Consider the following 140,000-nt stretch of genomic DNA (forward strand, 5'->3'; position numbering starts at 1 on the left):
GGACGACGACGAAGTGCCTGTTTGATAGAACGCTTCTATCTCTGTTCCTTGCATTTTGATCAAGTTTTCCACGTTTTTCGGGGACGCTGCTCCCTGCCTCGTGGCAACGGACGCGGAGCCTTCCACAGGCCCGCCCTGCCTGAGGTCTGCTATGGCAAGCTCCCCGGGGAATCAACGCGCCTGGTCCAGCACCAGCGAGGTCATCAGCGAGGCTCGCTGCCTTGTGGCTATGGACGCGGAGTCAACTGCGGTGACACCCGGCCAAAGGTCAACCATGGCGAGCTCGTCGAGGAAACGAGGTTCCTGGTCTACCACCAGTGAGGACACCGAACTGTACTCGGTCGCCGGCGACGACTCGTCGGATGACAGCTTTGAGTCTGTGATGAGCAGGAAAGCCAAAAGAAGGTTTCTCAAGGTGTCTTCACCAGCGAGGACATTAACAATTAAAAAAAAAATTTGAACGCTGGCCGCACTCAGTCCTCTTCGTACCCGAGGACTCCTCCGTCAGCCTCCGAACGCTTAACAGGCAAGCTCTCTCCTTGTTCCTCGAGGGGGTGGCGCCGAATGACATAAGGGAAGTTCGAATAAACACGCGAAAGAATATCCTCGCTGTGGACGCGACAAATTGTAGCGCGTTGGACAAGCTTCGGAAAATAACCGATTTGGGAGGCATCAAAGTCCGACCGCGTGTACCATTGGACGAATCCAGCATGGCGGGCGTCATTTACGACATTGATTTGGCCATAGCGAACTCGGATCTGCCAATCCTCATCAAACCAGTGACCGAAGGAGTTATCATCACACATGTGCTCCGCCTTGGCAACTCCCGCTGCGTGAAGTTGATATTCAAGGGCGATTCCATTCCTTCGCATGTCAAGGTTGGCCACTTCCGACATGCTGTTCGCCCATTCGTGCCCAAGCCACTTCAGTGCCATAACTGTATGAAGATCGGTCATGTCAAGGGCGTCTGTACAAAGAGTATGGTTTGTCCACGCTGCGCTGAGTCGCACACTGTGGACGCTTGCCGCGCAACACATTTAAAGTGCAATAACTGCGATGGATCCCATGATGCCTCATCCAAAGAGTGCCCGAAAATCCGGAGAGAAATCGCCGTGCTTAAACAAATGGTCCGAGACAGCTCATCCCATAGGGAAGCTGCTGAGACTGTACGACGCCGGCGTAATCGTCGACGCAAGCGTACAAGACGTGGTGTTAATCATACGCAAGACGCACCCAACCCACTACCTTCGAGTGCAAGTAAACATACCAGCACGAAGAGGATTGAGACTGACAAATCTAAAGCCGCGGAAGACTGGCCTGCGCTTCCGCGCACACAGCCTGCCAAGGAGCCTCCCCGCCTGATGTCTACTTCCACGCACACTTCGGTGGATGAAGTACCAAGGGTTGACCGACAGATCATACCGATGCTGCGGTCCCTCATGAATGTCATTAAAGAGCTACTGACAAGTATTGCAACCCCAGCCGCTCGAAGTGGCCTGCAAGTGCTGGACGCGCTGAGCCCAGTCCTAGCAGCCCTCGAGTAGAACCATGGATGGCAATCACCAATCGTTCCGCCAAGAGGTCAGAGAGGCATCTATTATCCAGTGGAACGCCAGAGGACTTAGATGTCGGATGCCTGATTTTCGTCAGTTTGTACATTCTAACCGTTTCCCAATCATCGTAATCTGTGAACCGAAATTATCAAACCCAATCCGTCTATCCGGCTACGAATCAATCATGTCCTCAACTTGCAGCGAAAGCAGCAAGGTCGTTGTGTTTATTCGTCGGGAGCTTACCTACGTCGTTCAGCAAGTGCCACCTCATGATGAGAATCAGTATGTTTGCCTGACTGTTAAGAAGAAAAAGGTAGCCTTTACACTGGTGGGTACCTACTTATCCCCTTCAACCCGGTTTGATAGCAAGAGACTTGAAGACATCTTGACAGCAACCCCTGGTCCATGGATTATCACAGGAGACTTTAACGCCCACCATCCTATCTGGGGAAGCTCTAAAATTAACGCAACAGGCCGACGATTGGCTTCATTCGCATCTGACCATGGACTGTCCCTTCTTAATGATGGGAGCCCTACCTTTTTACGAGGCTCATCATACAGCAGTTGCTTAGACTTGGCTTTGTGTCACGTCGCTTTGCTACTCGTGTGAAGTGGTTTTCAGACATTGAGACACACGGGAGTGATCATATCCCCAGTTATCTTAAGATCAAAGCTCTGGCCAGCTGCCATTCGCCAAGCACAATCCGGCGAATTCACTGGTCTACATTCGAAACCAGCATGGAAGAAGCTTGTCGCAACGGTCTCCCTTCTGGCCTTCAGCATGCTATCAAGGAGGCAACACAGAATGCGATGTGCACGCTGAAATGCAATCCAAGGTTCTCCGAATCCGACGTGGAGTTAGAGCGACTCCGTGCGATTCGTCGGCGGGCCGAGCGAAGATACCGACGCACTAAGTCCATCCATGATCTCAGAATAGCCAGACGCACGCAAAAGAAAATCCAGCGCCGAATGGCCAAACTGGAATCTCAACGGTGGGCAAAATTTTGTGAATCCCTAGACCCCCGAAAATCTCTTTCTCACATATGGAGAACCGTGCGAGGCCTACGTACGTCTCCCGAACAACGCGTGCCATTCAAAGCCTTGGCACTTTTCCAACGTCGAGTGGACATCGAGGTAGCGGAAGATTTCTGCAGAAAGATTGCAGGTCAATCAACCTACACAGGCCCCCTTGGTACGGATAGCATTGAGCCGCATACACGGGACTCACGCATGGACTTGCCTTTCACCACCGAGGAGCTTGATGCGGCTCTTGCTTTGTGTAATCGGCCGTCGTCTCCTGGACCAGATGGCATATCGTACCGCATCTTGTGCCACCTGGGTGAGCGAGCGCGAAATGCCTTGCTGGATATATTCAATGAATCCTGGCAGGATGGAAACGTTCCTCAAGAATGGAAGACAAGCCGCCTGGTGCCACTCCTCAAACCTGGCAAGTCACCACTCGAGCTCGCGTCATACCGCCCAATCGCGCTGGCAAGTTGCGTAGGGAAGGTGATGGAACGCATGATCCTTGCCAGATTAGAGTGGTACCTGGAACGCTACCAAGTTTATCCAAATGCTATGGCCGGCTTTCGACGTCTCCGCTCCTCCATCGATAACGTCATCGATCTGGTCACTTACGTCCAACATCAAAAGAGATGTAAACGATTATCGGTCGCTATGTTTCTGGACGTAAAAGGAGCTTATGACAATGTTGCTCATGATGCCATACTTGATGATCTGGAATCGGTTGGCCTTGGTGGCCGCGTGTACCGGTGGACCCGCAACTACTTACACATGAGGTCATTCTTTGTGCAGACCGAGTACGGTCCGACGTCTCTACACTGCACATACCGTGGTGTTCCTCAAGGTGGCGTCTTGAGTCCCACACTATTCAACCTTGTTCTTGTCGGTCTCGTGGAACGCATACCAAATGCTGTCCATATATCAATGTATGCCGATGACATCTGCGTGTGGACGTCAGGTGTAACACGTCCTCAGGTGCGCGCGAGACTTCAAAAATCTGCGACATCAATATCGGCGTATCTCAGCGAGCAAGGCCTCCAGATTTCACCTGAGAAATGTGCGCTGGTCGCGTTTACGCGGAAGTCAATGACGCCTTACGCCATATCCATCAATGGGCAAAACATCTGTTACACCAGGATGCATAGATTTTTAGGGGTGATCATTGATCGAGACCTCAACTGGAGTCCCCATGTGACCTACCTGAAGAAGCGCCTAATGGCCATTTCACACGTTTTCAAGTTTCTTGGAGGGAAAACGTGGGGAGCGTCAGTACATGCAATGTTACAACTATACAGGGCACTGTTTCTCGGATATCTGAGATACAGCTTACCTGTACTGAGCAATACCTGCAGAAGCAACATCCGCACAATCGAAAGTGCTCAGGCGCAGGCACTAAGGGTTTGTCTTGGATTGCCACGATGCACATCGACAACGGAAACAATTGCAATAGCTCAAGATTACCCAGTGACAACTCATATGACATTGGAAGTGCTCAGAGCACACATCAGGCACATTGCCCGCTCCCCTTTCCATCACCTCGCCACTCTGCCGAATGACCGACCCAATGCCTCCTTTTGCCAGGCGATATCGGCGTACCGTGACTGCCTCCCTCGAGATTATACGCCTGCCGAGAGACTGCTATCACCTCCTTGGTGTTTGGCTCGTCCGCAAGTTCGACTCTCGGTACCAGGGATTCGAACGAAAGCAGGACTCTCGTCCCCAGCTCTCAAGCAGCTATCTCTCCTCATGCTGCACGAGACATACAAGGACCATTTTCACATTTACACTGATGGCTCGACAACTCTTGACGGATCTACAGGGGCTGTAATCTTCCCCGCAAAAGCTGTGACCCTTCAGTTTCAAACTTCTCACCAGACAACGTCGACTGCGGCGGAGCTTGCTGCACTTCGCTGCGCACTTCACATAATTCACGAAGACTTACCACGAAGATGGAGCATATTTACAGATTCAAAGGCCGCCCTGCATTGTCTGCTATCCGCTCTACGTCGTGGACAACAAGACCAACTTGTGCTGGAAATAAGGCACCTTTGTCACCAACTGGCAGAAAAAGGACATGACATCACTTTTCAGTGGCTCCCAGGCCACTGCGGCATCATGGGCAACGAACAGGCCGATGAAGCTGCGAGGAGGGCTCACGAAAATGCTGTGAAGGAACCCATCCCGCTATCAAGAGCCGATGCAGTAACAAAGCTTCGCATAATCTCGCGTGATTCCACACGAGCCATGTGGAACACACCTGGTTTCCAACATACTCGACTGCACCGCCTGGACCCATCCCTCCGACTACGCATTCCATCTGGACTTCCTCGAATCGAGACAACTGCTCTCTGCCGACTGTGGCTTGGAGTATCCTTTACGAATGCTTTTGCTTGTCGCATCGGAATGGCCGACAGTGCTGCCTGTGATACTTGCGGCAGCGAGGAAACACTCCAACATATCCTGTGTCATTGTCCCCGCTACAGCTCCCAGAGACAGTCGCTCGTAACGGAGTTGGCACGCCTCGACGACCGGCCGCTTTCTGAGCAGACGATTTTAGAATGCCGACTGATACGGTCTTCACAGCAGAAGGCGACGAGGGCGCTACTGAAGTTCCTCCGGTCAAGCGACCTGTTTGAACGACTGTGACGCTCCTGAGTTCCTTTGTGTGTGTGTGTATGTGTTTTTTTTTTTCTTTTCTTTATCTCCCTCTCTAGGTGTGTGCATTTTTCTTTATCTTTCTGTCTCCCCTTACCCCTTCCCCAGTGTAGGGTAGCAAACTGGATATTTACCTTCCGGTTAACCTCCCTGCCTTTCGCATCTCATTTATCTCTCTCTCTCTCTCTCTCTCTCTCTATTGTGAACACTTGAACTACCATCTAGGGGCGTTCGCCAGAGTATCTAAAACAATCACGCGAATACTGTGAACACAGTAGGTTGAACAGTTTTTTTTTTGTTTTTTTTTTGTGAACAGTAATTTGTGCGCTTTTAATTTTCTGTGTGGGTCCACGACCTGTTCATGCTTGTATTGCTTGATGTCCTTTATTTACCTTTATTTTTCGGTCTTTCTTAACTTTCTATTGACTTGCATAGTAATTTGTTATTTTGCGACCTTTTTTTTTTCTTGACTAACATTTTGGGACATCCGGCCCTCTAAGTGACAAATATCCCCATATTTCGCAGCTAATATAAAGAAGAGTGCGAATAATGGGCCCCTTTATACATGATGTACACGTTTGTGTACACGATCTGGTTTAGCTCTATCCAGTAGTGGCAAGATAAAAAAATTATGCAGTTCCAAAGCACATGTTGGAATCTGTGTGAAGCGAGGCTTTCAAGAAACTGTTACTTGAGCGCTACAAAATTAAATATGATGCGTACAATTTTTCCTTATCGTTCTCTGCACAACGTGTAATTTCATGCAATGTATACGCACCGTACCGATCACAGGTTCAAGGTGATGTAACGTTTCTGTTTACGCGCTACAGCATTCACAATATAAGGCAGAATGCAAACAGTAGTTCATGCTAATGCACGCTGTAAGACGTCGACGCAGTGATCTCACGAGGACGAAGGTGATGTTTGCCGAGGGACGACCGGTGAGGAGAGGTGTACGCGGAAATAAGTACGACGCGAAGGACAGGTGTAAGGTTAACTTTTTTTTTTTCATTCCTTTGTCCATGGCCTAACGAAAACTGGAGCAAGTGCACATGTTCTCGCACATGCTACGCGACGTGAGGCACGCGCCTATTCGGCAAGACAGCAGCCACGGTCAGGAGAGTCCAAGAGGATTCACTAAGAAAGATTTGCTTGAAAAACCAAGTACATTGAGCCGGGGGTCAATTTATGACTCCGCTGACCCAAGGTGACTCCGTATTACTTCATATGTCAGAGTTAAAATTAAATTCTTGGGTTCTAAGTGCCAAAACTGCGACATGATTATAAGGTACGCAGTAGTGGGGGACTCAGGGTTAATTTTGACCACCTGGGGTTCTTTAACGTGCGCCCAATGCACGGTACACGGGTGTTTTTTTGCATTTCGCCCCCATCGAAATGCGGCCGCCGAGTTATTACTACACACGAACACTTGGATGAAGACACTACCACATTTCACTGGACGTTGGACGTCCTGAGGCGCCCCAGAAATGATGAAGGAATTATTTTAATACGACTAGCATTCTTGGCATACTCAGACCACTTTTCTTTCCGGCTATCTGTATACAGCTATCCACGTATCCCTCCAAGAATATGAGCCGATCCCGGAGATAGTGCAGTCTTAAAATGTGTGCCGTTCACGTGGTTATGTCCCCCTGGGTATATGCCACTCTTCAATGGATCTCTATGACGCCTACTTGGGTCACTGTGTATGTGCCAGCCGGTACGCGCGTACTTCATGGCGGCGGCGCCAGAAGGCGCAGCGTGTCAAGGGGAAAACGCGAGAGAGGAGCCTTTCTGCAGTGCATGCCTCACACACCAGGCGTCTCAGCTATTCGCACACTTGGATAGTCATTGTACGTCAGTTCTGCCCGATTTTTCTTTCCTTCTAAATCCTGCAGCCAATACTTAACCTGTGCAAGTGCTTTATAGACCGGTGATTGAAATCATTTTATGAAAAAATGCGACATGACTGACTTTATGCTCAATCGAGATTTAATTACTCCGTAATTATGAGGACTGACGAGAATAAGAAATTTTCATGCTACCGCATTGACTTTCTTCCAGTTGAGACTGCGGCACTTCGAAATAAAATTATGTAACTGGCACATATATTGACTGTGCATCATAATCCGCGACAGGGATGGTAATTTTCGTTCTCCAGCGACATGCTTTCGTTCCCTGAACGCAGAAAATATTTACATTGCCACTTTCGTGAATTTTATTACTCTCGTTGTTGTTTTGAAGTTTATTCAGACGAAACGATATTTTTAAGTATTCAATATTTTCTCCCGGCTGACCTTGCGAAGCTCGCGAGGCTTAAAGCTCCGCCGCGTGCCGTTCCGATAGACCTATGCTTCTATTGAATTTGCTACCTTAAAGACGCAAAGTGTCGGTGTATGGTAAAGGCACTGCGACACTTCAAATACTATTTCGTGCAATGTACTACTTGCAACGTAGCATCCACTATAGGCACGCCAACGTGACTCACGTACCCCTATCGCCTGTCCGATCTCACACCTCTTTTCTTGTCCCATGTGGATTCTAGTTTCTGTTGGTTGCCTTCTGTCGCGTGCTTGCATACTTTCTCGCTGCGAGGGCGCTCGATCTTGCGCAATGATACAATCTCTGACATGCCACTGCCGGGCGCTCCTTGCGCACTGGTGCTGAAATAAGGCTGACATGTATGCACTTGCATCGATTGTCTTGATTCGGACAGGAAATGGCTTTCATAGTGCTCATTAGGATGGAAATCTTATCCGGTCCCGACGTGGTCGATACGGATAAGATTACCTCTTATGCCAATATTATCGAAGCTGAAAGCAATACTGAAGTTTAAAGCTTTGAAGGGGAAGCTTTATATGTCTAGGAGAAATCGTATATGGTTGGGCGAAATCGCCCGTGTACAGAAAACGTATCATTAGCATTCACTCGAGCGTTGGCGCCCCTCGGTTGTCGCTCGTGCTCGTGCTCGACACGCGCTTGTGCCACTGCTCCCGCGTTCGTCGTCATCGTCTGCTTCCACAGCTGGCTGCGTTGCTGCCCATCATTCCAGCGTAGAATTTCACTTCTCTTCTGTCATCGTAATGGGGAGGCCGTGCTTACAGGGGTATCTGCATCTGCTTACAGGGACCTCTGCATCGGTCTCTCTCTCTCTGGAGGACGCTCGCATTTGGCGGCACCTCCAGGGGAACAATTATACATAACCATATTGGATCTACTTAACTCAGGCGAGGGACTATAACGACGCCCTCTGCAAAATTTGTAAGGAGAAATGTACGCTAGACCATGTAATATGGGAGTGTGCTGGCTCCCCAGGGGCCAAGGAAAACATTTCCAGTAGAGAAGCCTGGGAGGCCTTGTTCCAGAGCGAGGCTGAAGACGACCAGAGTCGAGCAATCCGCCCGGCCGTTGAGGCCGTGGAGACTCACCGTCCTCAACGCGCGGGGACTGCTTCGCCCCCCCCCCCCCCCTATCTACGTGTAGGTTAAGAGGCGGGCACCCCATCTCGGTGGAATAATAAAGTTTTCAATCAATTAATATTGAAGCAATTTAATTTCGAAGCCATGGTATGTATCACTGGGTTAATCCCGAGGGTTCATTTGAGGATTTCTCAATTATGAGGTTACACATACGTTCGGCTGCAACAGAGAGAACGACGTCACTGATACTGCAAGACAGTGGCAGTCCGCCACTGTCGCTTGCGTTCGATGTCACGAGTTTGCTCGGCGGCGTGGTTAGCAGCATTCGCCCGCCCATTGCCGCTTGTGATTCTTCGAAATTAAATTGTTTCAGAATTAAATTTATTTGTTACGTAAGATAATGAATGGCTCATACCCCATGCTCATACCCCCGTAAACGCGGCCTCGCCATTACGACGACAAAGGGAAGTGAAATTCTGCGCTGGAATGATGAGCGGCAACGCAGCCAAGAGCAGAAGAAGACGACGACGCTCGAGTCAGTGCTGATGATGATAGTTTTCTGTACACAGGAGTTTCACCTAGCCATATACGATTTCACCTAGACATTTTTTGCATGTAAGATCTATCCTCGAATACGCCTCTATGATTTGGGACCCATATCAGGACTATTTGATTCAACTAATAGAAAAACTTCAAAATCAGGCTGCACGCTTCGTCTCCAATAGTTACAACCCGTTCGAAAGTGTCACTGAAATAAAAGCATTGCTGGGCTGGGAAACGTTAATCACCAGAAGAAAAAAAATGAGACTCAAGTTCTTCCACCGTATCTTCTATAATCAAGCATTCATTGATAGCCGCCACTATCTATCGGAGCCAACTTATGTCTCGAATCGACTCGACCACTCAAAGAAGGTGCGAACAGCTGCAATACGAACCGTTTTGCTGAATCATTCTTTCCACATACGGTGAAAGACTGGAATTTGTTGCCGGAAGAATGTGTTTTAGTGTCTGATTTTTTTTCGCACCTGTGTTTTTGACAATGCATTACTGTCTTTGTTTAAATTTTCCATTACGCTTGAAAATGTTAACTCATTGTATGTTCCACCTTGATGTTACTTTGCATTGTGTATTTATTGTTTATTTCTGTGAATGATTTAACATATCTTTATCTAACTGCCCCCCCCCCCCCCCCTTGCGATAATGCCTGCGAGGTGACGCAGGGATTCTGTAAATAAATATAAAGCTTCGCTTTAAAAAGCTCTCGGATCCTGACTTCTCTGCTTTAAGGGGAAGTAAAGAAACCAGCCGGGTTTTTCTATTCGTCTGCAAAAGCATGAAACACGAAAGAAAGAATAGTGAGATGAAAAATGCATTGCACATGTGCATTGGGGTCTACAATACTCTCTTTATTTTGAGTAGGGTGGTTTTCGGGGCCAGTTATTGCCTTTGTTCTTTTAAGGCGAAAGCCCTATATGTCTCACGGTGAGGTCTCCGTTTCAAGGCCGTTTCAAAACCGCGTCGTCGATATGAAATGGTCCTCTTAGGATAATAGGCGATAATGCGCACAAAACCGCGATTAAGAGTGGAAGAATGATTAAGCAAGTGAACTGAAGTGATAATGGCTATACAGAAAGGTGAATGAGGTAAATTAAGAGTGAATTGGTGGTGAATTAAAGGGGTTTAGGTGGGTGATAGGAGTCAAACGAAAGGTAATGATGACATAGAGTTAGCGAAGATAATGAAGAGTAAATAAGAGTGAATTAGGAGTGAATGAAGGTGAATCAAGTGGTGATAGGGTGAATCAAAAGTGAGGAATGTTGGAAATTTGGATTATAAGAGCAAACCAAGTGTGATGAAAGTAAAACCGAGATCATAGAGTGAATGAAGGTGAATCAGGCAGTGATAGGGTGAATCAATAGTGAATCAAGTGTGGATTAGGAGTCAATCAAGTGGTTATGGAGTGGGGGAGTGACTTGCAAAAAAATATACGTGTGATTTCAGGGTCCAAGTGAGAGTGAATCAGCAAAAATGTGCTGAGTCACGGATCGAGTTTGGTGAATCACAGGAAGGGTGACTTGCAAAAAAACATGATGAGTTGCAAAAATGACTGTAAATTGGTGTTTCAGAGTGACGATGACTCAGCAAAAAGAAAAGTGCCGAGTCCCGGTCAGAGTTTGGTGAAATAAGGATGACTTGCAAAAATGACATTGCAAAAATGTGTAAAAAATGTGAATAAAGAAAATAAAGAAAATGTCTAAAGAAATTTCACAAAGCGTAAAAAGCGGTCGTCATGTCATTAGTTAGCGGCGCTCGGGCTTTCGCCTTCAAATCGTCTTAGTTGTAGCATAAGGGACCCCTAGTAAATATTTTTCTAAGTGATCGCGTTTCTACCTGCTGGGACCATCACCCTGTCGTCTGTTCATTTTGGTTTTCTCATATAATTTAAACTTCGTGTTAAGAGGTCTCGTTCATTTTTTAAAGCTTTTTACCATTGAATATGGAGCGAAGATAATGTTTCAACCTCCGTTTCAAGCATAAAGTTCATGGGACCATCTTTTGCTGTCTTTATTTCCGTCTTCTTTTTTATGTTCCTTATCAGCACTCTTTTCATATCCCACGGACGACATCGCGGAAGTATGCAACAGGATCGAGTTTAGCGATTGCGCACAAAGGCTTAAATTAGAAACGAACTACGATCCTCCATCGAGTCCCATCAACTTTAGGCGTAAAACGTTTTCAGTGGAAAATAAACTATATATTCATAGATTGCGCGCGGCGTAAAACGCCTGAAATGTGTCTTCGGGATGCCGGTTCAGCCATTATATATCTTCCTCACCACTGGAGCCGCTGTCATTTACATCCATTTTGGCGCTGTATTTCCTTGTTTCGCGACTACCACTCTGTCTGCCGGGTTCGCTGGCTGGCTGTAGCACGTACGCTTCTATTCACCGGAGGTCGTGACCCTTTCAAGGCCGAAAAATGACAGCTCGAGCTGGAGGTCACAAATAAGAATGCTCGCGTGGTCTCAAGTGGGGACCCACCACTGGGAGCTCCTTCTGTGACCCGCCTTTATAAAACTGTGCAGTGTTAGGGAAGCTAGACAAGGCGCAGACTATTCAGAATACGGGATAACAAGGTCCGTTCGCAGGTTCGTTCTTTAAATATAGCCTAAATAATATGCATAGTTACTTACTACTTCAGCTCCCTCTCATTACAACCTTCAGTTACTGCGTGCAGTGCTCATTCTCTCTTTCTCTGCCTCTTTCTATTTCTTCTTTCCCTTACCAAAAGTGTAGGGTAGCAAACCGGACGCTCGTCTGATTGACCTGCCTGCCTTTCTTCTCTTTGTTTTCTCTCTCTCTCTTTACGTATCCCACAGACAGCTTAAAGACAATGAAATTCGCACTTATTTTAAGAAGATATATTAGTCTATAGACTCACATAGTTTTTTTATAAACTACTTTACCTCCCTAGGTATATTATTACCTTTACACAACATATGTACAACTTAAAGACGGTAACGTTCTACTGTCATTTGTAAAATTTATTAAGGTAGTTTATAAACTGTCTATACTAACAAACTTCTTTACCTCACTACTTTTACATAACATACAAAGGCCTTATAGACAGTGACGTTCGCACGTTCTGTAACTATATGTACTATGCATATCTTACTATATTTAGCCTCTCCATAGGTTCTTTTACCTACAGAATTTTAGGGCGCTCAATAGGGGATTAATATCGCAAAAACCCAAGTCTCGAAACCCGCTGTACAACGCCTGTGGACCATACAGAGCCTGCATAAATGTCTTAATTAAGCAATGATTACCTTTGTAGATAAATGGCTATAGACTTAACGACAAAGTTGATTTCCTTGGAGGGTTATTTAAAAACATACTTTATTGGCCGTATCCTATGTTATTGTTCCTTTCCATGAATGGGCAACGCAGTGGCATTGACCAATCACGAATTATTTTATTTGTTTCATGTATTTTTTGCGCCTTGAAGTACCACCAACTAGTCGTTGCTTATTGAATAAGGAGAAAATATAATAAACCCCTTCCTGTAAATTTACACAGTACACATCCTTTTTTGCAGAAATTAAATTAGTAATATGGCGGTTATATCCACTACGCGACAATGCGTAGTTACGACATACCAGTAAATATCATTTGGGGGGGGGGGGGGGGGGGTTAAACTCATGTTAAAAAAAATCGGGGTACAATTACAACCATATCGACTCACTAATACTCAAAAGTGTCTCGTATTTCTAATGGGTTTTGGTTCAGGTATAGGCTGAGGTAAACGTTCTTTGTTGCCTGGACTGAGGCCACCTGCTCATTAAACCACTGGGCAACGATAAAGTGTTCTCTCTCTCATCTTTGGCCTACGATGTCACACTCTCGCACAATTTTTTTCGAATACGCTCATTTCACGCAGCTGCGGACGCTTGTGTGAATAGGGCCCGTGATCAAAAAGCCGACGTCAGCTCTGCAGGTTCCACTGCACAGCACGGCACTGGTGTTGCTGAGTGCACGAAACCCCGCAAAAACACCCCAGGCGGTCCTGTCCACATCAGGCGCCAAGGTCAGCGCATGTGCGTCTGCAGGCACAAGTTCGTGCTTGCCTCAAATATAGCGGCAAGCCGCGGCGTCTCCTCGACCCACGTGTTGGACGTTGTTGACCCGAGCCTCAGGGCGTCGTTATTCCCCACGTTTTTACGTCCGGAGATGGACTGGGAGGTTGCTGTCAAAACCGCCGGTGCACTCGACCCAAACGGCTGTGCTCAGAAGTTAGCCCGTGTATAGGAAGAGCTGGGGGCGGCGGTCGGCCGCCGATGCAGGTCGCAGCTATAGCAGTGAAGCGCACACCTCACCTTTGACACCTTTCCCCGAAAACGACCCCCCCCCCCCCCCCCCGATGAGAAGATTGAAGCAGCGCCCGTCGTATACAAAAAGCATGGCAGCCAAGGGATAGGACGTCTCATGTACAGACTCGAATATACACTCCGTACATCGCTTACTTTCTTTTTGTTATTCTTTCTGTCTACTTATAGTTTGATTCGTTTGTGCGAATGTACAGGTGAAAAAGTCTGAAGGTTAGACATGTTCTGGGTAGTATGCTTCACGATGATGATGATGATGGCAGTGCTAGCACCCTGTCGTCGTCATCATCATCATCATCATCATCATCAGCCTATATTTATGTCCACTGCAGGACGAAGGCTGCAGTGGTCTCCTGTGATCAGTGGTCCCCTGTGATCTCAATTACCCCCGTCTTGCGCTAGCTGATTCCAACTGTATGTACTGTATGCAGATGGAAAGGTGGAACGTCCAGTGCGTAATACGGTTTTCTAAACTCTTAGTTAGACATACCTGCGTTTGCGATGCACCCGTTCGAAGCCGCGCTGACACTCGCGTATATGCAACGGAAATCTTTTACAGAGGAGGAGGAGGAACAGAGCAAGTGGAACAATAAAACGAAAGGTTGCAGCGTCATGTATAGGTGTGCAAAAGAGAAAACGCCCGTGTGCGTGCGTTGTAGTGCACTTTAAAGGACTCCAGGTGATCAAAATTAATTCGGAGCCCTCCACTACGGCGTGCCTCATAATCAGAACTGGTTTTGGCACGTAAAACCCCAGAAAGAAGAAGAAGTACATCAAATGCCAAGCCAATCCGCTGTTGCAGTACGTCACTTCGATAGTCGTGTGAACCATATATATTAACATCAGGTTACGTCCTCTCTCGAAAGCTGCGCCGATTTGTCGTCGATGCATTGCTCATCACTGTATTGAGAGACAAATTTGAAGACAATACCAGCACCAACTGGAACCAAAAGAGCCGAACAATGCAGGGCCGGTGGCGGGATGGATTCAAAGCACCACCATCCAAAATGTAGCACTAACACGCAAGAGCCCCAGAGCAGCGCGCGTACGGCGCATGCGTAACGTGGAACAGAGCACGAATGCTTATGCAAAGTTCTTGCGTATGCTGCTACCCGCTGTATTAAAGTTCTCGTTGGTCTATCATCTCCGTGAGTGACGCGTCCATTCAAACGTTATTTCACCGTTGCTTCTAAGAACGTGTGCGAAATATTTTTATCAAGCATTTGCACCCGGCACTTAGAAAGATATCCATCAGTTTCATCCACGAGAAACATGGGAAACAGGCTACCACTCAAGAAAAAAAAATCACGATGAACTTGAAGAGGCTCCCCATTTAAAGATAAAAACGAAAGGTAAACGGATCCATGACCATATTATAGATACGACTGTCAAACGCAATGAACATGAGCATGCCCTAAATTGTTGCGTAGGCAAATACCATGCTTTGTAGCATGCGTATAAGCTGAATTAGTAGCAAGACTGTATAGCTAGTAGAAGCATGGTTCGACGACAGCATTCAGCGGCACTCTATCACTTCACAGAAGTGAAATGTTGTTATTTACATATACTACATGCCAATATTTTCGCGTAACACCTTCGCACCGTAGTATTTGAACCAGCTCTTTTCTGAAGCACGCTTGCTGGTTTTTTATCACGCCATAAATGCGTTTTCCAAAAATACAATGCAAGGTGATGCTTCAAACTTATTTTAATTATAATTATCTACACTTTGCAACAGGGCTCACCACCTCAGTACTTTATAGTAGTTCTTTGGGGTCTACTCGCATTGGCAGGGTAACTTCCGGTACTAAGAACAAAACAAACCGCTGTTTTGAAGCACGACGCACAGAGTAACTTTCCAGACTCCGCGGGTTATTTAGGTCGTTTTCCTGTGGCTTGTGTACATCTACCCACGCGAATAAACTGCCGCGGATCGCTCATTTGGAGCGAAGTGCTTCTTCTATGGAGAACAAAAGGTGCCGTGAGACCTCCCCCGTAATCAGCTCCCACGAAAGGAGTCCTCATCACGCTTATGCTTATTTCCGGTACACGGAATCGCATATTGACTGCTTTGGAAAAAGGAAAAATAACGAGACGCATACAGCCGCGGAAGCGCGTTCCACTATTTGCCTTTCATCCATGGACCTAGCACAACAGCCTCCCAATCAAGATCGATGTTTTTTCACGCACAACCCACCCCGCGATAGCATCGTTTTTCGATGGCCCGGCTAAAAGCCAAAAGAACAGCTACGGGTCACTTCGTGGATAGCGCACCCAACCGAGCAATTTAGGCGCCGGCGACTCGCCGAGTGCGCTGTTGTGCGCGATTTGAATGCAACTGGGTTACCGCTCGATGACGTTCTTCGCCCCTTCCCTGTGCGACCATAATTTGTACCTGTTCGCTTACAGACACGGCGCGTTGGTGCCGGAATGTGCGGCGAGCAAATGCGAGTCATGGGCACGCTGTTTGCCACGCGAGGATATTTTGGGCGCTCCGATGACAGGCTCTTCTCGCTGCCTGCGGCTTTTGCTCTCGCCGGATTGCCGCACGTGGGAGAATATTTCTTAAAGGTTCCGGTGACCCGCGCAGCAGGCATTCCACACGGTACCGTCCTGCCGCCTATCCTGCACGCCGTCTGAGCAGTACCTGCTTCAAGTTATGCCTCCTGGCTTCTCATTATCTTCAGCTAACGTGTGGATACCAAGAATAAAAAAAATTAAATAAAGGAAACACAGTGTTGAGAGCAAGGCGGAGAGGCATCATTCCGAGATTACGTGCTACTACGTAGAGAAATATTATTCTTTTCATTTCTGTAATCGTTTACTTGCATCGATCTGTTGTGGATTTACGCCACCAAGTGCAGTCTGATACAACCGGCCCGTCTTGTGTGTGTGCTAAGCTTTATTTTCAGCAAATTTCGCATAATTTTTTGACATTACTAGCGATAAATAGTGTAATGGTATCCGGAGATATTAGTCTATGGCGACAGGCTTGACAAGCCGCTTCATGTGGGAAGGTGCGAGATGAAAGAAATGAAGTGAGAAAAAACGCGCGCACACACGGCCGCACCCGCACACAAACACACGTGCACACACCAACGCAAAGACGCGCGCGAAATGCACCAGCACAAATGTTCTTTACCGAGTCTCACTGGGAGGCGTCTATTCCGCGGGAATGCCATAAGCGCCTTAGTGAGGCGCCTTAGTATACAAGCCCGCCTATTTGTCCCTTCCCTCATCCCTAACCCTCCTGGCTCTTCGTGTTATATCGACCCGACTTCTGCAACGGCGCATAATTCTGGGCCACATTCGCTACTTTCTGCACCGAATCGCATCATCCTGGTCGGCGATGCTCGTGCAGACCTCGCTGATCCCGGAACACCCACGGAGCCACCTACAACACGAAGCCAGTTGGGGGGTCGCCCTGGCACGTGCGTCACGTCCGGCCAACATCGACGGTTGGCTGGCATACGCGCGTTGCACGGCTGATGCAACGCGTGCACGGCGCTAATCGCGAGCCATGCGTGAGTCCGGCGCGCGGCGGCCACGAGCGCAACCCTTTACAATGGGGCGTGCGTTCGAGAAAGAGCAAAGGCAAAACAGCAAACAAAGAAAGAATGAAAAAAAAGGCAGAACAAAGATTGCCAGAAAGCTTCTCGCGGCGAAACTCAACGCACGAACGTCATTCACATTTAGCGCGCACGCTTACACCTTCTGTACATACAATAGAGACTACCTCCATAACCTGAGGCTGTAGGCGCCATGAATCCCTAGGCAGGTTTTGCGCCTCTTCAGGGCTTTCTTGCGTGATGCTGGACACTTAGGTACCGGCAGGGTGACCAATAATTATGTCGAGTAAAGACAAACCCAGCACGGGCACTGCTTACTGACTTCGCTCGGCTAAGTCCTCCTGCAAAATCAATAAGGGCCCCACAGTCTTGTTTTATTTCGTCATCATTTGCACACGGTTTCATACGTACCCCGATGCGTGTAACGCCCACCATGTCAGTAAGCGCCCAGCCTCCATCCCCTCGTTTTCTACCATCGTCTTCTTCTGCTCCTGTCTCTAAGAGTACATTTTTTATTCACCTGCACCTGCCATTTCTACCACCTACCTGGCTATTAGATTCAAGACAGGGGTAATTGTAAAATAGTTAAGAAGACCCTTGAATTGTGTTCTAACCATGAGTCGCTGCAACCATGTGCTGAAGTCATGCCTTAAAAATATAGTGCAGTTTGCTTTACCATAGAGGAAGTCTCGAGTTTAGGGTGTATATGTTGCGCTGCTTAGGTGACAAACACCGGTACGCCTGACACGTAAACACGAAACGAACCTTGCGGCTATAGCAACCGTTTATTCGTTCGCTTGACGCTCGTCATACATATATGCATTCGACAGATTGTGGAATGCGCACACACAGGTGTATACAGCCGGAAAGTATGTGATCGCACAGTGATCCCCATGAAATCCCAAATGAAACCCCGCATGGTGCATGAAACACGTGCCATAAAGATGTGGCGCAACCTATCATCCGCCGCGATACATTTCATTTAAAAATATCACTGTGTCTCCGTATATAAAACCACCGCAGTTGCACTGAAACACGCGCGACCACACTGTTCAGTCACTAACAGAGAAAAAAAAGGCGAGTCTATACAGCGCCTGACATCGAAAACAGACAGTGTCTTCTAGAGCGCATTAATGTTCAATATGCTTTTTCTTTTATGATTTGGTTTAAACTCCAATACCGTCGGGATCACCCCGGACCTTTAGACTGCAGCCTCTCCGGGATCTACCCTTATATTTCGTTGAGTAAAGCCAACTGTCCAGTTCCAGCTTTAGGCGCGCGTAGTTTGAACAAGTCCATCTTGGTTTAGTTTCGGCGTGCTTGTACTAATTACGCATTATTCCTGTTCTGTACACAACTCTACGCTAACTCGGTGCCTCTTTTTGTTACGAGCTACATTTTGAGGCCTTTTTCGTTGTCCTACGTGCACTGGAAGGCTTCAATTTGCCTAAATTGTCGAGACGAACGTGACCATGCATACACAGATCCCCCAAACCCCCAATCGATCTGAAGTCTCCAAAGAAGACCTTGTCTTCAAACGCTCGAAATATTCCACTCTCTTTTCGATGTGTCGATGTTACGTTGTTCTCACGTGATTTATTCCAAGCTTGCCGATCAGCCCCAATATCCCCAGTGATACTGCAGTGGAACATGATTATACGAGGGGATCATTCTTAAGTTTCCCGGAATTTTTATAAATCGCCTGTGTCATTATAGCATAATTCTTGTGCTTTAGCTGGATTATTTGAAGAGAGGAACATTGCTATAGCACGAGAAATCGAAACACATATTCAATTAATCAACAAAAATTAACTAATTAACTTTAATTAATTACATTACGGCACATATTGCAATTTACGAATTGTAGCCGGTGAGTTTGCAAGACGCATCCACTTGAAGTATGGATGTCCAAGATAACACCAGTTTCGAGATATTATTTCTCAAAAGTAGGAACTTCAGGGTTGTTCCAGTTATCTTTGTGCTTCAATGCATAAAGAGCGTTTTGTTAAAAAAAAAAAGTACATGGAACAACAGTGCTTTTTTACGGCGAGTTTCATGGCGCCTATCTCCTAACTGGTACCATTCTGGAAATTCCTTCCAAGTGGATACGTCTTTCAAACTCCCCTGCTACAATTCGTAATTTTTTTTTTATTAATTCAATATGTGTTTCGATTTCTGGTGAAAGTCATTTTCGCCTCTCCGAACATTCACCTCAAGGACTAGAACTATGTTATCTGCGACAGGCGGTTGTTGAAAATTCCGGAAAGCTTAACGATCACCCCGTATATAATGCACTTGGCCGGCACTGCGCGAAAGTCTGTGCCGTGCCCCGTGTCACGTAGCACGTGTATCTGTCTGTCTACACATGACGCCGACGCAGCTGACCACCGCGGCCGAAGACGCGCTGGCACGGCGGGGGCCCCTTCCGTTTCCACTTCCGTTTCTATAGGGCCGCGGTGCAGACGCCGAAATTGGGTTAAGCGAATGTGCCTGTGCGTGTTCGCATACGTGTGTGAGCGCGGGAGGGAGCGTCAGCGCGAGGTCGCGTTATGCGCTTGGCCGCAAGTGTGCGCGATTGCCGAAACATCAGGAAGGCGGCGCGCGCGCTCGATGCGCCGACACCGCCACCGGCAACCGCTTTAATGGGCCTCTGACCCGGCGCTGCGGCAGCGTCTTCGCGGCTGTGTGTGTCACGCCGCATCGAATAGGGCGCGCGTACCATCCAGTGCCAGCATTAAGCCGCGCTCCTTTTACAGCTGCCCGATAAAGATTTTTGCGAATTAGTACGTAGAGTTTTGTCCCCTGTCGTGCAGTGTGAGTGCTAATAAAGACACATACAAAGTTTTAAGGAAGTTGAACGGAGCGATAATCAGGTTTGGCAACTCTTCACTTTTACTAATTTCTAAAAAAAAAGCTGTATTAATGCGTCTTCATTAATACATATTTTCTCTTACCTCCACTTTTAATATTTGCATAGTTTTAAGCACACCTGTCAAAAAAAAAAGAAAGAAAGAAAGAAAGAATGACCGGTACCGTCTACATGCGCGAACGCCTTTTTAAACTCAGATAATAATAAAATAAGATGTCGTTGCTTGTCGACGCCGGTACATGTGTAATGTGGGCTACTAAGTTGATGACAGTCTCAGAGCAGAGCTCCCTTAATTATATTACAGCGTAAGCGTAATGGTAGCACACGTGCATATTGAGCCATTTACCTTTGCAGCGAGGGCAGTGCGCACACTACTGAAAATTTGTGTGCTCAACTTTCGCAAGAGGGCACAAGCCAAGAGAATTAATGCGTGAGCAAAATATTCTAAGGTAAAGTAAATACAGCGTCAACAGTGTTTGCATATCAGAAGGCTGGCTTCATGGTCAAGCATCGAGCACTGATTGCTTGGATTCGTGATACTCGAAAACCTTGTATTTACATATAAACGGACAGAATATAGATGAGCGATCATTTCATGAACTTTTTCCCGTCAATGAGGCGTCGACTAAACCGATTTTTGGGGTCCCCGTACACCATCGAGTTGCGATGATCCAATTATTCGTACGTCCAAGGTGGCACAAACGCATACACAAAACATAAACGTAACGAAGGCTACAGGTGTAACTTTCCTAGTTGCCTCGCATACGAGTACCATCAATACCCTGAATACCACAAGCTTTACCTCGACACCTGATTCCCGCAAAGAACAGACACTGCGGTGACGTCCACAAGAACTGGCGTGCACGCCATGCAGGCTGCTTCCTCAGTGCTTCTTCTTCTTCTTCTTTTCTTTTTTTTTTTTTCTTTTTTTATAGCAGTCGCGTCACCGACTTCTCATCCCCCGAAAGGGCTGCATATATCCGCGCCGAGGAAAGCCGATGGCGGGCGCAACACTTGTCGTTTGCATATGAGCGCGTGCCCGCAAACATACAAACACACGCACGGCGTGCGCACAAAGAAGACAAGCATGATCCTTCCGCGCATATGTGCTCCCGGAGGCAGAGAGAAGAAAACCGAGGGGTAACTGCAACAAGAGCAGAATCTGGGTGAATCTGGTTCTGGAGAAACGCGTTCGCCCAGAACAGCAAGGCGTCGGAAGCAAGAGGAGGAGCTCTCTGGCGCTGCCGCGCCGCGGGAAATGCAGATTCCGCTCGCTGGAGGAAGTTGGGCGAAGAATCAACCTGGAACCCACGCTGCTGCACTCTTGTTTTGGGCAACTCGGGCAGCAGCGAAGAACGTTCTTCATTTTCTTTTTCTAGTTTGTATTTTACGGCCAAGTATATGTGTACGCGATCTTCCATGCTCCGATGCAGAAGGCGGCACTTCGGGGTTTTATTCTCACTCTGCCGGTGTGCCTTCTTCTCTACCAGCACTTCCCCTCCTCCTTCCCCTCTCAACCTTGCACGCTTCAACTCAAATAAACCTGCTGGGTTGCCTTGATGCACACACACACGCACTTACACTACTTTTTTTCTTTTCTTTTTCTTTCTGGCGAGCCGCTTTTCGTGGCCCCCAAATAGCCGATCAAACTTGCTCTCCTCACTATTTGCTTTGGTGCTTCGTCCATGCTGAAGTCTCCTCTTCAGCTGTGTCCGACAGGTGGAGACAAAAACAAGATAAGCGGCATCAAAGACTGCGCCCTTTTATCTTCGCGACGTAACGCACTCTTCCCTGTTTCTCGTGTTCTCCTTCAGCTTCTTTCTCAGTCAACATCCATATGACATTACCGGGCCGAAAAGAGCTCAGTTGCAGCTTACAACTAGCACCGAACTTCAAGTCACAAATTTCCCATCACTGTACGAGCACAGCGTGCTGCGTACTCTAAAGGACACGTGTTTTACATACGCTGTGGGTGTTACGCCACAAGCCACGTTGGTGGATAGCGGCATTTCAGGGTCTTTATTTCTTTCTCTGTACCGTGCGCCTTTTGCGAGATAGAATCAGGGAATGAGAAAGGCGTGAACACTCAAGCTGTCTGCAAAGGCAAAAACGTTTTACTTCTAAGGTTTACGTAACGCGGCTTTTCGCTGATCCAATCGCGGAGCGGTCGTAAATGCCGTTTCTGTACAAGCGAAAGGGCGCTCTGCGACCGCGCGGTATCGCCGTAGTGTACGCAAAAGAAAGTGCCAGATGAGATTATCAAGAACAAGACTACCTACGCAGAAAAGTGCAGCTGGCTATCTTTATCTTCTATCCTTCTTTCTTTATTCATCTTTTTCTTTATTTCATTTTTATATATCCGTTTGCATTGCGTTGCTTACATGCACCCTGAAAGTTCGCGCGCTGTTTTATTACGGCCTTAGTCTCAAATCCACTTTCTGCATACATAATAGCTTGTCTGTTTTACTTTTCCATAATCACTATTAAGCACCAAATCAAACCAGAGAAGTGTCCTCGCTAAAGCGCTACACGAAGCCAAGAAGTCGTCTTCGGAAGCGAAGTGCTGGAAGACCGCTAGCTAAGCAGTACCTGCCACTCAAAACTGTGGCCGATGAGGCTCCATACCCAGTATAACAAAGGGAAGCCGAACTCCGTGCTGGACGAGCCTTTCACCAAAGTCATTGAAATCCTAAAGCTACCACAGACGATGAAGACGCCCTCATAGTTGCAGCTGCTGTTCGTAACCCTTTCTTGCCAGCCCCAGCAATACGCGAGTACTTGGATTTGGACGTTTCGGACACCACTGTTCGACGTCGCCTGCGTACTGCGGGCCTTCGCAGTCGCGTCGCAGCGCAGAAGCCACTACTAACGGCGGCAAACAAGGACGCACGACGGCAGTTCGCTGAGCTGCACGAAGCATGGACATCAGAAGAGTGGGGTCGCGTCATCTTTCGGATGAGTCGACGTTTTCGACGCGACAAGACCAAAGATTGCGTGTTTGGAGACTACCAGGCACACGGTGAGGCAAACTTCCTGCTTTGAAAAGCAATTGTTTTAGTTAACGTCACAATGCCACGCAGGAACGACCCGGACAATGTGCAAGGTGTTTCTGCCAGTGGGAGATCGAGTGTGAACGTGTCGGGTGCTGTTGCAAGATATGGTTTAGGGCCCCTGCAACGTATACGTGGACACTTATCGTCGGAACAATACTGCAACATTTTGAACAATGTGCTGTTGCCATATGCGAGCAGTTTATTCCCAGACGGTGATTACCTGTTCCAACAGGACCGGTCACCGATACACACGGCGCGGGCTGTCAAGGAGTTCCAGGCGGAGCAGCACATGCAGCTACTGGAATGGCCTCCGAAAGGAGCGGACCTGAATGTGATAGAAAACGTGTGGGGCCGTCTGAAAGCTTCTTTGGCAAGGAAGCCCCTTTATTCCGCGACTTTGGACCAGTTGTGGGCGCAAGTCAGCAACGAGTGGGAAAGGCTGAAAGCCGATCGGGAATATGTTCGATCACTTTACGACTCGTTACCGTCCAGAATAGCTGCAGTCGTTGCTGTAAGTGGTCACATGACTCGCTATTAGATTTGCTCATGTTTTTATATTTGTTCTCATGGTCTTGTTTAACTTGAATTGCAAAAGTGCAATTTTCTTGAATAAAAAGTTCAATAATTATCCCTCTTAGACTCACTTTTTTCCTTCACGCGCCAATCTTCAATCCAGATGGACCTTGAAATGCAGAAGGTATCAGCTCAGCGAACAAAAAATGCGGCTAGCAGACGACGAACAAGCGTATCGATGACGTGATGCGCGCGGTGGAAAGAGTGTTTCGCAAAGCACATGCTGCGCATGTGCAATGTTTCCAACGATGGCTGTTACGCGGCGCTGATAGTGCCGTCGGCCACGCGCTCGCGTGTTCACCGTAACAGTGCTCACCGCTGTACCTGCCACTCAAAACTGTGGCCGATGAGGCGCCATACCCAGTATACAAAGGGAAGCCGAACTCCGTGCTGGACGAGCCTTTCCAAGTCAGTGAAATCCGCCGCGCCCTACATGACCTCAATGGTAGGTCGGCACCCGGCCCTGATCACATTAACAACAAGGCTCTCAGAAACCTAGAGGACGAATCAGTCGAGTTTCTCACAAATGAGATAAATCGCATTTGGGAGGAGGGAATTGTACCGGAACAATGGAAAGTGGCGAAGGTCATACTCATCCCAAAGCCCGGTAAACCGCCGAGCTTGGACAACCTCCGCCCCATCTCACTGACATCATGTGTAGGGAAGATGGCCGAACACGCCATCCATAACAGAATTGCCGAGTATATCGAGACCAACGACCAGAATGACCCGGCCCTCACAACATGATAGGTTTCAGGCCAGGCCTCTCCACCCAGGACGCCATGAAGCTTATCAAGGTCCAAATCCTGGAACGCTGCACTCGGGACACGAGAGCCATCCTTGGTTTGGACCTGGAGAAGGCCTTTGATAACATCCGTCACGAGTTCCTTCTCGACGCCATCTCCAAACTCGACCTGGGCTCTTCCTTCCATGCCTTCGTCAAGTCTTTCTTGAGCAAACGATGCGCCATCCTCAAGGCTGGAGATTTGGAATCAGAGAAAATGGAGCTGAGTGGAAGAGGCACCCCCCAGGGGTCAGTCATCTCACCGCCCCTCTTCAACATCGCAATGGTCGACCTCTCGAGATACTTAGGCAAGATCCAGGGCATCGGTCACACGATCTACGCGGACGACATCACTGTCTGGTGCGCGGGAGGCAGTGACGGACAAGTCGAAGCCGCTCTCCAGGAAGCTGTCGACACTACAGAGCGCTTTCTAACAGACACGGGACTCCGGTGCTCCCCAAAGAAATCGGAACTCCTTCTCTACAGCCCCACTAGAAAGGGCCGCAAGCCACAGAACTGGAAACCCCCCACCGAAATTGACATTAATCTCTACATCAAGTGCGGAGATCCGATTCCCAAAGTCGCGTCCATTAGATCTTGGGAATGACACTCGAAGGGGCGGGCACAAATAGCATCACCATTCACAAACTAGCAAAGAAGACGGATAGCGTCATCGGTCTAATCAAGCGGGTAGCTAACAGAAGGAGAGGCCTGAGTGAAGAGAATCTGATAAGGCTAGTCCACGCTTTCTTGTTATGCCATTTCACGTACGTAGCGGCCATGCACGTCTGGAAGAGGGCCGAGCGAGACAAACTAAATGCCATGATAAGGAGGGGGATCAAGAGCGCGCTCGGACTACCAAACTACACACGCACCGACCGACTTCTGCAGTTGGGTATTCATAATACACTAGAAGAAATTGCAGAAGCACAAGAAAGGGCACAGATTCTCAGACTCTCCGGCACCACGGCGGGCAGACGACTCCAAATAGAGATGGGCGTCCCCCCGGCTAAAGTCAAAGACTCCTACCAGGGCCTTCCGAAAGAGCAGAAAGACCACATCATCATATCCCCCGCCCCACGCAATATGCATCCCCAGCGCAACGTGGAAAGAAGGAAGGCCAGGGCCGTGGCGCTCCTACGCCGGGCGACAGAACTCCCTGGCGGCAGCTGCTTCGTTGACGCGGCCCAATATGGCAACAGCAAAAATTTCGCAGTAGTGTCCATCAACCACAAGGGTTCGACCGTTAACGCAGCTTCGGTACGAGGCACGTCGTCATGTGCGGCCGAGCAAGTGGCCATTGCCTTGGCCCTCCTGGACGAGAAACATGCCAACATCTTCAGCGACTCCAGGGCAGCCATCCGCGCCTTCAGCGTTGGCGCCGTGTGTAAAGAAGCCTGTCGCATCCTCGACGGTAAAAGCATTGCCACCCACACTCTCACGTGGTTCCCCGCTCACATGGGATCCATCATGGGAGGCCCCACAAACCTCAACGAGCTGGCCCACTCCAAGGCGCGAGGTCTCGCTTTCCGCGACCATGGAGAACTCCCCGGCCAGCCAGGAGTGGTGGAGAACAGAGATCAACCGACAACATACAATGAAATTACGCAGTACTTTTATCTCGGCAGGAGAGACTTTCCCCTTCCTCACAAGAAGTTAAATAGAGCGCAGGCATTGACCCTCAGATTATTGCAAACAGGCTCGTATCCCAGCCCGGCTTTATTACACAAGCTTTATCCCGACACTTATGCCAGTAGTTCTTGCAGGCACTGCAATGACTTCGCTAGCTTAGACCATATGCTCTGGCGTTGCCCCTCGTTACGAGGCACGGAACAAATAAATGAGGACAAGTGGCTCTCCGCTATCAAGAGCCCCGATGCCGGGGCGCAACTATGGGCTGTCCAGAGGGCCCATGATGCGGCGGTCGGGCATGGCCTGACTGTCCCAACGTGGGAGCGGCCCGCTGCGCGCTGAGTCGCGTACCTCAGGACGTTCATTAAAGTTTTCCATCCATCCATCCATCCATCCATCACTATTTTTACCGCTTTTGTAATGGAAGCAAGCCGCACGCGTCAGTGTTAAATGTAAGTGCCTTGAAGTACAGGAGAGAGGTCTATGTCCCCATACAATATTCTGGAAATATGCGTTCTATTATGTGTCTTAAGTATGCTGTTTTATGTGCTTGTTTGTTTTACTTTCTTTCCTCTATAGTCTTGCTTGACATTCAGATTTTGTATACGTTGTCATCGTTTCACTTGTATTTGCGAAGTACCGGTCTCTTCTAGCACATTGCATAATGTTGTTATGTACACAAATTTTGTGGAATGTGCGTTATGATTTAGGATATCAGCCATGGTATGAGGAATATGCTTTCTACTGGCGAGAAAGTTCTTTGAGAAAAATAGACAATGTGCTTTTCTTTCTTTCTTTCTTTCTTTCTTTCTTTCTTTCTTTCTTTTTTTTTTGCTTTCTTGCTTGCTTTTCTCTGTACTGACATCATCAGTGACGTGAAGCGTGTATAAAATTACGGTTCCCGTTTGAAACATTGCCGACTAAAAGACATGGCACAACTATTGCAAGGTCTCCAAATATTCTGCCCAGTCAATGTACGAGAGGCACATCAGAGACGTTCACCTTGATTTTTTTTTTCTTCTTATTTCTGAAACGATAGTTTCGAAAAGACTTCGGTTCTGAGAGAGCCTCAAGAAGCTCACAAACCAAATTGATAGCAGGTAAGGCAAAATTTTCTCAGAGAACAAAGAAAAGAAAATGGTTGTGGAATGGAAGGTACAAATTCAGGCGTTGTACCTGTATATGCCTCGACCAGACGTTATGCGCTGGTCGGAAATCTTGCCTTACTAGCCGGTCTTCCGTGTTCAAACGCGACCAGACTTCTTAAAATAAAACTAGTCTCTGGAAGGGAACCTACGGCAGGAGAACGGAAGGAAAGCAACGATTTGTTGAAAATGAACAAAACAACCACATACGATATCAATATTGCGGCAAGACAGTGAAAGCACCGACGTCATTCTGAATCAAAACAAGAACAAACAAACACGAAACACGGAGTCACGCATATCATCCGGTATTTCCGGGTCGCGCTCGATTATTCCTCAGTGTTTTGGGTCCGTTCCGGTCGTGTTGCTTCCTGACCGGCAACGCAGGTAACAGAAGCGGAGAAACAAACATACAGGAAAACAGAGGCAGGCAACAACTTGCTTTGTTTACTTTCATACGTCCTAAGAAACCGGCTTCTCCTCGCGCGCCAAAACGAGCGCGATGCTCGCTTCTGCGCCAAGTGCTGCCATCTATTGGCACACAGTAGAATCACCATCTCCAAAGCCGAGGAACCGCTCGCATGAATGGAACTTTTCAAGGAGCAGGGGGGCACGGGGTGCGAGACATCGCTGTTTCAACCAAGGCTGAGATCTGTTTTCTCAGGCCGAGCTTGGGGGATACTCTAGTTATAGAAGCGAAGCGGCTATGATGAACATTGTCAGGTTCTTTAGCTTGAACTCATACAGAAGAGATGATGACACGATGGCTGGAAAATCGTTGGGAAAAAGATCATTAAGCACGCTGATACGGAGGGCGCCATGCACATGTAAATTGTAGAGCGAAATGGTTACTTCACTCTAAGTTATGCCTCAAGGCTAATGAACCCTTTCATGCCATTAGCTCATGCTGTAAATGTGACTTTGCGAAGCGGCACGTGGAGCTGATTGTATGGGAAGGCATCATGCAATACTTGAGTTCAGTGCCCATAGTAGCATTAGCCTTCCAGCGATTAACGAAATAATGATAGCAAATGTTCATGAGTACGTAGTCTTCTTTTTTTTTTTTTTTTTTTTGTGGTACGGACAAATATACAAGGATATAATGCCGTGAAACAAATAGAACAGCAAACACAACGACGCGCATACAATGACAGACTAAATGATGGCTGCAATTTGGTCACAGCACGCACCGACGATCTAAACATTTAAGAAAAACTACTTGACATTTAAATGATAATATCAGCTCGAGTTGATACATAGTACTGCGCTGCCACAGCGAAATTTCATCATTCGCCTTGGCATCCCCATTCGCCCGCAGCAAACTTCGTCGCAGGTTGCATAGATCAAATAGTTTGCGCCAAAACACGAACAGCCAGGAAATTATCCCAGGAATGGATATTTCAAGGGCTTTTCCTCAATCATAATTTGTTTGATGTGTTCGCAAATGTCCACGTCAAGCAAAGGTTCAGTGGTGACAACAAAATAATTTCGATGAGAATCAGTTCCAAATTCGCACCTTACATTCATTGAACAAACACCAATGGCTTAGCATGATGTCTTTCGGAAGCTCTAGATGTCAAATGCCGTGATCTCCTCGCTCCCCCCCCCCCTCCTCCCCATTTTTGCAAACGTTTTACTATTTCGTTTCAACTCACAATCGCGAATTATTGGCACGCGCTGCTCAGCTATATGAGGGAAAAGTGAAAGCAACTTTCATGCCTGGTGACCCTGGGAAACTGCTAAAGTGCAGATAATTGTTACGCATGTCAGTTGTTAGTATCTTCGTCAGGTACCATGACATGATTAGTTGAAATATAAAGGGTCAAAACAACTTCATGATACAATCCCTAGCATACAACACACGTTATGTGTCTCTCGTTAATTGTGTCCAGACGTTGTAGTTTCGTCTATGAAACCACTATAGCTCCATTTAATGCAACGGAATGATTGCAATGAATGCAACGGAAGCTTATCGTAAAACATTTCAAGCTTACAGCATCTCGTGTACGTTCTGAATGTCTCCTAAGATGGATTAAGTGGGCAACTTTCTGTGGCAATAAAGGGAAAACTAGAGGGGGTGGAGCATCTCCACATGTGCTACTGTGCCAAGTAGTCCGGGGGTACTATTGTAGACATGGTCGACTTCCGCCATACTGTCGAATTGGCCATCTTGTCAGCTTTAATTATTGGTCCAGAGGGGCCTCTCTGATTGACTCAAAATGCCGCCTTTACTGAATTTGACAATCTGGTGGCATTCGACGATGACCATAATACTACCCTGGTAGCGTTTGACAGCTCTTTTGGTTTCTTGGAGCAGATACTGGAATCAGCGTGTACAGCTTCCACGTGCGAGGGTTTCGCATTTGTCCACACGCGGAATATAAAAGCAGAAAAGGGGTCAAATATAACACGTATTTTGCCTTGTTCTACTGTTGTAAATAGCATATAAAATGGTTTCTCTTCCCCGGCTTAAACTAACGCAGCTAAGAATGTTGGACCTTTTTTCAAGAGCGCTCTTACTTTTCGCGTGCTTTGTCTCCGTGGCTTTCCCTTCGTTGTCACAGAAAATTGTTCGCAAGTAGTCTCGCATACTGCCATATGAGCATACACATAAATAATGACGCATTTACAAAACTAAACGCCCCGTATGCGCAAATTCTACTTGCTTCTGTCGCATTAATGCATAAACGAGGTGCCTGGCATGACAACAGATTCCTTGCTGCGCAGGGCGGCTGCCAGTGCATGGTGTTCCTGTTCAAGTGGCTTCTGGAGCGTAAGTCATCGGGAGCAAGATGTGCAGTGAGAAACGCTGGCCGTTGTGAAACGTCAGCGTGGCAGGGCCTTGTTCAGTGATACTTGGGCGCGTGGTTGTACTCCCAGTAGTGCTCGCCGTATCCGCCGTACTTGTCTCCCCAGCGCTGCTTAGTGCGGAAATGGGGGCCGTGACGCGTCTCGTGGCGCTCCTGGAAGTGGTGCGGGTTGCCCTTGCGGTAGCCGAACTCGTACGTGTCGTAGCCGGGAACACGAGCGTACCTGCGAGCGAGCGCGAGAATTAACGCCGCCGACACAAAAGAAAGGCCGCGCGCGGAAAGGATGCGAAAGAATTCGTTTCGCTGCAGAACCTTTCACCCGCATATGCAGCAGTGACGGCGAAAATGTTCTAGCCTGACGTACTACACGTAACCATTGTTGATTACCGTCTCTGCATTTACGCAGTGGCACGGCGTTATACACTTTACAGAAACTTTACACCCCCTTTGGCGTTTATCCTGTCTTCAAACAAAAATCGTTGCGTGTCTTTTCCTTCCTGTACCGCCATGACACACTGACACGCGCATGCCATTCCTGACCTGAAAGCACCGGGCACGCAGCCTGAAAGAAAGGGAACCCACGCAATGTCGATTGTGGTTTGGGGTATGTATATATATATATATATATATATATATATATATATATATATATATATATATATATATATATATATACGTCCCAAAGGGCGCAAGTTTTTCTTGGAATGCTACAATAGAGAGCCTTCAGGCTGCAGTGGTGGTAATGCATTCCGTATACGTGTCCAAGTACATGTCTGAGTATTCTGGAGGCAAGGTGGGCACATCTGATTGTTGCAATGATTGGGGAAAATGGTGATGTGCAAGGTGCGAATTCCATATAGCCACCTAAGATATTGGAATTCGCTTTAGGCGAGTATTCACGTATATACAGGTCTGCATGGATTTCTGCCTAATTATGGGGGATATACAGATCTGCGCCGAATTTTTCAAACATTCAGATTCTTTGAGGTGCCTGCGAAGTGCCGTTTTAGTGTCCTGTTTCTGTACAGTGTTACTGTAATACAACGATGGTAATTGCTTCTGCAAGTGCCGCAGGTGCGGCAAGAACTGCGCTCCACCTCATTTTGATTAGTTTCAATATCGACCAAACATGAAAATATATAGCATTGATTTATTTACCCACCGAATCAGTCTTTGTTACATTCCGTTTGAGTTCCTTATAACGTCTATAGCATTGCAACAAAGTGAAGAGCAGAGACTTAACATTAAATCGAGACAGCATGAACAGCAGGAGGCTGAAAATCATCATGTTGCGTTTAAAGAACGTGCAGTCGTCAGCACTTTGTAAGGTGGGTCGTTTAGCATTTCAAATTTATTATTGCGATAGCAATTATATGGACACTTCAAGCGGATTTCTGCCATCGGCGTTCCGTGAGGTTCCGCCGTGAGGTTCCGTATAAAGTCCAAGGGCGATAAAATCGTCGCCGCGCGCCGTATGTGCGAGTGAAAGCGCGCGCGTGAAAGCAAACGCCACTTCTTCCGTCGCGCGAAAGCCGTGGTGGTATGGGAGGGAGGGAGGGGGGCCGAAGCTGTGCTGCGGCATCAAATGCGTATCTTGCAACCGAGCGCAAGGGGAACTGGCGACTCAATCTCCCACGCGAAAGGAGGAAAGCGGGAAGGCATCACGGGAGGGAGGGGGGGGGGGTGGCTGCTTCTACTCTGCCAACAACGGCGCACTTGTCTTTATTCTATGCTTGTACTTTGCGTCGGTGCGGGCTGTCGCGCGCTCCGTATCTCGAAAGCGATCTCCACACGGCTCTGACCTTTGTATGCGCTGTGCTTTCGCCCATAAAGTTAATATACTGACTCTATGCTTTCGCCGCTCAGTTTCCGTTGAAGCGATAGACCGCACGAACCTTCGCTCGCTGCGGCGGCCGCGCTTGTTCACGTCACCGTTTTGACAGTGGTTGTCTGCGGTCATCGAGTGTGATCTATCCATGTTTGCTTGCGCGCGCTGACACCACGGTTGTTAATTCAGTTAGTAAGTGAATGTGTCCAACTTTATGCAGCCGATAAACCTACTATACCTACTCCGTATAGCTCTCTACTAATTTGCTTTCGCAATTGATGCTTCGCCTTTCGGGCGAAACTGCGACATTTTTATTTCACGTTCTTCTTATTTCTATATGTTGATTAGCCAGGCGTAGGGGTGTGCAAAATTCGAAATTTCGAATACGAATCGAATAGATTTTGCTATTCGATTCCTATTTTATTCGAGGATTCATTATTCGAAGTGGTAGAATACTCGTTTCTGTTCGAATAATTATATTTAATGCAGTCCACAAGGATAAATATACGTAAACAGGTGATGACTGTTCCGAATTATTCTGCTGCGGTGAGGCACCATTTGCAGAGCGAACGCATCAGTATAGCTAACTACAGCTCAGTGATCTTCAGCTATTAAATAAGAATGCCTCACTTTAAGCAGTTTACAAATTTGTGTTCTTGATTTAGGCAGATCAATTTAATATTGCTTTGCATATGTAATTTCAAGTACCTGCAGGATGAAATGTTGTTGCATTGCACTGTGTGATGTATTGTATTACACTCTTCGCGAATCCTCCGTGTGCTGCTCAGTGTTGTGGTAGATAGGTCTCTTAACGCTGTCCTAAATAGTTTTTTTTTTTCTTTTACTGGTCAACCGCAGCATTGCCTTTGTTGGTGTTTGCTGCAAGTATATTCAAAATCAACTCAATTCAATTCAATATTTCAGCCAATTCAGAATGTTTGCATCTACTTAAAACGACATGTGGTGCTCTAGTATTACACGTTGCTCCTTCAGCAAATTTATATCATCTTATATTGCGCCACATGACGTACTCTTCCAGTGTTTTATTAGGGCCGTTTTAATGGTGCACTATATGTGATCACCTTTCAGTGGTTTATCATTTACAAACTATTTGATTGACCGAACGTGCAGTTGTGAACGGCATTACATATATCAAATTATGTAGGTATGTCCGCCCCATCTCCTTTTTTTTTTCCTAACAAACTCCACACAAATATTAGTCTGTAATTTTCTTTAAGAAATGAAAAAAAAATATTTGGCATTTGATTTGACACTCGAAGGTCATTTTTTTCTCAAATATTCATATTTGATTCGAGTTTCTCTTGTCAAACACCCACGTTAATAACTTTGCATACTCTTTGGTGTCGTACGTTAATGCTTGCTGAGTGTTTCGGCGTTTAATTACTACATTATGGGTGTTTTATCTGTTCTTGGTGCTATGGTCGCCAATATGTAAACGGGGGGCGCGACTTACCACAAGCGAGCACCTGGGGCTACCGCACTCCTTGTATTGCTGAAGACACAAAATGAAGTGCAATCCGGAGACCGACCAGCACTAAGTACGGTCGTTCGGCGGTATAGCAAAAATAGCAAATGTCCACATCCGATGATGTTATGACAGACTTGTAACTATACTCCAAGAGTACAAGGCAACAAAAGCAATAACAGTGCATTTAGGTATGCAATCTTGCATCTACAACAACCTACAGTTATTTCTGTGACAAATTCAAGCCCATACAGCTTCTATTCAAATCAAGGTTTCTTTTTTTTTTCTGCGCCAGTGCGCCTGCCGGAAATAGTATACGTATCCTAAGTAATTTCAAAATTATAAATGTGATTCCAGCTGTCTGGATGCACCTTTGAACGTGCATAATTACACTGACAAATCGAAGTGCAGCAACAATAAACACCGATATGAGCATAACGAAACACCGATAAGCATTGTAAGAGCAACGCCGATAGAGAAAGCTGCGAGAGAGAGAGTGCACGGAACCTTGCAAAAATGCGAGCAGCCTTTTTACCTCTTTGGCTAGCAGGAGTGAGTCGTTTTCTCCAACCTGTTTAAAGACGCAGTTTATGAACCAGAAACAACGTGAACTCACTGGAAGTATTCGCCGTGTCCTCCTCCGTGTCCCCCGCCGTGACCGCCGCCATAGCCAGTCGCTGCCGCCTGAAGGTTCCGTCTTAAAACCGACCGCCGTCGACACCGCCTGGGCCCCGGTCGGTTCGGCCACGTACGTGACGCCCGAAGCCACAGGCCGCCGTAGTGCTGCCCCCGGCTGGACGAAGTTGGCGGCTTCTGACGAGCTCGCGTATCGCTTGGACGCGGGCGCCTCGTAACGCTTGGTGACGGCCGCTTCTTTCTCTGGGTCCGCGGCCACTCGTATGGACTGCGTCACGACGGCCTCGCCCTTCCAGTCGTTCGCTGCGAGCAGCACTTTGGCCTTGCTTCTCTGGCCCACGCTGCTGTGGACAGCGCCCAGAGTCACGACCAACGCCAACACCTGGTACGTACCAACAATGACGACATCAGCAACAGCATGTAGCAGGGCGCAGCAGAAAGGAGCGACCGCCTCCAGACTCCGCCACACCTCAAGCGCACGCCGAATCTTCCCCAAGCTGAATACTGATCTCACTCGCCAATAACGCCTCCTCACCCTCCCAGCACAAACAGGCACTATCCTGACCCGCGCCCATATGCGCCTTGTAACCATGGCGTCCTCAAAAGAGGCACATCACTGGAACTGTGCCACCCCGGTAGCGACTACCCCCGTTATCTCAATATTTTATGGCTCTGCTTCACCCTTCACCCCTGCGCATCCCTCACCTCTTAATCCACTACTGAGACACGACCAGGGGCGTAGCCAGAAATTTTTTTCGGGGGGGGGGGGGGGGGGGGGGGCAAGCTTCTGCTTTCCTCTACGTCACGTGATCGATAATAAATATCGGTAGTTTAAGCAGACTCTATACATGTATATCAAAGACATGATACTGCCCCCGCTTCCCCCCCCCCCCCCCTTGCGTATGCGTGTGCTTGTGAAGAAATTAAGTAAAAGTAAAGTAAGCTCAGTAAATACAGTAAGTACGACAGGTACAGTGGGCGTTTGGAGCAATGGTTTCTCATCATGCCACTGAATGGACCTGTCTTCTAAAACGCATCATTGAGACGACCCGTGCGATCGGAGAAGACATCGTTAATTGTTAATTTCCGTTAAGCGTAGATGGCGTCGTCCTCGTCGGGGCGAAGTGCGTTTCACAAGTCAAGGACGGCTATACGTGTGAAAATGCACGTGTGACCAGGCTATACTTACTCCCATAGCAATAGCTTGTTCGCTGCGTCTTTGCGCTAGAAAACTTAAATACGCGCAAAAACGCGTAAGGCATTTTTTTTTTTTTTTCGAAGCTTTCGTCGCCCTGCTCCCTCATACGAGAGGGTTGCGCTTCCTGCGGCAAGTGCATGGGCCGCTGTGTCTTCCGCTGTGTGCGAGCGTGCAGCCGTCATATGCCTTTACGTCAACAGATTCAGAATTGTACAGAATATTTCACCGCACAGCATATATATGGCATGTGTACGCATTTTAAGTAGTGCGTGCAACTCATTTCTGCTTCACTTACGCCGGTGCAAACAGGAAGCGGCCTTGTACCTCACATAATCTCGAGTGGTTGGTGTACTAGTGATGTAGGAATGAACTCCGGTCTTTTTCAGTGCATAGTGCACACAATCAATTTCTCAGGACGCATGAACTCCGACGAGAACTGTCAGCGCCTGCAACAAAAATTTACTTACGCTGTACTGCGCACAGCAGTAATTCATGCTTGTCGGCTGTCTGTTTCGTGCATTCTGTTGCGAGTCGGTGGAATTTCACCGCTGTCATCAGCCCCTTCGTGTGTACATTGCTGGTTTGGGATTCCACAACAAAACAGCAACTACCAGCCTTCCGTAATTGCTGGTTTGGGATTCAACAACACAACAGTAATTACCATCCTTCCGTAGGGGCGCAATCGCAAACAAGAGACGTTTCTCGCGCAGACTAGATCCTGCGCGAGCGCGGCCTAACCATCACCTGAAGGGAAGCGGCGGAAATGTATACCGGAGATTTCGACCACCTGGGGTCTTTAACGTGCACCTAAATCTAAGTAAACGGGCCTCGAGCGTTTTCGCCATCATCTAAAATGCGGCTGCCGCATTTGTTGCGCATTTGTTGCTTCAGAATGCGGCCGCCACATTCTCGCCCAAAACTTCACAGAGTGTCAAAGCCTTGATAAACACCGTGACAGTTGTTTCCATATGCAGACATGATTCGCTGTAAATTACCAACCCAAACGGAAGCGCCCAGGAATGAAATTGTGATAGTAGCACCGGTTTCATGAATTATGTGAGCGCGAAGCGACGAGAACAAAGGGTGGGTAAGGGGGGGGGGGGGCGAAAAAATTTCGGGGGGGGGGGGGGTTGAACCCCCCCCCCCCCTGGCTACGCCCCTGGACACGACCACTGTCAACAATCGGCGACGCGCTGAGGAAAGCGGCGAGAGCCTGGACTGAAGGCTCTGACAATCCGCATGCGATCAGGATTAGTCCAATAAGATTTATTTTTCTCTCTACTTCTCTCTCTCTGTCTTCCAAACCGGCATTAGAGTTGGACAGTATAGCACTACCCGGCATGCGAACATCGTGCCACGATATCGCGCAAAACTCAAGCACATGTTTTACTACAAAGTGAACTTATCTCCCAATTGTGCTTGCGTGGTTTCCTCTCTTCCCTATAAATCTCATTATTTGGAATTTCGCGCCTAAATTGTATCCTTCTCTGTACTTCTTTTCTTGCTGCTCCCGTGACACCTAATAGAATAACGCACAACTGAAACAATTTAAAATACAAGCCTATTTACGTTGTATATAAGCCTGTCATTATTTCATACGTTGTTCAACTGTCCCTTAAACCACGCCCCTTATTTGCCACCAACGCGCACAGTCATTTCGCACAGATAATTACCTCGATTTCTCTCGCCCTCGTGCCTGCACTGTCACTCTTTCTTCAGCTATCGACTGTAACGGCCTTCCGTCGCCGCTATCACCAATCACCAGTCCATCAGCCGTCGCTGAGGCAGCCGTGGTGTTTTGTACGACGCGGTCATCATCATGAATTATTTTCTCTTTAATTCTCATCCCTTACGCAATGCTCAGTGGTAAGGACGCTTAAGGAAATACAGTTAAAACGAAAATAAAGAGGCGTCCACAGCTCCAGAAAATGCGTGGGCGCCCAGGTTCTGAGAGGGAATTCACAAACGGACCTCCATCGCTCCGTGCTAGACTATATATAGTGAGCGGTCATAGTTGTAGTGTAGCTGTGTCACACAAGTTCAGTCCTGTAGCCTCGCAGTTTTTCTTTGTCTAGCTTCTTGCTATTTTAGTGGTATTAATAATTAGTTGAATCCTCAAGCGCGTCAAGATTTTATTATGGTACTTATAAAGCATTTTGATGGCACCACGAGTTCGCAGACTGACGCAGGTAGCCTTACGTACAGACATTTTCGCTTACGCTGACTTAGTCAAATTATGGTGCACTAGAATATTCTAGTACACTAGTACACTATAGCCGGATGATGCTTCGCCACGTCCTAAAATTACAGTGTTTTACGGTTGGACACACGATGTGAAAAATAACTCACGATATGTTTAAAACTACAGGACAACGCTGAAGGAGCTATTTGTTCAATAACCTATTTTTCAGCCGTTTCAACATTATATATAGTCCCATGCACCGACCTCTCACCGTTATTCGACTTCACGTGTGCTCGGTGGCTAATGGAAAGCCTGACAAATAGAGTATGTGCGAGTACTTCCCTTACATAGCCTGCTTGAATCGAGCGCTCCGTGGTGCAGCCATCTTGAGCTGTTAACACGGAAGTCTAACGGAACATAACTACTTCCTAAAACATCGCGTTGCAGGTGCCAATCTGTAAACATCAATACATTAGTTATAAGGCGGTTAACCAATTTCATAGAAACGTAAACTGCGTCGTTGCGCCCAGTAAGTGTAAGGTGTCAGTATCATCAGTTTACATTGTACGGTGTTGTCTATCCTCGAAGAATTAAGGAGCTTTACCCTTTCGTTTATTCGTTTATTTGCTCAATTTATTTTTTTAACAGACAATCGGTTTTACAATGCCTGCGCGCCTGTGTGCAAAAAAGAGTGGGTTATTTTAAGTGGACACGTTGAACGATTTGACTCATCATAGCACTTCGACCGAGAAGGAATCTGAGACAACTTGAATTACCTGAGCCATCTTCATAACTGCTACCAGGCGGGTCACTGTGCTTCGGGTGTCCATCCAGCCGAGCTGCGAACTGGCTGTGAACTGGCTAAAGAGGGCCTCTGCGGCGGTCTTTCTTTTATACGACGGTCCTTAGTTTCCATGTGCGTGGGTGCCGCGGCTGACGGCTTCGCCGACTCTCCGCGTCGTTCTTAACCGAGACTGGCTCCGGCGAGAAGGACCGCACTGCATCGATGGCGCGTAACGTTGCCTTCGCTTCGTTGCCATCGCCCGTTGTTCTTTTTTTTTTTTTTCATGCTTTTCTTTTGTTTGTGCAAGAGGAAACTCGAGTTCGAAGTTACTTTTGGAACTAACGCTTCGCTTGCGTGTTGCTCCTTTCTTCACAAAACTCTCGTCCTTTTGTTACCTGGATAAAATGAACCAAGAAAGCGTAACTTCGTTTCCCAAGCGTGTGTAAAGTGAGAGTGGCTTTGTTTGAAATGAGGAAAATTCGTTTTCAATCGCATTCCCTGCTCATTTGCATCGGCTAGCTAGACCATACATATTTCCGCGAGCTCTTCGACGAGTATGTGTTCGCATTGGGTTTCAAATTTTATTAAACATGGGAGTTGTTGCGGTTTTGCTGGGAGGGTGGGGTGTCAATCATCTTGCAAGTCCGTCATCCGCTCACCTCGCTAACCCAACATGATCTCTGTGACATCTGGTGTGCCTTGCAGCAAATCGGAGGTCACCGAATATGCGGAGCACGGAATACGTAATTCGTGCGCGTAAAACGTTGGCGCTGCCTTCCAAGACTTTCTTTTAGGTTCCATGAGATTTAAACTCTAAATACAGAATTTTAAGCCTCCTTTTCTTTGACCCAAATATAAATTGAATTGCTTTATTTTTATGGTTGTGGTAAAACTTTCATAATTACAAAACCTCGCAGGCTTTAATCTCTATCTTCGGATTCTAACTGAGTCAGTATAAAATTTTGCACACTATTGGTCATTTTATTTCCGACCTACCCGGTTCTTGGCCGATTGCCCGGAGTGGGTACGTGCCAGTATATCCCAGGGATTTACATCTACATCTACATCTGAAAGCAGGAGGCACGCCAATGTCTTTTTTCGAGCCTGCGCTGGCGATGCAACGCTAAAAAACCAGCTGTTGTTGTTTTTCACAAGGGATTGGTTAACGGTTTCACAGGACAAGCTTCGCGTGCCCCCCTGTTCCTGGTAGGGGAGGGTTTTTTAATTTTTTCTTTGAACCCGAATGAATTGGTTCAGAAAACTGCGATCAGGCTCGAGCTGTAATAATTTTAGTTCCGGAGCGGAACCTGAACCAAACCTAAAAGCGGGAACCCGAACCAAATGCGAAAACAATATTTCACAGTTTCACCCTAAGGGCGAAGCAATGAATGCGATAGCAACACAGCACTGTCATACGAAGTAAGGTGAGCGGCTTTGGTAGCAATATGAATTGTAGTAAACATGAGCTGATTAAGTAAGCAGGTGTGCTGCGGCATAAGTAGACCGACATGAAGAGAGACTCGATGACCACGAGAAGGCGCGTGTGAAACGGTGGTGTTGATGAGAAGCGCTTCCCGTGGGCAGCGCGTGCGAAGGGACACACCTGTAGCGCTGCACTGCCGATCCGGGCAGCATTGCATGTGTAGCGTGCGTTGGAAAATTTGGCCCGACTATTACTAACTGAATGAACAAGCGTGGTGTGAGCGCGCACAAACAAACATGAATAGATCACACTGAATGACTGCAGACAACGACTCTCAAAACGCTGGCAGCAAGCCCATACGCCGCAGCGGGCGAAAGTACTGTACGTGCGGTCTATCGCTTCAACGGAAACTGAGCGGCGAATGCACAGCTCATAGAAAGGTCAGAGCCGTGTGGAGATAAGAGACGGTGCGGGCGAGCGACGAGCGCGGTTGTTGGCAAAGTAGAGGTGCGCCCCCCCCCCCCCCCCCCCCCGCTCCCTCCGGCGCTGGCTTCCCGCTTCCTTGCTTGCACGTGGGAGATTGAGTGCGTTCGCTCTCCGTGATAGCGCGCGTCCCCGCACGCTTCCGCTCGGGTGGCTCGGGCATACGGCGCGCGGCGAAGATTTTATCTATACGGAACCTCCCGGCGACGGCGACGGCAGAAATCCGGTTGAAGTGTCCATGTAATTGCTATCGCAATAAAATCGGTTCGACACATGCTTGCCTGTTGCTAACAGGCACCTGGATACGAGCAACGATACAATATTTTTCTTGCAGTACGTCGTTTAGTGACCGCATAAAGTCCTTACTTAATTGTCTGTTTGAAATAATTATACACATGTGCGTGTGTAAATATTTGCGTAAGTGAACAAGCGCACACCAGTAATTTTGATTTCGGTTTCGTATTTCTCGAGAGCAGAATTATACACATGTACGTGTGTAAATATTTGCGTAAGTGAACAAGCGCACACCAGTAATTTTGATTTCGGTTTCGTATTTCTCGAGAGCAGAGTCTAGAAGGTCTGGAGCACGGTCTGGAGAAACCGGCTCAGCGCGGTATATTTCTCATGTCGTCAGCCAACAATGCGCTGTAGCCGTCGTGACTGAAAACAATGACCGATGCCGGGTTCTTTCGCGTAAGTTTTTCCAATTTCACGAACAGTTTCTTGTGATCACTTGGTCAAGAAATGTTTCCAAAGGTAGTATCGTTAAAATTGCTTTTAGGTAGACAGTATAGTAGTTGTTGTTTCACCGACAATTGGCTTGTGCAGCAGAACTGCTAGGCCTAACCACTGCGGCACTACGTTGCGGCGTCGACGTGCAAGTAAATTCGTATAACTTTAACGATAACTATAGCGATTTATAGCTGGCTTCCCGTAGTTCCCTGTGCGATAAACATGGGCGAAACCATTTTTAGAAGTAATAAGTCGCATCTGTGTGTGTGTGTGCTTGAAAAATGATGCCGAATGTTCGCAGGCGGGCACTGCAATCGACCGTATTTCGAAAACGTTTATAAGTGCAATGGTTGTTTGTCGTGACGGTTATGTTACCTGACACGCATGTTGTTCCAAAGTTGGGCCCGCCTTGACTGTTCGCCTACCACCGTAGCGGGCATTTCAATCTGGTTTTTTCAGCGTGTTACTGCTTTGTTTACAGGGGACCAGCGCAGAGCAAGATAACCGCTTCACTGACAAACAGAAAAAGCTCTTGAAGCAATTGAGATTTCACGATGTCCTCACCAAGAGGGTGAGTTCACGTTGCCGTTCATTTTATTTTTGCTGATTTTTGTTCCTACATGCCGGCTGACACGTGTTCATTTTCGTGTAGGTTGACATGACCAAAGTGAACCTGGACACCATCAAGCCATGGATCACGAGAAAGATAACGGATTTACTTGGGATGGAGGATGAAGTCGTGGTCGAGTTTGTCTTTAACCAACTAGAGGCAGACAAGGTTGGTCACAAGCTGGTTACAGGCATGAATACTTGCGGGTCCTTTATTGCTGTTAAATGCGAAAACCGAACATATGAACATTATTTGTAGTTGTGTTTAATGTCATAGTAATGCCTCATAGTAGATCTGAGCCTAATTGTTGAAAAAGTACAGTGCTTTTATAAGGTATAACTGGAACTGAAGTTTTGTGGTAGTGCAGGAACCTCGCTTTCAGACTCCCATTCTTCCATTGCACTTGACGTTTTGATAGAAGTTGGCTGTAAGGCTCAGTTACAGTAGCTCCTAGCATGGAAGATGTAGATATTTTTGTGTGAAGGGGCAGCCCGTCAGCTGTTTCCTGGAGCTGAAGCAAACTAACGGGATCTGTTGAATCTTTCAGTCCAGCACATTCACAGCTAAGGACCTCTTGCATCCAAACTAAGGTTCCTTTGGACCCGAAATGCCCATGTATGTACTCGTCTGGTGGGGGAGGCAGTAGAAAGCGTTGCCCTTACATAGCCTTTGTTCAGTCTTTTTAGGCTATGTCTGCTTTTGGCCACGGCACGCCTCTTGTTTCCGGCCTTCACACAGGTGGTGCACATCTCAGGTGGTAATGGTTCTCTTTCCCAGCGTGGCCTGACTGCGCTCTGCGCAGGCTGAGGCTGCGTTGTTCTTTCGCTCGTGTGCTGGTTGCCCAAAGCCTGCTGCTGTTATTATACTGGCTTAAATAAAAAAGCCGAGGAAGCCAGACTCAGCTGCTATACCTAATTGCATTCAAAGCTTTCAAAGCTTGCAATGAGGCAAAGGTTAGCTTTGTGCAAAATACAGAATTGTGTACACACGCCGTGAAAAGTACACAGGCAACATTGCACAAATCTTGCGTTGTTGCTTAGGCATGTGGCAGGGCTCCTCTTGCATTACTTGGCTTGTTTGCACTTTTGACTACTCGCTGTTGAAGATGGCACTCGCAGTGTAGGCAAGTTTGCCAAGCCAGCCAAACAGCTCATGATGAAAGAAACTTGTTAGGGGTTGCAGTCATGCCATGCCATTTTGAGAATATGGTCGGTGATACTGCAAGGCTCTAAGTGGTGAAGACAAGTTCCCCAGTCTCCTTAGTGCTGAAGTGCAAGGAGAGCCTTGTGTCATGTCCTGGAGTCACTTCTGGCTACCTCTAGTGTGACCTGTGTGCTTCTGACAGCTCTTAATGCTTGAACTCATTTGTAGCACTGTTTATGTGTTACTTTCGCTCATTGAATCTGTTTTAAAGGGGCACTAAAGGTATACATTAGGTCAGGGCTCAGCTGATGTACTGGAAGTTCCGAATTGCATTTGAGGATGAGCAGTTGAATGCTACTAATCCTCAAATCTAAATCAACCATAAATGAAACATGTTCAGTGCGGTCCACTGTCGAAGGGCACACATGAGTGTTGAACATGTGCAAAAGTCTCCGTCTGGCAAATGTACAGTTATTCCTGGGCTTTGCAGCAGATGACGTGGTTGGTGCTGGCACCTTTCTACACACCTGTGCAGTTTATTGACGTAGCATCAGCAGACATTTGCAGCTGCAGTGTCAGCTAAGTGAGAGCCACACAGTAGTGTGTCCCTTTAGCAGTGGACTTCACTGTACACCATCTGTGCATCATTCTTGCGACATCTTTGTCATGCCATCCTCTAGCCATAGTCTCAGGGTTTTGACAAGGCATAGGCATACATTTCATAGTAAGTTACTACAGGAAATCTAATGAAAGTACACAGGAGGGTGGAGATGAAGGGATTCAACAGTGTTTAAACATAGGATATCTCTGTAGCCAATGTTTCAACAACAGTTTTCTTCATCAGAGCCTTGGCTCCGGAGACATCCTTCGTTTTACCACTGTTGGTAGAGGTAAATCTGGAATTGCAGCAACTTTCATTTTTATTTGAGGATCATTTATGAAGTGTGCTTGCATTTTATTGTTTCCTTGTAGCAGTTAAGCGAGCATTCATAGCCAATTTATTTTTTTACATAATTTCCAGCAATAACACACTTAATTATGTAGATTATTTCTGACGTTTTGACATTCTTTTTTCTGCAGTGTTCTGAACACAGTTGAAAATGGTAACAGTAAGAGGCTAAACAAGATGAATCTCTGACCTACAGTGAATTTGCAAAGACAAATCAGCTTCAAGAAGGTTAACAGGGTTGTTGTAAGGCATTAGGGTAAAGTTTGGGCAGATCCACGTGGTGCTCATCGCTTTTATGGGGACTTAATTTCCATACAGTTAGTGTGCTTATACACTATTGTAGGTTTTCCTCTATGAATCTTAGTATGAAACATTTATTGCTTTGTGCCAGCAGTCTTTCAGAGCATCTGTGCAATTCTTGTGTTCAGTCAGATAGCAGCACATTTAATGAGGAGGAGGGTACACGGAAGTAGTGCTTACAGAGTGGCAACACGAAGCAGCAGAATTTCAATCTGCTACACCAGGTCTTGTCAAATAGTGGCATCCAAATGCTCTTTTTGATATTGCTTACACAGACAGTAAAAAATTGGCCAGGGACATTACACTGCACTTTTTAGTTAAAGGGGCCCTGAACCACTTTTTATTGAAGTCGAGAAATGCGTTTGAAGTTTAATTAGACTATTTCAGAAATACTTTGCCGCAAGAAGTTATTAAATCCGCTTAGTAGAAGCGGAGTTATTGGCAATCAAACATACTATTTGTGGTGCTTCCGCTCCTTCAATGATCTGCACTGTGAAGGCTATGGTGGAGAGGGGCATACCCACAACGCTCCGCCTACTGTACATCACCATGGCCTGCAGTTCAAATTTGATTTTGCGTGTTCATGTAGACGCCACTATTCCGATTTTGGCATTTACGACACGCCAGAAGCGGTTGTCCTCAGCGAGCCGCAGTGTGCTCAGCCAGTGGACTCGTTGCGGCGGCCGCAGTATCTGCACTACGTAGCAGACCGCAGCTACGTGAAACTGCGGTGTTAGCTTTGTGCACGACGGGGCTAGAGTGCGCACTCGCGCTCGTTGGCTCCTGTCTGAATGTGCTACATAGTGCAGACCGGCTTTGTTAGTAGTAGCTACATCCAATTAGCGCATTTTGAAGAGCTGTCAAAAGCTCATTACGGGGGAAGTGAAGTCTGCCAAGGCGTCTAACCTGGAGCGGCCAGAAGCGAGAGTGCACTGGCAAGCGTGCGTGTCATCTGACCTTAAGTTTCACGTGGTTCACGGCTAGTTGAGTGTTCAAAACTAGTCAAAATTACCGAGACCCGACGACTATGACACCAATAAGCACGATAGGCGAAGTTCAATTCCTACGCGGGCGGCCGCGGCCAAGGGGTAGCAGACGATAGTCAGCTTATTCTGGAAGTGCATAATTATCGAAATTCGAAAGCAAATTTTTGCCTACTTCGGCCTGTTTATTGAACTGCATCAATAAATGCAGTAACAGTAGGAAGAAGCGCACTGATCTATACAACTTTCTTGATGTTGGCTATTGGCCAATAGCAGTCGCGTATGGGAATCTGCTATATTATGAAATAAAGCGTCCAGAAAAGAGTGAGGAGCAGGCTTCTGTTTAAAAGAGAGCATTTGAGAGAAAGGTGACTTTGTACTCCGCTTGCGAGATCCACGGGCCACGCGTAACTGCAAAATTTGCCTGAGATGTTTACAGCAGCTTATTTTATCCGTGGACTGTTTTTTCACCAAGCCCGAGGGGTGGGTCAGGGCCCCTTTAAGCATAATGTTGGATGCTTCTGAGAGCTAGGTGCAACGTGCAGTGCTGTCAGGGGGTAGTGTAACAGTGCTCAATTACACTTTTCGATAAAATTAGTTTAATGGTTGCATTTTCTCTTATTTTCGTGGGCAATGCTAGAAAGTGTGCCACAACAATGTACACCAGACAGAGTTTGCTCCCATTTTTCCGTTGTGATTTCCTAGATTGTGCAAGCTTTGTAATCGGTGACAGCAACATGTTTGTTGTTTCAAAACACTGATGTGTCAGTTTGGCTTGACAATTTTTACCTTTAGTGTCCTTTTAAAATGGTATGTACTCTTGGCATTTGTCAGGCATCCGAAGGCACACATTTGTGCTCTGATCTATAGCCAGTAAGAAGATTGCTGGCTTTGCTTTTAAGTCAATAAATCTGCCTGATCACTTCATAAGTACTGATTCTTAAGAAATGTTCTTTAATTTCAGAGTGCTTGTATACCATTAGCGTTTCCAGTCTAAATAATGCAAGTATCATTGATCACTCATTCTTAGGCATGGGGAATATTGAGAAGAAACTTCTGTAGTATGTATCCTTGTTGAGCAGCTTAGTGGAATGCAGCGTGCTGTTCTATGTTAATATATTCTGTTAACAGTTCCACTGCATCTGGGGTTGGAACGTTGTGAATTGGGCTTATTTTACAGCATACTTTCCTCTCTTATTTTTAGATGGCATGGTAGTAGTGGGTTTCTTGAAGACCAGCCTGTGGTTTAATGACAGGGGTCACATAAGCTGTCATAAATGTTGAGCTCACAGTTGCGCACAGATTTAAGATCGTGCCCCTACGGCTCTACAATCCGTTTCAAATTTCTCAGAGAACAGTCGCCTTTTTAGTTTGCTGCACTCATTAGCTGGACAAAGCATTTGCTTACAGATTTCTATACCTTGCTGTTAAAAACACAAGTTGTATAGGCATGTCGACCAGGTATTTAGCTACTCTTGCATAAAAAATGAGTAACAGCACAAGACGCAGGACATAAGAAGTAGACAGATCAAGCACCATCGTATGTCCTGTATCTTGCACTGTTTCTTGTTTTCTTATGCAGCTTGTACCAACCAGTCCAAGTTAGCACTTTATTGCAGTCTACTCTTGTAGTTGAAGCTTCACGTAGCTTCTGTTATCCTTGGGGCCAAATTGCAGGGAAGGGTAGGCTCATGTTGATGTTTGGGCCTGGCCTGTCTCTCTCCCTGTCCAGCACCCAGACCCACGGATGATGCAGATCAACCTGACAGGCTTCCTGAATGGCAAGAATGCCCGTGACTTCATGGGTGAGCTGTGGAGCCTCCTGCTCAGTGCACAGGAGACTGTTGGTGGCATTCCTGCCGAGATCCTTGAGGAGAAAAAGGCTGAGATCAGGAGGCGCCAGGTCAGTTCAGCATTGCGTTTTCCTTTTTAAGTCATGTGAGCATTGCGAAGAAAAGGCTTTTGTAAGCTATGTCCTGCAGGCACCTATTGATGGCATAGTAGCCATCATACTCACGGTGCCCAGAGCCATTTTTCCTTAACTTGAGTAAAACAATTTCTCTAGATTTACTTTTATTTGTGCAAGCACTTAACGGTTGTTCAGTCTGTCGCTGTGCTTTTCATAAAGGCGAACTTATATGATTTTCATAGAAAGTTATGTATGTGAAAGCATGCCACCCTCCTCTCTCTCGCTCTCTAACACATTAAAACACCAGGCTGGTGTCATACTTTTCAAGGGCCCCTAGATCATCCTCTAACATGTTGAATACATTTAAAATTAACACAAGTATCAGGTACAGAATGCCGTGGCAATCATCTTTTGCGAACATGGCAGTGCTGCGTGCCGCGGAGAGGTCACAAATTGTAAAAACAATCCCATGCAAAAAGCAATCCCTCTTGGTGTCCCTTTGCACGTTGCAATGCCAGCAAGGTCAAGTGTATGACATCACTAGGGTAAACGTTGTTGATTGGTTGACCTTTGAGGAACAAGAGTGCGCCAACGTGACGAGAGCCGGCTGTGTGTGGGCTTAAGAGGTAGATTGCTGTGATATGAGAGACTCTCTCACTGTGCTCCTTTGACAACTGTAGCTGCCTGAACATAGCCAGAAGAAACGTCCACAGCACTATGTTCTCTTGTTTAGGAGCAACATCATCATACCTAATCTTATTTTGCTACGTGATGTCACTGAATATCACTCTGTCATGACATCACAGTAATGTCAGTGACTCCAGATCCAGTATGCATGCATGCGAAAAGCATATAGCAGAGCTTCGAAAATATGTGTTGGTACTCTTTTACAAGTGACGTCATGATACAAGTTACGATTTCAACAGTGTCTATTTGCACAAAGTCTGGACAGTGCGTAAGGATAAAACAAAGCCTGACCTTTTTGTCTACTCTGAGGAAAGCTAACTTCCTTGGCATTTAGAAGTGCTCGTTTTTACAAATATCATGTTTTTCCCCATTTTTAGTGTTCACACAGGTGTAACTGTTACTTTCATCGTACTGCTCGTTGGATAGAAAAAAGAAAGGCACTAGAAGCACCTCCTACAAGTAAATGTGTAAGTTTGTAACAATAAGCCAGGTATTTGCCTTTCTGTTTGTTACCTGTGAAAGCAGAAGTATGTTTCGTTAGAATTGTGGTTAAACTTTGCTGTGGGGGCAAAAGTTCTTAAGCAGTAAAGTTGCTGTTGGTACAGTGAGTATCTTGTCACCATTCTCTGAAACGAGGATTCCCACTTTGGTGAGCCACATCTGCCTTCACCATGTTTTCGGAACTCCACATGTTCTACAATATACCTTTGCATACTCTTGTTGAACGGTACCATGAATTAGCACGTATTTTTCCACCGCACCTCTAGTTACAACAGCCTGGAAAGAAAGAAAAAGAATCCATGGGTATAACTGCATATAACACCACTCAAATCTTTGCGGAAATGGTCTCCATTCGTGGAGACGTGGAGACTCATACACATTGTATATCTTCGACTGGCGGCTCGGTCCCCCGGCCCTCCCTCCCTTTTTGGTGATGCTGATAAAGCTGGATTCACGCGATAGACGTGATCGCGGACAAGTCAGTCACATGACATGTGATGTGAATCGGATCATTTCGCAACTAGCATTCACATGACAGAGTGGCAGCGCAGATTAAGCAGCCCTCTCATGGATAACGGTGAAAGAGTAAACATGACTGAGCCGAAAATCCCAACGGTTGTTTGGCTCTCCACTGTATCGCGAAGAGCTTTGCGCGGACTGAGGGAGCACTGCGGGAACGGGTGACGTATGAGTGTGCTGGTGCCGCATGCACTACGTATTCACTTACTAAACGCAAAATGGCGACCCGTAAAGAGGAGGAGAATGGACAGCCATGAAGGAGGGGAAAATGGATCTTCAACCTCAACGTGCAGGGGTGGGGAGAGGGTGAGTTCCCAGGCCCTAGGAGATAAAACTTTAAATAGAATATTGGTCATAACACAAATTTACAAAATCAGCTGCTAATCCCGATGTATAGGTAGGTACTGGATACATGCCAGACCACGTTATTTTCGGGAAATTAAAATCGCTCATTAGGAAGACTGGAGAATAACATTATCTGACAAGAATTTTACTAAGTGTGTCATAGAACTCAGAATAAAATGATAAAGGTGTGGTTGCTGGCCGGTAACAAATATACCGGTAACCGGTAAATGTGTGGTTTCGCTTAGAGGCATACTGGAAGACAGTCTGTATTTCATAATAATTCTTTTCATTTTCCATTTTTGTGCTTTGTCATTGACTAGAGTGCTGTTGCACCACTGCTATCACCAGATCTGACCACTCGGCACAGCGAGTGATAAGATCAAGGAAAATCACATGGATTGTTAGAAAATATTGATGCAGTCTGCATGTTCTCGGTAGTTTCCGTATTGACCACATGCAAGCATTAATGCTACTTACAAGCGCCATGACAAAAGAATTTTCCTTACAGCCTTTGGCTCCTGTTCTTACCTTCCAAGTGCATGAATTTATGGACATGGGGGCATTTTGTTTTTGCTTGTGTTACCATTAGGAGGAGCAAGAGAGAATGCACGACAGTGCTAAACGAGCAGAAGAACGTGAGCGTGAGAAAATGGTTGAAAGGGCTAGAGAGGCAGCAGCGGCATCCCTGCGGGATAGGTCGCCTGAGAAGCCAAAAGAGCGACCGAACCACACTGAGGTCAAGCCAAAGGAAAAGCCAGTCGAGGAGAAGCCTCCCAGGGTGTTTGTCGAGAAGGAGCCTGAGTCAGCACCTCGAAGAGAGTCGTCGGAGCCAAAGCCCAGAGAGAAGTGAGTAGAATCTAACAAGACATTACGGCTTCTTGTTTTTAGCCCTGCACCATATCTCAGCCTGGATCCATAAGCTAGTAGAAGCTTCAGTTTGCATGATGCACTTCAAGCAGGATTTGTTAATGTTGCATCATCGTGTGACAGTGTATAAATTGATCGCCTAGTACAATGGAACCCTGATTATATGACTTTCACAGGACTGTGCAAGGACGTCCTATAATCCGACCTACAAAAATTGTTTATATATTACTCAGCTTCATGCAACAGAGTTGTGAGGAGCTTCACTTTAAACTTGTAGGCTCAGAAAATAAAATCACTAAACATGTATAAATGCAAAAAGAATACTGCAGTGCCGGGGCCAATCATGGTTTATTGGTACCGCAGTCTGCACCTTCCAGCATGCTAAAACTTTTTTTTTTTTCTCATCAACACACTTCTAAAAAATTGGTCAGTCCACAACGGACAATTCTACCGTCCGTTCACTTCTATGACCCCTTCAGGCACTTTGTACACAATTGTGTGCACCAAAGCGCATCAAAACGGAAGCCAGTGTGATCAAAATAATTATTCTTAAATGTGTCGCATACATATTCAAACACTTCTGATTGGACCTGACCTACAAGTTTGAATAATATGTGTAAACGTTTTAGTAAAATGAGTTGTAAAGTAGATGGCTGGGTGTTCACTCTCAGCATCGGTAAGTTGTCATGTAGCTGGTTCAATTCTTTCATTGTTTCACCCAAGTTTTACGTCAGCCATATTTATCGAGTGGCTGTAATATTTCTTTCAAGTATGCTAGACATGAAACAGTTAAATTTCTCATAACTGACGTTCCAGTAAAGAGTTTTCGCATAGAGTCCACAGTTTCTAAACATGACAAAAATCAGTGAGGAATTGCCAATTTTTAATTCGTTCTCCAGTTGTGCAAATTTCATAATGGTAAAGATGCCAGAAATGCGTTGAAAGTAAATTTTCAATCAACATTCTTAATTTGTGCCTGAAGGGGATAAAGTTTATTCCTCCTCCTCAGTTTCTGTTAGACTTTCTTTCGAGCACAGATACATTTGCAAAGGTAACTTGAGTGTCACCTGCACAAGTGAACCTCTGAATGTTGTCACTGCTACATAACACATCTGCAAACAAACATAGGTGGCAGCATTGGTGGCATCGTTCTCATCCCGGCATGAACCAATGCCTTCTCACGTGTCCCGTTTCATATGACGACCCGTGCGAAATCGAGAACTGAGTGACAGAGGCGGGGGAAATCTTGTGTGTTCGTGTGTAGACAGAAAGCTCTGAACTGCGTGTATGCATATCGTATCCGATACGATCTATGGGTCTTACGGTTCGACCTTACGGTTCTATGGAATTGGTTCGACCTTTGCTCACACATTTGCACATTCCATATGCATTGAGGCGATATTCTCGAGTGATTGCTTTCGGAGATACTATGCAGTTTCACTTTTGCGAGACTTGGCACTGGGCGTGTCGAAGTATATAGCTGACAGTGCTCTTGGTGCTATGCGAAGATGCGAGCTTGGCACAGTGCCATAAACGGTGTGGTCCTATCCACGGACGCGTCCTATGCGAATTTGCACAAAAGCGAAACTGTATCCAAAAGGAAACCTGGAGCAGCGTGGGCGGGCACTCAACACAAAAAGCACTTGAGAGAGAGGAAGCGCAATAAGACAGCAACAAAGGGGCGAAGGTGGATGGTTGTTGAGCGACGCAAAGAAGGGGAAGGGAAATGAACGATGAGAGCGCACTGATTGCGAGGGAAGGGAAAAGGAGGCAGGAGGGAGCCTGGAAGCATGTCTGAGCTTTCCGCATGTGAAGGGGCGCTCTCTCCTCACTGGCAGAGGGAATGGCGCCGAACAGAAGCTGTCGGGTTCTTCTCACACATCCACCGTTCTGTTCGCAATTTTGTGTGGGTCGTTGGATGAAGAGGGGACATGCTTCATCTCGCATTGTATGATTGAGGTATATAATGCATTGTTTTTATAGAGAGTTCTGCGGGACTGCACTAATCCCTCCTAATACCCGGGATGTTGCAAAATCGGGGGATCCATAACCATGTCCACTACAGATAGATTTGCAAACTAAAATGCACAGAAATCAGTGCGGAGGATCTAAAATAGTAAACTTGTATAACAATAAGATCTTCAGATTTCCATCATCCCTTCAAAAGATAGTTGTGTAATAACTCTAAGGTCAAAATCAAATAAGTTACTAAAGGTTGGTGCCATGCCTTGAAGAAATACTTGTGGGTCTGAGATTGGTGAGGTCTCAGTCTTTCAAGACATTCTGTGACTGTTATAAAAGCAGTTCTAGATGCCTTTTAAGGAACCCCAGGTGATGGCCTCCTTTCATTGTTCAGTGGTAAACTTGCGACATAAAGTATTCTGCGCTATCTGCACAAGTGCGTCTTCTCTTCTCAGGGCTGCGTCACCACCTGGTGAAGCGCGGAAGGACTCTGCAGAAAAACACAGGCCCGAGAGCCCACGAAGGCAGCGCGCTTCTCCAGCCAAGGATCGGCGTCGCAGGTACAGTGGCAACTATGATAAAAATTGACAGGCTCTTGTATGAAACTTCCAGTGGGTGAGCATATGTGCATGTGCACCTTACTACTATGTTTAATTACTGGGTAGAGTAACTGTGTGGGCAAGTTGTTTGCAGTGATACATTTTTGTATTAGTGTGCACACATCTATACAAGAAGGCAGGACAGGCACAAGCCAACAGAGTTGGAAAAAAACTGTCTGGGACCTAGAAACTAGATAGAGCCATTCTCAGTAACTTAATGGTCAAGCCCAAGAGACTCAAGCTCTCCTGTAAGGTTTCTGGCTTGTACGTCACTGGAGCAACTGCCTCACCAAAGTAGACAAGGAAGTTGTCCATGTACGGAAAGACCTTGAGCATTTCTGCCTCGTCTTTTGGTGTATGACAGAGACTTGTCGTATTGCGTCAATAACTAATTGCTGAGCACCAGAGCAATGCACAAACCAATCCATACCATTTCTTTGTGTGTGCATGTGACATGTTTTGTTTAGCTCTGTGTGGCAGTATCACCATAATAGGTTTAGTTGATTCAAACCAGCATTTTGAAGCAATTCTGACTCCGTCAGGGGGCGCAGGTCAACAGCTTTGCCACCAGCTCACTTGTAGCAACATCACCTCCATCAGAAACAACCGCCGTGGTGGTGATGATGTTGTATACGGTTTAATGGCGCAAGACAACCACCGTGGTTGCACACCAGATCCATGAAAAGCTGCTGTAGCTCCCTGCACCTCTAATGAAGTGCGAACAACTCCAAAATTTTAGTCAAATAAGCCTACTAATTTATTATTCGCATTTACGTAATTTGTAAAACGTCTCTAGTGTTTCCCTACCAGGCTGCTTGCGGTTGAATGTATATCTACAAGAGTGGAAACTGTTTTCCCGCTCTCAAAGGTTAAGAAAAAGAAAAAACTGATATGGAGTGTTTTATGATGTTCTTTATGTCACTTAATTTTGGGGGGCTTGTGGACAAAACACAGAGTAGTTGCATGGCATTGGTAGATATGATGCCACAAAAACCGGATAGTTCTCTTCCTGCTCTCATCAATGACTGAGCAGCAATCTGTTCTCAGTTGCTCCCTACACAGGCTGTCGCTACTTGTCCAGTAGAAGGTTGTGCCTTTGCCCCATCTCTTGTTTGGCCACTGGGAATTACAGGCCCTAGTGAAAGAAGTTTCACTGTGTTCGTTTCACCTGTTAAAAACTCCAATAGCTTCACAGACTATACAGATTGGCTGAGACTTTTGACTTGCTATTCCTGATTGCAGATCCCGATCGCCGAGGAGGTCACGCAGTCCACGTAGGCGTAGGTCCCCTCACCATGGAAGGCATCCTCCACACCATCACCGAAGTCCAGAGCCTCGAAGGCACAGGCGGTAAGTGTTCCCAACAATGCCCTCTGGCCAGTCAATGCATTAGTGGCCTGTGGGTTATGTGCATGAATTCTAACTTGGGCTACTGACACAAAAAGTTTGTTTCTTGCTGTGAACATTAGTTCACATAGTAGTCTCGGCATGGAAGCTCATCATATCATGATTCCTTCACTTTTTGAAAAGTGAAGAAATCGTGATATGCAGCGAATTGAGAATGGATAAGAGGACCTACTGCAGGGGACGGAAGGAGAGTGGGGACTATTCAATAGAGCATAGCTTCTCGACATGAGGAATAAGACCTGCATTGAGACGCATTCTTTTTGATTAGGCCTATCTTCTTGGACTGAGCCTTGGATGCACTCAAGCTAATGTGTTGTAGCTTTCTTGTATGGGGCCCTTTTGTCGTTCTTTGTGTATTCGGTAAAAGCTCTTAATTCTCTTAGATAGATTTTTGGGTTTACAGGTTCCTACGACATTAATGCAGGTGGCAGGAGCTACCCCCCCTATATGCAAACGATCTCATTTCATCTCTTGCCACTTGTAACCTAAAGTGTCACTTAAACTTGTTCTTAAATATGTTCATGCACTTCTGTACACCCGGCTCCATATTCCATGCCTGTCAACTCTCCCAATTTTTTGGTAATGTTTACGAATTCGGTCTTGTTCTATGATTTTACAAATGTTGCATCCAGTTTTACGAAAACTAAATTATGTTAGCGAAAAAGGTTGGTGGAAGATAGGGGCAGTGCAAATTTGCAAGAAGTACAGTTGAATTCCCCTACAACGAACGCCGCTACGAGATTTCCGCCACAACGAAGATTTTCCGATTCCCCGTCAGCTGCCCATAGAAAGTAATACACAAAAAAGTCTCTTCATAATGAAGGTGTTTTATTCAGTATTTCCGCTTCAACGAACTTTTCGAGAATGAAACAGGACAGCGCCAGAAACAATTGTCGGGGACGCTTTCAGTGCCGAGTCATGCAAAATTTCGCGAAAGGGATCACTTGAGAACACTGTCCAAGGAAAGCTCCGTCTCCTCTTCAGACAACCATGATAAGTTAAAGAACATTTCGGAATTGTGATTCCTTGATAAAGGTACCATTTCTTTTTCCATTCATCTCGCATTCTATTAGCTGTTTTATTTTCTTTACTTCGCATGAAGTCGCCCCTCACATTACAATCGTGGTCGCGTTACATTTGGGTAAAATGGTATTGCACACCCATTATCAGACGCCTGCAGTGTTTACGTGCTAGCGTGCATCTGCTTAGAACTTTTTTTTTCTTTTTCGGACGGTACCAGAGAGGCGTCGTATGAGGCAGGTCGGCATAAAATTGTCGTATAATAGAGGTTATTAATACATTATTTCTATAAGGGTTTTGCCGGGACCAAACCAATTCGTCATAAAATGCGGGTCATCACATAACCTGGGGACATATAATCGCGGTTCCACTGTACATACTAATTTCGTGTCAGCAAAGTCCTGCCACAACGAAATGTTTCGTGTGTTCCGGGAATTTCGTTGTAGTGGGACTCAACTGTACATGCAAAAACGAAATTGAGATTGTAAGCAGTGCAAGAGGCTTTGTACCTGAGGGCTAACTGCTTCATGCAAGTTTATTTAGACAAGTCACTTTGTACTAAAGGCGTAACTGCTTTGTGCAAGTTTATTTAGATAAGTTTTTGAAGCAGTTGAAATCGGCTGCAGTAAAGTTGCTGATCTGGAAGCAATGTTGTCAGTCTATGTTGTTCAAAGTTTGTTGCTGCTGGTCTGTGTCTAAAGGTAAAACCTCGGTAACAAACTGTGTATCTATCCAACAAAAGGAGTGTGCTCAGAGCTCAGAGTGATTTTGCAACACGTGTTGACCATCAGTCCAGCCCATGCACAGGATCTCACCCGATCTCCAGTCAAGTTAACAGGTAGAAACTAGGGATGGGCGAATAGTGAATTTGAGGTTCGAAGCAGATTGAAGCGAATAGTGATTTGGTCGAATAATTTCAAATCGAATAGTTCAAATAGTATATATCACATTTTACAATAAAACCTAGTTAATTCGATTTTCACAGGACCGAAAAAAAAAATGTCCAAATTAACCAAATGCCGAATTATCTGGGTATCCAGAAAACAGTAAACAAATGCTTACTACGTCAGCACAATTTTATTAGTGTAATGAACAAATCCTTTTGCTATTTTGCGCAAAAGCAGTGCGGAAGCTGCAATTCTCATCATCTCGTGACTGATAGGCTCTCGCAGCTGCGATCGAGGCCTCGCGACTTCCTTACGCAGCACAGCCACGGCGCGCGCCATCATTTGCGGCACGCTTTGCATTGCCGCGCGCACATCCCGATTATTTTTTCGCCAGTAAGCTGACTGCCAACAGATCGCAAGTCCATCGCGACATAGCCAGTGCTCTTCATCCTCAACAGCTTTGCACCGAGTCAAACCGAAACAACTGTTTGTCGCAACTGCGGCTGCTACCGACGCGATTATGAACGTCGACTTTGTGGTGCTTAAGCTCCCCAGGCCCTTCAGAAAGTTCGAGAGAAAAATTCTGCTCAATAAAATGTTCTCTAGGTATCACTCTGAAACTTTTATGGAATTATCAGAGAGACATTCTAAACATTTGTGCCAATTTTCATCAAAATCCATGAAGAAATTATTTTCAAAGCCATGTCCCCCCTTAAGGGCGGACGTGGCTTTGAAAATCAACTTCCTGATTATTGCAAAAGTGTCTAGCCTTCTAGATTTATGGTTGGTGTATGGCAGCCATGACGGGAAGCATAGCCTCCGAGATGTGTACCGGCCGTCCGTGGCTTCTGGCTGCCTATTTGGGAGCGCCGAATAGTTCGAAAATATTGAATACCTGAATTCGAATCGAAGTGAATAACGAATATAGAATTATTTGATTGAATATTCGACAATACCGAATATTCACCCATCCCTAGTAGAAACATTTCAAGAGAGAGATTGCCGCAACTTACAGCTCGCAACCACTGCAAGCTATGTGCCGCTTCACTTTTACCGGAATCAGTGACCAAAGTTATGGTTTGCTGCCGAGTTGATAAGTTTCTTCACAGCAGCCACACAGCACTCGAAAAGCCGATGAATCGGCTTCAACAATGAAAGGGCTGTGACAGCAACATTGTTCATGGCCACCATGTTTCAAGACATCACACGTGCAAATACAAAAAAATGTACCAACACACTGCACATTGTCAGAAATTTAGTCGCTATGACACACTGGTTCTGTGGCCTAGGTGGCAGTGCTGTGGGGAACTCTGAATCATCGAGCAGGTCCAAAAAATCAGCTGCCTTAAAAATTGGTTGACAGCTGTATTTCATAGTTATTGAGCCAATATTTATTCGCTCTGTTCAACATTCAAGTTAGCATTTTTCTGCAATTATGATTGTCCACTTCTGTAGCAATTAAAACGGTAACAGTAGAATCTCGATGATGCAAATCTCTCGGGACAGTGTGAAAGTTTGTAGCACCCAAAATTCATATCACCCAAAAATTATAAGAAAACATCTGGAATTGAGGAGGCATGCGACATTGAAATGACTGAGTTGCTCAAAATTTCAGTTTTTTGTAAACCTAAGACCTCCTTTTATCTCATGGCGAAATATTTCGAACAAATACGCAGCAGAATTAGAGAAAAAGTGCATTTTTTTAGTGTGTTGTCTTTGAAATTGAGAAGAAAGTTAGGTATAGGGGAGGTGCTATTGCAGTGCTGATCGCACGAGCTCACCTTTCCTTTGAACCAGCACTGCCATCTTAACCCTTTCATTTTTGGGTTTTTCGAAGGTGACCCACCTCCAGCATCATGTTTTTTTCTTGGATATTATAAAACTAACACAAGGTTTATTTTTGATAATGCACAGGGGAAATAATGATACGGATAATGACAAATGGCCCTCTTGGTATGGTCTTCACATTGCTATCTGATGTCAGGGACATGGTGGTACTGTAATGCGAAAACATACCGGTACGTCAGGGACACTGAAAGGGTTAATATCGCCGTAAACTTGAGATATCGAAGATTCAGATAGCCGCAGCGCTGTTTTAAATTTTTTCTATCAGGCCGAAATAAAAGCAACAAAAGTGAGCACGGAAAGGGAAAACTAGCATCACCAATTGTTACTGTAGTAACACACACACGTCAAGGCGGGGTGACGTAGGTTGCATTGGCAACATAAATGGAACCGGGGCTTCAGTGCACCAGGGCTTCCTCATCACCTCTGCCGGGGATCTTGCGCTGGCTCATTTACCGTAAAAACCCGCATATAATACGAGGCTTTTTTTCTAAATTTTACGATGTAAAATTTCTGCCTCGTATTGTATGCGGATCCCAAAGTTTTCAGCGTAAAATTTGCAGTTTCGGGTTCGTTTTTGCTCACTGCTATCATCAAGACGCGTAGCGGAGTATGCGTCATCTTGCAGTGGCGTCGGTAGGCTGCTGCTGCTTTCTGCGGGCGCCATTTTGACCACGCTAAGAATCAGCACGTTCGCTAGTCTATCTCGTACGATGTCGGGACCGCGAAAGTAGTACCCAGCTGCCTTTAAAAGGAAAGTCTTTAAAAGGACTGGGCCTCCGCCGCTACATGAAGGGGTCTCTCCTAAGCTTTTGCTCTATGGCGGTGTCGGAGAAATGCTGGTCGGGGGCGCCGCCGCGTTATTCGGCGCGCTGCTAAGAGCATTGTCGGTCCTGCGGTATGTTCAAATTAACCGTCGCAAATGCTTTCGCGTTCAAATTACCGAGTGTTTTTGCCCATTGAAATACACATAACTTTGATGGGACCAGAGCGTCAGTTCGAATTAAGCGTGTTCGAATTAACGAGATTCGACTGTATCACCGAGATTTTGCTGTATACAGTGGAACCCTGTTGATACGTTACTCGATGTTGCATTTTCCCGGCTGCTATCATTTTCGCAGTCCCAACCTAAATCCTATTGACTTCCATGTATTATGTTCCCCTTGATACATCACCAATCTGTAATGTTCCTGGTTCTTACGTTGCCTCGTGGCAGTCAGGTAAATTTAGCGGTGCAGGCAGCTTGTGCGTTGCAACAAGCGATCGGCACATTGCAGGAAGCTACCAAAGTCTGGTGCTGCACTGTGCACAGAGCGGTTGACGAAGCACCCGAAGCGAATGGTGCATCAGTTAAAGCCTACCGGGAACCAGGCATACTGGGCCAGATCCATTGAGTGCAGCGTTACATTTATTTTGGAGCCGGCAAAGGTCTTATATATGCGTAGCATAGTCGCTGGTTCTCTTAATTAAGTCAGCTTCGTCCCAATGGAGCTTTGTTATGTGGTGAATAAGCAAAATATTGTGGTCAAGCGAGTTGAAAGGGGCCACTGTAGCGAAACATTGTACAGGTCCCTTAATTATACACGTGTACAAGCAGCGTCCTCGGTCACAGTATGAGTGCTGAGACGTCTAATAATTGTGCTGGTGGCCTTCTTCAGAGTTACGTTTTCCCAGGCCGTTTCTTACAGTTTTATGAAAAACCCATGAACAGGGTTCTACTGTATAATTAAGACGGTATCTTTGGGTTTTAATCCAGCTGCTACAATTTGCCTTTTTTCCCTGACATCTAAGAAATTGGCTGCAGAACATTCTTGGTCTTCCCCACCAATGTGTCAGATTTTTGCTCCTTGTGCTCCTCCTCACAGATGTGTAGATTCTAACACCATTGCAAATGCCTTATTGCTCATTTCATCTTTCAACAGGCGTCGTTCTGAGTCTCCAGCCAGGTCCAGTTCCAGTTCCTCATCAGCTTCTAGCTCAAGCCATGGTTCTGTCAAGAAGGCAAAACCAGAGAAACAGCAAGCGGTATGAACTCCTGCACAGATTGTGCTCACACTATGGCATCAAGCATGTGCGTCTTCTGGGGGACTTGTGAGGGACTGGTTGGGCTTGACTGCTGCCCATGCCTTACTTGCACACTCTGGCATGCATAGACATCCAGAACTTTGGAAGTTGGGACTGATATAGGACTTCACAGGAAACTTTGGCAAAATGGCAGGCCTTATCGCAGTTTCTTGGTGCAAGTAATACTTTAGAGCTTTCCATTCAAGTTTGGTCGACTGCTTCTTTGACCAACTTCGACAGTTGCATTACATTTGCCTGCTTGTTCTCAATAAACAACTGTTAAATGTTGTACCGTGGTCCATTCGTATTACCTTAATCGAAGCGATTTCTTGCAGTTAGTGGGTGCTTTATCAATGTGTAGGCATGAAAAGTGTTTAATGAGTGATTTGTGTGTGTGTGTTCAAACGTGATATTCATGTTTGTTTTGTGGAACCCCGTTATGACTTATCTGCTAGATATCGCAGTATATCTACACACTAAGTGTTAGTATGAACTAACCAAATTTGTGCAACTACATCAATTGCGATAGCAGATTAGTAGAGCGACAATTTTTTAATATAAATACGCATTGGTGCCTCAGCTAAACGTCGCCTCCCCTCCCTCCCGTCCCCCCACGGCCTTTCGTGCGACGGAAGAAGTCGCGTTTGCTCTATGTATATGGTGATTGTAAAGGAGGAAAGAGACACTTAATTTTGCAGCCTTTCAGGGAGCACGGCACAGAACTCACGTTTGCTCTCCGCCGTGCGTTCGCTCCCCGTGAAAGTGCGCGTTCCTTGCGCCCTTTCACTCGCACATACAGCGGCCGGCGCGCGGCGACGATTTCATCGACGTTGACGTCATACGGAACCTCACGGCGACGCCGACGGCAGAAATCCGCTTTGGAGTGTCCATATACAGTTAAGCCTGGATATAATGAAATTGACAAATTCCCGAAAAGCTTCGTTATAAAGAGGATTTCGTTATATGCAGGTTCGGCACGAAAATTCGAAAAAGAAACGCTTATCGTATTTACTTGAATCTATTGCGCCCTCGATTGTAACGTGCACCCGTTTTCCATTTTCATCGAAGCACTCATCCTTGGAATGTCACACCAGGTACTGGATGCGTGGACACGTGTCGTTTCGCACAAGCGCGAGGCATCGGAAGTGAACAGCGAGCGTCACGATGGGCGTCGTAGCGTCGTATAGTGTTACAGTAGAACCCCACTGTTACGTCATTTTCGGCCTGTCCCGGCACAGCACCCATAGAACCCCCCAATGCATTGGCAACCCCGCTGTTGCATCGCAACTGTGGGACCGTTGCCGCATCATACGTTGCGAACTGCCACCCCGCACCGGCCCGAGCGGCCATTTTGACTTTTATTGTCGCTTGGCTTGGTGGCTTGAGGATGGCATTGGCCACCCAAAGTGCTGGGGGTGACAAGTATGACGTATTTTGGGTTTCCGCCAGCAAAAGTATGGCCCTTGAGATCCGTATTTGCTATCTAAAGATGGTGTCTATGACGCGTTGTGGCCCTAAAATTGATTTTGGCTCATAGATGTTCCGTATAAAGTCCAAGGGCGATAACGCAATCGCCGCGCGCCGTATGCTGTATGTGCGAGTGAAAACGTGCGAGGGGAGCCGACAACGGCGTCTAAATCTCGCGCGCACTTGGCGCTGAGCCGTGCTCCCTCAAGGGCTGCAGAAGATAACGCCAACCTTTCCCTTTCCACACGAACCACTTACTACTATTCGCTCGAGGCACTAGTGAGGGGAGAGGGATAGCGGGCGGCGTTGTACTGTACTTTGGCATCAACTGCGTACTGCACGGCGGGTCGCGCGGGCCGTATCTTGAAAGCGATCTGCGTTGGGGCAAAGTCAAGGCAGTGTAGGTGCGTCGGCGGCTCGTAGCTTTGTGCGTGCTGTGTGTTCTCTGCGCTCAGTTTGCGTTGAAGCGATAAACAGCACTAATGTCACTTCGCTCGCTTCTGCAACGGCGCTTCCACACGCCGCCAGTGTTTGACAGTGCGTGTCCGCGCTCATCGAGTGTGATGTGTCACAGCGTCTGCCAGCGCGTCGGCAACATCAACTGAAAAAGGAGAGTGCCGGCTTGGCGGGCTAGGCCAGCTGCAGCAAGCGGCAGGATTAGGTTTGAATGAAGGGAGGGGGAAAGGTCACGTCCGCGGCTGCAAGATCGCCGGGTCGAGGGTTGCAGGCCCGCCTCGCACACGCTCGCACACACACACACACACACACGTGCGCTCGCTTCGCATTCCGTTGCGGCGGAGAAGGTGCTTCCGGTTGCTGCTCGCGCAAAAATGACAAAATTTGGGGCGAAATCTCTAGGTTGTCGGCGGGGAAAATTCGTTATATCGAGGGGGTCTCCCGCTGCCACTTCGTTACGTAGAGGTCAAATACATATGCTTCTATGGAATAACGGCGGGGAATAGAAAAACTTCGTTATATCAGGAATTCGTTATATGGAGGTTTGTTATAAGTAGGTTTATTTGTAATTGCTATCGCAATAAAATGTAACACTGCAATAAATGTTACCTAAAATATTCACAAAGTGATTTTTGGTTTGGTCACCACCCACTCACCTGAAATGGTTTTAAAAATTTCAACTCTTTCGCATGTTCTTGAGTAGCGGGCAGGTGATGCCAAGCAATCTTTCAGAACTTCAGTAGGAAGTATTGCAGCAGGGCAGACATTTGAACTTCCACAGTGTGCGTGTGTGTGTGTGCGTGTGTATAGGTGTATGTGTGTGTGTGGACGCGCACCCTTTAACAATGGTCTACTGAACGAGAAGCAGCTCTGCATCTTTGAAAGCCCGTCACCGCAGGGTGCCTGTCATTTGTGTGCAGCACGTTGCCTACTGAGCGTAAGCTTTGTGTAAGGATGCATGCGTGTTTGCTGGCAGACTGTACCCATGTTTTGTGCGAGCATCTGTGCAGCAAGCTGTTATTGCGCCTGCGCTGCTCCTGGCTGCTGTGCATGTCGTGCGTGAGTGTGGCATGTCATTGTGATCACTGCTTGCTACTTTTGTTTCCATGATTGTTTCCATGATCGACACACGTGAACCGGCCCAGCTTGAGGAAGCAGCGGTGCATGTTGATTGTCGGGTTAGAGCCGGTCGTGACAAGTCATACAGGTGCAACCAGCCATGGCTGTGTTCTGTGTTGTGGCTGCCATCACACCTCCATGCATTTCTGATGCTTATAACTGCACCCATGCGAAAGTCAGAATCATTGGTGCACCAGTCTTTGCACTTTCTGAAAAGGCAGAAGATTTTTTGTAGCACAGCATGGTGTCAGCCACATTGCCAGCTGCAGTGTTTGCCTATAATGAAGTATTTAACTTTTCATAACTTTTTTTCCATAGGACACCATGTGTGGGATTGTTCCATAGAACACCACGTGGGGTTTGTGTTACGTAACCAGGGGACATACCGTATTTACTCGAATCTAGGCCGACTCCGATTCTAAGCCGACCCCCCCAAAAGTTCGAAGTCAGAAAAAAAAAAAAAAACTTACCTCGAATGTAGGCCGAACGAAAAAGCGAGGACAGCATTCGCAAAATAAAACAGCATTTATTAAATTCGAACATGCCGAGCTCATTCTATGTCACCATCGCTGCTAGCCTCGTCGCTATCGTCCTTACTGCTTACATCTTCAAACAGTGCGCTATATTCAGTACCATCAAGCGCATTAGAGATGCTGCATTTTTGGAAGGAGCGCACGATCAATGTTCCTACCTAGATAAATGTCATTCTCGTTGCGGCGCACGCAAAAATCATCTCCCGTGGCCCCCTCGAACGACAGACCGATGCCGAAGTTCCGACCGGCTTGAACGTTTGACGATGCCTCTACGGCTAGCACAACTACCGTATTTACTCGATTCTCACGCTTCCTCGATTGTAACGCACACCCGTTTTCCGTGAGGAAAAAAAAAAAAGTCCTTTACAGTACCGCGCACCTCATGCTTTCAAACAGAAGTACAACTTTCTGTCATTTAGAAAAATAGATTTCCTCCCGATGCACTGAAGTTGCGATGAATAAAAAAAGTCGCAGTTTCGCCCGAAAGGCGATGCATCGAATGCGATAGCAAATTAGTAGACCGCTATTAACAAGCACGGTGTCACGCGCGCACAAGCAAACATGAACACATCTTGCTCGTTGACCGCGGAAACGAACTGTCAGAACGCTAGAGACGGAGCGCGCCTTCGTGCTAGCATGCGTCTCGCTTCAACGCGGCGAAAACACGGCGCGCGGCGGACTTTACCCGTCGCAGATTTCAAGATAGGGCCAAGGCGATCGTATCGCCGGAGTGGATCGTCGCACATTACGTCCTGCTTCGGTCCACTGAAACCGTTCCGCATTGCTTTGCTGGCGAAAATTCTCTCCTTCTGTTTGCGCAGTCCCGCTCGCAAGTTTCGGATTCTCCGAACGCCCGTGATGCGGCCCGATTTCCGCCCCTCTCCGCACAGATGATCACTTTCCTTTTAAATGCGGCATCACGATGAACTTGGTACTTCATGCTGATAGATAGAGCAGACGCTGAGAGCATTGGCTGAGAGCGTGAAGACAGACGGTAGACTATTGCCTAAGCACGTGTACTGCAGCACACGGAGGAAGCTTCCGCATGCTACGGTAGCTAGGCTCGACGCGCGTGCGAGGCGGCCATTTTGAAATGCCGACGCAGATTTAGGGTCGTGTTGAAAGTGCGTGTTAGATTCGAGTAAATACATTATTCGTTTAGTGCCATTACGATAACGCCACACCGCGCGCCGATGCTGCACCATACCGATACAACCGATACGACGCAGGTCAAAATGGCGACGTCGCTCGTGTACTACTTCAGTTGGCTACTGGCACGGCTAGTAGCGGCTGCGATACTAACTTTCCTAGATGGCGCTAACTATGACCGTATTTATCAGTTTCAGTTAAAAACTGGCGCGTTTTTTTAAATCCTCGAATCTAAGCCAACCCTAGAGTTTCGTATGTGATTATTTGAAAAAAACTATCGGCCTAGATTCGAATAAATACGGTAAGTTATTGGAATGACTTCACTATTTCTTGAGATAACTTTGTTATTTCTTGATCAAATCTGATAAAACTGCATATGCTCATTCAGTTTTTTGCATGATTTCTAATATCCAATTATATTTTGCATATATATAGTAGTTGCCGAGATAATTATGAATTACCTTCTATTCTATGCTGAAACAATTAAAATTGACCTGCTAAAGTGAAAGTTGTAAACAACATATACATAGTTGGATACTACAGTGCATAACGATAGCAACGCTATAAATAGAGTCAAAATTGAAGAATAATTTGTCATTTTACAGCCCATTGAATTTATGTGTTCACATTATCAATAATAAGAGCATATGTAGATGTAAATAAGAACTTTTGGAGTTGAAAATTGAAATTCTGCTCTCAGCATTGCCTTCCCAACACATTTAGCTTCATGCTGCAAAAAAAAAAGAATAGCTCTAGCTGTTCTAGGTCCAAAGATATTGACGCAGCAAACAAGCGAAGTGACCAAAAACCATGTTGTGAGAAAAATGAGAAAAAGAAAGTTACTTTACTCAGTGCTATACAATAAAGGCTATTTGCAGTTTACATTCAGAATTGACTAGTAAGCCCCGTGGTAATCTGCTTGCAGCTCTTCAAACTTTATGCATTTAGCTTCATATAAAAAAAAAAGAAAGTTGTTTGTTGATTACCGGCGCACCGCATTTTGCGCACAGCAAGATCGTTCACGAGGGTAGGGTTGCACGTTTGGTTGACGCAGCATCAACGCAGATTGCGCATGACATGAATATCTTTAATCGCAAAAAATGTCATTGTGATTTGCCAATTACCGGTGCTCCGCATGTCGTGCTCAGCGAGATTGTTCACGAGCAACGGCATGCACGTTTGGCCACTGCTGACGTGCGGCTAACGGACTCCGACGCATCGCCGCAGATTGCGCACGAGATGACTATCTCTAAGGCGAGACCGCTGTCCCGTTTACCTTTACCCACTGCTGCACCACAACCTGCGCTTTACACAAGACAGCAGAGCATTTATAGAATCGAGGCTTAAGATAACGAAGCGCATCTCCATCACATCCGAGCCAGCCGTGGTGGCATCAGCGTGAGCGAAAAAATACGATTTTCACTTGGTAGCGGGCGTTAAAGCAAAGTCTTGCAGTTTTTTTTAGTCTTCACCTACTTCAAATCGTCAGGCTGCAGTAGTTGTGATAGAAAGCCGCATGAACACAGGCCGCTGCCAGAACCGCTTTCATCTGCTAAGCAGTCGCGGGGGGAGGCTTCGGCAGCGCTCGGCACGGGTAGCCGCTGTGCAGAGCGCATCTTCCAAAGCTACTGTGCACTTTCGAAAGTTTAACATCCCTCATTTCTTCTTCTGTTCGCCTATCTTATGGTTTGTAGCAAACCGAATTAGTCATCATTTCGTGCAGAGTTTCGCATGCCTGAGAGGCCCGAGCAGACAACGGGTAAAATTCGCCAATGGCATGGCGTGCTTACGGTCACATGTCTCAGTTGATGAATGGAATTGCGAATCGGGACAACACTTTCGCGGGATTTTTCTTCGTAGTCATTCAGCGCACAGCATAGTGGTGGTGCGAAAACTAAATGGGAAGAGTGGCTCAAAATTGGTACAGTAAGAAAGCTCATGCCCAATTGCGGGCCGCGGAACCAAGGTGGCTGCGCATCATGGGAAAAGGCCCTTTTTTTTTTTCGCGTTCATCAGTAAAAATGAGGCTCGCCGTTGTGATACAAAACGTCATTACGACCAAAATATTTCCAAGATGCGTGAAAATTTGAGATAATGCATCAGGCACTGTAGAATTAAAGAATAATGTTAAAAAAAGTGATTTTTTTTTTTGCAATTTTTCTGTCTCTAAGACCCGTGTCCCCCCTTAATATAACGAAGTGTGTTTATACACAATTCCAGCATAACGAAATTTCACTGCTGCTGCAGAGGAATATTTACACTATTGAGACAATAAATGGAAACGTCCGCGGACGCAGATAGTCAAATGGTTGACTAGCAACCGGCTGCTTGTGAACGCACCTTTCAAATTGCGGGCCGGGGAACCAAGAATCGAAGTGGAGCAGCATCATGTCCACGTGCGTTAAGATCCTATCGTGCCCCCACGGTGCTCGGGAACTCTATCATGAGAACCCGGTACCTCGATAGGGCACACAGAACCCGTAGCAATTAAGTCAACCAGAGCGCTTCGTGTGGCCATAACATCGAATCCAATTTTGACGGCAGTTTTTCTGGGGAAAAAAACGTACATAAGTCGCACCATTCTACAAGGCGCACCGACGAAAACTACAGAAAAACACGAGTCTTATACTCCGGAAAGTACGGTACTCAAAATATCATTTTCAAGTTTTTTGCAGTCTACAAAAACTGGAATATGCATAAACAACTTCAGATCAACAAACAGTAATATATTTCCAGATTTAACACAACTTATAATATCAATCATAAAAACAAGGAACAGCAATGGGCAAAAAATTTAACCTCTGAGGCACTCCTGAAGCAAAGGCACACCTGAAGGTTTTAAGTAAAGCACTCTCAATATGCACGTAATTTTTCTTCCAGGACAAGTTGCTCAAAAGCCATTTACAAACCATCGGGCAGACACCATTTTTTCCCATATTTAGCTCCAAAAGATGGTGGTCCACTTTATCGAAGGCCTTCGATAGATCAAAGTAGATAGTGTCTACTTCACAGCAAGACGAAACCAGAGGTGCACTCTAGTTAAGATAAGAACACAGGTTCGTCTTAACAGACCTTCCTTGCATAAACCCATATTGCTGTAGCAATAGATATTTAGACATGTGGGAAGGGAGACATTTGTGAACACGGTAGCTTCAAAGATTTTTGCGAAACCGCACAGCAAGGAAATTGGCCCACAATTCGATACGAAATAGGTATCTCCTCCCTTGTGGATGGGTACTACTACAGCTCCCTTCCACACCGCTGGAAAGACTCCAGTACTTAATTAATGAGAGATTGAAAATAAAAGCCAACACTTCAGCGAAAAAGTGGCCACACAGCCATTAATAATAAAAGCAGGGATACCATTGGTGCCCATAAAAAATTTTGGGTTGAGCATATTAATTTTTTCGAGCACATCAGACGAACTAATGCTGAATAGAGGTAACATATTCATAAAATTGATATGGCACACGACATTGTGACATTTAAATTGCCGTCAGATAGGTAATGCGTGCGAAAAAAGTTCATAAAGGTATCGGGTACCTGTTTAGGCGCTGTAATGGTATCAGTTCTGTCATTGCAGATGTGGAGGCACATCTGTGGAAACGTGCTTTTATTATTTTTTAGCAGGACTTTCGTATGCTAAAAAGCGAGCATGAAAGCTTCCCTTATTTTCACAGAGCTGTCAAACTTGCCAGGTTCTTACACTTTTTTGTGGCACGTATCTATCAATGGCTTCCTTTACCAGCCGCGTTAGCTTAGCAGCTACCGAATTGGCATCAGTACAAGCTAGGACATCTGACCATGTCAAGGATTCAATGTGCTGATAAAGGCTGAGGTAGTCCCCCTGCTGATACAGTAAACTGGCCTCAACGAAACCACACGGGTTACAAAAGCAAACTTAAGTTCACCACGAACGGTAGATAAAATGGATCAAGTTATTCCAGTGGGTCTGCAGCTTGAACAAGACTGTTCAAACACGCTTGACATAATGCTATAAACTTTATAGCATTATGTCAAGCGTGTTTCTGACATATTTTTTAAGTTGTTGTATTGCATGAACCCACAAAAGTTGATAAAAGGGAGAAACCAAGAAGCCTCCTTGCTTGCGGTGACCGAATCACAGTGGTTCGTGCTTTGATACCCTCAGTCAATATGGAAAAGGTAAAGGTCACCATATATTCGGACTCTGTGCTCACTAAAATCAATATCACTAAAAAGGCTGTCAAAGCGTGTTACGAATGAAGAGCACTCTGAATTAGGGGTCAAGTAGTAATTTGAAAGGCCTTCGGTGTGCTTTCAGCTTTTTCGACTGCCACCAAAAATTTCACCAGTCGCTGCATAACATCGGTCATGGCAGAAAACACGAAATCATTTTGCATCCAAAAAATTGGCGTAGCCATGTTTCAGTTTAGATAATACCAAGCAAGATGAGAGAGATCAAGGGAGCTAGAAGGGATAAGCGAGATGATGAAAATGTGTGAGGGAAAAGTCGGGTACAGTAAAACCTCGTTAATGCGACCCTTGTTAGTTCATAAAATTGCATAATTCAGACTCGTCCTTTGGTCCCAGCAAGAGTATGCATTATTCAGTGTAATCAAGCTCTCGTCAATTTGGGCGTATTTGGCCGCACATTGGTTAAATCGGACAACTTGCGGAGCTCAGTGAGCGAAATACAGTGGCCGACCGATAAATCAGACACCAATAATCCGGACATGCTCGGTAATTCGAACAGCTTCGCGGCACCGCCAATGGCCCCGTAGACTTAATGTCTAAAGACGACCGATATTTCGAACAGCCGCCAGCTTTACATTCAATTATCCAGACTCCGTCCGTGACTGTGGCCTACGCGGCAGAATCCGCGTACGCTACGGTCACAGAAACTCTGCCGCCTTTATCTCCTCTGGCAACCTCAATGAGACATGAAGTATGGCCTCAGAGATTACACGTAAAACGGTAATCCCTGAGGCCTTGTCTCTGTCTCAGCTTTACGCCTCAGATTAAATTATAAATGCTGATCTTGGAGGCTTTGCCTAAATTCTGGGGTCGCATCAACATCGCGATTATCACATCCTATTCCGGCATCCCAGCGCATAGCCTACTCTTGCCATTCTGTTTGTTTAGTTGGCGTTCCACACAACGCTCTGCTGGCTCCAAGAAGTCTTTCTCGTGAAATTGTCGACAGGCCGCGTCAAGTGGCGCCAACGGTCCCCTCGCAGTCTGACTCCAAATGAGTCTTGAGTCACAGTTCGAATGACCCCGACTCCGCAACTGAAGAGTCTGAACTGCCGCCTACCACAACGAGCTCAAATGCGGACATCATTGATGACCTATTAGGCTGTGGTGTGCCGATTCCTGCCGCCGTTACAATTGAAGACTTTGCAAACGTCAACAGCGCAGTGTTGTGTGTCGAACTGAACGATGACGAAATAACTTGAGTTCTCCCACCGTCAAACAGCGACTCTAACTCGGATGATGATGTGCGTGCGGATCTGACTCGAGCCTTTGCAGTCCTTGCATCAGCGTACAGCGACAACAGAAAACCGGCAGAAATATAGGCATACTTGGTTGCACGTAAGCGGAAGTGTGTGCTGCAACGAATCAACCACTTCTTCATTGCACAGTGGCATTAAAACGTAAATAAAATAATCTTTTTTGGGCACATTAGTTTTTTCGGACATTCAATAGTTCGGACTTATTTACATTCCCCGTGAAGTCTGAATTATCGGTCGTCAGCTGTAGCAAAAATGGCTCCAGCGTCCAATCCAAACAAAGTGGCGGAGTCCGCATTGCCATAGTCATCAGTGGAAATCGTACGTGAATGACAGCAACATCGGAACGCTTCATGCCTATTTGTCCGTTTAAAGCCTTTATTCTTGTGCTTACCGCCGCGCATATCACCGTGCTGTCTGCGGGTTTTATAATTACATAGTCACCAACCATGATCGCGTGGATAGCGGCCGCAGTTTCTTCTTGCAGTGGTTGTGGCAAACAGTAGTTTCGTTTTGACTCGGTACATGTCTCGGCCGCATGCCTAAAAAACTGCGTAGTTGCCATTCATGATCGCATTGGTAGCGACCGCGGTTTTGTCCGCAGTTGTAGCAGCTAACTGTAGTTTCGTCCTGACTCTGTGCATGCGTCAGCCGCGGGCCTTCAGCACCCCAAAGGCGCCGTGTATTATTGCGTCGATAGTGCCCACGGTTTCTTCCGCAGCGGTTGTGGCAAACAGTTGTTTCTTTTCGACTCGGTGCAATGCTGTCAAGGCTTGAAAGGCACCGGCTCCATCGCGATGGACGGAAGATGTGTTCGTGATCAGATCACTGCTGAAAAAGTAATCGGAATGTGTGCGTGGTAGTGCAAAACGTGTCGCAAATGAAGGCGCATGCCGTGGCTGTGCTGCGAAGGAAGTCACGAGGCCTCGATCGCCGCTGCGAGAGCCAATAGCAGCAATGAAGGACAGGTTTAATGAAAACCAGAGTGGTACCTATTTCATTAGTGTTGGATAGCCGATGCTATATTTCACAACCTGCTGGGCAGTTCTAAAAATACAATTCCTTATTTAAGGGATAAAACTGATTGTTTCTACCATTTTATGACCTTATAATTTTAAGATGTATTCTAGATTGTTGAACCCCTATAACATACTAGAAAAGAGTATGTGGCAGTGACTCTGTAAAAATAAGAGCATTAAGAAAGATAAAGCCTTGTATGCTTAGTGTCATTGTTGCTTATAGCACCACCAGTCAAAGGAGCAATAAAGCATTATAACTTTCAAGTTGATAGCAAAGTAGTTTTCATGTTCAAGCATGTCTACAGGCCAGGCCTGCATGGGGAACCACTGTCGTCTGCCTATTTCTTTCATTCACTGCGCTCTCTCCCTATGATCTCCGAGAACCCCTTTCTTGTGTTGGCCGGCTCCATCTATGCCTGTAAATTTTCTTATCTAATCACGTCACCCAATCTCCTGCCACCCTTGTCTGTGCTTCACTTTCTGTGGCACCCATTCTGTTGCTCTAATAGATTGTGTTATATCTGCTCTATGCATTACATGACTTGCTTCTCGCTTCCTCCTATATTAACTAGAACATGAACTATGGTCAAAAGTCAATTTAACAAATCAGATTTGCAAGTACTAAATCTTTAATATGTCTCGCTGGTATCAGTGGGTTAGAAATATATACTTACGATGAATATCTGAAATAACAAAGGTATTTTCATGTTGGATGCGACTTCATTATACAGTGGAATCTTGATATGATTCTGCATAATGCGTTTTTCGGGATAATAAGTTTTTTTTTTTTTTCTTATATACGATTATATTCGCATAATAGGATTTTTTGCTGATACGTTTCATTTTCCGGTTTCTGTGAAGATCATATCAACGAGATTCCACTGTAGCGAGGTTTGACTGTACTTTCATTTGCTCTTTCACCAACACTGCAGTCTTCCTTTCTAACACAACAGCTATATTTTTGTTTCATCGCTTTTTCTACTGTCCTTTTTTAGCTTCTCAAGTTTCATGGCCATCAGTAGTCCTTGTATGCACTATGGTTGCAACACGTAGAGGCAATTTATGAAACAGTCATGTGTTTTCTTTTGCTTAGAAATTCTCGTTTTCACTGAACACTAAATGGCTGACTCTGGAAGCTCTTCGCAACACATTGCTGTGTTTGCAGCACAGTTTTGGCCAGCAGGGATTCATAAATTGGCAATGCATTGTTAAATATGTTGACAGGGCCCATGTCCAGCGACCAGAGAAGTCATTTTGTAGCCTCATTGGTGTGCTCAGGTCTCTCCGCTGCTGGAAAAACTGGGCCAGCGCAAGAACTCTGTGCAGCAGAAGCGCCACTACCGGTCTCAAGGCCAGGAGGAGTCTGCAAGCAGCTCAGATGAGAGCCCGGCTGCCCGAAGGCAAGCTGGTGACAAGTCGAGAGGAGCTGGACGCAGGAGGGTTAGTGTGCACTTGCACATTTATCTGGGCCTCCCATTTTGAAACACACAGTGCTGTGTGTTATTGGTACTATAACAGAATGTGCTTTGTACCTGATGTGGTGGGTGGTTCAGTGACTACAACATTTCAAGAGGTCAAGTTCAGAGACATTCATGTATACCAAACATTGTGTGCATAACAAAGATAGTCAGAATCAATTTGGAGAGCCCCACTGCCCATTTTTCATTGTCTCTGTATAGCCACTGCATGGATGCTAAGCCCCATCTATTCATTCATCTGTCATCCATGCGCTTTGTGTTTTCCCTTGTTTTCATTAGAAGATCAAGCATTGGTTCTTTCGTTTGCCATTCCTAATAGTACAAGGGGCGTTCAATGAAGATTTTTCCCTAAACAACTTCCAGTGGGCTGAGAAGCACGGAAGTTGGCATATTTATTTCTCTTTTTCCCATAACTGCCACCAAGTGCCGCACACTTCTGCCACTGTTTTACACTGCTGTGGCCCGCACTCTAGTAGAAGTCCTGTGGTTGGCCTTGGAGCCATGGCGTGACTTGAGCGATGAGTGTGTAATCACCAGGGAACTGCCTGCTTTTAAAAAATAACTTCATAGATGGAAAGAAGTGGAAATTTGAGGGCACAATTCGGAGGAGATCGGGTGATGGCGAAGAGTTTCATATCCGCAGGTGCGTGCTTCTATTTGCGCGACATGCAAGCTGTGAGCAGGAGCATTCTCTTACAAGATAAGAATGTCTTTTGAGAGCATGTCGTGGCGGCTGATTTCATGACTTCCCTTAATTTTATCGCCAAGTTAACATAATAGATCACCATTATGGTGGCACCTGTCGGAAGGAAATCTGTCATCACCACCCAGAAAACTGGTAGCTTGCTAGCTGAGAATTGTAAGCGGGCCTTTTTGTGGGGTGGGAAGCCATAGGGCTTCCATTCCAGTCTTCAGACTCATAAAGCTAGAGAACAGCTATTAGGAACGAGCTGAATATTTTTATCTGGCCTATATAGAATGCACGCCCAAGTGAAGTGGGTCAGGGGAAACTTTGTTAAACGACCCTTGTACCTAGCGCCCAGTTAAGGATGTTGCATTAGGTCATCAATTACACTAAACCAGCATTGCCAGCATGTTGCCCGGGCTTTACTCAGTTTTATACACACAACAGGCCTTAGTGTGTTTGGCATATATGTGGATAATGTTAGTAACTATGACCTTATGACCGTATTTTCAAGCATTGTACCCTTCTAGGCCATGCCTGCTTCCTAGCACAGGGTGATAGAGCAGTGCACCTTTGGTTGAACGTTTCACCTTTTCTTCTAGTCTCTTTACTGCAAATTTTAAAACATACGCGCTTGAATGCAGGTGCATGAGTGTACTGTCCTCTCATTCTCAGTTGGGTTCGTGTAATTATTGGGAAGCAGTGAAAAATGGAAGATTTTTACCAATTGTAGTCTGACTTATTGCCTATTAAGTGTTTGTAGAAAATCAGTTTGGCAAACATGCAGCGGGGATATGTTTAGAATTCTCACGTAATACAGTCGAACTCGCATAAATCGAATCTGAAGGAGTTTGCAAAAAAGTTCGATGTATAGGTAATTCGATATATAGAATAAAAATTTTACACAGAAATTTTCAAGGGGATTTTACAGCTGTTCCATGTGCACAATAATTTGTTTATGTGGGTTCTATATATCTGAGTTCGATTGTATGTGTGTTCCAAGGTGTTAAAGTTGTAATTTGCAATATTTGTCTATTTAAATCCACTCAGCCGTTGAAATTCGTGCTTTTCCTAAATTTTAAAGCATTTCATCGGTTGAATGTGCTGGAGGTGCCTGAATGAGATTGCTTTTGTATTTCTGTCTACTTGAGAGTTTCCACAGGAAAGTCCTCCCAGAACACACATGAAACACCTTTCTTGGTATTTATGTGGCAGGGTGACCGCAGACGAAGTGGCTCAGCGTCCTCCTCTGGTTCCGGAGCTTCAGTATCGCCAGAAAGACGTAGACCACGACCAAGTCCTCCACGTGGCAGGTAGGCTTTTCTTAGCAGATTCCACATGTCTTGCCCCCGAGTGTTTTGGAGATTCAAGTTGTTCAAGTCTCTGGACCAATAGTGGAGCTAGACATGCGTGTTCAAGGTTTTTCTGCTTCTTGAGCCCACAGAGCTTCCTACAAAAATCATGAGAGAACTCCAGCTCTGCATTGTTCAACTACCGTGAGAATTACATAGATAGTACATTTGTCTATTTTTCATGCCTCTGGCTTCAGACATTCTTTTGGCATTATTTATTGCGGTTGTAAGTTTTCGAAGCAATTACGTTGCATGAAGTTTCTGCCCTCATGCATAGTCCCTGCGAATTGCTGCACTTGTAATGCAAGATTTTGTTTAATGTAATCAGCAAAATCATAAATACTGAAGGGGTGAAATTTAGGCAAATCTATGTACTATCTATTATTCGCATGCTGTCTGAGCCTCTAAAGTTGCCTCTAGTAATTTTTGTAGGAAACCCATTGTTAAGCAGTTAAGAGGCTGCTCCCACCCCTGTTGCTATGCAACTTCATTAAATGTTCTTGCAGGCCTTACAGGAGTCCATCCCCAAGGCATCGTCATTTGCAGCACCGGAGGAGCATGAGCCCTGGCAGGAAGCACAGGCCAACTCCACCCCCACCACGCGAAGAGAGGCGTAGGATGCCTTCACCACCACATGAACGGAGGCCACCACCTCGCGCTGCTATGAGTCCACGTAGGGAACAGCGTAAGTTGTTTCTACTTGCATTGTGCCTTCAAAGGGGCACATGCCACATTTTCTTGAATGCAGTAGGACCCCATTGACATTTTTTAAGGAACCGCCGAAAAATAAATGTAACAGTGAGGAAGGCTCCAAATCGTCATGTCAGTAACCGCTCTGAATGGCTACCAGTACAGTTTAATAATATAGACACGCGCTCCTACTGTGACCGGGAATGCCACATGTATAATTAAGGGACTCGTACATTGTTCTGTGACAGTGGCCCCTTTCCAGTCTTGATATGCTTCGCCACATAACACAGCTCTATTGCAGCAAACATGACTAATGAAAACTGGCGATTGTGCAACACTTTTAAGATCTTCCTGGCCCCAAAATAAATGTAGCCCTGCGCTCGGCAGATTTGGCCCATTGTGCGGGGTTCCTCATAAGTTGTAACTGATGCACACTTCTTTGGATGCTTCGCCAACTACTCAGTTCAAATGTGGGAACATTGTAGAATGGTGACGTATCAAATGGAAACATAACAAGTGGGAGTTGATGGGATTTAGGTTGGGACCACGAAAATGCGACGTGGCAGCCAGGAAAATGCAACAGAAAGGAACGTCTCGCAGGGGTTCCACCGTATCTATCTGTTAATTTATTGGCCACATATTGCTAGCCCTTATTTACAGTTTGACCTCGATGTAACAAACCTTGATTTTATTAAATTCATGATACGACAAACTTCTTTCATTCTCATTTTAGTTTCATTGAATACCATACATTCTGTGATTTAGCAAAGTAATTTTCTTAGGCAGTTTCAATTGAACAAAGTCCACGTGCATTGTGTGCACATTCCTGGAACCTTTGTGATGAGCAAAAGATGAGGTTAAAACAGAGGCCAGTGTTGAATTTATGCTTTTGTGCATCCTTACCTGTGCAAATGTTGCGGGTAAGTGACTTAGAATACCGAATGTTTTGGGAGGATGCACTGCATCGCTTTGCCATCTGTCGTGCTGGTACTGAAACTGCACTTGGCAGGCCTGACTCACTTCGCAGTTTTGCAGACATGCTCACAAATGTGCCAGTGGTCACTCAGAACAAATGAACATCAATCACAAGTGAGCTTACATGAACAATGTGCCTTATCTTAGTGTCATTGCATTGTGTTACAAGAAAAGAATACTGCAAAAGACATTATCTTCGCCGCGGTACCCCAGGGGCTGTGGCACTGAGCTGCTGAGCTTGAGGTTGATTGAGGGTTCAATCTCAGCCACAGTTGCTGCATTTCAATGTGGACAAAAGTCAAAAATGTGTGTGTAGTACTTAGATTTAGGTGCCAATTTAAAAACCTCAGGGGGTCAAAATTAATTCAGAGCCCCCGCTATGGCGTGCCTCATAATCAGGCCATGGTTTTTGGCATGTAAAACCTCTGAATGAAATTTTAATTTGCACACAACATTATGGTGACCCTGGTTTCGACTTGCACGCTAAGGAAACAGAATGGCAGTCTAGCATTGGCAGGTCATGATGATATGCATGCATGCATGCTGCAGCTACTGATGGGTAGCGTTAGCTTAAAAGAATTTTTCTTTCTTTCTTTCTTTCTTTTTTTTTTTTCGGGCTAGTTTGGAGGTAAGCTCTCTATGAAATGATGGTTGTTATGAAGACTGGCATATCGAAATGATCTTCAATAATCAGAGCAAGTGCTGCAAGAATGAATGTTCTACACTGATTTGGGTTAATGTTATAGCATGTCAAACTTTTACTTATGTAAGTAATAACTGATCGTAAAACCCAGGACATTTTATTACTTTTTTTAATTTTGGGCTCATTTCTGGCTCTAAAGATCACTTTTTGGCTCCAAAAAATTCGGGCAATAAGAGACTAAGTCTGTACGATCATTTCATTTGCACACTCTTCCTTCTATGTGCAGGGCCCACTGCTCAGCATTCAAGAGGACAAGCCAGGAGATCTCGCACTCCGTTGGAACCTGTAGAGCGGTACAGAGATGCTGACTCGTCGCGGCAAGCACCTCCACAGAACAGTCATCACATGTGAGGAATTTAATTCACGGCTTGATTGCATGGTTCTTCTGCCGAGGGCATGTTTCTAGGCACAATTAGATTTCTGTGCACACCATGAATGCGCGCAGGCCTGTGACTTTTTTAAAATCATTTTCTCGCAGTGGGCTCTAACCATTTCACCACAATGCTTAACAATTCGATAACCCTTTTAAGGTCGCTTTTTCTTTCTTTTTTTTTTTTTTTGCCACATGCAGTCGCCCAGGTTTGATTTTTTTTATTGCAGATTTAAATTCTTCAGAGGGGCCTATTTTGAAAAAAAATTTACCGTAATTTTTCTAGGGTGACCGTAGAGTGAGGAAAAAATATTTTGCATTGGTGTATATGTACTGTTTATTCATGAATAATAACAATAAAGATTGGAAATAAACTTACTATAAGAATTAAAAATTTGTTGCATTGTTATACACATAGTTCAAAGGCTTAGTTCGCATTGGAGGAATCGCTGCTCGACTCACTTGCTGCAGAGCAACCAGTGTGCACGTCCATAGTGTAATCGAACTGCGTAGGTGAGCTCACCCAAGAAAACTGCGTGGTTGTGCGCCCGTCAGAAAAGCAAAACGTGTGACAAACTTCTGCTAATCCTTCATCTTATCACCAACCAGACGCCAAAAAAGGAAACGCATGCACGGCGGCATCCTTCGTATGCGCACCCCTGTGAGCAATAAACAAGCGAGTAATAGGCAGTCACCCTTTGAGCGATTAGTAAGGAGATCGCCATCAGTTATGAGAGCACAATAAGCCGAAACCACTCGCGGAACAAAACCGAAACTAACCGCCGCAGTCGCGCCAATGCACGAGCGGTAGTAGACGCGCCGGAGCAAACAAACCGTACAACGAAAACTGAAAGAGAGAGGCACGAGAGAAAAATTCCCCGTATTCCTGCATAGTGGCAGCACATGCCGGGCAAGAAAAAGTTAGAAAATTGGCGCACTGTTCAAACATACAGACGGCGCCGTAAATATACAGCATCGGCCATTTTGGACTTGTTCGCGGTGTCGTATATTTATGTCATTGACCCTAAAAAAGGTTAAGGACAGCCACCTACAAATTTTTTGAACACCGAAAATTTAGAAGTGCTTGGTTGTTTGGACATTTTCACGGCACTGCCACTGTCCCTATAGATATAATGAATGATAAACTTCTTGACACCTTACTGCGTGCCATTTTATTTTTTACTCTGAATTTTTCATTCTCTTGTGAAGTATGCCTCCTCAATGAACAGAAAGATTGATTCTTCAAAAATTGATTGTCTGCGCCGTCTTGAAACAACTGAAAGTAGCATTAAAAGCTACCATTCTGGCCAGGTCAATCCTGTAGCTGTTGGCAGCTTCCAAACTACAGAACGAGCCAAGGCAAATCAACCCAAAAGCTGAAAAGCCTGCATTTGTGTGCTTGCCATGTGCCCCCCCCCCCCCCCCTCTTGCATTTTCAGTACTTGTTGAGCAATGTGTTGAATAGTGGCATGGTCTGGGGCACCTTTGCTTGCTGTAATGAGTTTTGTCACTCGGAATCATCACGCAGCATCAAATGGCATAAATTTCACTTTCACTGGTTCTGCCACTGAAGGCCATGATGAAGCAAGGGAAGTACTGTACAGTGATAATGGCAAACAGAGGTGTGGTAAATATGCTTGAGGAGCATTGTCGACCTCAGTTCGAAGTTACCAATAAATGCTGATTTGGTACAGTGACTGTATTTTTTTGTGTTTATAATAACATGATTACGGCTGAAATACGGAACTGACCTGGTCACATACAAGAGTAAGTACTCATATAGCAGGGCATTGGCAAGTGTTTCTGGCCACTCGTGTGATAGGCAAACCTCTTTTCTGGTGAATTCGTTTTTGTGGCCTTCTGATTATTCCCACGTTTGGGGTATGCTCGCTGTGTCCGAATAATCACTCAGTGACCGTGTATCAAACTATTGTGATATTCTTATAGTGTGTGTTTTGCAACTTGTAGGATTGCTGCAAAAAAAAATTTGGTTTACATCATCAGTTTAATAAACTGATGATGTCTGAGCACTGGCTTCTACACTGTAGTGCAGATTTTCAGTGCATTAACTGTTGAAGCAGTGCCACCCAATAAATTCAAATGATTCATATCTGCTGTTCACAAGAGTCCAAGCTTTTTAGACCAGTAGTGACTGACTGCTTCCTGTCGCCATTTCAACTTTTCTTGCATTTGTGTAAGTAGGCTATACTAATGGGCGTGTAGTAATCTACACTGAATAGAACAGCATAAACATAGAATGAGGAAGGGTGAGACAAGACATAGCGCATCTTGTCTCATCCTCTGTGTTGTTCTTACAGTATTGATCAATCAGTCAAAGTATAATTTCTTACAGGCACTGTTGGCTATTGTAATGATTTTTTTTTATCCATTCCAAATAACCGAAAGTTCAGTGGGTTTTATGAATACTTTTGAAAAAGTGCATGCAACCTTTCTCCCTTTCCTTCCTTTTAAATTGTATTAAGTGGTGGGTATGATTCCTTGATTCATAACTTATACCCGTGAATAAGGCATCTTAAGCCTGACAAGAGCAACATAATAGTAGTGTAGCCAACTGGAAGTAGAGGACAATATGAAGGCGAGCTCATTGGTATTCATCCATGGTAGAAAACAGCGCTAAAGACATGGACTAGGAGGAAAAGGACAGGATGAGCGCTGTCCTGTCAAGTAGGCCTACGTGTTAGTGAGCTACCTGCGGTCGGGCTACTGGGGTTTCTTCGAGCACCCTGAGAACTCAAGGTTCCTAACTTCCTACGGGCCGGAATTTTTCAGGCACTCATTTTTATACACTGCAACAGGTATTTTCTAACCCAAGTCGGCCTCCTGTTTTTCTTTTTCCTACAGCAGCCATCAACAAAAAAAGCCAAGAGCTCCAGTGCGCTCAGAGTCATCATCATCATCATCGTCATCTTCTGCAGAAGAGCCTCCACCACGCAGGAAAGCTCCTCCTGAGGATGAGTCAGGCTCAAGCTCTTCATCATCAGCGTCTCCATCTCCTGAGAGGCCGGTGAGTTCTGCTACTGCAATCGCAGTCATCAGAGATGGCTAGGGTACACTGCATGGTTGTGTATCTTATTGACTTGCTCAATTAACCAGTTAATTTGAATGGGTTTCTTTGCCTGTCAACTACTCACAAGCAGGATCAACTAGTTGGTTCAAAATTGTATCTGTCAGCTCTGAAGACCTTCATATGTGGAACAATACTGAAGACTTGCTACAGTATAGACCACTTATAACGTAACCACTTATAGTGCAGGACCGGATATAATAGACTCTGGTTAATTTCCCCATAGCACTCTATGTTTATGCGTATCGCTTAAAGTGTAGTTGTGAGAGATGAAATACTGGTTACAGTGTGACTGCCTGGAAGTTTGGCAGTCAACCTAGATAGTGAACGCTTCCCTCAAGCCACAGATATACTCCTATGTATACGCCAAGCTCCACGATGTTACCTGGCGAGCAACCGGCGTGCCTGGCGCCGTCGGGAACGTTCCAGCTTTGCAGGCAGAATGACGCAGTGGCGGGAGCGCGCGATGGCGCGTTTTCCAACGCGGCTCTCTGCGCATTAACAAGCATGATGTCATGCGCGCACAAGCAAACTTGAACACATCTCACTCAATGATCGCGGAAACTTGTTGTCAAAACGCTATAGTGAGGAAGCGCGGCAGCAGCAGCGAGCAAATTGACCTTCATGCTGCGTCTCGTATCAACGCTAAGCCACTAAAACACAGCGCCCGGCAGGCACATGCAACGGAAGACGGTGCGTTTTCTTCCCACTTTCACTCGCACGTACAGCATACGGCGCGTGGCGACGATTTATCGCCCTTGGACTTTATACTGTACCTCGAGCATGGCGGCAGCGACAGCAGAAATGTGCCTGGAGTACAGTCGACGACCAAGTTTTCGGACTCCCGAAAATTCGAACTTGTTAGATATTCCGGACTTCATAAATGCACCGTCAGGGTTCCCATAGAGCTAATGTATTTTCGCGACAGATTTTTCGGACGAATTTCGGCTCCTAAGTTCGATTTTCCGGACTAAATCGCTCGTTCCGAGCCACGCTACCCGTTCTTGGAGGCCGCCATGTTGGATTTTCCGCTGGTTTGTCCAGGCTTGGCTTCCAGTGGCCCTCTGATAGCCTCCAAGATTGGGAGACGCACGAGAGCGCGCCCCATTCTTTCGTCTCGTAGGTCTTACCCGCTCTTCCTTAGCTGACAAAACACTCTAGGGGACGGCACTTTTTTTTTTTTTTTCTTTTATTCGGTCAGCACTATCGTCGTCATCACTTTTTGCGAAATCTGTTTCTTCTTATTTAAGTTCGGTTGCTATTTTGCACGTGGTGTGTGCGCTCAGAGACATGTGCAGCTTCACATTTGTGCAATCGGCGCCACCTCCTGTGCCTTTGCGAGAGCCAAGTCGTGCGAAGCATAGCCTCCGCGATCAGCTCTGGCAGCACGCCGTTACTGAGCCATTACAGAGTTAGCAAGATTACACTTCTCCGCTGGGCTACGCGCGGAATGGGAATGAATGAATAAAATAAACTTTATTCAAGATTCTGCCGAATGGGAAAGCCAGAGCTAATGATGCGCTGCCGGAGCTGATCGCGGAGGTCACGTGCAAAGTAACGAGGCTAGTTTCTTCGATCTCAGTAGCGGAGATCACCAACGCGGTGATACTATTGTCTACTGCATGCGAAGACAATGTCAGTCTTGCGCAAATCTGATCACCTCCAAGCGTGGTACGAGGCAAGGCATTATTAGATTTTTTTATGCCACTCTAAGCCTAACAAATTTTATTTTTTAGCATGAACAAGTTTTTGGGACTATTTTTCGGTGCCCGCGAAGTCTGGAAAATCGGTCGGCGGCGGTATATGTATAATTGCTATCGCAATAAAATCGCTGTTTTGGTTTTAGTGCAATACCGCTTATAGTGTGGATATTCGCAACTCTGGCGACTTACGTTATAAGCGGTCTACATTGTAGCCAGCGTGTTCAGTAAGTTCAGTCGCCGACAGATGATAGCTGTCCATCTCCTCCTCTAGCTTGGCCATAGCTGTGCTGACTGTCCGCATGGCTGAGCCATATGTGGCCATCGTGCCTTATCTTGGAGGTAATTTGCAGTGTTTGCGAAGGCTGGCCAAGTCAATATGGCTGGGGGCTTCATGTGCACTGTCTTCTCGTGCGCCTAATGAAGAGGTCACGCAGTCTCGAGTTAAGGAGACACCATGATGTGAGAGGCAACAAAGAGCGTTTGCTCCCCTCTGCCTGTGCTCTTCATCATGCCAGCGTTGTAACAACGAGTGTTAGCGGTCATCGAGTGAGATCTGTTATGTTTATGATCTGTCAGCATGACTAGACAAAGAAGAGACGAACACCTTCTTCGTCTTTGTCTAGTTGTTGTGCAGACAGATCATGGAACATATTCCAACTCGCCCAGTTTTCGCTACTTGTGTTCATGTTTGCCTGTGCACACCTGACAAGCTGGGTTCGTGCACGCAGGATCGGCCCACTTTTCAGTGTGACACCACCACCACTGCCAACACTTGTCAGCCTATAAAGCTTCGCTTAACGCGTTTCTGATAAAAACTGCCAAAGACGAGCTCAGGGCCACGATTTTGTAGTGATGCCTTTTCCCGATGCTAATGCCTTCCGGCACTTTTCACGTGTGAGCAATACTCTGTGTACGCAAAAAGCACCTGAAGGCATTAGCATCGGGAAAAGGCATCACTACAAAATCTTGGCCCAGTTCGTCAGCAGTTAGCATTTTCTAGCAATGCCATAGATGAGCATAGCTTTCTCTGTACTTAGCCAGACTTTTGGTTGATGGCAGCACATAATCCATATGCAAGCAGAAGCGAACTTCATTTTTCCAAGAAGGTAACACATGTTGGCAGCTGGGGTTTTTAAAAATATTTACCATTATTGGTAAGAATTCGGTATAACAGCGCAGAATAAAAGGGGTTAACATAATTAGTAAGTGAATGCTTGCTGCAATTTATGAGGATGATTAAACTACGAGCCTTACTTCATGTAGTTGTCTAATCCATTGCTATTGCTGTCAGTAAACCGCACCCCCACACCCTTTCTTTTTATTTGAAGTTTGTTTTTTCGGGCATTTTTCGATGCCCATTACTTGTAAAAAAAAGGAATTGGTTGTTGACTATTTTGCATAAAAGGGAGAATTTTAATACAGTCGACTTCCGTTAATTTGACCCTGACGGGACTGGCAAAATTGATTAAGGGGGGACGCGGGGATCAGATCGCGAAAATCGCGAGAAAAATCGGTTTTTGGAAACCCCGCATTTCGGTATCTGCAACGCCTAATCTACGCTGTATCAAAATGATTTGGCTGGAAACGCACTAAAAGTGCCCGAAAAAAATTAATTTGTCAGTGCGCAGGGCGAAAAAACAGCTTTAAATCGCTCAAAATCACCGCAGTTCACGGAGCCATATCTCGTATTTCCCGCCACCGAGCGCCGCCATCTTGGTATCGTTCGAAAGCTCAAAGTTTCGCCGTTCCGCTTCTCAATTCGTCGGTCTTCGCCATCTTGTAACAAACGCACAAACACAAAAGAATCGCGGGTCTGCTAGAGGTAGTCACACGGGCCCTCCGATGAAAGCGGGCCTGCGATTGGCTGCCGTGCTGAATGGCGTCTTCCCATTGGTTACTGCTGCGGCAGCGGGCAAGTTGGCTACCGCAGTTCGCTTCGCAAACCATGCCGGCGTCTTCACTTGACACGCAGAATTCGGATTTCTGAGAGCGCCCAGTTTAGTTAAGGATCGTCGCTTGTTGGAGAAGAAAGTTTGGACGAAGCACGCCTTCGGAATACGGAAGCGCAAGCCTCCTACGGCGAGAAAAATACGGCGATTAGCGGAGGAGCACCCGACTGAAGTCGGCTTTGCTGCATAATGTTTTTTTAATGTCAGCTTTGTCGCAGTACATTTGTGTTATGGGGTAAAGGATACAAACGTTGCAAAGGCGGTTTTGGTTTTGTGTCTGCACTGTGGAGGCAAATTCTGGCCCAATTTTCATGCGAAAAAGAGACCCGCGTTATATTAGGGTAAATACAGTGAACTCGCGATAATCCAAATTTATTCATTCGAATTCACAGATAATTCTAACTGCTCTGCTTGTCCCGGCAAGGTCCTACGTATTTGAATAGAGAAAAACTTCTGCAAATTGAAACTCCAAAAATCACACAGCAGAACAGAATCTCTCACTCCCCTGCACTGCTTTTCAGACAAACCCGAGCCAAAATCGAAGGTGAAGGTTTAGTGGGTCACTAGCTACCATAATGTTGCGTGTCGTAAAAATTACGAGGAAAGACACTGGGAGCCCAGACTGAACCAGAGCAAGCAGAGTGGCAAATGCCCTCCTTTCCCATCTGGCTTAAAGGGAGCAGGAAAGAGCCCCCAACGTGCTCTGCCATGTTGCCTAGTAGGTGGTCGATTTTGTCGCCAACAGAAGCCGCCATACTCCTTGCCTCACCCTTGCACCTACGGCAAACGACGCGTGAGGCTCGATCTTATCCCACTTTAACTTAATACTGAACCTAGGCTTCTTCCGGCACATGTTGTTGAGCGCCGATGGATGTTTTTCAATGCAACCCCTGTGACTGTTTTTCGTTTTGCGCACTGTACCTCACAATTTATCGAGCGCTATATTTAAAGGGGCTCTCCTTAGTTTGAACTCCATTTTATTCTAATAAATTTCCAATCCTCTTGGGGTTTGAGTTGACAAGATGTTACTGGACCGTAATCAGGCATTGTGAGCTACAGTTACTGCTTTAGCATCTTTTAAAGCAGGCCAAAAATAGCCGTTTTTGAGGGAAGATGACGCATTCGCTGTTCCGTAAGCTCCGCCGAGACAAACGCTGCCACTGAAGGGGTTGCTCTTGGGTTCACCATAGAGGTCAGGCAGGTTCATGCTGACTGGTCAAGCTTGAATTATCTTTCAAAAGTCAGTTTTAGGATTAAAGTAACAAACATTTGGGCTCATAGAAATGGATAGGCGCTGCCAGCCGGGGCCTTCGGTCGGGATCGAGTTAATGGAAGTCTACTGTTTAGCAAAATTTTTATAAAATGAAGTATGCATTTCATCGACATCATTATATCGAGGTTTAACTGTAGTATGTAAGTCGAACTTAAGTATAGCTAATCTGAAGGGGATCACAAAAAATTTCGATATATACAGTTGAGTCCTGCTACAACAAAATTCACGGGACACGCAAAAAATTTCGTTGGGCGGAACTTCGTTGATGCGAAATTAGTATGTATATACGTACGCCAAAGGCAAAGCCGCGAATGAAACTGAAACCATCGTCCTGGAAATCTTCGCAATGGCATAGAAGCAAAGGTTGCGACGTACCGAAGGCGGTCAATGAAGTGTCAACTTACGAGAGAATGCATTTCGCACTGCTGTTACAGCATTTTTCGTACATTGCGGCCGACGCCTAATTCAATGTGCGTGCCCGGCCAATCGCGAAACACTCATTTTGCGGCACATGCACCGTCGCAACGAAGCGGCTTGCATTGTCACAATTTCATTGCATATTAATGACCACGTCAACAAACTTGGCAAGCTTGCATTTAACAGAAGTTTTATTTCCAGAAGTTGGTCAGCCTGGATTGTGAGACGGCAAGCGAAGGCATTATGAGAGTCTCACAGTCCGTTAAAAGAGCCATCGCACTGTCAGTGTCGTGGGCTCTGATAACTTTTAAGATAAGGTCAAAAGGATCAATTACTTTCAAAGCAGTCGCCGGAGTCAGTGTGTCTAGCGGGTTGTCATTTTCCCCAGACGACGAGACATTGGCATCATGTTGACAACAGCGGATACGGCATGGCTGCCGTAGCTTGAAAGCAATCTGCACCGTGCATAAAGTGTGCGCCCTCTCAGGCCTCATCTTTAAAGCGATCTGCGATGTGAGCAAAGTGCAACTAGTGCCGATATAGTTGTGTGCGCTGTGCTTTCGACGTTTAGTTCGCGTTAAAGCGAGGGACGGCACGGAACTCAATTCGCTCGCTGCTATTGCTGTGCCTTCTCATTCCAGCATGTTGACACCGAGTTTCCGCGGTCATTGAGCGAGATGTGTTCATATTTACCTGTTCACACTGACACCGTGCTTGGTAATTTAGTTAGTAAGTGAATGTTTACAAGTTCATACGGTCAATAAAACTACGATCCTTAGTTTGTAAAGCTGTCTACTAATCTGCTGTAGCAATCAATGCTTCGCCTTTCAGGCAAAACTGCGAAATTTTTTCCTTCTGCTTTCTGCCTCGGCGATCATATGTGCCTTCTCCTCGGAGAGAGAAATTTACGCTTCTTCGTTGGCGTAGCCATTTTGACCGGACACACACACCACGGAAAGCGGCAGCAATTGTGGTGATCGCGTGCAGTCTCGCGTAGGCGCGTGACAGCCACGCATGGCTATGGATTACAGTGGCGTAAATCGGTACTTAGAACTTGATTTCGTTCGCGAAAACCTCGTTCAAGCGGACATACGATCGTCACAACTTTGGAAGGGCCTTCTAATTTGACTACTCGGCAGTTCGAATTTCAATTCAGTCCCAGTTTCATTCTCTAAAAGGTCTTTGAAGTGGAAATACCGAATAAAACACCTTCGTTATGGAGAGACTTTTTTTTTTTATTACTTTCTATGGGCAGCTGACGGGGAATCGGAAAATCTTCGTTGTGGCGGAAATTTCGTTGTAGCGGCATTCGTTGTAGGGCGATTCGACTGTATAGGCAATTCGATATACTGTATAAAATAAAAACTTGATACAAAAATTTTCGAAGGGATTTTACAGCTGTTCGATGTACACAATAATTCGTTATACAGTCAAACCTCGATAAAGCGAACCTCAATTTAGCGAAATTCACGATGTAAAGAACTATTTTTATTTCTTGATCTTAGTTCCATTGAATTAACAAAACCTCGAATTACCAAAATTCATAATATAACGAAGTTTTCCACTACAAGTACAACTTTGTTATATCGAGGTTGAACTATGGGAGTTCGATATATCTGGGTTCGACTGTAGTAGCTTTATTTTTCCCCTCAACAGAACGCTACTATACCCTGTAGCTTGAGAGTGCCTAATGCGCCTTACAGACATCAAAGGCAAGGTCAATGACAACTCTCAGCTATACACTCAAATGTAGAGGAACACTAAGCATTACAATTTGATTTGTAAATTCCTGTCTGTATTATAATATTGCATCTAACATTTGTTTTATGGAGCCCACATGGTCGATAGTTACTGCACCCCTAGCCCTGCACCCCTATAGCATCCAATCCTTCTACTGTGTGGATTGGATGCATCCTTTACTATCACCCAAGTTTCAATTGTGCCACCTTGCCTGGATTTAATTGGTTGTGCAGAACTCTTTCAGTAGCTTATTATGTCATACATATAGATTGGTGGCTGGATTGTGGATTGCGAATTGGGAACTTATTGAATTAGGGCTGACTTTCAATAAGTTTCAATTGTACCTGTCCACCTCTTTCTAAATGCCTGTTCCTAGGTGAGACCTCCAGATTCTGGTAGCCGGCGGCAGCAAAACTTGCCTCCATACAGGAAACCAGTGTCTAAGGAAGCATCTCCCCCACCTGCGAGGAAGAGCCAGCCAACAAGCAGAGATCATGAGTCCTCACGGGTAAATAGTTATTACCAGCACCATTTGTTTGCTTTGTATTGAATTGCTAGTGAAGCCTCGTTAATTCGGATAATTCGGACTCATCCTTTGGTCCCGGCTGATGTATGCATTGTCCAGTTCAATCAAACTCGTTAATTCTGACGTATAAAGGTTTACAATACCGGACAACACTGAGCTTACGAGAGACGGGCGGTGAAACATCCGTGTACATTTGCAGTTTCGAGAGCCACTGTGACTGATTAAGACTCATTTTTAACCAATTTCCCATTTAAATTCATCTTTAATATTGGGGGAAATAAAAGTGGAATGACCAAGAATAATTTTACAAGTAGTAACTCAGAACTGAGAATTTTCAGGATGAATGTGTTTCATTTTTTCAAGGTGCATCTACCCTTTTTGCTGCGGGGGCATGCACAGTCTTGCCATTTGGTGCCTGTGAATGCAGATTTACAATTCGCAGTGTGGGAAAATAAAATACTTGATTCATTATCAATTTTGACTGCATTGCAGAAAGCCATTGCAAGGAGAACTGTTACGGAACTCGTAAAACTAAGCTGGAAAGTGCATGTGGAAATGAGGACAGTGTAAGTGCTGTCGGGATGAGCCATTTTGTCACCCGTGCCGATGCTGTATGTTCCAGGAGCGAGATGTCACTGATGTGAGACGACCTACTCCAAGGCAGGAGCCCTCAAAACCGGAAAGACCTGACCCGGAGTCTGAATCTGAGTCTTCATCTGAGTATGAAGAGGTGGAGGTGGTGGCCAAGAGCCCTCCCGTCTCGTCTGACAGGCAACCTTCAAAGAAGATTAAGAAGAAGCGGAGAAGGGAGTCAGAGTCAAGCGATGTGAGTTTTAGTGTGGGATTTGTGCTTGACTGGTTCTTGCCTAACAGATATCGAAAGGTGTTGGTGCAAACATTACAATTACAGTAGAACCTCGTTCATATGTTTTGGGGAAAATGCGAGGGAAGAACCTAACATGGAAAACGTACTGTCAGTAACCGAAAAAAAAAATTGACAGACTCAACTGTAGTTGACATCTACGTAATGTGAAGCGTCGCGTGAATCGTTGCGGCATGAGGCACGAGGCACCGATGCGCATCGAGCAGGTAGGACTCCAGCGGTCCAACACACGTGTCATTGTTTTCCTATTTGCATAGTGTTTTAAAGGGCCCCTAAACCACCCAGAGGTTGAAATTTAGTTGTGGTGTTGCAGTTGTGCACGAGTCTACAACGAACACGTAGCCGCGAGAATTTTTCGAAATGGTGCCGTAATAGCGGAGTTACACGCGTTTGATGATCGAAAAACGGCCCTCGCTCCTTTCGTTCTTTCCTTCGCTATGGCTGGTCTCTGCTACTCGCCGATTGCTGCTCCAAATGTCACGTGACATACGTCATCGTCAACGCGCTTCTCAAAACACTGCCTACTTCCGGTTAAGGCACGTCCACGCTAGCCATGCTAGCGGCACATATGCGGACAACGATACAGTCTCCAGTCTGCCGCGCGAGAGGTGTCCACAGTAGATGACAGTTCAGCCGGCGCCCCGACCGCTGCACGATCCAACGGGCCAATCGACGACCGCGAAGCTGCGCGCCTCTGCCACCGGCAACGAAAACATCGGCTGCAGATGAGTGCACGGCTACCGACGGGAGACGACCGGCTCGGCTGTGCTCGCATCGTAGCCGACGGCGCCGCTAATATCAGCGCATTTTTCTTCTTTGTGTATAATTATTGCGAAGGGCGGTAACAACGATAATAAAATATTGCGGCTTGTGAGTGTCGGTAATTCATTTCGAAGCGCCGTCCGCTTTAGCTTTGAAGGGAACCGGAAAAGGCCTAGCGATAATATCGGCGCCGTCGTGCGATCAGCGGTGGTGAGGCTGCCATACAAATGAGTCCCGGTCTCATCCTCTCTACGTATGCCAAAGAAAGCTCGTCGCTCGCGAGCAAAACCGCCGTCGAACGGCGGCTCGCAAATGGCAAACGGCGTGCGGCGAGTTAGCGTGCCGGCAACGTGGACGTGAAATCGGCGCTTCTCAGCTACCCGCTGTCGCTGCAGTGCCGGCGCGTGTTGTGCGAAGTGTGCCGCTATAGACCCTGTGTTGTGCGCACTTCTGGAAAGGCCAACACTGTCGCACTCTGTTCGCGCAGCTAATGAGACCGCTAAGCATGACCGTGTTGGAATACGAGCGATTTGGCACTTGCGTTGCGGGCTGTAATTACCTATGCGCAAGCGCGCACAAGCGAGCAACACGGCGAGGACGAGCAGGGAGCGCGCGTACCTTCTAGCAGACAAACCGGAAGTCGTAGGTTCTTGTTCAACCAATGGACATCGTTTCCACCGTTGACATCACCACATTCCCCCTGCTGACATCATGACGACCGCTGGGGTTACCGGAAAGGCGAGGGAAGGAGGACGGCATTGTTGTTGATGTTGTTTTTTTGTGGCGCGCCCGCGGCACGTAGTTCTGCAGCGTTTGGCATCGTTGATCATGACGGCATTCTGAACTCGATGCGCCTGTTTACTTGCAATGTTCAAAAAATATCTGAGGTGGTTTAGGGGCCCTTTAAGACAGCGACGGGAAATCAAGACAAAATGGAGCTGGTGGGTGATGCCAGATGCCGCCTGCAGTGGGGAACAGCAGCACACGCATTTGGGTTATTGCCTACTAAAAGCATGCAGTACGCTTCTGACAGCACTACGTCCCATGCACTGTAAAAAAAGGTGAAGATGCTTATTGCAGTAGGCTTGGCCCAGTAGCTGTGAATGTGGCATGCGACGACCCGGGAGGAGATTTAGTAAAACTTTCTGCTGGGCAAGTTGGTTCATACTTGCAAAGGAAATGGTTATGCGCAAACTAAATACGGACACAGTAATAAACACGGACGAGTGCAAACTTTCAACTGACTATTTTTTCCTAGGTTGTCAATATATACTCTCAATGACGTCTGTACAACACTGGTGATCACATGACACACTTCTAAGATTACAACATGCCGCGCAAGAACATCTCAGTTTCCTTTAAAGAAGTTGATGTATCACTTATACAGCCATCTCCTTTTGACGATATATATTTCGAGATGGCTGTATAAGTGATACTTAAGCCTGCTTATAACAAACCTCCATATAACGAATTCCTGGATATAACGGAAGTTTTTCTATTCCCCGCCGTTATTTCATTGAAGCACATGTATTTACATCCCACTTTTCACACGAGGGGGTCTCGTGTGAAAAGGGGACCCCCTCGAAATAACAAATTTTCCCCCCAACAACCTAGAGATTTCGCCCCAAATTTTGTCATTTATGCGCGAGCAGCAACCGGAAACACCTTCTCCGCCGCGACGGAATGTTAAGCGGTGGCGGTGCGCTTGGCGCGCTCCAATTCATGGCAGTTGCGAGGCAAGAGCGAGCGCACATGTGCGAGGCGGGCCTGCATCCCTCGACCCGGCGATGTTGCCGCCGCAGGCGTGACCTTCCCCCCTCCCTTCATTCAAACCTGATCGTGCCGCTTGCTGCAGCTGGCCTAGCCCGCCAAGCCGGCACTCTCCTTTTCCTGTTGATGTTGCCGAAGGGGAGGAAAAAAACTTTTGTTTTTTTTTTCAGCACGCTGGCAGCACCACTCTGGTTACTGCGCAAGTCTCTGCGCTTCACTAACATAACACTAGGTGACACTATACACCGCTACGACACCATCGTGTCGCTCGCTCTTCGTTTCCGACGCCTCGCGCTTGTGCGAAACAGCACACATCCACGCATCCAGTACCTGGTGGTGTGACATTCCAAGAATGAGTGCTTCGGCAAAGAAACGCAAGATATTGACCTTGTCTGCAGTTCGCTTTGAAGATAAGCCCGGGTGAGCGCACACTTTTTCCACATCGCAGACTGCTTTCAAGATACGACGGCCGCCGCTGAAGTAAACGCCTCCCATTGTCGCCTCCCTCGCCGTGCCTAGCGCGGAAGCACTCCTCGCCCCCTTCTCCCTCACGCACGTGAGATTGAGTCAGCTGACCCCCGCAAGCTTTCACTCGCACACACAGCGTGCGGCGACGATGTTGCCGTGTTTGGGCTTTACACGGAACCTCAAAGCGACATCCACGGTGACAGCACAAATGTGCTTCGCAATAAAATGTGCTTTGGCGCGGTTACTACTCCGACAGCGACGGCGAATTCGCACCCCCTACCGGCAGCTTCTCCAGCGTTACCGGGAACTTATCTCGAAGGCCATTCTTTTGTGCGTGGCAATCGGCAACAGCTGTACGAGCAGGAAATATGTCATGGTGGCCATGTTGTAAGTTCACTATCGCTGGCGACTGTCGTCCGGGCATCGCAACTCGAGAATCAAACATCTGCGCACATAGTGTTTTGTCGATTTTGTGCCTATGCGTGTAGAACAAGAAAAATAGTACGCACTAACCATTTGGTGCGCAATGAACGACTACGGCTTAAGCGGTCAGCCAATACATGTGGTTCAATGTGGGCTGGATGGGGGAATCTTCGCAACTACGCTTAAACTGCAATTGCGCATTAAGCGGGTATGTAATAACGAGGTTTGACTGTACTATCCTTACTTCGTATAGCTGTCTGCTAGATTGCGGGCGAAACTGGGACTTTTTGTGTTCATCGCAACTTTAGTGTATTGGGAGTAAATCTTGAGCGATAGTACATACGGTAAGCATTTTTTTTTTTTTCGAATTTTCGTGCCGAACCTGCATATAGCAAAATCATCTTTATAACAAAGTTTTTCGGGAATTTGTCAATTTCGTTATATCCAGGAATTTGTTATATGGATGTTCGTTATAAGCAGGTTTAACCACGGCCGCTGGATAAAAAAAGGTGCGGCCTGCCGCGTCGGGCGCGTTGCAATGGGAGCGAATGTGATAGCCGTAGTTTCATTGTCGGCCACTTGGCTGGGCCGAACGGCGCTAGTCATCGGCGATGGAACGCGCCGTCGGCTGGCACGCGCGACGGCGTTCCAAGCGCGTTCCTCACGCATTTGCTATGCCGATGCCAGACAACAGCCCCCGATGTGTGGCGCCGTGGCGGATCACACCGTTTTCGATGCACGCGGCAGGCCGCACCTTTTTTTATCCAGCGGCAGTGGTTTAACTGTATCACTTATACAGCCATCTCGAAATATATATCGTCAAAAGGAGATAGCTGCATAAGTGATACATCAATTTCTTTAAAGGAAACTGAGATGATGTTCTTAAGCGGCATGTTGTAATCTTAGAAGTGTGTCATGTGATCACCACTGTTGTACATACGTCATTGAGAGTATATATTGACAATGCAGGAAAAAATAAAGTCTGTTGGAAGTTTGCGCTCGTTCGTGTTTAGTTTGCGCCTAACCATTTCCTTTGCAAGGGAGGAGATTTACTGGCGGCCAAGTATTTTGGTAAAGCTGTTGCGGCAGGCGGCTACTGTTCTCGACCACGCATGTCTTGTGCATTTTCTTGTTTACATGGGATCAAACAGCCAGGAAACATATCATACAGTCGCAGTTTGGCGATGTACTGAATATTGGTGCTAACGTAACTCATTTGGGTATTTTGTGGTCTCGATTGGGAACAGTGGCGCCAGGAAATCGTACATAACGGGATCGTATCAATGAAGTTACGTCGTACATAGAAAAGAAAGCTACAGAACAGTTTTATGCACGTCCTATGTGATGTACGTTACTTGTGATCGATCACAGTAGCATCGTTAGTTACTTGTGTGGGGTTACCATATTACCTCTTTTCAATGCGCACCTTCTTAGCAAGAAAATGGACCCAGAAATTGCCTCCGTCCTATAATCTGACAGGAAACCAATGCTGGGTTGAAGGCGTTGCGAGCAGCAGCTTTGCTTGTTTGCTTGCTTGTTTGTTTGTTTTTTACCTTCTTACTCATGCATACAGTCAAATTGTTTTTCACATATTCTTTAGGTTTGCCTGTCACACTCCTGAATAATTTTTTTTATCTGGCTTTTGTTGCCTTGCAGTCTGAGGGGAGCTCCAAGAAGAGGCGGAAAAAACACAAGAAGCACAAGAAACACAAGAAGCATCACAAGCACAAGAAATCAGACCGGAAAAGCGACGAGGAGGAGGACGATGAAGACGAAGAATTAAATGAAGAGGCGAGTTGTCACACTGAATAATCAGTACTATTTACTCATACGCTCTCATTGGTATTCTTTTATTTTTGAAGGAGGGTGTCTCTTGCACTGAGATGCAAGAATAGTAGCTTTGCTTGGTGGTAAACTTAAATTGTGCACTATTTTCACACGTGCATCATCAGAGTCGATGCTATCTTTGACCTGCATTTGCTATAAGAGTTGAGGTTACTTAATAAATTCTCATGTTTATATTGTCACGTATTAGTGACAACTGTGAATGACGAAACGGACTTCATTGGGCGAACCTGTGCCCCACAAAAGTAAGTTGCGCTCAAAGCACAACGATAGCGGCGAACACAGTCGGCGATCGTCGAAATCTGATCAGCGGCAAAACGCGTCTGCTTTTATACATGAGTCATCGAAGGTTCCAGATTAATCCATGGTACCCGCGTGTCTTTCAGAAAGTTCTAGACAACTTGCGTTGCTCATACAATCAGATTACATTAGTGTCGTTGACAAGAGACAATGGGTAGAAGCTTCGATAACGTTCGAGAAACTTCAGATTCATGCAGGCGTGTCCTGTGCCTAGCAATAACGTTTAACATTTGTTAGCTGGTGAAAAGCAGTCACCGGTGAAAGATAAACATGTATACGTGTCAATATTTACAGTGCGATTATCAAAACTTTCAGATACGAATCGAATACAAATACTTCGATCGTTGAATATTGTTATGCACATGCATTTATTAGCAAGTTGGGTTAATTGTCATGTTGAAACATGGCGATTGCATTGTCAGTGTTAAGAAACTAGACTACTAGTAAGCCATTATACTAAATCAGTGTGTATATGGCTCATGTTAACTTGGAGAATTTAGTTATTCCCACTAGGCTGTCCTCGCCAGCCTGTGCCTTATTTTGCCGCCTCAAATGCCCGTAAACTCAGAGGCATTTGACCCTATGCCAGTCATAACTCATCGCACTTGCTGTCAGGCAATGAGCTCATATATGGGGGAGGTGTTAAAAAAAGTCACAGGCCTGCGCGGCACACGCAGCACTGTGACAGCGTAAGCTGGTGGAGCGGCTCACGAGTAGCTCCAATTTGGGCATCACGCACAACAGGGTCTTCGCCGCAGTCTCTTCGCCTCGTTTTGACGAGAACGATCTGAACTGTCCGCCCGGCGTCGATGGCGAGCTGCGGCTTGTAATGCTCTCTGCACAGCAGTCTGCGGAGTCCGATCAAGCCTTACAAATGCAACTTACATGACGGGCATGTGTTTGCAGACACCTTAACTAGATGGTGCCACTGTACTGGCGGAAGCTCGGGCAGCTCGGGATCGCGTTGATTGCGTGCCTCCTCTGAATCGCATCTCGTCGCCTGCACCTGCGCACGCTGCATTCGCAAGCGCCTTACCTAGATGGCGCCACCATACTGGTGGAGGCTCGGGTCGTCTGCGCCTGCTAGGGAGCGTTTATGGGGCATTTTTCCGCTGCCCGATAGCAAGCGCTTGCGTGGCTCAGTGGTAGAGTACCGTATTTACTCCATTCTAACGCGCCCTCGATTGTAATACGCACCCATTTTCCTTGACCAAAAAAGAAATCCTCTACAGTACTGCGCACCTCATGCTTTCAAACAGAAATACAACTTTCTTTCATTTGGAAAAACTGATTTACTCCCGATGCACTGAAGTTGCGGTGAATAAAAAGAGTCGCAGTTTCGCCCGAAAGGTGAAGTATCGAATGCTATAGCAAATTAGTAGACCGCTATACGAAGTAAGGATAGCAGTTTTATTGGCCGTATGAACTTGCAAACATTCTCTTACTAAATAAATTAAGAAGCACGGTGTCACGAGCGCACAAGCACACATGAACACATCTCACTCGTTGGCCGCGGAAACGAGCTGTCAAAACGCTGCAGTGACGAAGTGCGGCGCGAATTGACCTTCGTGCTAGCATGCCTCTCTCTTCAATGCACCCTATAAGCGGCGAAAACACAGCACGCGGCGGAGTTACCCCGTCGCATATAGCTTTCAAGATAAGGCCAACACGATCGTGTCGCCGAAGTGGGTCGTCGCAGAATACGTCCTGCTTCGGTTGACTGAAACTCTTCCGCGTTGTTTTGCTGGCGAAAATCCTCTCCTTCTGTTTGCACCAGTCCCGCACGCAAGTTTCGGATTCTCCGAATGCCCGTGAAGCGACCCGATTTCCGTCTGTCTCCGCACACATGATCACTTTCCTTTTAAATACGGCATCATGATGAACTCTGCACTTCATGCTGATAGAGCAGATGCAGAAAACGTGAACAAAGACGGTAGACTAATGCCTAAGCATGTGTACTGCAGTAGATGGAGCAAGCTACGACAGCTAGGCTCGAAGCGCGTACTAGGCAGTCATTTTGAAATGCTGATGGCTATTTTGGTAACGCAGATTTAGGGTTGTACTCGATTCTAACGCGCACGCAATTTTTGTACCTGTTTTATCGGAAAAAAAGTGTGCATTAGATTCGAGTAAATACTGTATCTGGCTCCCACGCAGTGGGCGGGAACTGGGTACCTTTTTCGCATTTCCGGCGATAGCTGTTACGGCGGCGGACGCCATCGCGAACCGAAACTGCTATTAGAATGAGCCCATAACAGCTTACGCTGTAAAAAAGCTCCGTCTGTGCTAACATGTGCCCCTTTGCTACGCAAAGGCTGGCTTTCCCGCAAAGCTTACGTCTCGCGTGGCTCGGAGCGGGGCACCGGTATGGACGAACACGGATCATTCGAACGCGCCACCGTTCGCGTGAGACGTTTAGTGGCTAAGTATGCTTTACAGGCAAAATTTCGCTAGTGGTACGAAATCATCTCAGAATTCGGCACAAAATCGCCCTAATATTCTTAGATTAGATAGCAGCAAGTGCTAAGAACCGTGTTTGCTCCCGCACAACCAGCAATATATTCGATTTGATTTGAATGTTCGTATCCAACTGAATATTCTAACATTTTCAAATATGTATTTTTCAAATCTAACACGAATATTAAAATATCATATTCAATAATATTCTAACTTTTTGAATATTCACACACCCATAATTCACAGTAAATACTTTTTTAGCCACAGGGTGGTTTATGTTGGTACTAATTTGAATGAAGTGTCCTGTAGGTGACCTGCTGTCTTGAGGAAACAATACTATGAGAGTGGATAGTTTACCTTTAGTACAAAAAATTTCCATGGTCAAGACTCGCTGCACAATTGAGACATCTTCGAGTGCCCTTTACCGAATAGCCTGAAGTGGTCCTTTTCCGAAGTCCTGTAAGCTGGTCCCCCTGCAAATGTCCTTAACCCTCAAGAGCTGTCATGCAATAACTCATGTTTGCCATAGTCACGAACAAAAGGTGAATGTCGTCTTGTTGTTCAAATTCAGATTCTCAGTTAGCTCTGAATCATTGCCGATTGATATAAAGATGGCCAATTCTAGGGGTTCTTCAAATAATAATAGTCTGGAAGTCTGTTGCTGGAAAGTGCCACATTTGGAACTCTTGTAGCACAAAATTTCTTGTGAAGTTTACATATTGAAGTTCATTTTAAGATTTCGCTAATGTTGCATTAAATTTAATGAAAAATAAATTCTGTTCTTGAAAGAGATTTAAAAGTTAAAGATGAGGCAGCGCAAGATGCTTTTTAGTGCCTGTTCAATGGCCCCAGAATAGCCATCCAACCTCCTTTTTCCTCCTCTCCCACTACCCCAGGCTCTGCATTGTCCACAAGGGGGCGCTAAAGGTATAACATCATTGGTATTCTTTTATATGGCTTGCTGTATATACTAATAATTGTCCGTAATAATTTATCGAACACTAATAATAGTTAATAAAATGTGCATGTACAGTCGAACCTGTTTATAACGAACTGGATAGTTCCACAAAAAGTTGTCGTTGTATTACATGTAAATTGCTCTTCAAAGTGCGCAAGAATTAACTCTGAGACTGGAATCGGCAGTTACAATTGAATACTTTGGTTCGAAAATTGGGTTTTAAGTATCTTCATTTTTGTTCCCAAAATTTCTTGCATCTAGCCACAAGTTTTCGTTGAAAATGCCATCTAAAGAACAAAATGTGGCGTCATAGCTCTTTGAAAAAGGCGCCCAGCCAGGTCCAATCACTTGGCATTTGAAAACTACGAGCGCAACCGCCGCCATTTTTTTCTTCAAGAGCTTGTGGTATATTTTACTATCAGCGGGGCACAAGCGGACCCTGCATATGATAAAGAGGCGGTCTAGTTGGCTGGAGCAAACTACTGCAGCATGCTGGCATTTTGCAAAGGTCTTGCCGTTAACAGCTGTGGAGTCAGCCATGCGCGCGCCAGTCTGGAGCGGGGGGCATGCTGCCATGCGCCCAGTTCGGTCGCGTTTCTGTGCTTCGAAACGTGTGCACCCTCCTTTTTACCGTGACTGGGTTTGAAGAGATTGTAACAGTACAGCACAATTGAAAATGGTCGTTATGTCTGGACAGTGGACACAGTTTCCAATTGTGGGGTCAGAAAATCATAAGTGCAATGAAATGTGGTCGTTATAACTGATAATTCATTATATGTGGGATTCTTATAAGTAGGTTCATCAGTATCTTACAAAATTTGGGTGCTCAATGCATACTTGAAAGAATGCATGCTCTCGTCCTCCCTCCCCTACCCACATTGTTATGTCTGTGTTATTTTGTACAAACATTAAGGTTCACAGGTTGGCAGGTATATAAAATAAAAGATGGACGTTGACAGCAATAGTGCCATTTACTCTGAGCACTCTGAACTCCCTGTAACAATGCAGTGTGTTGACAAGTTCTTGGGTACTGAGGAACTTTTACAGGGTAGTAAATATACAGGACTATGGAAAAGGTCCATTTTTGCCAACCTGAAATAAAACTTTGTGCTGACACTGGAACGTGATGTGCACTGACATTTGAATGTGATGCAGTGCCAAAAGGATGTGAAAAAGAAAGCATGTCCCACATACAGCATTTTATTATGGCATTGTTAGAGCATGAGGCCATTTATCCTGGCCATGGCAATTAGTGTGTAGTAGGCAGGAGAGGAGATGATATTTAAAAAAAATACTTATTAGGTGCAAGGCAACTAAGGATAGGCACTCATTCAGTGAAAATTATGCTGAAGAATACACTTGCCACGGTACGCTCCAGTTCTTTTGGCATAGCAGGGAATGTGGGTCGAGCTAAGCATAAGGCATTGCAAGTTAGATGAGTACACGAACACACCAATGCAGTAAGGTCAAAGTTATCAGTGTGCCATTTGCATGGGGAAGAATGAAAAATTTGAAAGATGATTGCTCACATTTATGGTGTTCAGTAATGTTTTAATAAACAATAAATAACTTTCAAACACTTATTGCTAGATAAATGTCTTTGGTGCTCCTTAGCCTATATTTTTTTCATCATAAAGAAACTTTTTAAAAAAAATTGTGCTTCACTGTCTAGTTAGCCAACTACGACTACGACAAGGTTTCGAACACCCTGAGCTTCAAGTCCATGAAAGCAGTTTAAAATGATGCTGAAAGTGGTCAAATTCGCAACTTTTTTTTCAGATCTAGATACATAATGGATGCCATTCATCAGACGACGCCCAGGTTGAGCCTTTTTTTCCCGAAGCAGTGATCTTTTTTTTTTTAATTGTATATGGAAAGGTGCATGTATAGTTTGTTAAACCTGTACTTTAGTACATGTTTTATTCTTGAGCAAGTATATATCGCTGATTAAGGTCACTGCTTTGGCTGGTGTTTGTGCAGCTCAAGAATTTGTTTCACTTTCTAAATTTTTTGAGCAGCAATCGCATTGATTTGGCATGTGCTGCAACATAACTCATGGCAATGCAGCACTTGCCAGAGGCACCTTCTTTGAAACTCATGATAATGTTTGTCACATGGCCAGTCCCAGCAGAAATCGTGTTTCACGTGTTGCAAGGTTTATTGCTCTTCAGATGGCGGATGAAGGACCAGATTTTAATATTGCGTACTGATGCAAAGTTTAAAGCATCTATAAACTGTGTTTGTTTGATGTTGCTGAAGGTGGGTATGTGTAAACTTAAAAGTAGCAGTCACCGGGCTTTATTTTTTTAGATATTCAAGACGATTTCTATTCTGAGCTATGACATGCAGTTGATTTCACTCAGCGGAAAATAACCAGTTTCAAAAAGTGAACTAAACGATTTGCAGAAATATATGAAGTCGGCTTTGTTAACCGCCACATAGTTCACTCACATGTCTTGACTTGGCACACTAGCAGCTACTGCAGATGCACCAAATTTCTGTTCAGGTGTTTTTTGTGGAAGTCAGTACTAGTGAGCACGAAAGTCATGTCATCAAAGCTGATAAAAAAACTCTTTCTCCTCTGCCAACACATTGGGAGCGGTTGCACACTACTACACTAGTAATACATTGACATCAATATGTTCTGCAAGATAACTTCTTGAGCAAGTTGGTGTTTGGTGTAAGACATGGTTTTTTGTAGCGCAAAAATTCAGGAAAGGAAAAATCAGTCAAAGTAAATAGCAGACAGAAAGACAGGTGCTAGTCATAGTGCCTGTCTTTCGTTTCACTGGTTTTTCCCTTTCTTAGTTTCAGCGCTACAAAAGTCATGTCTTATCAATATGTCCCCTTAATGACTGTCTTCTTTTCTTCATCTTTTATTTTTCTTTCTTCTGTGTCTCCCTCTCCTCTTTTTGTGTTCTGTGCACTTACGCTGAGTGCAGGGCATAGAAACAGTACCATACCAACATTTCTGTTTTCTGATTGTCAGAGCTGAAGTCAAGGCAGCCATGTCTCCAGCTATTCATACCTTGTCTTTATGCATAGTGTGAGGCAAAGCTCAGCCAGAAAACTGCCTTGCCGCACTACGCCAACAGCACAACTGATTGTTTGTGGCTTTTAAACCCCCCAGTCTTTTGGACACACATGGACGCAATCTGTGTCTAAATTCTATACCTAACGTTAACCTTACGCAGCCACTTTATTAAAAGAGAGTGTCTTACGGCGAGCCACTCTTCCTTGCAGAGGTCAGAGGAAGAGAACAATGCCGAAGAGCTGGAGCGAAAGTTGCGTGAAAAAGCCCTGCGGTCGCTGACTAAGGCCCGGACGGGCAGCCACTCCTGTGACGATTCACAAGGAAGCTCGACGGCGATGTATGTTAATGTAGCCAATTGACAGGGAGGCTGGAATGATGTTTCTTTTTCTCCCCGGAGAAGCTTGCTCACAATCCACAGTGATGTCATGATGCTTGAATGATTGTTTTGTTTGCTTTATTTTTTTACTTTACCTGTGGAGAAAGATCAGTTTTGCATGTAGCTTTTCTTTCAGGTCCCTCATATATTTGTGCATGGCAACTGATTTGTCTTGTTTGTGTTCATATTAATACAAAATTTGGTGTGCATCTGGTAGAAGAGACATCTCAAAGAAAGATATTGTACCACTACTTGGGCATGCATGCTGGTTATCTTCCCTGTGGTGCGCCTGTACAGTTGGCTCATTTTAGAATGGGCCATGGATGCATGCTGTCTTGTTTCCTATTGTAACTTGTGTCCTGTTGTAGCTCTCGCAGTTGTGTTCAGCCTTTAGCACTGCTAAGTTTTGTGGCTGTTAGCAGTCTATCCAAATGTGAGGAATAGCAACTTTGCTTTTCAGTAGTGTGTTGCACTTTCACTGTTGTCATGCATTTAATTGATACATACGTCTTGACTTCCGGAGTTGTCACCTGTATTCCTCTCGTTATGTTTCCAATGCTGCACATTCTCCTTTCTCAAGGGATGGTGGGCTCTGGCTTACAGCAGTGCATATTACTGTTGTTGGCCAGGATGGCAAGATTAGTTTAAAGTCTACATTTTGTTTTCTATAAGAAAAATGTTGCAGAATATTTAGTACCATTTCTCTTCATTGTGGATTTTGAGCAGGCTGCTTTCTGTTAGGTGCATCCAATGTTTGTATACTTTGTATGATGAAAAACTGCGAAAGTGTCTCTTGTATAAAGCATAGGGTTAGATGGAGTGCTTGATGGAGCTGTGCACACACTGCACACTTTTGGAGCGGATCGTCTGGCCACACAGCCATCACATTGTACCCTTAGACCCTCACCTCTTCCTTTTCACTCTATTATTTGAGAGTGGGGCTGATGATAGCATTCGCAAAATAAAACCAGTTTTTTTTTTTTGTACATTTTTGCATTCTCTCCTTTTTCATGCATTCAAAGCTGGTGTAAAAGGTTATCTTTGCTCTTTGTGCACTGTGGATGCAGTGATCTTCATTAGCACAGTGAAAGCCTGGCTTCTGTGGTTTGGCAGAGTGAGGCAGATAAGTCAGGGTACAAAACTGGGCTAATTGGTTTTTGTTTAACCTGGTGAACAGCACAGATAATGGGACAAGAGACCAGAGATAAAGCAGAATTTGTGCATGTAGCATAGTACTAGTATATGGAATGTTTTAATCGAACATGAATGTTTAAAAAAGGACTTCAAACATCGAACTGATACTTATACAGTGGAACAAGGGAAGTATGTCTACACCTGGCGACAAGTTTCTGTGGCAGTGCGGCCAAGGCTAGTTCTATGCTGCCGTAACTAATACTGGTGCTTTGATGAGCAGACACACAGAACAAAAATAAGCCTCGGTTAAGCAAACAAGCTCTGCAGGAGAAAGCTAAGATGTATCATTTGTCATGGAATGCAAGTAAATTGATGCTGGCTCAGTAACCACTGAGCTGGATCTTTAGGCATTAAAAAAGCGCGTTTTAGGCGCCAAAAATAGGCAGGCAAAACAACGTTTTAGGCCTCCAACGTCGTAAATATAGGCACAATAAATTACATAAATGCAAATAATTTCAAACGAAGATGTGCGCGGCCTATATCTACGATAGGAAAACAAGAAATGTTATTGTCTACGATGGCACAAAGGCGCCAACAGTTGAACATAGCCGTGCAATTGTCCCATAAAACTGCTGGACTAATGACGATCAACTGGCTTCATTCAATAAGCACACTGCTCATATTCATGTTCAATGGCCAGTGTACTCGAGCGTCGCATATAGTGAAACAGGCATGGAAAAGAATACTTGAAAGCTGGGAATACTGATTAAAAAAACAATACTTTTATGTCTGCCTGACGCAATTAAATTAAGGCACAACAAAAACAGACAAATAACAAATGCGAGAGACTACTATTTATTAAGAAATTAGCATGTTCTTACATGAGGACTGTTAGGTACAATTCTTCGCAATTTTCTCATATACACTGACATTATCCGAATTATACAGGCCAGACGTCCCAACACTTCCGCCCATTTGAAGTGCACGTGTTTGAAGAAATATGTTTGCAGAGCACGCAGAACGTAGTCGAAGAATCACTGTGAAGATTGTCGAAACAATAGCAAACTACCACCATCTCCAGATTTTCTGATTCAAAATTGTGCTTTTTGTCACTGAGAATGATCTCGTACGCTGAGAAGGAACGCCCGACAGCGGTGAACACCTTAAAAAGTGAATTATAAGCAAAACAAAAGCCGCGTGCACATCGCATTTTTCTTTCTTCTTTCGCTCTTCACTCTCCTTTCCCCTGACGGCTCTCCACGGTTTCGCATTCGCCAACCACTCGCGCAATGTCGGCGCGTCGGTGTATGCTGGCTGGCGCGTCTCATTTCAATGCTGCTAGCAATTGTTTTCTGGGAGTTGGTTGAAATAAAGGACTAGGTTGAACCCCATAGAGTTCTGAACAGTCAATTTGCCCGGTAACATGAATAACGGTCTCTAACTGCACTCGAAAGCGAAACTTGAGGCTAAATAGTGTTCATATAGGCGCCGATACTGAAAGTAGGCATTTAGGCACAAACGCCAAAATGGACATTTATAGGCACTACTAAAACACTATAAAAGCCCTTCTTAGCCTCTAATTCACGCTCGTATATCAAAGTGGGGCGATAGGAGCGCAAGGAACAAAAAAGGCATTTGCCTAAAATCCGGTTTCTACGAGTCATGACATAGGAATGGTAACTCAAGTCCTCGTGCACAGCGAGCCTGACAGTCGACTGTGCGACTTGGAGCTCCTTTGCAATGGCCCGCATTGACTTCCCTTGGTCGTCACTCACGATGACTTGCAGCCGCCGAAGAAAATCGAGGGTTCTGACGACGTCTGACCGCTGACTGTGCTTATTCCTTTTCGCCACAGAACGCATCAGTTCTGTCCACACCTTGTAAACGAAAGACTTCGCTACGTTCATAAAGGTGGCAATTTCCAAGTCGCTGAGGTGTGCGGCCAGGTCGACGAGGACTACATGGCGTTTCATTTCCTGCGTCAAACTCTACACTTCCATATTTGAACAAACTGCGCAGTATGAATTATAAGGGGTCAAACAGCAAGAAGCCGCACGCCTAGATAGATATGATGAGCCTGCTGGTGTCTATGGCGATAAGGAATAACGAATAGTGACTCACAGAACGGGTCGTATGGATGGCGCACCGGGCTTCCCTCGGCTCTTATTGACACCAAACAGAAACCTTCAAGTGCAACTCGCGTCCTTCTTGCTGACTGCGAACAGATCGATTTGTGTCCCGGCGTGAAACTTGCTTCCGGGAGAAATCTCCGCTCGGCGCAGCTCGGCGGGATATCTTCAAAGCTCAGAAAGATGATGATGATGACCTTAACGAAGCCACGCAATTGTGCGCTCGTGCCTGCCCGTGTGCAGAGAGCGGCCGTAGTGGGTAAGCGCCACGGATGAGGATCAAGCAAGCAAGCGGCCGCAGCGGTATAGAAGCAGCTGCAGAGCGAGCTTCCTTTTGAGGCTTCACGGCAAATCCGATCCTCCTGTTTTCCCCACTGCTTCTGGCACCGGGATTAGCCTGCCGCCGCAGCGAGACGCCGATGACAAGCAGAGGCGGCTTCTTCGTCGTTTCTCGGGAAGCAACGGACGGAGCAGCCACGTCCTTGTTCAGTTAAGGCTCAGATGGGCAGCACAGCCTCGACGACGCGCTCAGCTCTCGCCGGCTGGCTTCCGTCTCGCCGACGAACGCGGCGCCGTAAGGACCCCATCGTCCTTGTGTTTCGGACCCACACATGTCACACCAGTATGGACTCTTTCCTCGCCGTCAAGTCCGACCACACCAACAACACGCTTCGCAGGCATCGCGCCACGGCCATCGAAACGTACCTCGCTTGCACACTGGCCAGCCACGACGCCGCGATTATGGAGCGAAGCCTCGACCTCTTGCTCACGTGCCCCGCCTGCATGAGTGAGCTGTGCACCCTGACGGCGGCAAAGAGCGAAGCTCTGTTCAGGCTCGTCCTGTTCAGCTTCTACACGCCGCCGTCGGCGCCGCTGCACGTTCCCTACACGATCACGTTCGAAGCCGTGCTGAAACGAGCCACCAAGGCGTACCTGCCCTGCTTCTATGGCGGCACGTGCGGCCTGGTGGACTTCCCGTGCGTGAGTCTCGGTCTGTGCGGCTGCATCTTGCGACCCCTGTACACAGCCATCTACTACAGCAACCTGGAACTGCTCAAGCTTCTCCTGCGCTACGGCGCCGAGGTGCAACCTCGGGACGCCTGCCGCTGTGGCGACCGGTACATGATGCACCCGCTGATCAGGGTGTACGAGTCACTCAGCACCACTCGCCGGCATCCTGCTCTGCTGGCGAAGGACGATGCTCACCCGGGAGACTTTGTGAGGTGTCACCAGCTTGCGATGCTTGTGATGCCGGCCGACTTGGTTGTCCTCAGTGAGACTTGTGTCAATTTCGCTCGCCTCGTAACACCAGCGGACGAGTGCGAGACCTTACTTCGAGCTAAAGGCAGCCTGCAGCACCTGTGTAGGCTGCGACTGCGAGCTTGGCTGTCCAGGCTCCGAGCGATGCCGGCGGCAGTGGAGCGGTTACCTCTGCCGCGGAAGTTGCAGAGGTACATTTTGTATGAAAGCTTCGAAGAGTGCTTGTGAACTCATGAGCTCCGCGTAAGCCGATTTCTTTTCTTGTCTTTTGTTCATTTTTAAGTTATTATCAGATGCTTTTGAAGTGTACTTCGAGTGGGAGGGCTCAAAACGTTTGCGGAGGCTAAAAGACGAGGAGGGGGGGTTCAGGCGGAGCCGGGACCCTCGTTTCCAAAGACCGGGGTGCTGTGGCGCCCTCTGTTCTACGCAGACTCTCGCGGGGATGCACTGAAGGAGCTGCTACGTGACGTGTCGTGTTTCCGTGTGTTTCATTGCTGACGCTCGAAAGGCGTCTATATGGAAGGAGGCAATTAATAGGATTATTGCGCTTATTCGTGGGCTCGGTTTTAACGGGCGATATTCCTTTGTGCAGCGATCACACAGTTGAAGATCTGAAAGCTGGGCAAGTTGGTACCTGATCATATTCATACTGTGGGTTGCACATCAAACACAGGGACGAAAAAAAAAAAAAAGACTATACGAGACGAGCGCAAAATAAGGACATTTTGCGGTCGTGTCGTCTAGCCCTGTCCTTCGTCCGTTTGTTTCATGCGCAACCGAAGGTATGAGTTTGATCGCACAGTTGGCGTATATATTGGGTTTGTCCTGCGTAAGCATAACGGAAGCTGAAGGTTGTGGGAGCTGAGCCCTCCCGTTTCCGAAAACCTGGTGCACTCAAGTCCCTCCTGGCCCCCCTACCAAAACCCCTGAAGCGTTGGTTCGGCCCATGTGTTACTCATCTTGCTAATGCACATACTGACGCCGATTTACGCGATGAGTAAACGGATATGCGCAGATGGGCTTTCGCGCAAAGGAATGGTAAACGCCATTACAGTGTCACCGCATAAGCACGTACATTAGCATGGGTAGTTATATGTCGAGCCATCGCTTTCCAGAGAAGTGAGCGGACCTGGTTGCGCCAACATTGTAGCGGCTGGCTTACCTTTCTTTCAGAAGAAATCTGCACATATCCATTTATTCATCGCGTGAATCGGCGTCAGATAGTGCCCTAGCTGCATAACGCACGGGCTGACACTGATTTACGCGATTAATATATGCGCAGATGGGTCCTCGCGCGCAAGAGAAAAAGTAGGCGCCCGTTACAATGTCGTGGCAGCCGTGTCTACTCACTTCTCTGGAAAGCGATGGCTCGATGGATACATCACTACCCATGCTAATGCTAGAGCGTATACTCTGGCTAGGGGATTGATATGTATGCGCTGAACTAGCGCTTTCCAGAGAAGTGATTGGACCTGGCGGTGGTGACATTGTAACGGGCTGTAAGGTTATCTTATCTTTTTTTTATGTCTTTCGGCAGAGCCAATGTGCGCATATGCATTTATTCATGGCGTGAATCTGCTTCAGCACGTGTACTACAGCATGCGCGGTGAGTGATGTATGCGCCATACCAGCGCTTTCGAGAGAAATGAGTGGACACTGCTGCGCTGACATAGTAACGGGCTATGGGCTTATCTTTTACAGCGAAGCTGCTAGCTGCTAAGGAATACATTGTTGCGCTAACAGGAGACAAAAGACTTGGAAAAGTAAGACCCGACCTATCGTTTCGTATTTTTTTTTTTTTTTCCCCTGTTAGCGAAACAATGTATTCCTCAGATCTCGACCACCTCGCCCAGCAACAAGTTGTGTTAGCCTCTAGTTGGTATTTTTCGTGTCCGCGTCCGTTAGCAAGAATGTCGGCCGATCCCGGAGGTATTGCAATACCGGGCCGACCAGGCTTCACGGCTTCACGCACTCAGCAAAGTGAAGCAAAAAGTGCATACATGCTTTGGAATCATGCATGCAACATGCGGGACAGCATTCGTTTCAATAAAAACAAGCATCCTAATCACATATTTGATGACTAGCCCGCGAGAAATTCATGAGGGCGTTCTATGCTGCGTCTCGGATGCATGAGTATACGTCGTGATGGTTTCAATATCGGGCTTCTGTACTAGAGGTCCCGTGTTCGAAGCCTGCCTTCGAACATTTTTAATAATAAAATAAATGTTTATTACACCGTACTTTGTTGAAAACGACGAGTTTACAATGTCACGAAGCCGTTTGAAGAGTAAAGGACGAGGCTTAGGCAAATCCATGTACAGCTGCGGCGGAAAAATATTAGCACAAGTGACCGGAGCAGGGAAACTGCGGTACGCGGCGCTACGGTTCCCGTGCACACTGCTATCTAAATTAGTGCCAGATGATTCGTGTTTCAAAGAGCCTGGCACTCTCGTTTTAATCGTGCTAGGGAACAACAGCGTCGCGTGCCGCAATTTATGTGCTCGGGTCATCGGTCACTTATGCTAATCTCTTCCCGCTGCAGCTGTACTTCCCATGCTGACTGAGCCGCCCCTGTTACCGTTGCAGCACTGCAATGGGTAGGCCACGCAGAGCTGGGGCGCCCGAGGAACCACATCAGGGACCATAAAGCACTACCATTACTCTAAACTAATAAAGCATTTCAAACAGCCATCAGCAGGCGTAGTGGCTTTGCAACAGCTTCGCTGGACATCCACTTTGGCAGGACCGGGATGGCAAGACAATTTTCTTTTTTTTTTCTTTTTTTTTTTCGCGATGTGCTGATTGGCTGGGGAACAGCGCGAAAAGACAAGAAGGGGAACATAAACCAGCGCTGGCGTGTGTTCCCCTTCTTGTTGAAATTTCGTCTTTTCGCGCTTTTCCCCTGTCGAGTATGTACCGACTAGTCCAAGCCTCTACGGTGCTGATTGGCTTTCGCGGGGGAAAAAGGTAATCTTAAAATGTTAAGTCGCTGACTTCTCTGGAATGCGTTGACTCGGCGCATACATCACTATCCAGGCCAATGCAAGCGTTGCCGGCTATACTCGCGATGAATAAACGGATATGCGCAGTTTGGTGATCGCGGAAAAAAGTGGTAAGCCAATTCCATTAGAATGTCGGCTCAGCCAGGTCCACTCGCGCCTATGGAAAACGCTGGCTCACCGCATGCATCACATCTCCATGCTAATGCAAGTGTTTCCGCCTATTCACGCGATGAACAAACGAAACGCTGAGATTGGCGTTTACGAAAAAAAAAAAAATATGCGCATCCCGTGCACTCATTGTGGGAATCGATGTAAGTGAAGCTTTGTGCTGTTTGCTTTGATTGACGATAATGAATGGGGATGTTCACGGCGAATGTTAATTTCTTCAACGTTTAGTGCAATACGAGGGTGGTTGAGTTGACGTTATAAACGTTACCTTGTGCGTACCTCTGCTGTTTGCGTTACATGTACAGCGAGACGCGTTTGCTTGAGGCGTTGTTGCACACCATTGTTCATAACCTCCGAGAAGGTTAGCTTTGTCATGTCCTCATACGACACTTCGCATCGTATCAGAAGTGTTAAACCACGATTGGATTATGAGGCACACTGTATATAGTGGCGGACTCCTGATTATTTAAATTTGACCCCATGGGGTTCTTTATGGTGCACCATAAATGTTAGTACGTGAGCGCTCTTGTATTTCGCCCCGGTCGCTACGCGGCCTGCTGCAGTCGGGATCGAACCCCCGAGCTCAGCAATGCCATAGCCTCAATGCTACCGCGGCGGGCGCAGAAGTGTTGATTTCACGCGCGGCCGCTTCCGCGCATTTAGTGCCGCCTAGACGCTACAGTGCTTTGCCTCTGCGCGCCCTGCGGCAGTTGTCCGCATAACAAGTTTGCATGACGTTTATTTTCCAGAAAAACTTTATCCGGTTTGGATACGCAACTGCTCTTGCCTTCTTTCGTCGCCTTTTTCTCTCTGGGAGCTCTGAACCACCTCCCGAAGCGGCGTGCAAGACAATAGCATCAGCAGCAAGGAGCAGTGGCAGTAGTTAGAAGTAGTATAGTACTGTATAATAGTAGTAGAACAGTCTAAGAAAGAGACATAGAACGCTTCGCTTTCAATGAATGGAGTAGATCCAACGAGTTGGAATCTACGTGTATATATATATATATATATATATATATATATATATATATATATATATATACAGTGAATCTTTGTGTGAGTGAGTAAAGAGTCGAAACACGAGTGCACGCACGCACGCAAGCGCGGGCGCACAGACATTCTACCGAGCCCTTTGTTAAGCGGAGTTGCGAACTACTAGTGAGCACGACGGACGCACGTAGCGCAATTCGCATTCATTTTTTTCCCGCAAGAAGCGTTTACTTCTGCCTCCGCGCGCGTTGGTGTGCTGTGCTGCTCAGCTCCGCCGCAGAAGATCAACTGCGGGCAGTCCAGCGGGGCGACGCCGCCGCCACAGCAGCCAGAGCCCAAGTGGCACACGCCTAGGCAGGGTGAAGCCTTATAACTTACCGAACAAAAATAAAGTTTTTACCTATACCTACCTACACGATAGAATCCTGGGAGGCCTTACTGCGTTTATAGTACGAGTACGTCACCGAGGCTTTCTATACCTGTATTCAATGCATACCACTGGGTACGCAGTACTCAACGCGAAATCATCAGCCAAGCTCTAGCTGCCTTCGGGATCCAGGATAGAGGCGCTGCAGAGGAAGACCATCCTCTGCGGCATTAATTGACTGGTGGAAATAAATGTTATTTCTCCCTCTCTCTCTTAAGCGCTGGATTTTATTCAACGTATGAGGTGTTGTCTGAGAGGCGCCGAACAACAACTGCACCAGCAACGGGGTTTGTGGGGAGGAAAAAGCGTTTATAGTACGTCACCGAGGCTTTCTATACCTGTATTCAATGCATACCACTGGGTACGCAGTACTCATCGTACATGACAGCGTCACCTTCGCAGCGCATGTCTACGCAGGGGCAATAGAAAAACCGACATTTTTGTATTCTCTGTTCTCGTTGAATTCATAATTTCTTACCCACCGTGGCTTTGGCGTTGCGCTGCTAAGCCCGAGGGCGCGGGATCGAATCCCGGCTGCGGCGGCCGCACGGGGGCGAAATGCAAAAAACGCCCGTGTACCGTGCATTGGGTGCACGTTAAAGAGCCCCATGTGGTCAAAATTAATCCGGAATCCCCTACTACAGCGTGCCTCATAATCATATCGTAATATTGGCACGTAAAACCCCAGATTTATTATTATTTTTTTTTGCATCATATCTCACAAAATGCTGTACCAGCTCTCTGAATTCACGCAGTATCAGGAACACGTGGTGGAACAATCCCGGCCGTGTAAGTCGTTCGGCAACCGTCATCGAATTAAGTCGTCGAAGTGCCAACACATCGCAGATAATTCTCAAGCTTTATTGACAAGTGCGCGGAAGATTGTTGCGAGCATGATAAAGAACGAGGAAACGACGATAACGCTACTAGGCACTCAGATGATGATAGTCCGTGGATGAAGCATTGAGATGGCGGGCAGATGTATAGGCCTCGTAATAGCAGACGTGCTTCAGGAAATGTGACTTGCGTGAGCGTGCATCGCGCATTCCGTTATCCAGACCAGGAACCGGGCCACGGCCTGAAAAGAGACAGCGCCAGAGTCACGTTGTGACAGGTACGTTGATCGCGTAAACATAATTTTTTTTTATTATTGTTTGTTTAGCGGCTTGCTGAAGCTACAGGATTTCAGGGACAGTGCAGATGTTCCGTGTCCCACTTTGCTTGTCAGTATACCAGGTGTACTTTTGTTTAGACTATACAACTTTTTAAATTGCTTGTAGCAGATATAGGAAGTCTATTCCTTGAACTGGATTGCTTGAAGCGGCGTACATTATGTGCACAATAGATAAGAATGCATAATTGACTAATTAAAGAAATTAAATCTGTTTAGCTAATTACTTTAAGGCACATATTGAAATTTACTCATTCTAGCCGGTTAGTTTCCCAGACATACCCACTTGGAACGAATTCTGAGGATGGCAACGGTTCCGAGATATGCGCCGACAAACTTGCGCTAAAAAATGCACTGTTGCTTCCAGTTACATTAAAAAAAGAAGCACCATTTGACTGCATCGAAGTGTGAACGTAACTGAAACGCCAATATATTTTGTCGTACACTTTCGGAATGAATGTCTCGAAACTGGCGTCATCTTCATAATTCGTTCCAAGTGGGCACGCCTTGCGAACACATCGGCTACAGTTCGTAAATTGCAATATGTGCCATAAATAGCGATGTAAAAACGTAATTGGTGATAATTTGTTAATTAGTCGATCATGCACTTCGATTGCTCGCTCTAGTAATGCCAGCCTATTTGATTAATCCAACTCAATTGACTAGAACTGTGCTATCTGCCACCGGCGATTCCTAAAAGTACTGTATATTCTTTGTATGTGGCGCGTAGATGGAGGGAGATGCTTTGAGCTCGTATACACTTGAGTCACAAGCTTCGAGCGGTTTATTTGCAACTCGCATGCACAGTTGGCAAAAAATATTCTGTATTCACTCGAGATGTTTGAGAAGTCTACATCATGTTTCGTCCGACGATGAAGAAAGAGAAAAGGGACATGCTGAGTTTATTGAGGAGCTCTAAATTTAAACTGGCTGATCACCTGGCGCGCTATACTCCAGGTGCTGGGTATACCATTGTGATCGCTCTCGCTCTCTCACGCACACACACGCACGCATGGATGTCCGCGCACACCATTGACAGGCTTTCGTTAAGGCCTGCACGTATATTATGACGTGTAGAAAAGCTCTTACCCATGACGCCTGTATGATAAACAGAACGGTGCAGGCAGCTGCAGGGCCACTGACATCAGCCACGTAAGCAGAAAACAACGACGCTGCGAGACCTCTGAGGGGGAGAAAAGAAAGCGCATATACGCTTCAAGATTTGGGAAGCGGCGTGACAGTTTTACACGACATAAGTAACTGAAAGTGCTGGTGCAACGCAACAGCTCAAAGACGAAGCAAGCAAGCAATCAGGTATCAGATAACTATAGTCCTCCTCCTCTGCTTCTCAAGGGGGCCGTCAAAAATGCAGACAAGGCGGACAAGCGAAGTGCCTGTTGATTGGGTTTGCATGCTTTTGCTACTCCCAACAGGCACTTAACAACAACAAAAACAACAACGACAATGACGACGACAACAACAACAAAGAATACAACAAGTCAGATGCAGTGGAATCTCGTTGATATGATATTCACGGGAACCGGGGAATAAAACGGATCATCCGAGAAATGTATTGTCTAAAGCAAGCTTCAAAAAGTATGAAAATAGGCGTACTCCGTGACAAACTGAATAGCAAAGGTTCGTGTGGTGTCGAGAGACAAAACACGTTATATAATGCGGGGCAGCATCACTCGACGCCACACGAACCGCAGCCAACGCACTTTTATTCAGCAACGTTCAAATATATCGTCAGTTTCCACTGAGCTGTACTCTTTTCAATGTCCGCTAATAATTTCTTCTGAAAGTTAAAAAAAAAAATAAAATAAGCCGCTGTTTCCTAACTCAACTGAGCAGCGGCGCACTGCCTCAACAGCGTTTTACCACAGGCGGCGCGCCGCGTACGTTTTTCCTCCAGTGTGGTTGGAGCTTAACACGTTGTTCGTGAGTTCTTGTAATGTTATTAAAGCTAGTATACTGGAATATAAAGCTACGAGTTCTAGAAATACCAGTAAAAGCCCACTTATGCAGTCGTATTATCCAATTTCAGGTGAAAACGCGATCGACATAACCGTATGAAAATACATTACTCCTATGGGAAGTTGGCCGAAAAAAAAAAAAAAAAAAACACGCCTCAAAACGTGAGCACAATCGTATCAACGAGATGCCAGTGTATAATAGGCACGCTCGTAGAAGCCGTCCCCAAAACGTTGCAGTCCTTCCTTTGTAAAGGATAGCGAAGTGTTCAAATGAAACCATGCAACACTTGCGTTGTCTGGGGTACTTTAATGATTCTTTAATGTTGCTCGTCCAAATATGCGACGTCAACAGGAATCACACTTAGACGGAGGCCGCGGGACGGGAACGTATGTCCGTGCCACTATTACAATGGCATGGTTTGAGACATTTTGCGTAGTCAGAACTTGCCCGTACGCGTCCTCTGGGGCTGTTGGGCGTGAAATTTGATGTCAACACTGAAACGACTATAACTACATTCACTGCAATTCCGTGTAAAAGACAGCAAACGTGCCAACGCGCTTCATGGAAAGTACACCGATACAGCTCTTGTTCATTCACACAGCGTTCGCCCACCGGTCACATACACCGCGGAATTAAGCACAGAACACACTTATTTTGCTGGGAGCGAAATGCAACAATGCCCGTGTACCCTGCATTTGGTGCACGTTAAAGAACCCCAGGTGGCCAGAATTATTTCTGCGCCGCCAACTACGGCGGTCCTCATAATCAGATCTTGATTTCGGCACGTAAAACTTCAGAATTGATTAACACGATTTGCTATCTACATTGTGAAAGTATAAACACGCTCGTCCTGCGTCATTGCTTTTTGTGTTGCCGTCGTTTTCCTGGCTGATTTAAAGAATGCATCAATTCCAACTCTCCCAGCTTTCCACCTTACTAAACTATATACAGGCACGATGTGCTAATGCGGTGACTTCATAAGTAATGCTGTTGTGCAGGAACGCTGCAAAACTTCAATTTTTAATGGTATATAGCGTGTCACGTGAGCCATAACGCAGCGACGTTCTTTGTTTTGCTCGTAGCAAGTCATCCGAGTGTCACTGCGTAATTATAAAGTGCCCTTCTAGGATCGAACGTACCCCAGTTGGTAGGCAGCGTATGAAACGGCGACTGCTGCCGTGATAGTCCATAAATCGCTGGATTGATTACGCCACCTGTCAAAACACAAGAAGATAAACACATGCTGGAAATGATTATCCTCAGTCGTGATGCTGTTCGCGCTCCTTTTTTTTGGATACCCCAAGTTTGTAAGTTCTGTCGGTATACGAGTACATATGGGTTTCTGTTGCACCTTTCAAATGAAAAGTGGTGCAGGACAGAGGGACACAGAAAAGACTAGGACGAGCGCTTTTCTGTGTCCCTCTGTCCTGCTTCGCGCTGCACCACTTAACATTATGGAAAACCAACTAGCCGATCGAAACCACTACACTTCTAAGTTTCAATTGAAGTTCGCGGTGTTGAAAATCGTGCGCTTAGACTAAATAGCCTAGTACTAAGCCCCGCAAAATGACGAAAGCGTCTGCTCTTTGACGTGAAAACGATTCGAAATAAGATCTTTGTACAACAGACGTTAATATACAAAAGATCTAGACAAAAAGAAAAAGAAAATGTAGCGCGCGCTTTAATTTGTTCATTTCTGCGCTGTGAACTCCTTCTGCCTCGAAACCAAAGCTTAAAAAAAAAAAGTTTCGCTGCAGCGACACTAGATGTTTGAAGCTCTACTATGTGTGATTTTGCGCACTGAAACACCCCTTTGAATTGAGAAAAATTTGTAGTTATAAGCTACACCGTTATCATAAACGGTAAAGTGACAGAGCAGAATGAACAATACAAATAAGTCCGTGACAACCGCATAGGCGTACTAATAGAATGCTAAACCATTCACTGGCTTAAACTGCTTCCAAAGAAACCAGGCAATTTGAACGTAGACATCTCAATTTGAAAAAAAAAAGAAAAAAAACCTAATGGTTACGTATATATAGTTAACGCACTATATATGTTTAATCTGCGCTAGAGATGAATGGCAAATATTGTCGGATAATGACGATATACAGAACGCTAGTCTTTCTGAAACACCAGTATTAGACCTGCAGATATTTTGCACAGGATTGTACTTTTACTGCTTCTTTTTTAATCAATATATTATTGTCACGGATACGGGATACCGACAATGGCCTCAACCGCTTTATATTCAATTTTGCTAAATAATGTGTTTTGTTCTGTTCTCTGTAAGGCAAAGAAAATTCAGGCAGATCGAACCCGTTGTTTGGGAATGTTTATCGCCGTTAATGCGATTAGCATTCAAGTGGTGGTGCACATGTAACTTCGTGGTAGCGAGATCCGTTTTAAAAGTCAATAGAAGTGAAAGAGCCACCGTCGAAACGCGTCGATCATGTATGAGCAGTCTATAGGCACCGGGCGCGGGATGAATTTGGACCGGTGGCGCCTTCATGTGGCGGCGCTGCGAATGTAATGGCATGTGGCGGCCGGGCCGCGCGCAGCAGGCGCTGCCGTGAAACCAAGTCTGATCAAACATGTTGCGTTTTTGGGTGCTCCAACAGTTACTGAACATGACTGAAGCTGGTTAGGCCATTCAATTCAATCGTTGTTCCTCGCGGCATCGCGTTTTTCAGGCGGAAAGTCTGTATATGTGCGTTCTGTAGGCAACAGCGCGTACAGTGCTCAGCAATTGAAACGCGATACTCGAATCGTATGGTTGCCAGCGCTTTTTGCACTGTATGTAAGCGGTGGGGACACCAAACTGGTGCATTGTGGTGTAGAGTGAAAGTGAGAACCTTCGTAACGCATTATATATGACTGCATTTGGTCCCACGGCGCTCACCGGTGGCACGACAAGGGAAAAAAAAAAAAAAACGGCGGCAGCCGCGCGCTGCCAGCGCTTCAATCGCTGGGCACTGTACATTTCCGACACTGATTTGCCATGGTCTAGTTGCTCTAACGTTAATAAAACAGCCGTTCATACGCAAGAGCAACGTGTCCCACTTGCCTGTCTTAGCCTCCGCAGTGTAACGGCTCCGCGGAGCTTGGGCACCGAAGGCGAACACTCAGATTCGTAGTCATTTTGCCGTCTTATCAGTGTATCAGTGTTCCTTTTAATGTACATTTTCCTTCCTAGCAATTCCGAAATCAGGTTGCGTCCTGCACATGACTGTGCTCTGCATTGACGGCGAACGCCAACGCAGTGATGTATTCACACTAGCCGCCACCGACGGCTCCCGTCACGGTAAGCTATTTAAAATGGGCCGTGACTGAAGATTGGGCTAGTTTATAAGCAATTAAGAATAGGGAGACATTGCAAAGAAAAAAGAACTACAACGGACAGAGAACGGGAACTTACTGACACATGTGCGATCGGCGAAGCAGCTCAAGAAACAGAATAAGGAAGACGTATGTCTCCTTTTTTTTTTTCTGTCCATAATATTTGTGTCATTCACATATTTCAATGATTAAATACGCGGTAATGTTAAAGCGCAAAGTAAAATAACATTTAGAATATAACTGCTGGAGTTCCACGTCTTAGCTTGCCGCGGTGAGCTCCGTTCGTGTGGTGCATTTGCATCGCAATTTGCGCTCGTTTTCTGCTTTATATACTACCTGATGCCACGAATGTGATCTGCCTCGTACAAGTGACTACCTTTCTCAAAAGCAGACACACGAAAATGCGTCTTCCGGTTCGTCAGCCCTTAAAACCCGCAGTGCCAAATCACTGGAAGCGCCGAGCGCCTTCGTCCTGTCGTCTGCTTCACATGCCAGTGCTCTGACAGCTGCCGTTCGCGGCGCTGTTCGCCAGCATATCGCCGCCGCGCCGCTGGCGCCTTACGACGGCCGCCCGGTGCCTATACTGTAGCCGAGCTCCTCTCTCGCTCTGGACCTACTGCGCCATCTAGCGCCGCGCGCGCGAAGTCCCTCTCCTATTGCGTGGTCTCCAAGATTGCTAACGCTGAGAATTAATTCCTCGTTGCCCAGCCCGTGAACGTCACCGAGCGGATACAGCATTGGGATTGCTGTGCTGGGGGACCCAGCTTCAATACGAATCAGTACCGACGTTTTCTAGGCGAAAGCCTTTAATGGCTCATACTCGCGGCTTCCGACCGTCCGTCCGTCCGTGCTCTGGAACGGTGTCAGCTATGGCCTCTCTCCCTCACACTCTCTCAGCAATCACGTGATGGCACAGCGGCGCATAGCAACAGTTGCGCCGCCACAGCTGTTGCCTCTCCCCCTTACACTCTCTCGGCAATCACGTGATGGCACAGCGGCGGCGTCCGACCGTCCGTCCGTCCGTGCCCTGGAACGGTGCCAGTTGTGGCCTGGAGAAGCGTGTGCAGTCAGGTTGTCGACTGGGCTCTTTGTAGTCTGTGTGTACTTGGCCCCAAACCTCGGACAAGAAGCAGTCATTGCCTTTGTGAATCGCATCCTACCAACAAGCGTCAGGCATCGGCCGATGGTCGTTGTCGGGGATTTCAACCAAGACGCAAGGAATAGACATGCATTTGTCAGTGGTCTACAAAGTTCACTAGCGTTACAGTTGGTCACACCGACGACAAAAAAAAAAAAGACATGGCATAGTCAGTCGAATGGCCACAGGCTTTCGCCGAACACACTTTGGAATTTACAAAGTGTCCTTCAATTTTCAAGTCTTTTCCTTTTGTTAGAAAGACCGTCGAAGTAAAATGGCTGGAAACACGATACAAACCATCAAGTGGCCGGGGGAAGTATAGGCTAAGAATGCTAATCGCATTAAAAGAAAACGAAAGCCTGTTTTCTTTCTTTTTTTTTTTTTTTGCCTTGTCGGCTTATCTCTTGTCCGTGTCGTTTGCGCTGTTTTTAACTATGAAATCTATTGACGTTCCTCAACAATAGTGTTCGGAGATTAGCGGTAAATGCAAACAACTTACGTCGCGCTGTGAACAACTCTGGCGATCACGGGCAGAAACTGACCCGCAGCAGCGAAACCGGCGAGGCCTATGCCAAGACGCGTAAGCCAAAGTTTTCTGCAATGAAGAAAGGGGAAAAAAAGAAAATATAAATACATCGCGACAAGGCAACACGTCACCGTCAAGAAGTCACCGTTCAGTCCGGTATACTGACGCACGGAGTGCGCAAAGATCGAACATCGAAAGCCAAGCGCTAAGGTCGTAATGGACCGGAGCCTTATGTCTCAGAATAATTAAAGTGGCTTCATTTGTCTTAAAGCCATTTCGGAAAACTAAATTGACACAAATCGATGTAGTCTGTTTCAAATAAAAGGGAACACAAAGACGGTGATTTTGCGAACGCGTAAGCCAGAACACCCCCTCACTGCTATTTCCTATTTAGTTCTCGTGTTAAAAAGCGCCCTCGTTGAACTCGCCGAGCGTGCTCTACGAGGGCGTGTTCTTCTCTTCCTTTTCAGCGCAAGAACAGGATACTAGCTTTAAACGCAGGTGTTCTTTTTCGCGATGGCGCTCCATATACGAAGTGAACGTATATCCGTTGGTGTTTGAAAGTGGAAAAGCTTTACGGCAGTCACTAGCACACTTCTATGCAGTGACAGTATTTTTAAGATAATAAAAAGAGAAAACAAACATTATGCGTGTCCCAGAAAGAGGCAAAGAAGATTAAATCTACATAGTCTACAATCAGGATCGGCCCATCTACGCTATTGATTACACTGCCTCCAAGATCGGCACGCGTTACAAACCACGTTAAAACCCTTGCGAGGACACACATCGCACACTTGTGTCAGAATCGGTCCACTTTCGTCACGCAGTCTCCGGGATCGGCGCAGTTTATTCGGCGAGGCACGACACGCCAAACATCCGGGAGGTAAGCGTGGAAAGCTACTCCTCATTTAAATAGAGACGGGGAAGTATATAGGAAAGAGTTCACGAGCCTCGGGCCACACCATTGTGTAAGTCCGTCCTGCATTAAGCGTATGCGATGCATGTAGTTCGTGTACTTCCTGGACGAGGCTGTGCTCGGCTGGTTTTATACTCACGCAGGAATCGGGATGAACTGCACGGGACCCACGAAGAGGAACGCCGCGCAGGAAACCAGTTGCGCAATGAAAATGACAAGGGCGTCGGCTTCCTGCAAACGGATGAGGTCGCTTTTTTATCGACACTACTTTTGTGACTGAGTCAGATTCAGCAGCAAAACAAACACGATTAACTGTGCCCTTTAAGATGACCCTGCGATAGTGCGTGGGTTGTCGCTGCCTCTTCAATGGCGTTGATGCCGAAACACTAGTTTTGTTTCTCTTTTTTTGTTGCGTTCTGGCGCTGCAAAGCAACGCCTCCTTGCCATATAGCACCTCTATACAGAATACATAGCACACCGATACACGCACGACATGATGCCCACATTGCAGGAATTCTCTACAAAGCTGCCAGCGCGGGTTGCTACCAGTCTACCGGAAACTGCCAGAAGATACCAACACCGGAAAGAAGCACCGGTAGAAGCTACCAGCACCGGAAACGTTTAGCATTGCTACACGTTTCCGGTGCGTGATACGTAGCATGTTCATGGAAATGAGCTTATCATGGTACGAAGCGTTTTCCGCTGATACATTATACGGGGGCGTCTTTACCGGAAAGTGAGTACTGCCACATTTTTTTTTTTTTTGCATTTCTACGCTCATGCAGAAAACAGTAAAATTATGATTTGAATGGAAGTTTGGTTGCACCTCTAGGGTTTTGTGAGAGCTGGTTGCGTGTTTTCATAAAAAAATGCACGACCGCAAAAAAAAAAAAAAAAAAAAAAACTGAGAAAAAGAAAGAAAACGCCTGCGTAGACACGTGAACACTGTCGGGACTGCATGAGTACTTTCTGAAAGTCGTTACTGAACACGTAACCTCATCTTCCAACCGAAAGGAGCACGCTTAAATTTGCAAACTGGAGCAGTTAAATGAGTATCTCGCCCAGTTTTCCCTAACACGGCAAGTTGCTCTTACGAGTGGCTCCTATATATACGACTGCGTTCAATTCAACGCACATTCGTGGTGGTACTATGGCGTGGATACACCACTTTGCAACCCAAGACATGGGATCTTGAATATGCTGCGTCACACTATTAGAGGGCCGACAGCTCATACAATCAAATGTGCCCGCGGCACACGTCAATCTTAATAGCGTGACGCTATACGGTTAAGTGCACCAAAAGCTTCTGTTATATTTGGCGGAGGTAAAGAACGAAAATGGGTCGCTTGTTTTGCTTTATCTTAGTTTTGTGTCGGCCAGTGAACAGTAAATTGGTTGCTTTTCTCTCTCGGGCACTCTAGCTAGTAAATATGTTTTTAAAAGTAAAAAAAAATATGCTTCGCTAAACTATAATGAACCCTGCCTCCGAGGCTTCTAAGGCCTTAGACTCGCGGGTTACTCCAGGCTTGATTTCAGCATTATAGAAAGTCTGCATTAAACATGAAAAAGTTGTAGCTCCTTTCTGGTTTCGAATCGAAAATTACAAAACCTCTTCGTCGGGCGACACCCATGTTGTTACAGTAGAAAGAAAGGAAAACGCGAGCGTTTGGTCATTAATTACGGAGCTAAGAAATTACTGCTGTTGAGAGCGGCAGGCATATATATACTTACGAATTTCGCCGTGATGACGCCGAAGAGTATGGCTCCGATGGCGTAAGCTCCGAACACGACGGCGAAGGAGTAGTCGGCGCGAGGGTCGCTCTCGTTCATCTGCGAACAACGCGGACACGTCGCTGAAGCGCATTTTCACCCCCCAAAAATAAAGATAAAATAGAGAGGTGTGGTGCATGTTAAGTAACTCTTTGAAACAGCAATATTTCTCCCTGAAGGTAACACCATACAGCACCTAGCTGGACGTCAAGCTCTAGTGTCTGCAGCAATGCGATTTTTCTTACACAGTTGTCAATCACAATTTCCCTCTTGCGTAATGTCAATTTGAATTCTTGGCTTTTACCTGCCAAAACCGCGATTTGATTATGAGGCACGTCGTAGTGGGGGACTCCGTATGAATTGTGACCACCAGGGGATCTTTAACGTGCCCCCCAATGCAGGGGCATTTTTGCATTTCGCCCCCGTCGATATGCGGCCGCCGCGGCCGGGATTCGATCCCGCGACCTCGTGCCTAGCGGCGCAACACCATATCCGTTAGGCCACTGCGGCGGGTCTTACGTAATGTCGATTCTTGTTTTGCGCTAAGATCGTTAAGTCTGTTAACTTCACGCTGTAACTGCTATAGTCACTTCAAACTACGCCGAACTTTATATAACGCGGTAATACTAACTTCGTACATATATAATTGCCTCGCTTATGCCAAAAATTGACGTCGTTAAATATCTGCGTTTTCCGTGGCCAACAAAAGAAATGTGGATGAACAAAAATAAAAATGCAGTAAACAGGCGCGCATGACAAGTGTACGTTTTTGTAAAGCGCCTATTGCAAGTCAGAAGCGCACATCACTCGGAGCGGCCACCGGGTCGTGCTATTCCAGCTATTCGTGTAGACCACAGACGCGCGTGTGGCGGCGCTGCCAAGTTCAATCCCCACCCTTTACCTTTGTGCCCCTGCCATCAAATTACTGCGACCGACTCGAGATCCAGCGACTCAACTGCAGGATTTATCCTCCCCGTCACAATAAGCTCAGCACTGAAGAGGCAATAGCCCTCAGACTTATCCAAACAAACACATTCCCAAACCTACACAGATACAGCAGAATATACCCACAAACATATCGCGGCATCTGCCCCGGCCTGGTGCGGCAACACACGCCCTACACTCTTTCACATCTCGTGGGGGTGCGGGGGCAAACCTGAACATTTAAAGACGCCTAACATGTCATTTGAGCGGTGGGAGGTACAGCTGACCGGCGATACCCTGGCGGGACAAGAAGCTCTCGTCCAGCAAGTACGTCGAGCAGCCATGGCCAGTGGAGTCCTGGAATAAGGACACCACCCACTCGTCCTCAAGATCAACGACCTCGATGGTGTAAATAAATGTTTTCTCTCTCTCTCTCTCTCTCTCTCTCTCAGTTCAGCTGAAATTGATAGCCGAAGTTCCTGCTTTCTCTTTTATTTCTACTTAGTAATAAATTAACCTGCGCTGGTTAACCTATGTTTTTATTCAATTATATGGACACTTCAACCGGATTCCTGCCGTCGCCGTCGCCGTGAGGTTCCGTATAGATAAAATCTTCACCGCGCGCCGTATGCCCGAGCGGAAGCGTGCGGGGACGCGCGCTGTCACGGAGAGCGAACGCACTCAATCTCCCACGCGCAAGCAACGAAGCGGGAAGCCAGCGCCGGAGGGAGCGGGGTGGGGGGGGGGGGGGGGGGGGGCACTTTTACTCTGCCAACAACCGCGCTCGTCGCTCGACCGCGCCGTCTCTTATCTCTCCCACGCGCAAGCAAGGAAGCGGGAAGCCAGCGCCGGAGGGAGCGGGGGGGGGGGGGGGGGGGCGCACTTCGACTCTGCCAACAACCGCGCTCGTCGCTCGCCGCACCGTCTCTTATCTCCACACGGCTCTGACCTTTATGCACTGTGCATTCGCCGCTCAGTTTCTGTTGAAGCGATAGACCGCACGTACCTTCGCCCGCTGCAGCGTATGGGCTTGCTGCCAGCGTTTTCACAGTCGTTGTCTGCAGTCATTCAGTGCGATCTATTCATGTTTGTTTGTGCGCGCTCACACCACGCTTGTTCATTCAGTTAGTAATAGTCGGGCCACATTTTCCAACGCACGCTACACATGTAATGCTGCCCGGATCGGCAGTGCAGCGCTACAGGTGTGTCCCTTCGCACGCGCGCTGCCCACGGGAAGCGCTTCTCATCAACACCACCGTTTCACAGGCGCCTTCTCGTGGTCATCGAGTCTCTCTTCATGTCGGTCTACTTACGCCGCAGCACACCTGCTTACTTAATCAGCTCATGTTTACTACAATTCATATTGCTACCAAAGCCGCTCACCTTACTTCGTATGTCATTGCTGTGTTGCTATCGCATTCATTGCTTCGCCCTTAGGGCGAAACTGTGACATTTTTTTTTCCTACAAGAACACTCACAGAACACAAAAACTTGTCTACACGGCATTGTATTTAGACGAAGCGTCACAGGATGTCGCTACAAGTGTCCGGTAACCAGGTGTTCCTCAAACACCATTGCGTAGACCGCGTCCACATTCGTGCGGTCACGACGTTCTTTTGTGATTCCCCCCAGCAGTGCAGCAATATTGTTCTAAGCACGATCGAACCAATTGCAACGATGTCGTTCTTGATGTCGTTGCAATAAGGCAAAGCTAAAGCTATGCTTTTTCATCCCCGCAACATGCACCCTAGAACTAACGCCTATTATGCTCAATAATTATGCAATTGACGTAGTGAAGTCCTTCAATATTTCAGGCGTATATTTCACACATCATACGAGCTATAGCGAGCATATATTAACTACGTAATTACAATTCTTCCTGTTAAAGTTAGGCTGCTGGTTTATAACTCTTTATTTCTCTCCCTCTTACAATATTGCAGTACCGTTTGGGGTACTACGGGTATCACTAATTTGTCCAAGTTGCACCTTCTTCAAAAAAAAAAAAAAAAAAGCTGAGAGATGCATTGCTGGTGTGCCTTACTGTTTCCCAACACGTGACTTCTCTTTACGATATGAAATATTACCAGTCTCTGTCTTATAAAATTACAGCCTTTTAATGAGCTTCAAATCCTCTTCACGAAATGATGAAAGTTATATTGGTCATCTGGCAGAACTTGCAAAAAACACCCATATTCCGCAGACAAGACATAAAGAAATGTGGTTAGTTCCAACACCTAGAGCATATTACACCGAGCAATCTATCTCTTATATTCTGCCAGTGTTATTAAATAAATTAAACCAAGAAATCTTTGACCCTTTGGAGCATTCAAATATTGTTATTAAACAATTTTTTTTCTGAACAAGTTTATGTGATGATACCGCATGTATTTATAATTATATTGTTTCTTTCTTTCCCATAGCGTTGTTACTATTTTATTTTGTACTGCAACGAATAGCGCTGTTTCTTACCTAGTGTTTTCTATGTTTGTGCGAAAAATTACCTTTTGTTGTTGGTCTGCTGTACTGCTAAGTTGAAAAGGGGACAGGACCTCTGTCAAGCTTGCGAGCTTTTAGTCCTGTCTCCTTCTCTATTTCAGAGAAAATAAAAGACTGATTGATTGATTGATTGATTGAGTGATTGAAAGTTATTTCGATTTACTGGTATTATGCGTCATCACTCCTTTTGTCCTCCCGAATCAGTAAACCTAATTTTGTACAATGCGCTTTTTCCCCCTCTTTGTTCAATTACAGAGTTCTCGTATGGGCCACAGCTACGGCATGAAATATGCATAAACAGACAGTTCGATACGGAACAAAGTTGCGCGTGTGATTTTTAAGGCTCCGTATCTCGCGCACACTGCTGAATTATCACGAAATCACACCATTATTGAGATAAAATGCATGCATGATTACAAATTCTGCTGTTCTTTTATACTTATTGGACTAATTAAAAAGGACAAATCATTATCAGGCTCGCGATATTAATAGCAAACTGCGCAACGCACAGTACTCGACATCCTCAACCGTGGTTAGTAAAAAAAAAGTTGTCGCAGTTTCACCTGAAAGGTGAAGCATCAATTGCGATAGCAAATTTGAAGAGAGCTATACGGAGTAATGATAGCAGCTTTATCAGCTGTATAAACTTGGACATGCAGCAGCACCGGCAACACGCAGAACTGTTGTCGACGCCGTCGGCGTTTTGCCCGCGTTCGCTCAAAATGTGTGCGGCGTTGCATGGTGACTGTTGCCGGAGCCTCTGATATAAATAGGCACTTGGTGCCGCAGCTAAACGTCGCCTCCCTTCCCTCCCCCTCCCCCCCCCCCCACGGCCTTTCGTGCGTCGGAAGAAGGCACGTTTGCTCTACATATATGGTGATTGTAGAGGAGGAAAGAGACGCCTACTTCTGCAGCCCTTAAGGGAGCACAGAGCAGAACGCGCGTTTGTTCTCCGCCGTGCGTTCACTCCCCGTGAAAGCGCGCGTCCCTCGCGCCCTTTCACTCGCACATACAGCGTTCGGCGCGCGGCGACGATTTCATCTCCATTGACGTCATACGGAACCTCACGGCGACGGCGACGCCGACGGCAGAAATCTGCTTTTGAGTGTCCATATAATTGCTATCGCAATAAAAATCACGGACAAACTACGAGGATCAAATGTTGAATCATAACTTGCCTTCAATACTAAACAAATTGCATGATCACGTCCAAATTACTGATATCTGTAGTCTTACGCTTAACTAAATGAAAAAGATTACACCATCTTCCCGTAGGGGAACCCTGAGTAGTATGCGAAGCAGCCATGGGGTCGACCACGGCGCTGACACTGGCGTTGACGCTGGCGCTGTCCGTGGCACTCATCGCGGCGTTGCGTAGGTAAGATTTGCGACGCTGCTCGACGAGTAATGGCTGATCTCGTCGCAAACCTTCGAGCTGCCCCCAGAGGCACCGGCAACAGTCACCAACGCCACGCGCGTTCGGTGCGAACACGGATAAAACGCCGACGGCGTCGAGAAGAGTTCTGCGCGTTGTGGCGCCCCCCAGCGGAGTATGCAGCGCCTACCGTCGCGCCTCTAACCGTAGCCTCCTCGATAAACTCGTTCGAGGAGGCTATGCTCTAACCTAAGCTGCTTCGCATTATCACGCGCGGAGCCGCAGGTGTTGCCATTCGTTGCGCAATCCGGAGAGGAGAGGCGCGTCGGAGAGGAGGGAGGAATGCCGAGAGGAGAAGAGACGAGACAAGGAGCGGAGGAGGAGGAGGATGCGCAGTGCGGGTGTGGACGCGAGAGGAGGGGGAGGAGGATGCGCAGTGCGGGTGTGGACGCCGCACGGCGGAGGGAGAGAGGGAGTGACATAGCCCCGACCATAAGCTGCTTCGCATCTAAAAAAATAGATATATCTTATAGTTCCCGTGGGCACATGTGTTTGCTGACGACTTTAAATTTTGCAGCATCTTGTCTGTCTGTGTTTACTGCCTATTTTCATACTTGGCACACTTGTTTTAGGGGCGAAGCTCCTTATAGCGGCACCCGTTCGTCCCCGTCGTAGTAGGTAGCCACGTCTAGTTTTATGAATTGCTCAATAGATGGCGTTGTGTGTCCCTATATGTATGTATACCCATATATACACATATATGTATAGTATAACCGGAAGCCGACTTCCGCTTCCGGTTCCACTTCCGGTTCCGGAAGCCAGCTTCCGGAGAACGCTTCCGGCGTTTTAGGGGCGAAGCTCCTTATAGCGGCACCCGTTCGTCCCCGTCGTAGTGTGTAACCAGTCCTAACGCTAGTACCAGATGTCGGTATAAACTAAACGTATTGTTCAAAACGCCGTTGATTGATGAAAGAAACCAACGAAACATGCCAGATGTTTCTCTCTCGTCCGTAGCTGTAGTTTACCCGAATGATCCTCCGGTGCTTCGCCCACTCATCATCATTCACTTCGTGGATATGCGGTGATTTTTTTATTTGTCTTGTCTTTAAACTACCATCGTTGTTGCCTCATGTGGATACGAGGAGGCGAGGGTCCCTCAAGGTGTATGTACAGCTTTTTTCCCATGGTCCCTTCGCGCGTAACATGTTTGTTGCAAAATAAACATCATTATCATATTATTATTATGTGAAAGCTTCCGGCATCATCTCGGCCGGCACCAAATGTTTTTTTTTTAATAGCGACTTCGATTCTGTTCAATTTATTAGCATACCCAAAAGTGAATGCGAGCTTCTTCTGGCTTCACTCGCCGCTGGTTCCTGCACTAACACACTCTCGCTACCTTTTGGAGCTATAGTGTCTGTGGTGACCGTCACGTGGCTGATTTTACTGGTAATGAGTGGTCATATTACATACCGGTAGCTTTCGTTTCTTTCTTTTTTTTTCTAACTATACAGAATTTTTATAAACCACCCGTCGCATGTAGCACAATTCTAGTCTTGAGCAGACATCCCAAGCCATCGCAGCGGAGGGCACCGAGGGCACTGTTGCAGTTTTTAAGGGCAACACACTTGGACAAGCGGCCGTAGCCAAAACGGATGTTTATAGTGCTACTGTGCTGTGCGGTGACAGTGTGCGCTGACAGTGACCGACTGTGATTGTGTCTGTGCTCCTTACTTTCTCTATCTCTACTTTCCTATCACTTTACCTCCCCCTCCCCTCTCGGCGTAGGGTAGCAAATCGGATCTTCCCATCTGGTTAACCTCCCTGCCTTTTCCCTTTCTTCTCTCTCTCTCTCTCTTGAGCTGATTTACTCGAAGAGGTGGACATTACTTGTACGAGAAGTTAGAATGTATAATGGAATAACCAACTAAATTTCAGTAGTTAAGTTTTAAACTAACTTTTTACGACATATTTGCAACTTGCGAATTGCTTTAGCGGATGAATTCGCAAGTCGGAACCACTTGGAACGGATTCTCAGAATGACGCATGTTTCGAGATATTAATTCTCGAAGTATAGGACTAAATAAATTGGCAGTCCAGTTAATTTTGTGCTTCAATGCATAAAACGACGTTTTGTTTAAAAAATTCAGAGCCCTTCCACTATACGGTGAAGATGGAAGCCAGCGAAGCTGTGACTGTGGTGGGTGTGCTATAGTGAATATTGCTATAGCGAATTTATATATTATCATTATTGACTATATTGAGCGTTGTCGGCATGTTCGTCAAAGAGCAAGGACACCAGCGTCTTGCTTTCTCCCGACGCGATGGCGAAGTAGTGCGTTTGCTGCGCCAAGTCCGCCCATCGTCATAGACTAGCGTATGAGCCACAGCGTTCATAGCCGCGGCACACTGCACGGCATCGTCATGATCCTGGAAGATGTGGTTAAACGAGCGTCCATCCCATAGCGAGTCCAAAGGGCAACAGTTGATAACAGCGCGATCTCTACGTCACGAGACAAAGGGGCACAATAATTGGTGGGACGTGCCGCCGCCGAGTATCGCGACACTTGTGAAAGAGGCATCGGCGATGGCGAGGGGTATAACAATGGGTCATCCATCATCTGTTTGGCAACTGGGCAGACATGGAGCCAAACCACCACGCACATGGAGCCGAAATTGTTGTACACGCCGGTCGGTCTACGGACGCGATCTCCTGGAACCTAGCCCTTAACAGCTTCGCTGTAAAAGTATGTGGAACAACAGTGCGTTTTTACCACAATTTTCGCGGCACATATCGCGAAACTAGTGCCATCTTTATAGTTCGTTGCAACTGCATGTTCCTTGCAAATACACCGGCTACAATTCGTAAATTACAATGTGTGCCGTAAAGTAATTAGTTAAAACACAATTAGTGAATGTTTGTTAATGAATCAATTATGCAATTTTATTTATTGTGCAAAAGTAATGTACGCCTCTTAGAGCGATCCAGTCCAATGATTAGAATTGTGCTATCTGCCACATAAATTTTTGGAAATCCTGTATAGTTGACAAAAAAAGACAGCAGCACCTGTTATTTATATATAGTGCACTTTCTGCTACACAGCCGCACTCACGGAAGTGAGATGTGCGATGAGCGTGGTGTCAAAGTGAGCCATGGTGATGCCTCCCAGGGCCAGCGTGACCAGGTCGACCAGCACTCGGGCATCGGCCAGGAAGGCGATGGCGCTGCAAGAGCTCAACTTGAGCGTTTTCTCCAAGGGAACGCCTGCAAAGCGCACACATTAGTGGTCACTGCCGAGGACGCCACGATATTCTGAGGCATTCCCTAGTTACCTCCTCTTTTCGTGCGCGACTTCTTACGATATCTACTTTCAAGCAGGCTCCTTGCCCGAGACCTCAGTGGGGGGTGGTGCTCTCTCTATTTCTCTTGCAGTATCTGTACAGTACTGAGCAAATGTATATTTATCATATTTTATATTAAAGAACACTAAATCGGTAAATCAGTGTGGACGTCACGAAGTTTAAGGTATGTTTTAGTACATTAATGCGTTCGCATTATTAGGGTACTTGACACACTTTCCGGGGGCTATCTATCTAGTCTAAACGTCTCCCCGCCTACCCGGGTCACTGAGTAGACAGTGGTGGGATGGGCAGCGCATCGGGCTGCTGTGCTGAGGTAACAGGGTTCGAAACCAACCATCGGACAAACTTGGGTCACTATGTGCTAATATATGTACATACGTGCCGCTCTTCAACGGACCTCTTTCATGCCGACATGGGTCACTGCAGACGCGGGACTGGGCAGGTATCGCGGTTCGAAGAAACTCTTTGCGCCACTCGGTCTGTACTGGTCTTCAATGCACGTCTTCGACGCCTACTTGGGTCACTGGGTATGTGCCACTGGGAATGTGCCGCTCTACAATGACGACAAAGAGCCCTTAAATTTATCCGATGCTGAACGAATCGAGCCCACGTCACAAGGGCTCCTCAAGGACAGCAACCCAACGCATTAGAAGGCTGCGCCACAAATGCACCGGGTGTGCGCCGCTTTTCAATCAACACCTTTCACGGCAACGCTTTAGCGAGCTGCGCCATGGATGCACTGAGTATGCGCCGCTCTTCAATGAACCTCTCGCCAACCTATAGGTTACACAGTAGAGAGTTTTAGATTAGGGGGCCCTTACGCTTGCGTCCTCCTAATCTAAAATTCTCTATCATGTACCCCTGAGTGTGCGGCAAGCGAGGAAACAATTCTCAGTGTTTGCATGCACCGGCGCGCCACGCTTCTCGTCTCGGAGGCCACGCACGGACTCCGCGGCAGTGCCACTAGGTGGCGCAAGCGTGTCCAGAAAAAAAGCACAAAAGAGGGGCCCGGTTGCCGCATGGCGCGTTTCTCAGCGTTCTCACGCACCGCCTCGCCATGCATTTCGGAGGCCACGCGCATGCTTCGTGGCGGCGACGCTAGATGGCGCTGAGTGTTCTTAGCGCAGCGCGATATAGAAGTCCCGCTGGAATACACGCCTCATACCTCGTTTCGACGTAGGCAATGCTATACTGATTCAGTGCTCACGCATTACCATCGACGGTCACCGTTCGATGGGTTCTGTCGCACTTTTCTTTGTGGCGCAGCATATTTCTTTGTTAAGTTCAGTCTTTGGCTCCTCTAGAAAACACCTTTACTGATTAAAAGGTGTCCACCTTTACTGATAACTAGGCCCGAGCAGGCGCTTTAAAAATCTGCATCATGCGGATCTGGTGCGGAAACTTCAAGGCGGGGTCGCCAACTGTCTTTCGTGTTTATTTATTTTATCTTTCCCGGCTTACCCATCCTCCTCTCGCGGTAACAGTTACTTTTGTGGTATTGTAGAAAAGTAATTTACTAATACAGGGCTCATTTGTTTTTCTCTTTAATTTGCCTTTAACGCGCGTGGCTTGTTTTGGCGCTGAAGTAAACGCTCGGGTATATTGTACTTGCTTAAACATGATATCCAAATGTGCGGAAGCGCTCCTGCTGACACGAGCGTGTTCCTACGTTTCCCGTTTAAAAATACACGCTGTGGGTCATTCTTTAGAGCGCGACTGAAGTTATCGCATTCAAGTATATTTGTATTTGCATATCGCTACAGTGTACGGGTGAGCAAAACACAAGTGGCTGCTGTCATACACATGGAAGCGCTGTGTTCCGCAATGGTAAGAATTTGCTGAAAGGTTCTACCATTTTGTGTGACCTGACAGGATAATAATAAAAGTAAGCAAGTGTTACACGTTTGTAAAGCGTGAAGGCGAAAGCCTGCCAGCTGTGGAAGAAGATGACGACGAACGCGCGAGCAGTAGCACGAGTGCGAAGGGCATAATGGGAACGCTGGCATTATCAGCGGCATCGGAGCCAGCTGTGGAAGACGACGACGATGAACGCGCGAGCAGTGAGTGGCACGAGTGCGTGTCTGTGACCACGTGACGTGTGCGATCAGGCACGCACTAGGCAAATCTTTAGTAATCCACAACCGTGGAGCAGCATTCTGCAATAAATAAAAAAAATCAACCGTGGCTTCTGGGAGGTGTTTTCGCCTCGCACCGCCGAGACCCGGTTTCGATTCCTATACCCACACCGAAATTTACCAAATTTTCTTTTCAAAGCCACTAATTTACTTTGTTTACAGGAACCTCCCTGAGAAATGTAACGTCAATCCGACCGTTCTTAGATGTATTTTTACTCTTTGCGGCGTAGGCCATTTATCGTCACGGCGCAGTTTCGCCAAGGTATCTGCAAGGTCACCACCAAGGGAAACGCCAACATAGACACCTGAGGCTTTCGCCTTAAAATATCAGAAATAGAGTCCCCAAGCGGCTTTGTGTACCCAAAGCCCTACTCTCCGCTCGTGTTCTTTTGTATACTTTTTGCGTTCTCTTTTACACTCAGCCGATAGCGTCCCCCAAATTAAGCGTCCCATAAATTTGAGCCCTCTATTCTAAAATTGCCTAATGTGAGAGTATAGAGAAACTGTACGTTATAAAATGGCTGTCTTTTTGTTTTGTTTTTTTTTTTCAGGTACTACGAATGCAAAACAAGAACACGATTATATACTATTTGTCGCCGTAGAGGAGTTCATGCGAGACACCTAAAATCTTACGCAGGGGTGTTTATAAAGAAGTTAGTCGAGTTGATATACTGCGGGAACGCATGCCGTGAATAGTGGATAGGAGCCAACTGTGGACGAGGAAGATGACGGATGCGCGAGCAGTGGTGCGTGGGAGCCATGTTTTGAGGCAACAACAACAACAACAACAACTTGCTAGTGGCGGCTGGGCGTTCTTGGGCGCGGCCGGCCGTGACTGGAGCTGTGGCCGTGGACCGCAGGATGGAGCCGTTCTCCCACAATACATAACAAGGTGCAGGAAATTGGTAGTATAAGATTATAACTTATCTGTAAGTGAATGCCCGTAACGAAGCCGCATTTATTGTTACTGCTTTGTAAGCTTGCCTTTTGGAGGTTACAAGAAAATTGGGTTCGCGCCTATAGAAATGAGCTGTTCAAGGGGGCCATTGTTACGTCGAAGCCCTCCGCTAAGCCCAATTTTTCTTTTCGGGCATGATAAAGGCAATCACGTGCGCGTTTACTTTTTTTTTCTTTTTTTAACAGTTAGCGGCGCTTCCCAGTGCTAAGTGAGATGAGCTTCCCTGGCACTTCGTAATCAATTTTCTTTTACAACAGTATACCGTTATATTGCGACTGCATGCCTTGAAGAATGTCCACACCAAACATCTGTTTCAGATGTCGACGAAATTGTGAAAGAACCGTTCAAGCTAGCGCAGTGAAACTCTGAGAACTATTGGGCCTGCATGCCAAGCGCAATGTCTGTAATTATCCGTGTTGCGGCAGATGTGTGAAATTCTGTTAATTATGCTTTGGAGCTTTTTGGAGTAATCAGCAGTGCGTCGTATCAGAACTATCGGGTGTATCAGGATGAATATTGGTATAGGAATGAAATGTGTCTAAGGAGGAATGTGTTGTCAAAATTTGATGTTTATGTACGTGCTTTGAGAGCTTCATTAATGAATTATCAAATTTGTGCCAATTAGGGTTATTTTCCATACTTGCCGAGGGACCATAATTCATGGCGTTTCCGAACTACTAGGTGTATCGAGATTAAACTTCATAGAAAGAAAACCGTTATTAGCATAAAAATGCTGAAAAGGTTTCAATGTTGAACGTGCATTGAAAACGCCGCAGGAAATTTTCAACGATGCCGCTGGAGCCTTTCGAAGGCTCCTTTAACAACTCAGATAATTGTAATGCATAATTAATATTTAATATTGTTAATTATAAATATATTATAATTGTTGCTGTAAGCAACAATAATATCTGACATGGCGAAGCACCGTTCGCGTAATGCGGAAGATGTGGATTCAAAGCTCCCGCTTGCGGCAAGTTGTCTTTTCGACCGCCCTTCACTTTTTCTTACTATATTTAAATTTCAATTAAACATATGATTATAAATTACAGCGCGAAGCCGGTCAAGGGTGAGAAGGGACAACCAGCCCGGTCCCACACCGTGTTTCAATTAACGTGACAGTTAATTCCCCTAGGCGTCTCTGGCTTTCATTGCCTTTTTGTTTCATATGGTTCTAAATATAACAAACAATCGAACCCCCCCAGAAACCCTTATTCTTATCTGTCAAACTACAGGATGTAAACTATAAAGGCAGCGTTAAACGCGTACACGAGAACGCACGTCCGGGCACGGCGGCACACGCGAAATTTATTCAGAAGAGCGCCGTGCCACAAGAATCGGGAAAGCAGATATATATCTATGGCGTGTGCGGAAACGTGTTAGCAGTGATCACACGTGCAGACAACGCGAGAAATTTCGTCCCAACTGCATGGCGCTGTATCGAGCACTATGCTATCTCGATCATCTTGCGCGAACCAGCTAGCTTGTCTGCGCCGAATCGCACGTATATATATACGAATAATCAATCCGCTTCCGTCGCTCAAAGCATACAATCGTCGTGCAGGGACGTTAGAGCACGAGGTGATGTTCTTCCCCCGAACTGGATGCATTGATCCGAAACATACTAATGTTCATACGCGTGGACACTCAGGCCATAGGGGGCATGCATACGCCTTGGTGTAAACAACGAAAGAGGCGTGTCACAAATCGTAACCGCTCCGTCTTTGTTCGATCGTGAAATTATCTCGTTGGTTTCTGCGAACCGTAGGGCCCACGTCGAAACATGCGAATGTGTTTCTGCGAGCACTGCGCGCAAGACCCAACGCTGTAACGTGCTCCGCTCAGGGGCCGACGCAGAGGGCCCGGCCATCAGGTGTAACGAAGGCCACGGCTATCGCGACGAGAGGCTGCACGCGCGCGCACTGGAATTGACAGCAGGCACCGCATGCGGTCACGTGATCTCACATGAGTCCAGGGGCAGGGCGACCGCGATCAGGATTCCGAGCAGCATGCAGCCGCCGACGGCGAAGTAAGGAAGCGGGTAGATCCACACCTGCGCACAGATACACACGCGCATGGATGTGACGTCGCCCACTCTACATGGAGCGCACATGTGCGCCCGCCGCATCGACCTTCGCGCGCTGTTTTCGCGCGACCTGGCATTTGCTGGGTCGCCGAAAGCAGTTACACCTTTTTTGTATTGTTTTTAAACGAGTACGCATAACCCAGGGTACTCGTCACTTAAAAAAAAAAGAGATATTCGCTGTTGCTGCGAGATAGGACATAGGTGTAAAGGAAGTATTTGCGCTAAAGCTGGACTGACTCAACGCATGGCTATGTGCCTTACCCTCCTGCATGCACAAACAGAGTTTGAAAACAGCAATAAATTTTAAAGGGAATTAGATACTGGTGGCAAGGAGACCACTTGTTAATAGAGAGAACATTCTTTAGGTTAGCGGACGCAAACGGCTTCCACTGGATCCCAACAAGATCGCGAAATAGTTTGGGTTGTTGCATTGCATACGCAAGCATCCAGCTTGCGTCCCTTAATCTAAAGCTCCCTAATAACTCGTCAAGTTTTATGTCCTGAATCTGTGTACCGAGCCACGGCCACTCGATCAAAACGCGAGTAGACCAAAATGGAAAAAAAAAAAAAAGAATGCAGATTCAAAGCACATTTTGGAATATACAGAGTGTTTCAGCGAGCATTTTGAAAACATTTTAAAGGTTACCTGTGGCAGATATCACAATTCTAGTTCATGAGCTGCTCTACTTGAAAAGGCGGACATTATTTGCACAAAAAATTAAAGTGCATAATCAACTAATTAGGTCTAACTAATTACCTTATGGCTCATATTGTAATTTACAAATTCTAGCCGTGGAGTTAGCAAGGCGGAGAAATACATTGGCGTTCCAGTTACTTTCTTAACAAAACGTCGTTATATGCATTGAAGCACAAAAGCAACTAGAACGCCAAGGCATTTATTTCTCCGCAAAGTTCGGGAATTATTATCTCGAAACTGGTGTCATCCTGAGAATTCTTTCCAAGTGTATCCGCCTTGCTAACTCCACGGCTGGAATTTGTAAATTGCAATATGGGCCATAAGGTAATTAGGCAAAACTGCATTAGTGATTTTTGTTAATTAGCCGATTATGCATTTCCATCTTTTGTGCAAGTAATGTCCGCCTCTTCGAGTAGCCCAGCTCATGGACTAGAATTGTGCTATCTGCCACAGGCAACCTTTAAAAAGTTTTGAAAGTGTTCGCTGAAACACTCGGTATGTGAAACGAATCTTTCGTAAAGCGGTTGATTAAATTCTATAAGTTTGCGCATTTCATTCCTGTTTCTTGGGCGTAAAGGAACGTGGCCCGCGCGTATGTGCTGTCATGCACCTATGCTACGCAATGCGGCAACCTTTGTATTATTGGCTTGGATTTCTTCATTTCTTATTTATTGCAAATGTACCGGGCCGCTTCTTAACCAATTTTTGGTATGTGCCACAGTATGGGAAGCATAATCATCATCAACACTCAGCAGTCATGTCGCCTTGGCACGATATCAGTATACGTGCGATTGTGGCCCTTTTTTTTTTCTTTTTTTTCTATATTTCCGTTTCTTTCTACCAATATTCATCCGCATCTTTATATAAATCCAGTGGCACGCCGAGATATTTAGGCACGGCGCTCCCCTTTACATTTTCGAAAACATCTGTCATTGCCTCCCAGGTGCCTTGCCAAAAACCTGCCCACTTATTCCAGTGGGGAAGTAAAAGCTTTTCAATAATCGCGCGGTCAACTGTGTGCAATATGTTCTAAGCAGCGAAAGGTTGGTACACGCACCAAGTGCTATGCATGAACCGGTTAAACGTTCAAAAGATACACATTGTTCTTGCCATCTCAGTTTGGGACTCTAAGTAGGAACGTGAGAGTCGCATAGAAACCTTTTCCGACCAGTGACAGCTGGCGGGCGGGGTTTAGCCCATTTTTTTAGACATATTCGATCCCATCATTGGAATCTACCATCCAATTTTTTTAAAAGTGTGAGTTATTTGGCAACAGAAGCAGTAGCACCCAGTCAGCAGCCACGATCAGGAAAGTCGCGGAGAGTTCGCAAAGAATAAACAAAAACGCTGGCCTTTCTGCATTCCTTCCACTTCTCGGATTGAGGCCGCCGCGACCGGAAGTCGGCGTTGCGACCTCGTGTTCAGCAGCAAAACGACCTAGTCGCTGAGCACCTCGGCCACTTGTGTGCGTGTGAGAATAATGTAGCGCCATTTGCTGTCTCGCAGGCCTGTCATATGTATACACGTCAGCGTTCTTGCGACGCAAGCAGCAACACACATGACATTCGTATCTATACAAATTTGTTTTCGTCCAACACGTGCCACGACAACAGGCTCGGTATGTTTAGTCAGAAATATCTGTCCGAAATTCACCGACGTTTGTCTTCCAGTTCTGGAAGTCTTTACTTTCCAGAACAAGAAGATAAGCTTTGTTTCTCACTCCAGTTGCGCTTTATCACTTGGCGCTAACACAGCGTTGTAATCATTGAGGTCAATATAGTTATGCATTCTTACCGAAATAAGTTCGAAACCCAGTATTGGTCCCAGCAAACCGCCAATGCCGACTGCGACCTCCGATAAGATCTGCATATCAAGAATAAGAGAGGTAACTTTCGTGGCATTTCATTCAATTAAATTTGTCACAGATCAACATTCTTTACGCACAAGAGTAATGAAAAAACATTTGTGCACCTCCAAATATCCTCTTTGAAAATTATCGTATGGCTATAGGAAAATAAAGGACGGTTAACTTGATAAAGGGGTAAGCTTTCGTTTCGTACGTTGACGTTTTTTTTTTTTTTTTTTTTTTTTTTTTTGGGGGGGGGGGGGGGGTTAACGTCCGCAATGCTGTTTGGGATGGAGGTATGGGTTGTGGCAACTTTACATATAGGTGAGGCTCATCTATTAAAGATTCGTACATAAACGTAAACTCGTATCTATTTGTTAGTGCAGCCTATCTTTGCTTCTACATAAAATATTTGGCGTAGGATTTGAGCTTTAAATTTTAACAGCGCAGTAGCTCTGTATATTTCAATCTCTTACCGCCGTATTCTAGAACGTTCCTTTACCCAGCACTCCACCTCGACTCAAGAAAATGCGCGTAGATATTAGCGCCACCCCTCGAGACAAGTGGTCACTGCGCTTCATGATCGCCTTCGGCAATTCCTGATAAGTGTAACTGCTTCATCAACCGAGGGTCGGCGTTGTGCTCGACTCAGTGGAGTGAGGATCGTTTGAGAACTTATTTAGATGGATCAGTACAAGAGCTCGTTACTCAATTTATGGGAGCAGGAAAGTCGAGAAATTCCATTTGATTCCCACCTGCACTTAAATAAAGAAAAACGAAAAAAAAAGCGATTGCGCACAAACCAACGACGATTATTGTGAATGTAAGCGAATAGCCGAACGCTTCTAGAACCTACCACCAGCCATTATAAAAACGGGCGAGAACACCCCCGCTGGAAAAAAAAATTTTTTTTCCTTTATAAATAGAAATAATGGAGTCTTTCATACAGTACCGATGCCCTCGAGAAATAGCAGTGATTTTAAAACCACTGGGGCCTAAGTTGGTTGGGACCAGAGTCTAAGAATGTCGTTTTCCTTGAGGGGAAGATTGTCTATAGTACGTATATGAGAAGCGCGGTAGAGAGCACTGTTCTTAGCGCACTGAAGCGAGAACCGTCACACAGAGGGTGCACAATTGTCTATTTGCATCCACATACTCAACGTTCGGAAGTTTCAGTTCAGAGGTGAGCGTTATTTACTCACCAGTGGCACGACGTAAGAGCTCTGATGCTTGTAAAAGAGCACGCTGTACATGGCCGTGAAGTACAGGGAGAGCCCCACACCACCGACGGACTTGATCGTCGCTCCCAGTGCCATGAACACCGTCTCGTTGACGGGAAGCCAGTGCAGGGCTCTGTGGAAGATGGTGAGCACTGGTGTAGCAACATCAAACCGGTTATGTGGAGAAACCGGTGATCCAATTATTCGATTCTCAAGTTATTCGAACTTGAAAACCAGATAACCGGAATGATCGGTTATTCGGTTGGTTATTCGGTTAATAGTATCCGGATATTCGGATAGCCGGATATTTCTTCTTCTGTACTTGTGCCGAAATCACCTCTCTTTCTCTGTTGTATTCTTATATTTGTAATAATTTGCAATATATTTGTAATATATTTGCAATATCAATACATGCAAAATAGCCAAAATTTTAATAAGCTATTAGCGACGCCAAATATTCGTGTCCGAATATTCGAATATCCGGCTAACCGGTTATTTAAATCGGATATCCTGAATATCCGTTTCTTGAAATCCGGATAACCTGATAAGCGGTTTTAGAGACCGGATTCACTTCCCTCCGCTTAAACCGGATAGCCGATTTGACGGATATTTGCAAACACTAACTACAACTACTTGTGCAGGAACCGAGAAAGTCAGCTGTTCTCACAGTTAATTAAGCAAGACGAAAATAACGCTTTCGCGAATGTGCCACAAGCATTAACCCCAGTCACACGGGCATACCAAAGGGCCTTTGAAGTTAAGGAGCACAGAGCTTTCAAAGGAACATTACTTCAAGCGATATGTGTTAGTGCTACACGGTCTCTAGATGGTCTCCGCTGAAGCTTTTAACAGACACCACAACGTATCCTAAAATGCATAAATTACGATGGACGAAACAACCTAACGATGAGCCGAAAAAATACCGAGGACAGTTCGATGCGTAGCAGCCGATAACCAAATCGCACGTGGCACCCATGTTGCGTCGATGTTGCTGCTGGCCTAGTCGGCGCTGCTGTACCCGCGCGTTGATGATTTAGATTGCGGGTGTCACGAAAGTGTTTAGTGCTTAGAAACTAACTTCTATGATTCAGTGAAACTTGTTTTTTAACAGGTAAAAATTAAACTTCCGTATTTATACAGAATCTTGTATTCTGTCGGACAACCTCTCGGCTCAAGAGCATTCCCTTGCGATTTTCAAGAAACACGCGGACTCACTTGACTGAAAGCTCCCTTCAACTAGACCTCCTTTGATGTGCTCGAGTGACAGCGCGCGTCCTCAAGTGAAGGATTTTTGGTTCAAAGTTTTTTTTTAATTTATTTTCGTTGTGAAATGTAAATGTTATATTACCCGAGTGCAACGATAGCCAGTGCTTTCAATACTACTCCAAACACCAGCATGTGGCTCGGGTAGATGACAGACATCTGAAAAAAAAAAAGGAAGCTTAAAGTAAATGGAATACAGCGCGGAATGATTGAATAAGTAGATACTGTATAAGAAAGCAAGATGTGCCCACCCCAACATTGTGGTGCGCACAGCTTTAAAATAAATGTCGCGGGAAGACAGAAGTTGTGTTATTCTTTGATCTGTCAACAAGTAGACTGCATACCAGGCTGTGGGAGAGTAAGGACCCAACTATGGCTGTGGCTTTAGTTGCACTGAAGAGGGAGCCAGTGTCGAAGTAGGTAAGTCCGTGACGTGACGCCTGTAACAGGAAAAATAAAGCAGGGCTTTCATTTTTGAGACGGGAGCCCCTTTGGCGTGTTACACGTTGCATGATAAATATCTGCTTATCATCGTCCTGAGCCTGTACTTCCTATACAGTCAAACACCTCTACAACGAAATCCTCTACAACCAAATGACTTCTAGAGTTGAAGGATTCCATATGTCCCGGCCGAATTCATATAGTACATCTTTCATAAGTACTGTGGATGCCTCTATAGCGAAGACCCGTACAATGAATTTGACTGTATAACGAATGAGTCCGGATTTCCCCGACGACTCATTTGGTGCTTCACAACGAACCGACATAGCGGCAGTATATATTCAGTAGATATGGTAGTGGCCTCCCATTGCCCTCAACAAATTGTATACATATCTCGACAGGAGAAAAAAAAGAAAAGACAAATCGTTGAGGCATGAAGTGGGCAGTGACTCGTGTGCTTATTTCATACTTTCCAT

General features: G+C 46.2%; 2 protein-coding genes across 8 annotated transcripts in view; one reads left to right on the forward strand and one right to left on the reverse strand.

The window, feature by feature from the left end:
* Positions 1–40,555: 40,555 nt before the first annotated feature.
* On the forward strand, positions 40,556–101,754 carry LOC119460644 (serine/arginine repetitive matrix protein 1). Of its 6 annotated transcripts, XM_037721678.2 has the most exons (18): positions 40,556–40,683; positions 41,204–41,293; positions 41,375–41,500; positions 46,440–46,610; positions 49,258–49,514; positions 51,953–52,057; positions 53,339–53,446; positions 59,178–59,280; positions 71,833–71,994; positions 73,933–74,030; positions 74,576–74,754; positions 76,664–76,784; positions 79,670–79,832; positions 87,351–87,482; positions 88,123–88,326; positions 93,463–93,597; positions 97,305–97,335; positions 100,610–101,754. In XM_037721678.2, the coding sequence occupies exons 1-18, from the start codon at positions 40,660–40,662 to the stop codon at positions 100,657–100,659; spliced, it is 2,259 nt and encodes a 752-aa protein (XP_037577606.1). In that variant the 5' UTR covers positions 40,556–40,659; the 3' UTR covers positions 100,660–101,754. The 6 variants fall into 6 exon arrangements, with proteins under 6 accessions (XP_037577606.1, XP_037577603.1, XP_037577604.1 ...); XM_037721675.2 differs by lacking the exon at positions 97,305–97,335; XM_037721676.2 differs by lacking the exon at positions 97,305–97,335 and having other exon boundaries at positions 79,673–79,832.
* Positions 101,755–110,726: 8,972 nt separating this feature from the next.
* The window catches only part of LOC119460647 (uncharacterized), a 47,660-nt gene continuing 18,386 nt past the window's right edge, over positions 110,727–140,000 (reverse strand). Inside the window, exons 3-14 of one of the 2 annotated variants that reach the window (XM_037721685.2) lie at positions 139,428–139,523; positions 139,169–139,242; positions 137,803–137,953; positions 136,549–136,617; positions 133,937–134,024; positions 128,632–128,783; positions 120,685–120,783; positions 119,093–119,184; positions 118,011–118,106; positions 114,174–114,248; positions 112,147–112,240; positions 110,727–110,964 (exon numbers count right to left, since the gene is read on the reverse strand). In XM_037721685.2, coding sequence (XP_037577613.1) covers positions 110,896–110,964; positions 112,147–112,240; positions 114,174–114,248; positions 118,011–118,106; positions 119,093–119,184; positions 120,685–120,783; positions 128,632–128,783; positions 133,937–134,024; positions 136,549–136,617; positions 137,803–137,953; positions 139,169–139,242; positions 139,428–139,523 — 1,155 coding nt within the window. In that variant the 3' untranslated portion in view covers positions 110,727–110,895. The remainder of the gene's footprint in view (positions 110,965–112,146; positions 112,241–114,173; positions 114,249–118,010; positions 118,107–119,092; positions 119,185–120,684; positions 120,784–128,631; positions 128,784–133,936; positions 134,025–136,548; positions 136,618–137,802; positions 137,954–139,168; positions 139,243–139,427; positions 139,524–140,000) is intronic. The other variant, XM_037721686.2, reaches the window with a different exon arrangement.

Source organism: Dermacentor silvarum, chromosome 8 (genome assembly GCF_013339745.2).
Source record: "Dermacentor silvarum isolate Dsil-2018 chromosome 8, BIME_Dsil_1.4, whole genome shotgun sequence".
NCBI classification, from domain to species: domain Eukaryota; kingdom Metazoa; phylum Arthropoda; class Arachnida; order Ixodida; family Ixodidae; genus Dermacentor; species Dermacentor silvarum.

What these genes read in the sequence shown, in the direction of transcription:
- LOC119460644 (XM_037721675.2), top strand. Translation starts at nt 40,660, where the DNA reads ATGACCGATGCCGGGTTCTTTCGC. An exon ending in AACCAGAGAAACAGCAAGCG is followed by an intron (nt 59,281 to 71,832) that starts GTATGAACTCCT and finishes TGGTGTGCTCAG; the next exon opens with GTCTCTCCGCTGCTGGAAAA. An exon ending in CTCCATCTCCTGAGAGGCCG is followed by an intron (nt 79,833 to 87,350) that starts GTGAGTTCTGCT and finishes GCCTGTTCCTAG; the next exon opens with GTGAGACCTCCAGATTCTGG.